Source organism: Notechis scutatus, chromosome 3 (genome assembly GCF_049901735.1).
Source record: "Notechis scutatus isolate UNSWTSFEM ecotype Mainland chromosome 3, rNotScu1.2, whole genome shotgun sequence".
Lineage (NCBI taxonomy): Eukaryota > Metazoa > Chordata > Lepidosauria > Squamata > Elapidae > Notechis > Notechis scutatus.
In genome coordinates, this window is record NC_142011.1 from 104,653,611 (window position 1) to 104,797,789 (window position 144,179).

At 38.0% G+C, this 144,179-nt stretch overlaps 3 protein-coding genes across 4 annotated transcripts; 1 reads left to right on the top strand and 2 right to left on the bottom strand.

The window, feature by feature from the left end:
* Nucleotides 1–9,264: 9,264 nt before the first annotated feature.
* CEP350 (centrosomal protein 350) lies at nucleotides 9,265–95,464 on the bottom strand. The gene is made up of 39 exons (XM_087960004.1): nucleotides 95,216–95,464; nucleotides 86,369–86,454; nucleotides 82,808–82,851; nucleotides 82,012–82,123; nucleotides 71,821–71,944; nucleotides 70,290–70,879; nucleotides 69,629–69,742; nucleotides 69,258–69,371; nucleotides 66,878–67,024; nucleotides 64,524–65,161; nucleotides 63,606–63,727; nucleotides 61,854–62,836; nucleotides 61,316–61,451; nucleotides 56,352–56,506; nucleotides 54,406–54,595; nucleotides 53,472–53,677; nucleotides 53,204–53,367; nucleotides 52,321–52,431; nucleotides 51,672–51,812; nucleotides 49,791–49,804; nucleotides 48,494–48,613; nucleotides 47,549–47,703; nucleotides 45,420–45,613; nucleotides 44,305–44,489; nucleotides 43,513–43,600; nucleotides 38,355–38,498; nucleotides 37,128–37,279; nucleotides 34,933–35,055; nucleotides 30,019–30,218; nucleotides 28,460–28,671; nucleotides 24,473–24,617; nucleotides 23,889–24,049; nucleotides 23,415–23,551; nucleotides 21,780–21,862; nucleotides 18,880–20,822; nucleotides 18,121–18,522; nucleotides 17,580–17,726; nucleotides 14,916–15,038; nucleotides 9,265–13,096 (listed from the first exon to the last, which is right to left on the bottom strand). Exons 2-39 carry the CDS (start codon nucleotides 86,439–86,441, stop codon nucleotides 12,938–12,940), a joined length of 9,051 nt encoding a protein of 3,016 aa, XP_087816130.1. The 5' UTR covers nucleotides 86,442–86,454; nucleotides 95,216–95,464; the 3' UTR covers nucleotides 9,265–12,937.
* A 19,168-nt stretch (nucleotides 95,465–114,632) lies between these two features.
* Nucleotides 114,633–120,924, bottom strand: LOC148131314 (uncharacterized). 2 transcript variants are annotated; one of them, XM_087960874.1, is made up of 9 exons: nucleotides 120,795–120,924; nucleotides 119,219–119,295; nucleotides 118,458–118,517; nucleotides 117,540–117,611; nucleotides 117,300–117,364; nucleotides 116,373–116,510; nucleotides 116,102–116,242; nucleotides 115,727–115,864; nucleotides 114,633–115,427 (listed from the first exon to the last, which is right to left on the bottom strand). In XM_087960874.1, the coding sequence occupies exons 1-9, from the start codon at nucleotides 120,796–120,798 to the stop codon at nucleotides 114,917–114,919; spliced, it is 1,206 nt and encodes a 401-aa protein (XP_087817000.1). In that variant the 5' UTR covers nucleotides 120,799–120,924; the 3' UTR covers nucleotides 114,633–114,916. The 2 variants fall into 2 exon arrangements, with proteins under 2 accessions (XP_087817000.1, XP_087816999.1); XM_087960873.1 differs by having other exon boundaries at nucleotides 118,458–118,535.
* A 14,094-nt stretch (nucleotides 120,925–135,018) lies between these two features.
* Nucleotides 135,019–142,762, top strand: LOC148131315 (uncharacterized). The gene is made up of 4 exons (XM_087960005.1): nucleotides 135,019–135,047; nucleotides 140,182–140,322; nucleotides 140,560–140,697; nucleotides 141,009–142,762. Exons 1-4 carry the CDS (start codon nucleotides 135,019–135,021, stop codon nucleotides 141,517–141,519), a joined length of 819 nt encoding a protein of 272 aa, XP_087816131.1. The 3' UTR covers nucleotides 141,520–142,762.
* Nucleotides 142,763–144,179: the final 1,417 nt, after the last annotated feature.

The following is a 144,179-nucleotide window of genomic DNA, read 5'->3' on the forward strand; positions in this document are numbered from 1 at the left end:
GATCTTTTCACCTGAAAATAGTACATACACAGGTACTATTTACTCGAATTACAACCATATGTTTAGTGATTGTTCGAAGTTACAATAGGACTAAAAATATTGACTTATAACCATTTTTCACACCACTATTGCAATATCCCCATGGTCACGTGATCAAAATTTGGATGCTTGGCAATGGGTTCATATTTATGGCAGTTGCAGTGTCCCACAGTCACGTTATTACCTTTGGAGACCATCTGACAAGCAAAGTCAACGGGGAACTTAACAACCTTGTTACTAATTTAATAAATGCTTTGTTTCACTTAACAACTGTAGCAATAAAATGGGGCAAAACTCACTTAACAATTGTCTCACTTAGCAACATCAATTTTGGTCTCAATTGTGGTCATAAGTCGAAGACTACTTGTATATGTCTGTTCTGACTCACGCCCTTTTCCAACAAATCAAACACAATTCAAAAAGAACAGAGATATTGTAATGCTTTTACAAAATAATTAGCTGTGATAAACACAAGCCTTGCCAGACTGTGTGAGACTTGCCAAAAGATAACAGACAAGAAATAATTTGCAAAATAAGAATCTTCAAATACAAACTCAGAATACTAGAATGTCCACGAGGCTGTAGTTTCAAAACGTCTTTGCCTTCTGCAAAGAAGGTTAGTTTCACAGCTGGCTTTTATCTTCTTGAAGGAGGGTCCTTTACCTTGCAGCCTTGCACCTGAGTCGCCTGTGCTGTTATAACTTCTCTTTCCTACGAGCAATCCTGCATGCATGCGCACTTGGAACAGGCTCCTCAGGAACCTCCTCATCACTGCTGCCAGCCCCCACAATCTCTGAAGGCACAGTCCACTCCTTAATAGTCCTGGCCCCTCCTCTGAGTCCTCTCTCTCCTCAGCCGTCTGCACCTGCTAACCACAACAATGTCCATATTTAAAAACTTTGTTTATCAACCAATCCAACAATTCTGGTAATATTTATCAAGGACTTCCCTGCACTGTCCATTTACCTCAGCTTCAGAATGGCGGGCACTGGAGGTTGGGGGGAGGACAGACTATTTCTGGAAATGAGAAATAGACGGTGTCATCTATGCTAACCTTTAAAGCAGGGGTGTCCAACCTTGGCAACTTTAAGACTTGTGGACTTCAACTCCCAGAATTCCTCAGCCAGCAAAGCTGGCTGAGGAATTCTGGGAGTTGAAGTCCACAAGTCTTAAAGTTGCCAAGGTTGGACACCCCTGCTTTAAAGTGACTTCAGGGCATATTTCTCTGTTCTACTTCTGAAGAACACTTTTATCTGTTATGTTCATATATTGAGTGATCCTGTCTTTTGGGGTTAAAGTCCTTCGGTTTGTAGGCTAATCTCCATAATTCATTGGTTGTTTTGACCAACAAAAAAAAGTCTGCCCTTTTAATTAAACCAATGCTGATCATATTTCTATACTTCCATTCAACAGTACTGATGAAACAGCCTAAGATCATTCTCTAACATAGAGAAGATTGATGTTTTCCCTTTTTTGAGTAGATAACCTTCCCCTGGGTTTTTCTTGGTTTTTGTTTTTAATAAGTCCACAGATTTCAGTTTTTGCCGACATGCAAGGTAGAAGGGTTTCATTTCCAGCTCTCAGACAGATCACAGGTTTCTTTGAGTTATTTGGGATCTAGAGGTAAAACTCTTCTACCTCCCAGGATACTAAAATGATAAATCCTTGGAGTATAAAATAAAAGTAGGCAGGGAAAGCACCTGGTCAGAGAAAATAATAATGAGGTGGGGGGAGTGGGACTTTTAGGATTTTGAACTGGTGTTTTTTTTTTAAAAAAAGATCCATCCACAGGAAGGAAAGCAATTGCTATTTTTCTCCTCGAAAAGATAGTTTGCTGTTCAAATTCTCAATACTTTGCAGCCTGTTGCTAAAAGGCATCAATTCACACAAGTTTTTCTTAAGCCAATTTAGAGTCAACGTTATGAGCCCAGGTTAGGAGCAGCTTAAATAACACGCTCTTTATAAATAATTCATATGAGTGCATAAGGCTGTGTGGGGAGTATTTTCAGTTAAAAATACATTTGCTTTAGGTGATGAATAATTACATTTTTTTTTAAATCATACCTTGTGATTTCTATCTGATTACATGACAATGTCATCACATTACATCTGATTATAGTCAATGAAATAAAATGTGTGCAAATGTTGATTATAATACAGAAAGTTTCAGAATAAAATGGCAAGATTAAAAAAAAAGGGTGGATATGCCCCAACCAGCACCAGGGGTATTGATAGCCCTTCGACTTATATACCACTCCATAGTGCTGAACAGCCATCTCTAAGTGGTTTACAGAGTCAGCATATTGCCCTCCAACAATCTGGGTTCTCATTTACCGACCTCAGAAGGATGGGAGGTGGTGTCAACCTTGAGCAGATCAGAATCAAACTGCTGGCAGTCAGCAGAATTAGCCCCCAATACTGCATTCTAAATACTGTACCACCAAGGCTCCACTCTGAATCTAATGGTTTTCTTTTTAAAATTGATGGCTGTCAAAAAATGGCAGCATGTGGGTGATTTTGGGGGGGGCTCAGAAGCTGTGCAATGTTGCTTCTGTTTAGGACTTAAATGGGGATGACCAGAGAACACCAATGTTATAAGCTTGTAAGGAGCCATGGTGGCACAGTGGTTAAAATGCAGTACTGCAGGCTACTCCTGCTGACTGCTGGCTACCAACAGTTTCAGCAGTTTGAATCTCACCAGCTCAAAGTTGACTCAGTCTTCCATGAGGATCCAGATTGCTGGGGGTAATTTGCTGACTTTGTAAACCGCTTACAAAGAGCTGTCAAGCACTGTGAAGCGGTATATAAGTCTCAGTGTTATTGCTATTGTCTGGGACATAGAAGAAAGCAGTAACAAACCACTTCAACACTGTGGCCAAGAAAAATTGATGGATGCACCTTCAGACTTGGTAAGAACTGAGCTATATTTGAATTTCCTTCAAATGGATGGTGTGCTTCACTGTTTATCCTGACCTCTTTTGAGTCATTATAAAATGAAATTGCCTTCAACACTGTCTGTACAATATAATAATAATAATAACTCATAAAACTTATATACTGCCCAACTCTGGGCTGCTCAAAATTATCAACTGAATAAATTACAATAAGATTATATATGTCTTATTAAAGGGAGGGATCCATGGATCTATAGACAGAGACATCCTCCTGATCTGATGTATCTTTGGGTTTGGACTGGCCGAGAAATAATACATTTTAAATCATTACATTTTAAGTGTTTCATCATTGGGCGGCTTCAATATGGCATTATGGCAACTGTGCAAAATGAGTTGTTCTCTCTTGACTGAATAAGTTATTTTTAGGAAAAAAAATAAACGTGCCCCATCCCCTCCTGACAAGCTGCAACTCCTGCATTAAACCATACTATTGAAACCACTATGCCAAACCAAGAGAAACAATAAGCTGTAATAGTTTGTCTTTAGGTGTAGCATGTGATATGTGTTCTGTACGAGCCATTAGCATACTTGGAAGCGCCGCATTGTGATTGGTCAGAACGCACGGCAACCTGATTGGATGAGCGAGCCGCACTGATTGGCCCGCCGTGAATCCCCGCGATTGGTGGATACTAATCGCGGGAGATTCAAAGCGGTGCCATTGGCCGCGGCCGCCGCAGCCAAAGAATAAAAGCCGCCACTTTTCTCCTGTTGCCCGAGCCGATCTCGGGACTTAATAAAGAGCTGAATCAAAGTCACTGGCTCCCGAGTCTCCTTCCCTGCAACGGACACGACAATATGAATAGAGCAGTTTTGTTTTGTCAGTCAGGATTAATGCTGTGGAAACCCAGACACCAACAGCCTTCTGAGTGTCAGGAATTCTGTCCCCCTTTGAAAGCAACTCCAGAGGGTTGTTTATCCAGCCAGCACAACTGATTTATTTGCAGCTCAGCTTCAGGGTAGTTCAAGCTGCTCTGAAAGGCCTTTTATTTATTAAGAACCAGCCATCGCTGCTGGAGGAAGTTCTGTCCTCAAGAGAAATGTGAGGTTATGGACTTTGCAGCCCCACCTACGAAGCCAAAGGGAACAAACAGAGGAGAAAGTGCTAACAGAGTCGCTTTGAAACGAGATCGGCAGCAAATAAATTTCATAATAAATAAATAATAAAGTGTTTGTTAGGCTTCCTTTCTCTTGAGAAACCAGACAAGGAGGGGTCCACTGTCTGACTTGTACAAGTAGTCCTTGACTTGCAACCACAATTGAGCCCAAATTTTCTGTCGCTAAGTGAGACATTTGTTAAGTTAATTTTGTCCCATTTTACAACCTTTCTTGCCACGGTTGTTCACTGAATCACTGCAGTTGTTAAGTTAGTGACCCGGTTGTTAAGTGAATCTGATTTCCCCATTGACTTTGCTTGTCAGAAGGTCACAAAAGGTGATGATCACATGACCTCAAGACCCTGCAACTGTCATAGATACAAGTCAGTTACCAAGCACCTGAATTTTCATCAGGTGACCATGGGGATGCCGCAACGGTTGTAAGTGTGAAAAATGGTCATAACTCACTTTTTTCAGTGCTGTCGGGACTTCGAGTGGTCACTAAACAAACCATTTTAAGTCAAGGACCACCTGTATTTTTCTTTCTTGCTTTCTTTCTGTTGAGGATGGGATAGAATGTGGCAGTCTGAATGTACAGAAAGGGGATTCTGTTTTAAGATTCTGTTGTGACTCTTACAGCAACCACAAGTCTCCTTTAGAGGCCTGAAGAAATAGGAACCATTTTAATGAATAAGATTCAAGGCACACATGAGGCCTTTTTTCCTTTCTTTTTAGACCAGGGGTCCCCAAACCTGGCAACTTTAAGACTTGTGGACTTTGATTCCCAGAATTCTCCAGCCAGCATGGCCAAGTTTGGAGACCTCTGTTTTAGACTGTTGCTATCTCACATTATATTATTGGTGCATTGAAGAGTTCTTATAAATTGTCTATGTGTATTCACCTTAGAGCTCAGGAACCCAACTTTTGGCGGGTATTTGCAGTTACCCTCCAACCTGCAACATTGAACAATATCAATCTTTATTTCTCCTAATTCTCAGCTGTCCTAGTCCAAGACTGGGGAAGGTTGGTTTGGAACTTTCCACTTCCCCTTATTGTTGAAATGTGAAGATGTTTTGAAGATGAACTTTGCTCCCTGCTGCATATTCAGATAGCTGAGACTACAAGATGGCAAGAATAAAGCTTCATGTGGGTTAATTTCTTCTCCAAATAGATTCAGTCTGTGCCAAAGTCAGAAGCTGATCTTCAGCCAAAGGACATTCCTAGCTAGGCTAAAAAAAAAGATCTTGGCTTCAGCTGTTGCTTTTTCTTGCAGATTTGAAACCAATGCTTGCTCCTCTCTCAGTGATTTAAACTTTGCCATCTTATCCCACAGAATAGCTGTTGGGGACATCTCTACAAAATTATTATTATTATTTTTTGCCCTGGCTCTTAAGAATTCAAAATATCTCTTTTGTTCCCTGTAGAGATAAGAGATAGAAACTGAAAACAAGTGTCAGTGACCCCATTATTCTTTCTCTTGCTAGAATGCTACACTGGGATGAAGGCAAAAGTATATCAAAGATCAGCATCTGCACCAAGGCGTGTGTGTGTGTGTGTGTGTGTGTGTGTGTGTGTGTGTGTGTGTGTGAGGGAGGAAAGGATGAAGCGTGCATTGCAACATTGTGGCACAAACTCTGTTCCTTTAATATGCGCATCTTGACATGGCGTGAGTGTACAATAGAGGGGGACTTTGCCCTTCTGATTAATCCTCTGGTTTGAAAGGACATTTCTGGTAATGAATGTTCTCCCACAAAAATAAATTCATCTTATTTACTGTTAATAACCATTATTCTCTGGAGAGTGTTCAGATGAAAATCCCTCACCAGCAGCCAGGTCGCTTCCTTAGAAACCTCAGAAATAAAGTATGAAGTAGCAAATCCAATGGTTGTCTTTTAATATCTGATTTTCAGGACACTTCTCATCTTAGTTTAACTTTCACCATAACTCATAACTAATCAGCTAATTCTACCTGCACTTGTACCTCTAAAACTGTCTAGTTTGGCACATTAGTTAGGACTGAAGAAAAAACAACAGAAAAAACAGTTGCAACCAGCCTGCCTTCCATTGAGGACCTGTATACTGCATGAGCCAGAAAGAGGACTGAGAAAATATCTACAGACCCCTCACATCCTGGACATAAACTGTTTCAACTTATCCCCTCAAGATTCCGCTATAGGCCAAAACAATTAGTTACAAAGACAGTTTCTTCCCCCATGCCATCACTGTGCTAAACACCTCACTCCCACAGCAGTTTTAGGCCTAAAAATACTTACCCATGTATTAATGGCTGTATTACTATTATCCTTGACATCTTTTCATCTTTCTCACCTCTCATCTTTCCTACTACCTTCTTCTATTGGTATATTATAATTTATCCATTGTTGCTTGTATCTTATGATTTATTTTTGTATCGTATGATTTATGATCTATGATTTATCATTTTGCTGTTTGTATGTACACTGAGACCTTATGCATCGGAGAATTCTTTGTGTGTCCAATAACACTTGGCCAATAAAGAATTCAATTCTATTTTACCTAAAAAAACCAATTTTAAAGCTACTTAAGAGGTCAATCTCTCATTTGAAAGAAGTATATAAAGCTTTCATTTCTTTGATTGGTAGAAAAGGAAAGATTCCTGAAGCCTATAAATCCATCTCTTTACTATCTATGAATTATACATTTTTAACAGTAATTCTTGCTAAGATACTAAATGGCTTTTTAACTGAATTGAAACATCCTGATCAGATGGCTTTATCTCAGAGATGTATAAGATATTAGATTATTATGTATCTCTTTGAAATATATTTGTTGTTAAGGTAAATCAGAAAAATAAAAAAAGTGGCTGAGTTTTCTTGACGCTGAAAAAAGCCTTTGACCCTTTTATTTTGTAGTTTTGAGAAACAAAGGAGTGTGGCCATCATTTTTGCCCATGGTACAGAGCATTTATAAAGCATTTATAAATATATTGTAAATAGTCTTATTATACAACAATATGAGAAATCCAAGGGGACAAGATGAGGGAGTTCCCTTTCTCATTTTGTTTTTACTGGCACTGGAACCACTGGAAATTCAGCTACACCAAAATAACAATTTGGTGCAGAAATAGCCACACAAGAACATAAGCAAACTTATTTGCTGATGATACTGTACTTATAATTGCTCAGCCTAGAGATTTTAACATGGCTGATGGAGCATGCACAACAATATGGTTCAATGTCAAGTTATCGGAATAATGAAGAAAAACCCTCAAATGTTGACATGGAATCTGACAGAAAAAGAAAAGCAATGCGTGTATCAAACCATAGGCTTTAACATGATGCTAAACAGTTTAATATTTAGAGGTTCCCTCCCCCTCAAGTAGAAAATAAATATTTATTTAAGAATAATTGTCATCTTGGAAAAACAATAAAATAGAAATATAAAATTATTCTGGATGAAGAGCTGCAGCAGTTAAATATTCTACCAAGGTTTAATTTCTTTTCACAATTTCAGTCTTTATTGAAAATAAGTTACTAAATAACTGGCATAGACAAGTAATAAATGCTAACAAAAGGCCAAGAATTTAACTCATGAAACTGAGTTAAGAGAACAAGGTTGCCTACAGCCTCTGAATTTCAGACTGTATTATCTTACAAATGGATGTGTCCCAGGATAATATTGCAGGATCCAATCTGTGTTGGTCACCAAGAGCAGAGGTTTTGTCTTCCGAGCTTTCAGACTTATGCTAGAGCCCATCTTCAGGGAACCATTTCTCATTTTATATACCACTAATGGCAAACCTTTTAGGCACTGCGTGCCCAAAGTGCAAGTGCCACATGTCCAAACTGCAAGGTGCACGGGCACATGCATGCGCAGGTGCATGCACAGCAGAGACCCAAAGACCGGCTGGCTGGCGGGAGATGGGCATCCCAACAATGGCAGCTCTGCCAGTGGTGAGATCTTTTTTTTATGTGAGTTTGTTTCGTTTGATGGAACAAATGACAGAGAGAAATGCCACGGAGAAATGCAGTGGAGCTGAGCTGGGATGATGGCAAGTGTGCCATACGTTCACCACCGTTCTATATTGTCTGCTGCTTCTTATAATAAACAAGTTTGTCTTAGCAAAAGATTTGTCTGTATCCATTAATTTAAGCCATGATTAGTAAAGAAAACTCAGAATATTGACAGAACTTGTTTGTGTGGCCCGGTTTCTAGCATGCCATGGCCCAGTTGCTGGTCCATGGACCAAGGGTGGAAACCTCTGGCTTAGAGCTATTCTGTTTCTTTTCTAGGCTTAAAGAACCTCAAGTGGCAACTGAGAAGAAATAATTATTGCTAATATTAGTAAACACATTTTCTGCATATAGAAGAATCCATTATTGAGGGCTGTGAAATCAAATATCTTCATGTTGGAATGCCCAGAAACACTGGCTTGATTAACAAAACTATCTGTGTAATTAAAGCATACCTTGTCCCCAGCAAATATTTTTGAAGAGAACTGAGACCTAGATTCATCCAGAACAAACAGCATATGAACAAATGTACTTTATTTTAACAACTGATAAACTATTTGGATAATTTATAAATCACTTTATTTACAGATTTTATTCTCTTAAAGTACATCTCAATATAACAAAGGTATTTACATTGGTGTAAAGAGACTATACTGTTTTATTTTACATTTCAAAAGTACATGAACCTTAACACCCTGTATTCTACCAAGCCGTACTACACAAAGAAGTGCGTACAGTGGCTGAAATTGGCCTGGAACCCTATGAATAACTTACTTACATAAACACATAGGCAGAAACAGTATCTGCACAGCACAGTATGCAAGGAAGAATAGTTTCTCCAAGACAACTCTGCAGATGTACAGCAAAGGCTCTCTCAAAACGTTTATTTACTGCAATGTGTTATAGAGTTTTTCATTCTTTATCCATGAGATTTTACATTAATTCAGATGAGTTTTGCTTGTTTATATTGACAATGTACAATTTACAAAGAATTACTTTACAACGGTCAAAACTGTTTTTGCTGCTGGAACACAAGTCAATCAATTCTGATTAAATAACAAACTTGCTTGAAAAAAAAAGGCTTTACTGTGCAGTGACTTCAAAGGTCTCTGAATGCTGTGCTATGGTATTTCTTTAGTGAATACACACTTTTATTCAAGTATTGCAAAAAATGCTAAGGCCACGTGTTTTTTTTAAAAGATCATCCATTTGTCCTCCTCCCCCTTGCCAAACAGGCCATAAAACCTTGCTGTTAAATTTTCGGAAATACTGGAGCACTGAAAGGCGGCAGCTTACAATCCATGGAACTACTGTCCTATTCAAGCCTCCCTTTGAAGTAAATGATTATACAATAACACATAAAATAATCTTTTTGGTGATGTTTTTGCATTTAAATTGAGCTTTAATAGGACATCTTCAGAATTTTATCTTAAATCTATAGGTCAGGAACAGAGCCACAAAGATTGTTGCTCTTTATATTTGCATACATTTTGTGGTAAGCAATTTTCCTCAAAAATTCACATTAATGTTTAATGAATTAAAATTCATTTTAATATAGAATAAAAGAGCACCAACAGTCCATATTTTCTAGCTGCTCTCTCTCCATATATACATATTATTGTCAGCATTTTTCTCTAAAGTGAATTCTGATGGCTGGGCATAATATAATTTCATATATTCAGGATATACTCTCCAAGACAATTAGTGATTCTTTGTCATAATTAAACTCCTCTATGCTGCTTAAGTCCATTCCAAACTCTGATGGGAAAAGGACAACTTTCCAAAGGATTCACTGGGCACTATGTTAAAATTCACTTTCACATTTAGTATACACAATGATCATGCCTGCATTTGCATGCAAATAAAAAAAAAGTGGGGGAATGACATTCAGGTATGTGATTTCATGAATCTGTAGGTAACAACAGCATGTATTTCATGTTTATGCGCACATAGGATTTTTCAAAGTGAGCTAGAGGTATTATAGTGAATCCCAAAAAATGTTTTTAGGTGTTTTTCAGAGTAGCTGCATGGCTCTCCAATCTCACTTGCAGGAATAATTAAGCACTGTAGAAAACTATAATAGTAAGTAGGTTGGTTCTGTGAGATGGTGCAAAAGTTGAATCTGGTAGCCAGAATCACTGAAATCAACAGGTATTTGAGCTCAATTCTCCAGCCCTTTTTATGAGAGAGCACCTCAGTATAACCCTTCCCTAGCAGGGGAAAAAAAACCATAGAGGCATCAATATTTGGGGTCATCTGGATAGAGGCAGCAGAAAGGGGATTTGGGAAACAACACATCCTTAATATGTCAGTGAAATGAACAAAAGGAGGTTGCCCAGAACAGCTATTTAAGGCAAGTCATTATGCACTCTTTCCTCCTCTTTCCTCAAGTTTCTCACCCACTCTATTCAATTGCAAGATGTGATTAGAATAATTACACTTCAGCCAAAAGGGAATTTCTTTCTCAAGAATCGCAGTGTTAACCGCCCTTAACAGCCTACACCATACCAGCCTGATACAAAACTAGAAATTGTGCAGCTTTGATAACATGCAGTTCAGTCGTTAGGTCAATTTAGCTGAAACTTAGTTGCATGTAGTGAGCAGTCAGAAGTATCTTTAAGGATAAAGTGAATTCCCAGAACTATGCCACATACAGTTGTGGGACAGACGAAAAATGCCATATAAGGCCTGAATGGGTTGCCCTTTCTGGTATATATGGGCCTGATAAGGCAATGTTGAACACCATTCCTTCACAGCCAAAATTGTTGCTAGAATGTACCTGGATTCATGCTCAAGTAATTGTTGCCTTGCAAAAAATGTTATAATAGCTACAGTTCTCTCAGTTTAAATCTATACCATATGTTGGCCCCGTTCCTCAGCAACAAATCTGAGTTAAGCAATTTATTGTATATATTATTCTATTGCTTTAATCAACATTCTGTCATGTCAACATTCTGCTTGATCAATAGTTATCAGTTTAAGTTCATGACTTCCCCCATCCTCTTTGCTTGGATATTCCCTTGATTCTCATAATTTAGCTATGTAGGTAGGGCAAGACATGGATGACCCCAAAATGGCAAAACCTAAAACTGTTAGAAAATGGCCTCATTTGTTTCAAAACAGAAAAAAACCAGTTAAGTATTAAATATGCATTAAAAACATTCTGAGGTTCAGTATGAAAAGTACTTAACTCATAGCAGCTTGCTCCACCAGATTTGTTTAAAATTGACATTTACATGCTACTAAAGTCTATGTGCTAGTTATTCTGTCTTTTGTTCCTTTAGCCCATTTCAGTATAATTAATCATCCCAAGTTTACAAATGTGATTCTGTCAATCTACCTATGAGCAGTTCTGATTGTATGCCAACAACGTTTTTTTTATATTTTCTGGTTAAAAGGAGCTATCTTGGTTGTGTGTTACTGTGCAAACAGCAAACAAATAAAAAAAAGTTTCAAAAGAGATCCACGAGAGAGTACTTGCAGACATATACTGACTGGAAGACCAAGAAACTAAAGATGAAAGGAAAAAGGGCATAAATAGGCGCATAGACTCTTTGGAATGCCTTCTCCTATGCTTTGGAACACGATCTCTGCTGGGATAGATTAACAGATTTTGAATCCACTCTGATTCAATATTTCCTCAAGTAATCCAGATTTCAAATTAAGGCATCAGTAGTCAAGCCTACATTATTTTGTATTCCCTGGAGAAAACTTTGGGGGTGGGAGAGGAGGCATGGAGGCAGTATAAGCCACACTGGGTTTGACAGTGGCCCACTCTAATAGTCATGGAAATCTTGGCAAAAGGGCCTTTGACATCCTATTTTCCTTTCCAAGTACATTAGTTTAATATAACATGGGCCTCTTCACAATCCGTTTCTACCCCACAGAGGAGAAAAAAACATGCATTTGGATCTTTGTCGACTCTCATCTCTGATGCATTTCTTGCACATAGTATGATACCTCATTTTTATAAGACAGATGCATTCCTAATGTACAGATATTCTGACGTTTTAAATCCTGTAACAGTGCATCCACAGAGCACTCAACCATTATTTTTTTAGGAGTTATAAAATAAGTTATAACAAATGTCACAAGCATAAAAAAATCAGGTCCAGAGTCAAGCACTGGGTATCACTCTCTTTGGTACATACACTCCTAACCCTAGCTAGTTCAAGTAAATGGTTTCACCAGTACATTACAGTAAGGTGGTAAGCAAGGGAGGAATCAAAGGGATCAGTGGCCCACATTATGTAAGCATTTTTTCCTATCTCTCACATATTAAAATCCTGAGAGAATCCTGAGTACCATTTACTGAGGAACAGCTGGTGGTTCACTGAGGAAAAAACAAATATAGTGGAAAAGTAGAAAAAAGCATCTCAGATTAACTGTTTAAGAAATGGAAATAAAAATTTAGTTGAAAAAAGGAGGCATGACTCCTCAGATCCTCATGCATTAATCCAATGACAGAAGATCCACAATGTGACAAAAAGATTAAAATTACATAAGAGTGAGGAGCAGATACTTGGTTGGACTGACATATACATTGTTAAGTCAGAAAACAATTATAAATTACACATAAAACAAAGTAGAGCAGTTATTAACATGAAGAATGTTTACTAGTAACTTGAGTTTTCCATCGTTTGGTTCTTGGTGCTCCACCCCAACCATTTGCAAACTGCCAATATTGAAAGAACAAATGCCAAGTATTATTGTACATACTGAATTGGCAAAAACATACTAGGGGAGTGGGAGCCTTTTTGGAACAAATCCAGTGTAGGAGATCCAAAGGCAGCACAGGAAGAGGAGACGTTGTATCACTTCTCAGCCAATCAATTTTGAACAAAAATATGGTTTGATGTTAGACAAACATTTTCTGTTTTTCAAAGATCTGATTGAGGAGATCAATAGTGTCTCTAATTAAGGCCTCAAAAATCCCATCTGCTAGCTGCATCTTCACATACAGCTCATCTTCATCATAGTTCACCCACTGAGCCTCTTCTTCATGCAATTCTTGAACCTTAGAATTAGAAAGGGGAGGGAGAAAAGTCACCGCTATTAATATACTACTCTGTAAACATATATCATCAAAAGTATTATTGTAAATCCATCTAAACATCATTATATAAAAGCTACAGATTTTCAACAACTCACAGGAAAGAAAATGAATAAGTTCTAGATATATTTCAGTTATACCAAAAATGTAAAAATAGGATGATATCACTATTTATGAGATCATGAAGAGTCAACACTAACTTGCTGGCAGTCAGTCAGTCAGTCAGTCAGTCAGTCAATCAATCAATCAATCAATCAGTCAATCAATCAATCATCACCATCACTTATCAATGATTCTGGCCACTCCAGTAAGCCAGGCTTTGGTGTGACTCATATTCCACTGAAATTACTCATGTTACTTCTTAGTAATTTTAAACCTATTCATACTTTACAACAGTGTCAGAGTTATTAAATAGTTATATATGCATTAAGGTTATGGAGTAAAAATTTCCCTATGCTCAAGCTATCTCTAAAAGTAGCCAATTTGCTGTAAAATATTTTTGAAAAAAAGTTTAAGCTAGCTTTAGATGGTTATATACAGATAAACATACTGTGTACATCCATCATTCTATTCACTTATGGGTAAGCAAGACTGTACAGAAAAAGAATAAGAAATTATAAGCATGAGATACATAAAAAAGAAAGATACTAAAGTTAATTTATATCAACACTATTCATTACCTTTCCATACCTTCTTTGTTTCCACAATGTCTGTATTGTGCCTTTTATACTTTTTGCCTGTTTTTCAAGAACTTGTCAACTCCAGGCAGCCATTTTCTCACCCTTCTCCTTCCTCTCAACACATTAATTTTTCCTTCATATATTTATTTTGCAATTTGATTTTTATCCTCAATGTACATTTATAATGATCATTCATTTTTGTTTTCAGTCTACATTTCCCAAACAGCTGTGTATTCTTAACCTTATATTTTGCTTTATCATGAATACTTAAATACCCAATTCCTAAGAAATTAAACATACGTTTGCTTTTTTACTTTAGTCAACTCTTACTTTCACTTTAGAAAGTGATTAGAAGCACACTTTTCCACTGACATTTATTCTTTACAATAGACCAAATACTACCCATTACCTTTCTATCAGCAATTGCACATCTTGAACTTTCTCCATCTATTTTCCCATCTGTAATAAACTTTTTCCAAAAAGCACACCTTCATCTTTTTGCTCTATTTCTTTTTGCCATTTATGAATGATTATTCATAATCTGCATCATCTGCAATCATTCACTCAATTTTTGTGTTAAAACAGCTATCATTTTCTTGTTGTATCTGCTGAAAATCATTTGGGCCCTCAACCAACAATAAGGCACCATTTTTTCCAGAGGTATGCACATATGTAGGTTATTAAACAACGTCTCTTATATCACAAGCGTATTTCGGTATCTATAAATACATTAAACAACCAAATAGCCTACTGTAGAGTGAGATGGTTCTGATTGGAGTGGCCTATATACCCTAGTAAATAATAACAATAAAAATCTTTATTCTGCTTAAAAATCTAAATTTGGAAATGCGTAATTTTACTTGACATTTATCCATAGTTTATATGGATGCATACACACAAGGAAAATGTGGTTCTTCAAAAGCATACATTAATTCGCCTGATAGTCTACAATTCTTCTGTTTAGGAGGACTGAAAGCAAATCTGGGAAAGAAGAACAAGCTAATATGTAAACAACATTAGATCTAACCCATTTTTTCAAACCATGCAGATTGCTAGGTATTTATGCCTGACTATAATGTAAAACTGAAAAAATAATTACTAACCAATATGTGATCCACTCTATCCTTTTTTTTCCGTCCAAATTTCATCATTTTCTGCCAGTCTGTTTTATTATTTGATTCCTTTCTCAAATTTAAGAGCTTTAAAACCTCAGCTGTTATAAAGACCTCGGATAAAGGAGAAATAAAAATAATAATGAATGCTAACTAAATACATTTTCTCTAGTTGCAACATCAATTCTACAAGCAGCTTTCAGGGAGACGATTTCTAGTGAGGTCACAGACATGGCATATATGCAACAGAAAACACATTGTATTGCTAGGTAATTACAACTGTAGTAAAGCAACTTGGTAGCTAACTCTAGAAATATCCATGAAGTTCATTATGAATTATGACACTGATTCAACCATTGTACATTCCAGAATACAGATAAAAGCAGCATCAGGCATTCTTTGGAACTATCTCCACTCCTTGACTCATTAATCCAGATATAGCTATTATTAGTTGCTGTATTGGAAGAGTTTTAATTCTTTATATATTGGTTATCATTCATTGTATTTTTTTTAAAAAAAATTATATGCTAGATGTAAGCCATCTTGGATTGATTTATAACTGGAACAGTGTAAAATATTGACAGTTAAAGCCTTTATTATTTTAGTTTTAAGAAATAGAAGCATTCATCCACATCCAGTTTCAAACTAATATTTAAATGAAATCAGCAATACAGTAAGAAGAAACTGTACTGGAAAAATGAGAGATACACTGCTTAAAAAAATAAAGGGAACACTTAAACAACACAATGTAACTCCAAGTCAATCACACTTCTGTGAAATCAAACTGTCCACTTAGGTAGCAACACTGATTGGCAATCAATTTCACATGCTCTTGTGCAAATGGAATAGACAAGAGGTTGAAAACATAGGCAGTTAGCAAGACATCCTCAATAAAGGAGTGGTTCTGCAGGTGGTAACCACAGACCACTTCTCAGTTCCTATGCTTTCTGGCTGATGGTTTGGTCACTTCTGAATGCTGGCGGTGCTTCCACTCTAGTGGTAGCATGAGACGGAGTCTACAAGCCACACAAGTGGCTCAGGTAGTGCAGCTCATCCAGGATGACACAACAATGCGAGCTGTGGCAAGAAGGTTTGCTGTGTCTGTCAGCGTAGTGTCCAGAGCATGGAGGCACTACCAGGAGACAGGCCAATACATCAGGAGACGTGGAGGAGGCCGTAGGAGGGCAACAACCCAGCATCAGGACCGCTACCTCCTCCTTTGTGCAAGGAGGGACAGGAGGAGCACTGCCAGAGCCCTGCAAAATGACCTCCAGCGGGCCACAAATGTGCATGTGGCTGCTCAAACAGTCAGAAACAGACTCCATGAGGGTGGTATGAGGGCCCAACATCCACGGGTGGGGATTGTGCTTACAGCCCAACACCGTGCAGGACGTTTAGCATTTGCCAGAGAACACCAGGATTGGCAAATTCGCCACTAGTGCCCTGTGCTCTTCACACTCTTCACAAAGCAGGTTCACACTGAGCACATGTGACAGATGTGACAGTGTCTGGAGACGCCGTGGAGAATGTTCTGCTGCCTGCAGCATCCTCCAGCATGACCGGTTTGGCAGTGGGTCAGTAATGGTATGGGGTGGCATTTCTTTAGGGGGCTGCACAGCCCTCCATGTGCTCACCAGAAGTAGCCTGACTGCCATTAGGTACCGAGATGAGATCCTCGGACCCTTTGTGAGACTATATGCTGGTGCGGTTGGCCTGGGTTCCTCCTAATGTAAGACAATGCTAGACCTCATGTGGCAGGAGTGTGTCAGCAGTTCCTGCAAGACGAAGGCATTGATGCTATGGACTGGCCTGCCCGTTCCCCAAACCTGAATCCAATTGAGCACATCTGGGACATCATGTCTCGATCCATCCACCAACGCCACGTTGCACCACAGACTGTCCAGGAGTTGGGGGAGATCCCTCAGGAGAGAGGGATCAGGAGCATGCCCAGGTGTTGTAGGGAGGTCATACAGACACGTGGAGGCCACACACACTACTGAGCCTCATTTTGACTTGTTTTAAGGACATTACATCAAAGTTGGATCAGCCTGTAGTGTTTTTTTCCACTTTAATTTTGAGTGTAACTCCAAATCCAGACCTCCATGGGTTGCTAAATTTGATTTCCATTGATAATTTTTGTGTAAGTTTGTTGTCAGCACATTCAACTATGTAATGAACAAAGTATTTAATAAGAATATTTCATTCATTCAGATCTAGGATGTCTTATTTTTGTGTTCCCTTTATTTTTTTGAGCAGTGCAGTATCATATGTACCACTCATCTTGGAACATGACTGATGGTGTAAGAAAATCATTTTTCAAATAAAAATGCATAATAAACTTCCACCAGACTTCACATTCTACCTCAAGTTCTAGATCAGTGGTTCTCAGCATGAACTGGGGACTCCTGGGAGAGCCCAAGTCCCTTTCAGAGATTCCATGAAGACAATGCTTTTAAATTTTCTCAGTTTTAAACCTTAATACAGTAAATATCCATAAATATAACTCATGTAAACCAAAGGTCTTTGGAGCCCTCAATCATTTTTAAGAATGTAACGACGTCCTGAGACAAAAACATCTGAGAACTGCTGTCTAGATGAACTGTACTTTGTTTCTATAAATATATTTAAAATTCAAGCTATTAATCTTATTCCTACTTTTATTTCTTCAAGATCACTTGGATCTTTTACTCGTCGAAAGTAACCAGAAATGATCCTGCTGGGTTTCATCCACAATGGCTGATTCAAATTTGGATCTTCTGCAAAGATTTCTTCAAAAATCTCTCTTGTTAAATCAAACACAGCCTTGATAAAAATAAAAATAAAATAACACTGTATTACCATTGTACATTATAATACTGTATCATTTTTCAAAGAACCAAACAAAAATATTTATGAAAGTATTTATGCTGAATATTTGCTATGCAGCAAGTGGGATATAATTTTGCTTAATTATTGCATTCTTGGGGCCAAGATTTTTACTGTTTATATCACTTTTGAAAAATGCCTCCATAACCTCTTTTCTCTTACACTTCATTTTATCTGTCTTCCACAAACACACCACACACTTATTTTATATTGCATTCTATCACTGAGTCCAAAACAGCATTCCTTCTTCTTTTTTAACAGATTCGGGACTCCTTTGGTACATTTTCTCTATTTTTATACATTTCACAATAATCTGAGATAACTGTCATACCTTTTCGTAGATTTGTTTACTAACAGTTTCAATGTCATCATTTTGGGGGTATTCATTCATGTCTCTGGGGTTACTGAGAGCCTGAAGATCAAACCCCAACTCTTTGCATTTCCATAGCTTCTCAGCTGCTGCATGCACCAATTCCTCCACCTCTTCTGCAAGATATGGTGCAGCCAAAGGTTCTTCACATGGCTTTGGGGACACTTTTGGCAGTTCTATCTTAGGTAATACTGCTGATTCTTCAACTTGGTTCTGAGGGAGCTTATGTGAACTCAAGCCAAAATCGTCATCAAACCAATCTTGGTCATCTCCTAACACATTCAGAAACTCCCGGCTAAGTTCCAGTTCTGCCAGCCTCTTGGCAAGTTCTTCCTGTCCACTGGCACCAAATACAGGGCTTTCCTAAATAATAAGAAAGTTGTTATTACTTAGTACCTTAAGTATTTCCTGCACTATATTCCTGATTTTGATATGCGTTATCCATGAACGCTTTAAAATTTAATGATATATAGTCATATTTTCAGTTAAGATTCTTTTTTGTTCTTAGGGTGCAAGAAAGTGTTGTGAACTATGGCAAGTCTGATTTGAATGTGCCGGTGTACAAACACTGATAAAAACAAAGGTGATTAAAAACAAACAAAAATGTGAAACAGAAACATCTTTGTTAAGACACAGCTTATTAATAAGCCACAGCCTGTCAAACTTCATAACTGAAACATTACTCTAGTCTTACTTATCTTAATTATTAACTATACTTACTGGTCTGGGACACATATCTGGGGAAGATACTTCTTCTCCATCATCCAATTCTGATACCACTAAAAACCTCTGCTGTTCATCAGTTGCCAAGTTATTTTCTTGGACAGCACTGAGTCCTTGATTGCTAAAATGGATCTTCTCGTTCCTTGCCTTTTTGATTTGCTGAAATTGACTGACTGTGTCTTTCACAAAACCTTGCAGGAGACTGTCAGCCAATAAACCAACTCTTTCCTCTCGATCTAGTAGATCTTCCTTTTCTTGGGATGGGACTTTAAGTTGGGCTTCTAGTTGGCTTCTTTCTTTTGTCAATAAGTCCAGAAGTGGCGTTGCAGATTTTTCCAGATTACTGGGAGAAAACCTGTTTTCTGTTTGCTCTTGCCACACTGACCGGTGCTTCCATTTCCCAGGAAAGTTGCTGTCCAAATCCCCTCCAACTTCAATAGCAGAATCTTCTTTGTGGATCTTAGAAATGGCAGGAGGTAACATACCATTATCATTTTTAGAGGATTTGGGAGAGTCAAAGCCACTGGTTTCTTGATCAAACCCATCAATAGTACTAATAACTACCAGACAGTCACTTGATTTATTGAATTTTACATAATCTCCAGCTCCAATTGAGCCTTTTAAGGCAGATGATTCTCTTGGAGATTTCTCATTTGTATTTCTTTTATTCTTTTCTTTTTCAAGAGTGCCTGAGCCTTCCCGATTTGTTTTGTGTTGATTATCTTGTTCATGCTTAAAGAAAGAATTTTCATTTGAATCTAAGTCATTACCAAAACTTTTTGAAAAAAGAGATATTTTTTGTGGAGGGGCAAAAATACCATGATTTTCTTTACAATCAAAATATTGAATACCATTGTAAGAACCATTATTGTTTCCTTCTGGTTCATCCAATTCTACACCAGCCCAAAAACCTTTATCAAAATTTGTCCAACCTTTAAATTTCAGCGTTCCAGAGTATACATTACTCACAACAACTCGGTCACCAATGCTGAAACCTCGCAAAATATCTTCTTGCTTTTCTGATGATGCCTTGAAACTGGAAGCCCAACATAAATCATCATCATCATCAAATGGTTCTTTTTCCACATCACCACAATCTTTATTTTTCACAAATTCTGTTGGTGACTTGAGTTCTAACAATCTTTCTGATTGAATGCTATCAGCTACAGACAAAGATTTTTCACTGAGACATTCACTTATTTCATCCTCGCTTCCAAAACCAGGGGATTCACTCCTAGGAGGCCTTGTGTACAAGGAGTTCTCTCCCTGTGATCCTGTATCTTGTCTGAAAGATAATGTAGGTGCTTGAAAAATATCTCTTTGATATTCAGTAAGAACTATATCACTTTTTGATATATCTGTTCCTAAGGAAGACTCTTCAAAATCACTAGAATATGATTGCTCTTCACAAATGGAAATCTGTTCTGAAACAGATTTGACTGATGTAATACTTTCATCATCATTGAACCTTTCACTTGGCATCTCCTTGATTTCCTGCACACTTATGCATTCCAAGACAAACTGATTCTTTTCCAACAGCTCAGTCTCTGGAGGGACCTCTCTCTTTAAAGGAACTGAATTGTTTTGATTTAAATCAAAAACGGAGGCACTGGATATTTCATAAGCCTGGGAGGCTATTTCAACCTCTAATTCTTTTGATTCTGCTATCGCTTGCACTATAGATCTGGTAGTGGGACAGTCATAACTCACTGCATCTTCAGACTTAGTCAGTGATATGGGAGATATTTTGCTCGCGTTTCCTAAGTCTTTGAGAATAGCTGATGGGAGTAAACTATCCAAATTGTCAGATTCTGCTGAAGATTTTCTTAGGATTTTGAGGACTGTGGATGCTGTATGAGACTGCTTCTCTGTCTGAATCTCTGCTTCTGTTAATTTCATGCTGTTTACAGACACAGATTGTTCAGAAGGTGGCACAGCATCTTAAGAGAATAAAACAAAATCAAACACACATACTTAAAACAATTGTGCACTTTTATTTAGCAGTATTAAAGAAGTAAAAAGTATGGGTGTAATAGGAAAAAACTGAAATTCTTACTAGAGAATGCTAACTGGTCCCATCAAATAGTATGAATATTCCAGTTTACATATAAATGGCTAAAGTATAATTAAACACAATATTCCAATCAAATTTATAATCAATAAAACTTCATACATGCTTTGATTCTACTATGAATTAGAATTAACAGACCCCCAAATATATACAAAGGTTTTTAAACTGTATAAATGTTCCCTTTAAATTTCTTGTACAATAAACCAGGTGATCGTTGAGATTTGATCTTTCCTTCCTTGTCTGATACTTTACTAAACTTAAATGTTTATTAAACAAATTCTAGAATGAAGAAGTATGAACAGAGAGACACATAGTGAACACAATAAATTAACTAATATTACTCTGAATCTGAATCCCTATCTTATTTCTTTCTAAAAAGTTATCAACTCCAGTTCAGGCATAGTGCAAACGAAACTCAATAGAAGTGTCAGAAGAGATACTTATGCTTATTTAGCCACTCTGAACTAAGTGCTTGGTAGCAAGTACTAGTATTCTTCTCTGAACTTTTTTTGAAGAAGTATTATAAATAAAATTGCTAGAAAATATGAATAGCTTATAGAAAATAAAATATATTTTTAGAATTTATACTGAATATGAAATAATTCAACAGATTCTTACTTATCGCAATACTATGGGAAAAAGTTCTCATTTTTTTAAAAAAATATTAATTTAAAATAATAATAAAATCTATTAAATTCACTTGCTTGTTTTTCAATTATATATTTTTTAAAAAAACATACTTTTAGTTGAAATTATTTTAACCACATTAGGTTTATGAAGATAACGTGTATAATTTTATTTTTAAACAAATTTCCAAGATACATACCAATATGTTCCGCAATAGATTCCAAAGATCCTCTAGAACGTTCAGAATCAGTGAGTGATTTCCAACTTTTGGATGTTTCAGACCTAAAAAGAAGTTTCGAATAGATCACTCACACATGTACTTAAAGATATTTTAAACATTCTAAAAATATTGTACACTGCACAGAATTAACAAAATAAAACAAGGAGAAAACATAGCATTCTTTTTTTAAAAAAAATAATCCAATATTTAATTCAGAGATTTGAATGTTGCAATCCCCCCAAAATAGTTATATCTGCCACCCCAAAGGAAGGTTTGCTAAAATTGGATTTTGAAAGGAAAAACATATCCAACTTATTCAAGTTATTTGCAGCAACATAGGATTGATGGGCAAAGAAGTAATCTCTGAATATTTTTTAAAAATTTAATTATAAAATTTATTGGCCTCCCATATTACCATAAGGTAACTCTGAGTGGTTACAGACAAAAAAAAAACATTTACATTAAAACCTGAATACATTAAAACCACAGAATAAAACCAAGGACACACGGAGAGGGTGGCAACAGAATGGGTTACTCAATCAACCACATCCATCGTGCTTTTCCCTACATTGGGACCCCAGGCCAGCTGGCAGAGCCAGGTCTTTAGGCCCTTACAAAAGGATAGGAGGGCTAGGGACAACCTCACATCAGAGAAGTAAGATGTTCCAGAGGGCAGGAGCAACAGCAGAGAAGGCCCTTCTCCTGGACCTGCTAGAATAATTGGACTGACGGGACCCGCAGCATGCCAGCAGAAGTGGGACAGGCCAATCCCAGCGGGGTTAGATAGTCCCTCAAGTAACCTGGATCCATGCCATTAAGAGTTTTAAAGGTGATCACCAGCACCTTGTATTGTACCTGGAAGCAGACCAGCAGCCAATGAAGCTTGCGGAGCAGTGGTGTTACAGGGGCCACCAAACTGCCTGCACTACTGCATTCTGCACCAACTGTACCTCTGAATGCTCTTCAAGGGTAGCCTCATGTAGAGCACATTACAATAGTCCAACCATGAGATGACTAGGGACTACATGATAATAATCTATATGTTCCAAATTTTCATACAATAATACTTGGCATTACTCTCATTAATAAATTGGTGGCAGCCTCTGCAGTAAACTGCAATGGTATTGAAATGGCGACAGGAAATGGTAACATCAACATATAGATATTGCTTTTATGTAGTTGCAGCTCAGTGTCTAACACGTCAAGATTTTTCTTTTTTTAGCATGAGCTTTGGGCATGACTTTATGATTTTGAATACTACAGTCTAGTGCATGATTTTGTCCATTTTACTACAGTGTCAAAATATTCATTTTGATAATTTTTTATTTATAAATATATTAATGAATAAGTGTTAAGGATTATTAATTAAACCACTATTAATTTATAATACTCTCTTTCCTCTGGAACATGTTTTTCTGTATACAAAATTATATACCAAAAATTTACTTGGTCGGTCTCTTTTTAATATGAATTCATCCAAATATTTCTTTTGATCAGCATCTCAGATTCTTAAATATGCATGCATATAAGATAGTTTTCTCCCTTTGAAAGAGATACAAACCTTTTCTAGACTGCTAAAGGCCATCATGCATTAACTTTAAGCAATTACTTTACCTATGAAGTGGTGGGGGTTTGAGCTTTGGTTTCTCAATAACTAAAGATGGAGTTTTGATTTGAGGTTTAGCTGTTGGTGTTGTCTCAAAATCCTCATTCAATTCTTCTTCCGTTTTCTTGATGAATTCATCATAAGTCTAATGATGTAAAAAATAAGGTATTAAGAAGACCTGAACATTACCTTATTCTTTATTAAATTTGTTTTCAAGTGTTAATCTTACTGAAAATTGAAATTTGGAACTGTGTGTGTTTGCGTGTGTAAGATATACAAATGTTTTATGGTTATTATATAATTTAACCTATGAATATATTTTTATTTTGTTTTTGGTCAATATTGTTATATTACTATCAATATCAAAGCAAACTCAAAAGGAAAAAATATTCATAGAAAATGAGGCAAAAGAAAACACGGGAATATCAATATGTAACAGATACACACTTTCTATTTAACATTTCTTTCAAATTAATTCTTACCTCTAACTGTTTGATCAAACTTGCCTCTTGAGCTTTAAGTTTCTCTTTGAGCCTCTTCTTCTGTTCTTTTTTCAGTCTATAAACAACAGACTTTTTTTTCCGCACTTCATTTTTCAGAGCCCAGATTCGACTTTCAATGTCACTTTGATCAGATGTAGTTTCTAAAAAAGAAAAATATATAGTTTCCAAATATATATATTTGCATGCTAGAACAGCCACATAAACCCATTTTATCTAATCACTGTTAAGAATCCAATCTCAACCATAATTACAATAAAATTATATCTTATTTATTAAAAACAGAACTAAAACAAAACTTCTAAATTTAAGTGACATGTAAACTAAAGTGATAAAAATGATTTGTTCCTTTTACCCATTCCTATCCTTTCTCTGTAATCTTTCTGATGAGCGGTCTCGCCTTTTTCATTTCCCAAATCGAAAATTGGTGGAAAATTGCAAATATGTTATATTGAATGCTGTAATCTACATAGAATTCAAGCTCCATCAATTCCAATGGAAAACTGAAACTCATTAAAAATAATTTAAAAATGATAAAAAAAGGAAGTTGAAGCTGTAATACTTACCTGATTGGGTCATGGATAAAGACTCATCAGACCAACTATATGAGATATCCTGCGATTTTGTAGATGACAGCTGCTTTCCTCCAGACTTCTGTGTTTGTTTATTTGACTCTTGCTTTGATAGAGATACACTGCTTTTGCAAGAAGACTATGTCAAGATGAAAAAAAGAGTAAATAAGGAACATATATTACACACACACACACACACACACACACACCTCACACTAATTACAAGCATGGACTTATTTTGATTTCTGTCTTCTCAAGCAGGGGAGGCCAACTAATTAGGGAAATCTTGGATACTGGGCACAAAATGGCAAGCCTCTGATGCCCTCTCAGATACCAAAGCAAGGATTTCAAAATGATGCTTGTCTATGTCATATGCTGCTAGAAGGAGAGACTTTCTGGATTTCTGGTTTTTCAAGATATCTGTTTAATCCTGTTACGTCTGGGACTGAACATATGTCTATGTTCTTTCTTTTTTTAAAAGGTTGTACAGAACGATAAGAATCATTCCTAGAGAATCTATTCTACGGCTGGAAATAGTTAATATATATCTGATAATATTTCCCATATTCTAATCATATGCTTGCAGTTCTGAAGCGGAAAGAATTTCTCCCCTGGAATTGTTCCAAAATCAAAGCTATGGGCCTTTTCTCCAGTACTCTTTGATCGGGGACGCAATGGCTCAGCAATTAAAGTTGCTGAGCTTATGGGCTGGAGTTGACAACCAGGGTTAGAGACCTGAGCGCTGTGCAGTGAAGTGAACTCCTGCCCACCTAGCAGCTTGAAAGCCTGCAAATATGAGTGGATTAATAGGTATCACTTTGGTAGGAAGGTAACAGTGTTCTGTGCACCTTTGGCATATAGCCATGCTGGCCACATGAACACAGAAAATGTCTTTGGACAAAATATGGCTCCCTCGGCTAAGAAATAGAGAGGAACACTGCGCCCTAGAGCCAGTCATGACTAGACAGGAAAATCTTTCCCTTTTAATCTGAAAAACACCTTGACTACATGCCCAGAAAAACTGATACATTCATTTAGTTCAAGGATACAATAACACTGAAAGAAGTGACATATGACCTATTTTCACATGACTGCTGCAGCGTCTCTATGGTCACATGATCAAAATTTATGTGCTTGGCAACTGGCAAGCATTTGTAACAGATTCATTGTCCCAGGGTCATGTGATTACCATTTGTAATCATTCCATTGGTTTACGACAATCAAAGTGTATAGGGGAAGTCAAATTCACTCAACAACTGCATGATTCACTTAATAATTGCAGTGATTATCTTAGTAATGGGGGGGAAATAGTAAAATACAGCATAATTCACTTAACAATTGCCTTGCTTAGCAACGGAAATATTGGGTTCAATTGTAGTCATAAGTTGTGGATTACTTATAGTTTCATTTCATCTATACTTAAAACACTGTTGTTTTGAACTAGATCTAAGAAGACCTGAAGAAAACTGAAATACAAAGAAATAAATAAAATGAAGGCAATAAATATAAAATAATATGAAAATCATAGAGAAAAGGTATTGAATAGATGAAAATCTTGAAAAGCGAAGAAAATGGGGGGAAATAAAAGTTTAAGCTAAAGAGAAGGTAAGCAAAAGGTTTGGAGTTCTATTTCTGCATGGGGGATTAAGGAGCAAAACGGGTACTGTAAGTCTTGGGTCTCTTTTAGGCATTCAGTTTTACCTGTTAAAAAACCTGAACCTCTGTCCAAAGTTGGGCCCCGTCCCTACCCATTTTTCAAATACAGCCCTGAAATGCCAACTTGACACTTGAAGATAATGAATTTTCTGTGCTCCTTGAATAAAGTTTTGAATATTAAAATGCCTGAAAGTTATCCTTGGGACCCTCAATTTCACACTTAAGATTACTTCCATCTGCTTAAGAAGATTTTCATCATGGGTAGTAAATCAACCAAATCTCAAGTTCTCTCACGTTCTCATTTAAAAATTGACCTCCAGTAGCTCTTTCCTAATAGTACTCAAAACACTTCAAGACTGTGGCCCTAAAATCTGAAGTCAAACTATGGGAACAATTTTTTGCTTTTTAGTAAAAAGGGCAGAAAACAATAAAATAGTATTTATGTGTCTGATAGCACTAACGCTTAGATTTATATACCTCTATGGTGTTTTACAGAACTTTCTGAGTGGTTTACAAAAATCAGCATGTTGCCCCCAACAATCTAGGTCCTCGTTTTACTAATCTCGGAAGGATGGAAGGCTGAATCAACCTTGAGCTGCTCAGAATTGAACTCCTGGCAGTGAGCACAGTCAGCCTTCAATACTGCATTCTAACTATTGTGCCAGATGTATTAACCCTATTTACTAAAAAGAAAAAAAGGGGGGGGAACCTTTCCCCAAATATAAAAAAGTGCTAAAACCTAGCTCTTCAGAGACATTATTATGGGTATTTCTCAACTTATGACTATTTGTTTGACCCTTACAACTGTTGCAGCATCTCCACAGATGTTCATGATTTGGGCGTTTGGCAACTGACATGTATATACAATGGTTTTAGAGTGATCATCATTTACAACCTTCACAGGAGGCTTCTGACAAGCAAAGTCAATGGGGGAAACCAAATTCATTTGGTGACTGTATGAATTGCTTAATGAGCTTGGCAAAAATGTATAACTCATTTAATAACATCATTGTTTAACGATGGAAGTTCTGGTGCCAAGTTTGGTCATAAATCAAAGACCATCTGTAAGCCTCTTCAACAGGGTTTCAGAGGCTGAAAAAATACCGTATTTGCCGGCGTATAAGACGACTTTTTTGCCCTGAAAAAGATGCCTCCAATTGGGGGGGTCGTCTTATATGCCGGGTCGTCTTATACGCCGGCAAATATTAATTGGGAAGCACTGCGGCTGCCATGGCTGAGGCACTTTGCGCACCATGGAAGCGAATCCTGTGAAGCCGAAGGAGCAGCCAGCCTTCTCCCAGCTCCCAAGGAAGCGAGGCTCGCACCGCCCGAGCTCCGCTGAGGTATCCGGCTGGGGCTGTCAGGAGTTGTTACCGCTGGCGCGGCTCCGCGCGCTCCAGTCCGCGTTGCCTCGGGAAGGGAAAGGCAAAACCAGGAGCCGCTGCTGCCATTGCAAAGCGCCGCGGCTCTTCCTTTTGCCTTTCCCTTCCCGAGGCAACGCGGACTGGGACGGAGCCGCGCCAGCGGTAACAACTCCTGACAGCCCCAGCCGGATACCTCAGCGGAGCCCGGGCGGTGCGAGCCTCGTTTCCTTGGGAGCTGGGAGAAGGCTGGCTGCTCCTTTCAGCTTCACGGGATTCGTTTCCACGGTAGACAAAAGTGCCTCAAAAAAAAAAAAAAGTGCAAAAGTGGAAGGTGTGCGGAAGAGGGGGCGAGTATATAACAAACTATATTTTGAGTGGAAATGTTGGGGGGTCGTCTTATACGCCGGGTCGTCTTATACGCCGGCATATACGGTAGTTTAGGATGATCCCCATTCACAATATGTTGTCTAGTCCTGCTAGTGACAAAAGTCGCCACCTTTTCATCCTTTTAGTCAGGTTCAGTGTTGTGTAAGAAATAATTTCATCTCCTTTATCCATCCAGTCTTAAATAATATAGATTATGTAACATGGTAATCGGAGATTAGGTCACCTTTCCTATTTACCTAACAACAGAGAAAACTCGTTTAGCCCTCATTCAGTGAAGCTGAGAAGTAAATTAGAAAAAGTGTGACTTGTGAGTGCATCTCTTCCACCTTTTAACAGTATATTTAATACATTTTTAACAAAATTAGCATGTTGTGTTACAATAAATATACATTGAACATTACTTTTATGTGTTCTAGAAGTGGCTGGAATTAAGAATAAATACTTTCCCCCCCTTTTTAAAGAAAGGGTATCTTCAGACATTTTATCTGACTTATTTACTAATGTAATATAATATTCAAGTTAAGCCTTTAACTTAATTTCAAAGAATGTCAAATGGGTAATCAAATTCACTTACAGGTTTTCCAGGAGAAACAGCAGATTCTGGTTCTTGTGTATAAACTATTTCTTCAGTTACTGTGTGATCTAGGCTTCCAGGCTCGCCTTTAATCTCAGAAACCTCTGATGGAATGGACTCAACAACTAGATTGCTCAATTCTTCTGGGACTGAGCTTTCACTATTTAGACGAGAACAAGGTGGCATTGGAAAGTCTCCTTCACTGGCTGTCTCTGAGAGAGAAAAAATGGAAAATGATCAATTGTTCAAAAACTCCCAGTATTTCACTGACAAGCTTTTAAAAATGTTTTTATACAGGCTTAGAGTCATACTAAAAATTAAGAACACACCACTGAACTTTTTGACTTTTTAAATTTATTTTAACATACAGTATTTTATCTTAATTTCCACAATTGATAAAGGGGATAACAAATATCATCCACTACTTACATTTTGTAGTCCATTGTATAAATCAAGGGTCTTCAAACTTGGCAGTTTTAAGACTTGTGGATTTCAACCCCCAGAATTCCTGAGCTAACATGACTGGAGGAAGAATTCTGGGAGTTGAAGTCCACAAATCTTAAAGCTGTCAATTTGAAGACCCCGGTATAAATAAACACAAAAGCAAATTTCACCTCTGGAAAAAATAGACACACTCCTACATGCAAATAATTAGAACATTGTTAGAGAATAATTGGGCAGAGCCTGTTTTATTTAAACCTCAGATATTTAGTTTGATTTGCAGGTTTTTTTTTTTGATGAAGTTTGTGTTTAGATTGAAAAAGTTTTCTGAGGCCTTCAAAATATATTCAGAAAGGTTATAGAAGTCCCTGAGATTAGATAAAGTTCTCCAAACAACTGGACTTCAATCATTCCACTGCAAAGATGATCATCTAACAGTTGAGATGTTAAGAAAAAAACTTTACTTTTTCATATGATCATGTATCAGAATATATTGAAAATTTTAGAGAAACACATTTCTATATTATTTTACCTATTATTCATTTGCTTTTTATATTGAAAATTTATCTCTCTTTTAAGTAGAACTGTTTGACAAAAATACTAAGCCAAAAACAATCAGTTAAAAATTTGCAATATGTATGATGTTTGAATGCAGCTTTTGGAACACAATCAGGTCCTGAATACATGAAAACTTTTTTTCTGAAATGTAATCTTACTTTGCACAGGTACTTTTGTTGAACAAAATAGCTTGGATAAGCCAAACCTTTCCCACATAATCAGTACATTTCTAACAGCAAGATTTAGAGCAGGGGTCAACAAACCACGGGCCACGGGCCAAATCTGGCCTGCCACTTCTTTTTATAGCCCACAGGCTAAGAATAGATGGGCAGATGGGCAGCAGATTGCTGGAACCAAGCCTCAGCTGAACTCCCACGATGAGGGATGGGAATGAGGATGGAGTGTCCTAGGCAGTAGCAGAAGCCTATCATTGGACCACGCTTTCCAATGGCTGCTCTGCCCATGAAAGCAGAGGTAGGGGAAGGGAATCTGGCCCTTTAAAGAAAAAGTTTGCCAACTTTTAATTAGAGTTCCAACAAGTTAAAGGTTATAGTTTCTACCTTTTTGATCAGATTTCTGATCTCCTGCTCCTTTTTTATTTGCTTTTGTTTTATGCAGCTCTTTTTCCCAAGCAGCTAGCGCTTGTTTTTCTATCTGACGTATCTCTGCTTCTTCTGCATCTAAACGTTGCTTCCATTGCAGCAGCTCCTCTGCATACTGACGCCGCTGCATCAGTTTTTGCTCTCGCTTGGTCAAGAACCTGATGAAGAAACAGGGGAAACTGTTCACTGTTGTCCTGAGATATAAATATTTGAACTTCTGTTATGCTGTTTGGTAAAAGTGTTTTACTCGTATTGCTGCTGTGAATAAGAATGTGAGCCTGTTTTTTTTTGTTTTTTTTTGTTAAACCCCCCCACAACTCTGAAAACACACACACCCTAACTATAAATGACGTTCTTAAACTGCCTCTTCTCTTCAAGGAAGAAAAAAGATTTTTGGTCTAAATATTTAAGCAGTACCACTAGAAAGCAGCATTAAGAATACCAGAATTCTGAAAATTAATTCTAGATCAATTTAGAAAGCAAGCTTCAGGGGTTATCATTTAGCAATGGAGATTTTATTCATCCTCAAAACTGGGTGTTTTCTAAACTAATATAAAAATCAGGACATACTTCTCAGTAACAACTATAAATTAGAAACCGCACATCAGGCTCTCTTTCTAGGTACCTTCCCCATTATACCCATTATAGTGGTTTCCCTTCTCCTAAGTTGTACTGAACTGATTTTCATCCACCTACAGCAATACAATGCTTTCCACTGTTTCATGTGACTTAAGCAACAAAGTAATTACTCTAAAATGGTAAATTATGAACAAGGTATTAAAATGCAAGTTAATGACAATATAAATACCCTGTTTCTCCAACAATACGGCCTCCCCCAATAGGAAGTGCCAGCATGTTTTATAGGCATGAAATGAAATTAAGCCCCTCCCCACAAATTAAGGCCTATATTAAAACATGCAAAATGGGGAGGAATGGGGGGGGGGGCTTGCCGTTAGGAAGTACTTTTGTTGCACACCCGGATATGGTGCTGCCTGCATTGACCCCAATACGAAGTGCCCCACCAACGCTGAGGTCAACATCTAAGCCGTTGCCGCCCGCCCACCCAAAGATGCAAGGGGGGTGGAATTAAGTCACCCCCGAAAAGACACCCTAGCCATTTTTTCAGGGCTCAAAAAAAATAAGACCCAGCCTTATTATATGAGAAACACGGTATAATCTAACTGGCAAAGGATAGTAAGTTAATATATTACAAATAAATATAGCACATTTATAATAAATACAGTCTGAATCTTTTAAGAAAAATGAAAAATGAAAAAAAAATCAAAAGTACCTCCCTTTGGTATTTTAAATCATTTTAAATAGTATCTTAAAACTTGCCATCAAAGAATTATCTAATGCTATGGTCTCTGATAACTGGGACAGAGATTGCAAAAGGAGAATTAAGTGAATTTAAATACATATGTGTAAATTAATGAATATAGGATTTTCTACCAATCTTTCTAATCATCATCTAATCATCTAATCCTAGGATTGACTAACCCTACATCATTATCCTTAATTTTCAAAGAACTGACCAAGGAAGTCAGTTGGGGGCTAAGACCCTTATGAAGTAAAAGTGATGAATAGTCACCATCGATCCATATCCAATTTAAATGAAACTACCAGTATAATAAGGTTATATGAGGTTAAGACATAGTCAAGTGTACTAGACCCTTGTATTCCCTAACAGATGAGCTCTCTGTTAAAGTCACCACCTGCTACCTTATTTAGTATTCCTAACAAACTACCCATTATGGTCATAAGTTGTGATGGTTGTAAAACAGATCATCATATCACTGGACTCATTTTATAACCCTTTTCAGTTGTAAAGTAAATGCTGTGCTCATTAAGCAAACCCATTGTTTGCTATGGACTGATTTTGCCGAAAACTTGAAGTAAATGCTAAGTTTAGCAAAAATATCCCAAATCAGGGTCATATGATTATGCGATGCTACAAACAGCCAAAAATGTGGGTTGGTTGCTGAGTGCACTCATGTGACTGTGTGGGATAGGGGCTGTTGGGAAATTGGAACCAGGTCTTAAGTACCTTCTGCGTGGTCCATTTTAACTTCAGTCAGTTGCGACTGTTTGTAAGTTGAGGGCTATATGTAAAACACTATTCACACGCTGATTCTAAACAGCATGGTTTCTGTCTAAAACAGAAAGGCTTGCTTATGTAATGATGATGATGATGATTTGAAAATGATTTCTGAGATTGAATATCAGAGCATTATATGTAGCTAAAATTTCTGCCAAATCTAAGCTTTCCATCAGGAGCTCTCATAATTCAAGGAACTAGTTTGAGGCTAATAAATACTGAAATATTCTAATGAACCATAGCACAATCTGAAATCAACTTCATCTTCAATGCTTTTTAAAAACTCAAATAATTTAAACCAGTAAAATACAGCAATTAGACAATTGAGGATACAACTTGGTATCAAATTATACTACAAAATATAAGTATACACTTCTGCTACTTTGTTGGCTAGATTTGGATGCTTCAGTGAGGTCAGATAACTAAACAGTTCAACTGGAACCCAATATTTCCAACTCTTAAAGATTCAAGTACAGAGATAACATGAAAACAAGTATGTTTTATATATGATAATTTTCACATGCAAACATCTTACTAGCTTTTCATGTCTGTTAGGCAAGAAATTTCATGTTCTATATATCTTCAACTTAGACACAGGAGAGGGATCTGATAGAAAGGAACTTTCACATAATTATCACTATTTTTCATTCTTTTTCAAAGAGATACAATACCTTGCCAATTTTGTCTTATGATAATGATTTAAGACTTCATCTAGTTATGTGTAGCAAAGGTGAATACAAGCATTCTTTTCTTGGCTACTTAGAACTCCTTTTCCTATATAAGAATTTGTCTACAATAAACTGTTAGGCTGAAGTCACTGACAAAATTTATGGGGCCTGCTACTGGACCAGAAATATTCTTGCAAAAAAACCAAAACCAAACAACCTCTCCAACGATGTACAAAATGTCAGATACTTTTCTTTGTAATATTATTTTATTGCAATAAATGTGATTAGAGTTGGGGCAGGCAGCAAAAAGAGATCTATTAGCACATAGACCAGGGGTGTCAAACTCAACTTCATTGAGGGCAGCATCAGGGTTGTGTTTGACCTTGTGGGGCTGGGGTAGGCGTGGCCAGCTCGACACCACTTGTGTTAGGGGCGACTGTGGTGCCACAAGCACTCTGCCAGTGAAAATGGGCTCCCAAACTCCTTTTTCAGCTGCGACGGCCTCCTGCAATCTTCTGCCAGCGAAAATGAGCATGGGAGGGCCATCTGCACCCCTTCCAAGCTGTTTTTGCTGGCAGAGGCCCCATGGGCCGGTCCTTTGCTGTTTCCAGGGCAGTCCTGCGGGCCAGATCTGAGCACCCTGCAGGCTGGATTCGGCCCCTGGGCCTTGAGTTTGACACCCCTGACATAGACACTTCACTTGGGCTCATTTAGGATCCAAGACATAAAGCAGCTTATTAAATATAGATTTATATTTTACTATTCTATAGTAATCACTCCCAAATCAGAAGTGATCCCAATCCTTACTCTCTTCGTTTATTTACTATGAAGTGCTCCAAACTTCCTTCCTCTCCTTTCTAAATACAAATAAAAATCTTAAGTTTTATTATTGATTAATCACTACAATATCTATTTCCACTACAAATACAAGACATAATTCTGTAAATTCTTGCAGAAAAATGCTTAAAACATTCCAGTAGTTTGTACAGCTTACCACTGGTTTTTAAAGAAAAATGAAAGCAGTACCTCAGATTTTCCACATTCACTAAAAATAGAAAGTCTGAATGCTAGAGAAGTATGTTATAAAGTCTCAAAAACTGCTAAAGTAATTAACTGTCAAGAACAAAGGAAATAGGTTCAAAATCTATGTAGTTCTAGCCTTTTCTTCCACATTAAGCTAACAATTTTCTCTCTATTCTCTTCTCTATTTCTCATATCATACAAACTCATGAAAACACTCCAAGTTATTACTGAATTAATTATTACTCAATTACTGAAAACAACAAAAAAAATATTCTGAATTCTGACTTGAATTCATTTCTATGGATTTGAATTCTTGGGAAAGAGGAATTTCTACTGTTATGGCCTCGTACAAAGCCAATTTGTAAAAAACCAATTTAAAAGAGATGAAAGATGCAATTGTATAATTTTGTGCTGCACGTAGTTAAAGCAATCAAAACAGATTTTCCTAACAAATAGGACACTAAAAGGCAAATTAATTTTCAAGTCCTTTGTCTAAAGTTCACTTTTCCAAAACTGTTTTGTGCATGATCATAGAATCACACTACCATAAGACTGGAAGAAACTTTGGAGGTCTCCACATTCAACCCCCTGCCTAGGACAGGAGGAATCTATATACTATTCTGGACAAATGGTTGTCTAAAACTTTTCTTGAAAATTTCAATGATGTAGCACCTACAACTCCAGGGAGCAAATTGTTACTGTCAAGAATTTCCTCCTTATTTCCAGGTTGAGCCTCCCTCTGACAAGCACCCACCCATTGTTTCTTGTCCTGCTCTCAGGTACTATGGATAATGAATTGATGCCCTATTCTCTGTGACAGCCCTTCAAGTATTGGAAGACTGCTATCATGTCTCCCCTGATTCTTCTCTTAATTAAGCTAGCTGTTCATTGGATGATTTAGCCTCCAAATCCATTATCATCTTTGTTGCTCTATTTAACTGTTTAGAGATTGTCAGCTATTTATGCAGAAATCCCTAACTTTATACAGGGGGAGAAAGAGTTCTAAAAGAACTCCTAATCATTTAAAATTGAACAGGGCATGCTCAATCAAAGAATCTACCATTGAAAAAGGTAGAAAGTTACCTGACCAATTGGTTGTAGATATACAGCTGGAATTTGGGATGGAGGTTGGGAAAACAGACACTGAGAGAAGCCCAGTGGTGAGACGTAAAGACAGAGAAGAAGTAGTGAACAGGAGAGCAGTGTCTACAAAATAAGGAGGAAGAGTTTTAAGCCGATAGCAACAGAAACAGACAGAAAGCAAGAGCAGGAAAAGGTCTAGCAGAGTTTTAAATGAATCTCAAGTGTCAAACATCATCATCCATCAACAAGTAGAATCTTTCAAACTGCAACAGAAAATAAGCATCACTTAAAATTCTTTATTCCAATTGCTTCCCATTTCTTATACTATCAACTCTACTTTATTATGGTATAATGCTATAGATAATTTCTCCAGTTGCTTAAAGAACTACATTTAAGGGCGATTCCAATTATTTATTTAATAGTGCATTTTAAAAAGCTTATTACACTATTTTAATTAATTACGCCAAGATTTCATGTTGTGTTGTATTTATTGTATTTATACCAATAGCAGCAACACTTAGACTTATATACTGCTTCACAGTGTTTTTACAGCCCTCTCCTAAGCGGTTTACAGAGTCAGTATATTGCCTCCAACAATCTGGGTCCTCATTTTACCAATTTTGGAATGAGCCTGTGTTCAACTATTGTAAGCTCAACGAACAAAATCCAAAAATCAAACAAAAACAGTTTTAGCTCGTAAGATTGCTTAGTTTTAAAAAGGCTCAAATCTTTATGTAAACTTGAGTTTATAGGCTGTCATTTTGCTTCCATTTTCATATATTGCTTTGTAGCAAACAGCATTTTATTAAATGCCTAACCAGAAAATAGCAAAAATTTAGGAAAAAAAATAACCAAAAAAGCTTTTAGAGCACAGAAGCCTCTGCTAGCAAAAGTCAGTTAAGAATTTACAAAGATAAGATCAAAACTAATATCAAAAGAGATTAATTCTTTGACACAGCATGCTCCTATTCACATGCAAACTGTTCAATAGCCTTTTTGTCTTCATTATCCAAAGATCAATTATGGTACTCCCCAGAATCTCTATTAGTCAAAATCTTATTGGAGGAATCATTATTTAATTCATCCTCACCATTTAATATTTTTTAAAAGCTATGCTATTTTTTATATATTCTTCCCAAACTAATATAATATCCTACCTAATTCTGCATTACTTAGTATTTATAACTGTATCTTGCTCTCTATCCTCACTAAATGCATGTTCAAAAGCTTTACTAAATTGAAATACTGGCAATACATTTCTTTTAACAAGCAGAGGGTAAATGCTGTCCTTCCATAATCTTAAAAACTAGACAGATTACTTTTACCACCATATTATTTTTCTTCTATTATAAACTGAGATACTTAAATTGTGACTGTCCCAAGCTCTTAAGATATTACGAAAGTCATAGAATTTTCGTATTTTCAGAATAGTTTCTTGAAGGATTGTGAAAAATTGATAACAATTCAATTCTACTATTGAAACACAGAAATATATACGGAAGTCCTATATGTATTATAAAATACCATGCAATAAATGATTTTTTTGTGTGTTTTATGATTGAATCTTTCACTATTACATTTAGTAGCTATCTCACACAGTGCTACATTTTTCTTTTGTTGTGAAGGAAATATTAGTTGCGCATTTTTTACTATGGAGAGATGCATATTACTACAAAAACCATTTCCCCCCCAAAATTGGGAAAATTTAGCTCAATATACAGTTTCAAAGTCCAATATTCTATAATAGGAATCCATTTTTCTCCTGATGAAGTCAAATTTTCAGGCATAAGAATATATTTTGATTGAAGATAATTCAAAAAGAAAAGCAACTTTTTAAAAAGCTATATACAAACATTACATTAAGGCAAGCATTCTGCATTAAAGTAATAAAAATGTGTATATAAAATTCCTGTCTAGCTGCTGCACCAATTACAAGAAGGGGCACATACATAGATTCAATGATAGTACATATGCTTTGCCTGCAGAAAGCCCCACGTTCATTTTCTACCATTACCAGTTAAACATTATTTCAGGTATCAGGAACATTACTTTTTCACACCTATTCATGATGGAAAGGCAGTCTGGATATTCAATTTGTTAATATATTCAAGCTACCAAACCACCATTAAGACTAAGCTGAAATTCCACAATAGCTGTTGGAAGCCATTTCTATTAGGAATAAAAATACAAATTACTTCTCATCCATTCGACTCCGCATTTTCTTTAATTTCTGCATGATACTACTTGTCTCAGAACTGGAAATGGAGGAAGGGCTATAGGCCTCTGCGTCAGTTGGCTGAGGACCTGAGCAATGTGTTTGTTTTTTATCATCTTCACTGCGGTGTTCCTAAAACAAAGAAACAAATAGAAATCACTTGTCAGATGAACACTGTACTAGGTTTTATATTTGCCATATGTTCAAATGAGGCAATGTAAATTTTCTTCAGATTTCTGCAAAAGAGTTATTTCTAATGCTAATAAAAAGGTTGAGAGTTATCAAGATAGGAAACCGAGAACTGTAACTTTTTGTAAATACTATTAAACCAGAGGTTTTTGATTCTTGTTTCCAAGATTAACTTTCAATGCAGACTCCATGGAACAAAGTCTGATATACTTTGTTTTCAAATTTTCTTTATAATTAGTCCTCATTTAACCACAGTAATTGGGACTGAAATTTTTATTGCCAGGCAATGTGATCATAAAGTACAATGTCACATGATCATGCTCCTTAGCAACAATAGTTCTGGAAGTATCTTTTATCATTGTTAAATAATGACTATGTGGGTCATTAAATGGGAACCTCATATAACTGAAAGCTCCGTCTTCCTACCAGCTTCCCCACTAATTTTGGCAGGGGGAAGCTGGCAGTAAATGTCACAATAATATGAGCATGCAGTGGTCGGCAATCTGGGCCAGTTGCTCATTGCAGTCATGTGATGGCAGAGACACTGTGACAGGTGGAACGTCAAACATCAGTGCTAAGTACCACACTTTCAGCAGTACTGCAAGTTTGAACAGTCATTGAATAAATGGCCCTTAATAAATGACCACCTATATTTTATATTTTATTTTTTGAAAAATAGAAATTTTAACTTCTAAAATCTTAGAAGGGAATAGCTTTTAAAAAAATAAAATTTGCTGGTAACCAAAATACATAAGTAGATTGAAAATGATGATGTCATATCACTTTCATAATTAGGTTTCTTGTATCAATTATACGCACAATTACAACCAACATTAAGATTATCCCCAAATCTAAGATTATTACAGCTACAATTGCTACATTAAGAAAAATGAAGTTCATTTATTCTTTGTATCTTAAGAATGTCACAAATTTTATTCTTCAAATGAAATGTTGTTTCATTTGACAATGTCAACTGGATGAATAAAATAAGCATATTAATTGCATTCTAACTTATCACCTTGTTTTCTCCTGCAGACTTGAGTTTTTCCTGTAATTTCATAGTGGTTTGGCGTATCCGTTCAATTTCTTCCTGCTGTTTAAGAATAAGTTGCCTTTCTTTCCGTGCTGCCTTATTAGCTTCCTGAAGGCGCTTAATTTCTGCCTTTATGGGTAACAGGATAAAACAATAACAAAAAAATGAGCTGTTATTTCCTCACCAGTTTACCTGTTAAATATCCTTAGTTTTTCATTTTTATTCTATGCTGTGCCACACTTTACAATTTTCTGCTTGTTGCTTTTATCCAAAGTTTATTAGAAGTTTATCCAAATCCCCAAAGAACTCTCCACTCTCTCCTTCTACTTTATATACTGTCATTTTATTAATTTTGTTTTTACTTCTATCTGTAATCTTCTTTCTAAAAATGAAAATATTCTCTCGTCTTTCCCATACCAATTTCTCTTACACACTATTTAGAACTTACTATGAATTTGTTTTCTCCCTCTTTATTCTTTTTTCTGAATTCTGTGTATCACTATCTTTGCTGATGTTATTTTTAAAACTGTTTTCCTATGACACGTTATAGCAATAGAAATTAATTAATAAATTTCTTAAAATTAAAATTCAGAATCCTCAGCTTTCAATTTTCTTTAATCTCTGATCTTCAATTTCCTTGTTTGGTTACTTCAGATCCAAAGCTTGTGAGCAGGCACAACATCTACTGAAGCCTGTTTGCCACCAAATAGTAGTAGCAGTTTGCTTCAGGAAATTCCCTTGCAAAGGGCAATTTTCCTGTATGGCTTTTTGTTTTAAGGTTAATTAAGAACTTTCCTTCACATCCCTGTGGTAGTTATGATTAGAGTTGGGGTGGGGAATAGTATTCCCTATATTTTTTCTGTATCTGAGTATTATCTGTTTGCTTTCTATAAAATAATTTGTCCTGTTTTGTGGGTGTAAATGTATGATTTGGCACAAAGACTGAAATGTTCCCTACCTTTGCGCTAATATTCTTGGACAGGTGACTAGCCACAAATGACTCTAACTGGGAATTTCCATTGTTAAGCAAAGCCGTCATTAGGTGGAAGATCATCTTTCTGCATCACTTAGGAATGGCAGTATCAATAGTTCTGGTTGTGATCAGGACCACACAGTCATGAGGTTAGTACCTCATACTTCTCTTGCACACCTCGACTTCAATTCCCACCTATCTCTCTCCCATCTCTGCCTTTCTGGTCTTTCTTGCACTCTGCAACCACTTACATGAAGGACGTGCATGAAAAATGAGCAGGGGCCTCAGTCTGGGTGCATTTCATCAGCAGCAGGAGGAAGATGGCAAAAATCAGCTGGGGATAGCAGGTGTATGTACTGAAGTGCAAGGCAGCCAAAAGGAAAGGAGAGAGAGATGGAGAGATAGGAGCATGGGTAGAAATGAAGTGCATGTTGCAGCCTCCCCACCCTGAGGCGCCCTGTGCTCTGCTTCCTGCTTCTCAGCACTAGTTAACTACTGCAAGAAGATCATAGAGACTGACTACCAACAATAGCATGACGAAGCAGCAAGAATGGAAGATGCACTGAAATAGCTGCAAGAAATACAGTTTGCCTACAAGCAAGGACTAGTGGGGCCACAAAATAGACCAAGTAAAAGAAAATGAAGAAGTTAAAGTACTCTGGGATTTCAGACTTCAAACAGACAAGCACCTGCCACATAACACCCAGACGTAACAATTTCAATAAGACAAGACCAAAAAAAAAAGTCTGGATAGTGGACAATGAGTACTTGGAGACAGCAGAATAGAAGAGAAAGACCTGGAGAAAATCACAAAGTATAAACACCTGAAAATAGAAGTAGAAGAACTGTGGCAATGGAAAGCAAAGATAGTAGCAATAGGTGCCTTGGGTGCAATCCCGGGACATCTGGAGCACAATTTGAACACCATCAGCATTGATAACATCACCATCAGTCAATTGCAAAAAGCTTATATCTTGCGACCATACTTTTAACACCATCAAAGAACAAAATCTCTCTAACCCAGGGTCCTTGGAAAGGACTCAGCAAGTGAATCAAAATGCCAAAGCCAATCTAAACATCAGGCTGATTATGAAACTAAACATAATAGAAATATAAGCAGCCTACAAGTATCTGGGCATTTTATAGTTGGATAACTTGAAGTATGGGTAAGTTAAAAATGCAATTAGTAAAGAATACGTCCAAAGAGTGAGAAAATTGCCAGACACAATTAAACAGTTGAAACACCATCAAAGCCATCAATATCTGCACATTAATAACTGTTGGAGTTATTAACTGGATATAAGCTCATCTGGAGAGTTTGGATTGAGAAAAAAAAAACCATGTGACTATTCACTATGCATGACATTCCTCTAGTGATATTGATAGATTATATCTGCCTTGTAGAAGTGGAGGCAGAGGTTCATTTCAAGTCAAATATACTGTCAAAGAAAAAAAAGCTTGCATTGGCTGATTAAGTAAAACACAGCCCAGAACAAGGATTGATGCAAGTAAAAAACTTACAGAAACAAAATGTGACTGTTGAAATAATGCAATTATATACATTCTGAATGCTGGCAAGGAAAAGCTTAATGCTTAATTACATGCTTAATTTCTACAAAGACTTGAGGGCAAAGTAGATAAAGATAAAACCTGGCAAAGGCTTATAACTGGAACATTAAAAAAACAGAACTGAACTCTCGATTTTGGCTGCTCAAGAGCAAGCTAATGCAATCAAAGGTAGAACTGAAAAATGATCAAATGATTCAAAGTGCAAATTGTGCAAAGAGGCAGAAAATAATTGTCTGTAATGGTATAGGACTTCCTTCCCAAGCAGGGCTAGAAGAACTCTAAAGTCCCTTCCAACCTTGTTATTCTGTTAAAAATGTAGATCATATACTCAATTTATGTGTAAGAAGATCACATAAACTAATTATAAACAATGACATAACACAGTCACCAAAATGATTCACTGGAACATCTGTAAAAATGAAAAACTGATTGGAATATATAGCTGAAAATAGTAGTAAAAAATGAGTAGGTTAAAATATTGTGGGATTTCCAAATATAAATGAATAAAGTCCAAAGGCACATAACACATAAATTTAACTGTGGTTGAAAAGAATAAAATATGGACAACTGATGTGGCAATACTAGGGGGAACAGAAGACAAAGAACTGGAGAAGATCATAAAACATCCAAATCCAAAAACCGAAGTTGAAAGATTATGGAAAAAAACAGCCCTGATGGTGGGTGCCAAAGCAAAAAATCTTGGAGGTATATTGACAACATTTCCAACTACAGTTACAAAAGGCCACACTAGCTGAATCTGCACATACTGTACTTTGATATATTATGATATCCTAGGTTCTTGGGAAGAATTCAGTGAACATGAAGATCAATACTTAGCTAAAGAATGGGCAGCTGTGATTTCATATGGTTGTTCATATAATAATTTACAGTTCATATAATAATTTAATTTTGGGTTGCCACAGTACATAGCCTTCACTTTTAGAATAATACGTGCTGAATTAATCTATCAAAATTGGCACTTTATGGATCAAAATTGACATTTTCTCACTATTTATTTTATAATAAATGCCCTACAGCCAGTACTGTATATCATCCTACATAGTAAATTTAATTAAGAGAAAATATGTTATGTATTCACATAAATGTCAATTCAAATTATTAATTAAGGTCTACTGACATTAATATTTATTTAAATAAATACATATGACATTAGTACAAACTATTACAAGTTACTCCAAGTATCCCAGAACCAGCCTCTTGGCAATCATTGTTATATATGTCGATACACTAAATAAAACACAAGATAAGGTAGTATTTTGGATCAACATTAGGTCAACACCCCCCCAATAAATCTATTGTAAATCTTAATAAACCCGTTATTTGTACTGATAGTTGCACTAATTATGACTTTAAATATTATGACTTTCAGAATATTTGCATACCCAATTAACAACCTGTTTAAGAATTAACTGAGTCAGAACTACCTCAAAGTAAAAATACAATCATGTGAACTCCAGCTCTTGGTGAGAGCATCTATTCTAATTTCTTGACAAGGTGGAAAAAAGTGCTTTGAGGGGATTTGTTTCCTATCCAATCTAGTCTACATCTCTGGAATTCTTGGGAGATCCTCTGTCCAAGTTCTAACAATGGCCAGTCCCATTTACCTTCTGAGAATAGCAAGACTGTCCAGGTACTCCCACCTATGAGGCAGTTCAAAGCAGGGGTTGCCAACCTTTTGGACCTCAGGGACCACCAAACTCATAATTTTAGATCCCAGGGACCACTAACTGGTTCTGTGGGCATGGCCTAATTTGTGGGTGTGGTTTGGTGGTCATCTGACTGGCTGGGCATGGCTTGTATGTAAATATTATAAATATTTATATAAATATTGAATTTTTTATAAAAAAGAGCAACTTTTACCCAAAATCAGGCAAAGCAGGCAGGCAGATTGAGTTGCTTACAGAATCACAGATTCATTCAGAGATCTATCTGCCATTGGCTAGATCAGTCTGTCACATAAAATTTACTTGCAAGCAAACTCATAAAATTTGCTAGCAAGCAAACTCAAAAAATTAACTCACAACACACAATGCATGTAAATATTGATTTTTTTATTTAAAAAAAGAGCAACTTTTACCCAAAATCAGGCAACGCAGGCAGACTGAGTTGCTCACAGAATCATTCAGTGATCTATCTATCTGCCATCGGCTAGCTCAGTCTCTCAAATTTGCTTGCCGTGAGTCTGCACTGAATTTGCTTGCAAGCAAACCTTCAGTCCTAAGGGAAGTTCGGCTGTACTTAAAAGCAGAGCCAAAGATCTAAAGACTAGCTAGAAAGCAAGAAATCCAACCACTTCCTGCTTCCTAGCTAATCTATATTTCCCGGCACAGCAGAACAGATGATGGTCGGAAAAAGGAAAATTTTAGCAGGCAAGTTTGCTGGGTAAGGAGTGAGTGGGCGGGGAGGATTCCTGCGGGCTATGTGGGCGGCACAGCCTTGTGTTTCTGCACAGCCTAGATTAATTGTTTTCGGGGGATGCTCTGGGGGTAAGATTTCTCTGTGGCCCACCAGAATTTTCTCGCGGCCCCCACTGGTTGGCGACTGCTGGTTCAAAGCATTAAACGTAAAAGTAGTGTTTACCTTCTCTTGCTGAAGTTTAAGAAGCAGGCCACGTTGTTTTTTCCGGATAGGTGGCATTTTATCATCTTCTCCTTTATCTCGTAAATGTCTAAAAATAAGTAGCAAAAAAATTTCTTCCATTTCTGTATTGAATTATTTGCCCTAATTTTTTTTGGCCTTTTGCTTTTCGTTATAGTTTTACGCTATTGATAAAACACAGGAGTTTTATCTCCATGTCAGCAAATGCATAAGGAAATTTGGAAGCTATTCAACATTTGTTTAAAAAACAGATGTGAAGTGGGTGAGATAATTAAATATATGATACTATTTTTAGGGCATGCCAAATACTTTCAATTTCTAAACATTAGGGGTGCTCAAAAGTTGTGACATGACTTGGGGATTGTAAAAATATTTTGGTTAGATGTGCTTGGTAAGTAATTACATAAATATCGTAACTTTTTAACATTATGTTTGCTTCATATATTATAGGAAAAGTATAAGTAATTGAAGAAGCAAAAGTGCATTTGAATGATCTTTTTAAAAAAGATTTCATTTGAGAAAATAACCTCATTATGATGTAATGTATAAAGTCATAAATACAAAGATGGGGATGGGTAGGAGTACAAACCAAACAAAATTAAAGACATCATGATCATATTAAAATTACAAAGAACTCTCCTTTGCTTGCTACCTCTTTCATGGCATTCATGAAACATTTGTAATAAGAATTTAATATAAATCAAAAAAGCCTAAAATCCTTAGAATGGGCAAAACTCTTGGCTATGTTATACATTGTGGGGTTTCCAGCTTTACCGTTTCTGGTGTTCTAGCCAAGCTAGTTCAGCCTTAGTCTTCTCTTTAAGTGCCTTTTCACGTAATCGGAGCAGCGAAGATTGGTGGGCAGCTCTCATTTCTTCTTCTCTCATGTACTGCCGTACCATTTCCATTGTAAATTTAGAAAAACTGTCTTGCCCTGCTGAAAATGGCAGGTTCAGCTCCTGATAAAAAAATTAAATAAAAAATGTTTTTCCTATAATTCACAATCTCTTTACTGGGGCAAACTGTTGAGGTTCCAAACTGTTGATGTACTTTTATACTAATCGTTACCAGATTTCCACTGTTGTTATAAAGAAATACTGTTTTCTACAGTGCAGATAAATGAATATTTTATGTATAAGGTATGTTCATTTATTCATTTAATAAATTTATATGTGAGACTATGAAAATCAGTAACTTGAGACAAGCAGCAACAGAATAACAGACAAGAACATTAACAAAGTTGCAGTTGAGGTGGAAGAGGACAGGGAAACATGATTTTCTAGGTGCACAGGTATTCATTCCAGTATCTATTATCTTTCCCAGTGCACCTGGGAAGAATCCCACTATTAATTCATATGTGTTGCATATTTACAATAAAATCTGATACAGGCTTTCTGGGAAGGCAATGAGCAGAAACTGGTCTCCTGTAATTCTGTCTTTATAAAATGTCTTACTAAAATTATTAATTCAGCAAATTATATTTGGCAAAATGATGCATCTAAATTAGGTTTTAATACAGCTATTACTATTGGCAGCCATTCATAGATCAAACTTCCAGAAATCTCTATATAAATCCACCTCACTGATAGATACTCATTTTTTAAAACAATCTTCATTAATTATGCCTATTATTTATTGAACTATTCCCTCTGCATTCAAGATCATTATATTTATTCTCCATGAAAAGACTTATGGGAAGAATAGAATAACACAGTTGGAAGGGAACTTGGAGGTTTATACTATATAATTTGTAACAAATTTAAAACAGCTAAAACAACTAAAACACGCATTAATAAATTCCCACACAAACAATTGGCAAATGGAAAACAGGCCTATTAAAAATTTTAAGATTCCAAAAAATGAATAGCTCCAGCCTATTGAAATCTTGCCTTAATAGGTGACAGGGCAGGCTTTCCAGGAGAAGCCTCCTCATCAGAATAAATTTGGTGATTTCGTTTCTTCAGATTGATCCGACGGTGGCTCTCAGAAGGCAACAAAGACCGGAATGATTGTTCTTCAATCTCATCTTCTGTCATAGACTCATCAAATTTTAGGGAATATTCTGTGGCAACAGAAGTGGAATCTGAACAGATACAATATAAGGGGAAAAAATAAGGAATTCATTACAGAACAAAAAATGCTACAAAATAAGATTATGTTGCAAAAATAGAATGAGTAAATACTGACTGAATGGACAGAAATATAGATGTGCCTAACTATCAAAATTCCTGACCTTATTAAGAAAACAATAAACATATACACAGACTATGAACTATTACGTAATAGAGCTGTGTAAACTCTTTGAGAGACATGTTTTGGGAAGATTCAAGGAAGCCCTTGAAGTACAAACTTAACTGGAATGAGATGCTCCATTCGCAAGCGATGTGGGTTGTAAAGCGTGATATCACCTAACCTCATTGCTTAGCAACAACAAACCCAGCAGACCTGCTTCTTGTAACCCAGAGATCACCTAGGTTGTTAAGAGAGGACCGCAGATGTCCTAGGCAAGCAAGCTGAGGAGATGAGAGCTGTTAGAAGGTGCGGGGTGCTGTGGGTGGGTGCTATTGGTGTTATTGGACTATAAATGGGCACTACTGAGTATGGGCAGGTAGGACAGCAGGGGCTCTCGTACTCTGTAGTGGGGCACTTTAGAAAAAAGTGGGGGCAACAACTTTTAGGAGCAACTTGAAAACTTTCTGCTATGAATAAAACTAGTTTTTTAAAAAAGAAAACTTTCTGCTGGCTTTCCCACTGACTTTGCATATTGATCACACTTTGCAGCAACATTGTAATCGCAAGCCACCCACCCAAGAACCCGGATTGCAACAACATGGTTGTGAGCACATTGCAAAGGCTGGAACTCCAAGGATCAATTCTAAGTCCCTCTTCTTCAGCATCCTCATAACTATGAATGATCACTGAACAAGTGGTTGTAACCCAACCATAACCCCAACCCATAGTAACTCTTTTCAAACCATTAAAGCTGCTGCAATGTTTCTTGGCTCTCTAGCGGCTACTACCATTTATCTTGCTTGTATCTACAGAAGCCTTTGAAGATATTGAACAACTTTCAAAGCAGCTGAACCAATCAGAAAAAAACTATAGTTTCTTAAAAAGACATTGTGCTGAATCATTTTCTCCTAAAGGGTGCATTCAATTCTAGTACATAAATATATAAATAAATGTCCTGCCAAAAGGTGTCAGAACATTCAAAGTTAGGAAACCTCTTTCCAAAATACTTTTTCTTCTTAGAAAGGAAGGCAGGAAAAAAAAATCAGGCTATGAATTAACTTTGCCCTTTTTCAGCTTGTATGCCTTGGGGTAAGAAAATAACTTTACTATTCCTCAATAATAGCTCTTACTGGAATCTACTGAAAACTAAGTACACTGGTTGTAATATACATCTTTCCCACCCCCACCTCATTTCCAAGAATCCCATTTCTTGGAAATACCAGAGAAAGCAACCAAACGAATTCTGAACATTTGTTTCACAGCATTCACACATGCATGTATGCTTGTAGAGATTAAATTTACCTTTCTTTTTTCTTAAAAATGATAACTAGCACAAGAAGGGGGACAGTTATTCAGCCAGTAGTGCTAAGAATAAGGAGGATGAAAGCAACAGCAAGCCAGGGACAGTTTGGAAATGATACTGTCAGACTGCAAGTTCTGCAGAGTCCAACAGATGGTTACTCAAAAACAAACATACAAAGAAATCAGGATGGTGATGGGTAGGAAATGGGTAGGGAATTATTTTTATATTATTACCATGTAACTCATCAGCAAAACCAGGGGTCTTCAAACTTGACAGCTTTAAGACGTATGGACTTCAACTCCCATAATTCTTCCCCCAGTCATGTTAGCTCTGGAATTCTGGGAGTTGAAGTCCACAAGTCTTAAGCTTGCAAAGTTTGAAGACCCTTGAGCAAAATCATTGACATAGCAGTGGAAAGAACACAACTATGAAGCAAAAATTGAATGAGCATTGCTTTGGTTAAATATTGATCTGAAAACTAACCTCTCTCGTCATGAATAGATGGGATACTGATATTCTGCAGTGAATCATTGATTGCTGTGGGAGCTTCCTCCTCAATGGAACTGCTTGGCTTTTCACGATGAGAAAGTTTCTTGGTTTCCTTAGAAGATGGACTTTCCTGCCGACTGCTGCTACTACTGCATTATAAAAAGGCATATAGGAGTCCTGAATTAATACTGATGTAATGCACGGAATGAATTTACACAGCTTCATGCAATTGCTCTGTTCATAGTCCCTCATGTGCTAGTCACCTCTCCTTTGGGTTTCTGCAATGTATTCTATATGGGGATGTTGTCCTTGAAAACTATCTGGAAAATTCAACTAATGAAGAATGCAACAGCATGGGCAGTTGTGTGCATGCCCCTAGAGTGGAACACATTACATCTGTGCTCCACAAGCTGCATTGGTTACCAGTTTGTTTCTGGCTCCAATTCAAGGTACTGCTTTTTACCTTTAAAGCCCTTCATGGCATGGGACCAAGTTATCTGAGAGGAAACCTCTTCACAATTACATCTGCCTATCCCATAAGATCTGGCGCAGAAGCCCAACTGCTACGGAATTTTATTTGGCGGGTCCCAGGAAAAAGGTCCTCAAAAATTTCTGCATACTATTTTTCAGAAACATATTCCCCCAATTAGCTAGTATTTCTATTTACATATTATTTTTAAACTCTGTATACTGCCTCAAACTCTTTTGATTTGACAGCCCCATAAATTTAATGAATTGTTAGGGTTATTATTTATAAATATAACAATTGGCTTAAGAATACTTTGAGCTAGTTTGGATTCACAAAAAGAGATATAGGTGACTGATAATACTATTTGAGAGAAAGAAAACCTCAACCTAGCCATCATTTCCTGAATTAAACCAAACCTTCTTGGTTGAATTTATACTTGATATATAGTGATTATAAATCTTGTGTCTCACCTCTGATCATGTGCCTTTGATCTTGATGATTCTGAATAGCTATCAAATGCATGCAAACTATGATGCTTTGAGTCATTTGTCTCCTCCCTACTTGATGGTGTGCTGATTGAATCTGCTTTTCTATTAAAGGAAACAGGAGAGTTTGAATTGTTTTAAAAATCACAGCAACATTTACAGTTGCCTGAGAAATAACTGAATACAAATGCAATATATTAAAGTTAAATAAATGGTAATTTCCAGGGGTGGGATTCTATAGGTTTTCACCTATTCGCTAGAACCGGTTGTTAACTTTCTAAGCAGTTAGGAGAACCGGTTGTTGGAATAAATCTCCTTTTGGTTTTTTTCACCCTTGTTACATTCTTGGCAGTATGCCTAGACTTAATGTCTCAGAAGGAGGTTTTTTTCCTTTGCTGGTACTTTCTTAAAGGGGAAAGGTTGTTTTAACCTTTTTACACTGCTGTTGGGAGGAAATACTCCCATTGGAGTTAGCACTTTGAAGAAATAATTGAATAATGAAGCAGAGCTGCCAGAAAAAAGCTTTTAATGACAAGGAACCAAGATGAGTGACATTCAGCAAGGCTTCTTGGCTAGCTAGAAAGATTGACATTCAAACGTGAGTTTACATACTATTTTTGAGTTTTGGTCTGAAACTGGTGACCATTCAAAGTTACAATTTCACTGAAAAAAGTGACTTATGACCATTTTTCACACTTACAACCATTGCAGCATCCCCACTTCATGAGAGGCCAGGCGAGGAGAAGCACCCCTTCATGTGAGTGACGTCGAGATGGCCACACCCACCCAGTCACATGACCAGCAAGCCACGCCCACCAACTAAGCCGCACCCACAGAACCGGTTGTTAAAAAAATTGAATCCTACCCCTGGTAATTTCCAACACAGTATATCTGTACAAGAATAAGCTTTTATTGTTCCTCTTTCTAGCAAGTATAGAAAAACAAGGGAGGAGGATTCCTAAATTAGCAAAGCTCTAAGCGCATCGTTCTGTGCTACTATTTTCTCACAACAGGTGAGGTACTTGATAGGAGAAGGAAGTTTTATGCCAGAGCGCTGTGAAACAGATCTAACTTGGTTGGAAAAACTAAAAGGCTTTTTCTTTCAAAACCAGCATTTGGAGGGAGGAGGGGGGAGGCAAGTATGCTCCTATAAATCAAACTGTACTTTAGCACCATCTACATATTGACAATGCTTCATCTGTAGTTATCCCTTCCCTACACACCTGAGGCAAATTTATGAAAACAAAATTACATAGTGAAGTGGCAACTTTCTATGACTGACATTTTCCTACAGACCTATAATAAACAAATCAATGGAATTATCAGGGAAATCTACTATTTACAGATGCTTTGACACGTTTTCCTTATTGAAGTACCTTCATTAAAAATATTTCCCCCCCCCCCCCTCCCCCCCCCCCCCCCCTCCCCCCTCCCCCCCTTCTTTTCCTCCCCCCCCCTCCCCCCCCCCCCCCCCCCCCCCCCCCCCCCCCCCCCCCCCAAATTAATCAAATAAACCTTTAAAATAGCACCCAATACCCAATCCGATTTTGCTTGGTACATTCTATCTAAATAGTACATCCAGAATAATTAAATACATAGTTAAACAATAGATCTGAATATTAAAAACAAATACTATAATAGAAATTTTATAATAACATCAATGCCATAATCTTATTAAACTCTTTAATTAAAACTCAATATTCTGAACCTCCCCTCATATTATTAAATTCTAACACCAATCATTATTAAACATTTCACCATTTTAATCTCTTATCAACTCTTAAACCATTTAAGTTTTCTATTTCTAATACAATACTACAATATCATCTTATGTACCTTGCAAAATCTTTTAAAGAAATTATACTTTATCCTTTATCCCTAAAAAGATTCCTTTTTCCATTTAATTTTAAAACTTTGTAGCTTTTCTCCACCTTTTCCCTTCCTTTCTTCTCCCAACAAACCTTTCTACCCCCTTCTTCTAGCCTCTGCCTTACTGGCTTCCCTTCTCTGTCGAGTTCCTTTTCCCTTTTGGTTACTATCATTATATTGATTTTGCACCTTATTTTTCCCTTTCTTAAGTGTTTTTTTAAATCTTAAGTCCTTAATTTCTCTTCCTTTCCCTCTTACTTCTTTCTTGGTCGATTTGTGAGATTTATTAAAAATGGCTTCCTTTCCTTCTTCTTCTTCTGCTGTTTTCATCTGTTGTAATATCTGTTGATAGTTAATAGCGCCATTTCTAAAAAAGGAAGGCTTCTTTCAAACCAGCTTTACCATTTTTTTTTGCTTGTTCATAATCTTTTCTCAGTTCCTCAATAGAAGGAGCCATTATAAATATTTTCTTTTCTTTTCCCCTTCTTTCTTCTTACAACAACCAGAATATTCCAAAGAAAAAATAAAACAGTCCCAAAGTTATCAATCAGTCCAAACCAAGGCAGAGTTCTCACTTTCTCCTTCTGGGGTAGTATCAATCAGAGACAAAAAGTCCAAATCTGTTTCTTAAAGTCTTATTGCAATATATTTTAGTCTTCAAATCCTTAAGGCATCTCCTCCAACAATCTTAGCATACAAATATTTTTTTTTTAGTCCTCTCTCTTCCCACTCATCGCTTAAAGCCAGTTTTCACCTAAAAAAATAGGTTTCTTAATATTCACTTATTTATTCCGTAGGAAAAGAGGGTAAGCTTTCCTTTCAGCACCATCAAACTGCCGCTTTTTCCTCTTCTAGAAGGTATCATTCAGAAAGTCATACTTTTCAGGAATTTTGTTAAATATGTCTTAGAGTCCTAGGAACCAAGAAAAACTTTCTCCTTTCAAAAACTTTCTCCACTTCCTCCTGCGCATTCATACCCGGCTGCCAGCTTCTTTGTGGCTGCCATTACGGACCGCCGCTGCACCGTCCTGGGAAAAGGGGGTTCTGCCGGCCGGGAGGGTCTGCAACACCCCCAAACCCTTCTCCGGATCCCCTACCTTCAGCTGCCCCTGCAGGTGGCCTAGCTCCGCACCCGTCCGGATCGGAGCCCCAAAAGCGGCTAGCGCAGCAGGATCGCGCAGCTTCGCGAATCCCTGCCGCTCGCGAAGCCGACAAACCGGAAGTCTCCAAAATACATTTTTCAAATGTATCAATGAACTTCTTATGCGCTAAGAAGCAACAGAAAATAACTCACTTCACGTATCTGACGAGCAGTATCTGCAGTCAACAGGGCTGTCTCCAGCTGATGAGTTGCAATCTTAGATGTGGTGTCATGTAGAGTCTCAGCTGCCTCCTGATGTGATTGTGCCAACTGATGTAATGATTCTGCATGGGCCTATACATGGTGATACAAGTTTGGTTTTGAAATCTATTTACTTTTATTAAAAGTGTAGCTGTGCTTTGACCTTAACATGAACATGAAATTCATCCTAATTGACTTAGGGGAGGGATTCTTTCCTTAATAACAAAACTTATTTCATGTTACTGATAGGAAATGTAATTTTAAATCACAGTTCTATAAATGAAGTATATGAATGTTCTTTAAGTATGTTGGTTCTAAGCTGTAAGTGGTTCAAAAACAAATAAAACCATCATGCTGCAACCCTGATTCTTGAACAAGGGAAGTTCTAATAATTTAGAGAAATACTGGCAAAATACACCACTTTGTGAAGAAATGCTTTTGCTAATCACTAATGTCTCACATCACTAACACAATGTTTCAATATATCAATATACTGCCTATCATTTTGAACTACCATCCATTGCTATCACCAGCCATTTCTCTGTGGAAAAGGTTTCTATTTTTGTTTTGTTTTTTCAAGCTGTTTAAAATGCTTCATTACCTGAGCTGCTTTTTGTTTTGCCTCTTCCAGATTCCTTTGATTTTCCAACATTTCTTGCTCTGCCTTGAGCGTTAGAAGAGCCAAGTCCCTCTCATGTCTCTGCTGCTGGGACTACAGGTGAAAATTTACTTATTATTTATTCACTTACATTCTTCCTTTTTATAGAATTATGCAAAAGGGTTGTACAATTTTCCATTATTTAAAAACAGTAATGGCTCATTAACTTAATTCTAAATGGTTTTAATTTAGTAGCTGAAATATATCAGATATTTAATTATAATTATAAAATACAATGAAATAATTATAAAATAATTTGCTTTAATATTTCAGCATCTGCTCCTACTTTAATACATTTTAGTACCAATTTCATAATGAATAATCTATGTAATTAATTGGATTTATATAGCTGCCCATCTCACAATAGTAACTCTGGATGGTTGTACAAGTATTAAAATACAAAAATCACAGTATACAACAATCCCTGGTCCTCAAGGATAAAACAGAAAATATAATTAACATATCTTTTAAATTAGAATGCCAGGCATGACTGAAAATTGTAACTATAACCTTTTTTAAAAGGAAAATTAGATTTCAAAAATACACAATTACTGGAATAAAGATCACAGAATTTTTGTTGCTTTACAGAATGTCTACCTTGGATACTCTCCCAGCCCTACTGTAACTCTTCTAATCCTCTACAGAGATACTTTAGAGTGAGGGCCAAAACCAATAGAAGGAAAAAATAATAATGGTTACTTTTACAGTTATTAATAGAAACTTTTCTTACATAGAGTGAAAAGTCTGAGAACTGAAGTTCCCAAGAGATAAAAAACTGAAAATACATACTAAATATTTTAAGGGATTTCAGATTCACTAATCTTACCTTTAATATTAGAGCCAGAGAAACACTTTCCTGTTGTGCAAGTGATATCCCTCGCACACGTTCTATATCAGAGAGTTGGTGTACTGACTCTTCAATAGTGCTTAGGTAGTTAAGTTCTGCAGACATACGATGCTGGAGACCAGCAGGTGAGAAGCGCATGGAACCTGTAAAATCAGTACACAACTTAGGAAACAACGACATGTATATGCTCAAATCACCACAAAATATATCAAATATAGCATAATTTTTCCATTCTTTGCCAGCTCACCATTCAGAATATTGGCTCCAGTCCTGTTGTTTCCAATACTTAAGTCAGAGAAGTCAGGATTTAGCTTAGATCCAGAAGCTACGTTTCTAGAAGAATTTAAAGATCTAAGTTTTTCTGCTGTATTTCCTACAGGATCCATTTTTTTCTGTATGTTTGGAGACTGAGGAGAGCTTATTGTTCTTGGTGATCTAACTTTATCTGGGAGACTAAACAAACAAAAATTATTTAGAAAAACTATTTACCCTCAAAAACATAAAGCAGCAGTTTAAAATTATAGCTTAAAAGTATTTTCTATTTAAAGAAGAACTAGTGATATTAAAAACAAACTTAATTTGTGCCTTTTCATCAGTAGGATATATTTTCATACACTGGGACATAATGAGAAAACATATTTCAAATACATTTGACTGTTGTTTCCAGCTCTACAATCAACATGTTTTTATACTAAAAAGAATAAAAACTTTGAAAATCCTCTTGTATTTTTGTAAGTTATTAAAAATGAATCATTTTCATAAAGTCTTTGATGTGTGAGCTGACATTATCTTTGAAGGATTGGTTATGTTAGGTTTCTTATATTATTTTATGATATCTACAGTGGATGTTTTATCATTTGTATTGATGGATGTTGTACACTGCAAAAGTGTTTTTAATTAGAAGGGAGTAAATACTGATCAATCAACCAAGTAAATGCAGAATTATACACTCAGAGCACGGCCCCTTAATCCACATTAAACTTATGTGACCATTTTGAAAACTGACAAAAGGAAAGGAAATGTAAATTATGTGTTATGTTCCAAGAACACTGGTTCCTACTTTATATATAAATAAAACATACCAATATAACAGTAATATGCTGTTGTACTACTACAATATTTTACCTGAATTATAAACTATGCTATAGAGTTTAAAATCAGAGTTGGCAATAGGATTTTACCTCCTTAATGAGTGACCAGATAGTTCCTCTGCAGTACTGTCAGAATCTGGGTTCACTTCTTGTTCTCTGTTAGACACTGCGTTACTAGATAGTAAGTGTTTTGCTTGTTCCAAACCATAGTCTGATCCTAAGGATGCTTTGCTTTTTTCCCAGAGAGAGTCATTTGGAAATCCATTTAATGATTCTGTCTCTGTAACATATTTTAGAAAACCATGTTTAAAAATAAATACAAAAAATAAGAATTCCCCCACCAACTGATAAACTCAGTGAATGTTTTTAGATTAAACATCATAAGATTTTAAACCAGAACTAAGGTGGTGCAGTACATATCAGTATCTGAGAGTTATGCCATTCTCCCATTAAATCCCATTCATAAAATTTCCTTGACTATTTTGAACTAATCATTCTACATTTAACCTATTTTATGCCATGCAAGAATAAAAACTAAGCAGAGAGACGAAGAGATTAGATTTGAATAATTGCTAGGGAGAAACAACAATATTTGGCAAGAAAGAGGAAGTCTGAAAGAAATAATGCCACTATCTGTATTTACAGGTAGTCTTTGACTTACGACCGCAATTGAGACTGAAATTTTAGTTGCTAAGCAATGTAATTGTAAAGCAAGCCAATTTGAAATCACATTGCTTAGTGGCCACAATCCCAGTAATCCCTGTGGCCATCATTAAGCAAATTCTACCAGTCATTAGCCAAAAATCCACCCAAATTCAAGCTATTCTGAGCTTGATCCCCCCCAACCCTGAGCCTCAGTAAGGTAAGGGACTCCTCCCATCTACTTTCCCCAATCTTTGCAGTTTTGGCACTCCTGCACCCGTTTGAGGAGTGCCCAACAGCCCCAGGACTATGTGGCTCTGGGGCTTCTTGCCATGCCCTAGGAAGCTGCAACCTTAACAGACCCAGTTGCTCTTGCTACCCTGCACGCCAAGACCCTTGCTGCCTTGTGCTCTGCTGCCATCTTCTTGCTCTTGCTGAGGGTGAGGTGTGCCCAGCCTAGCTGTTGCACCATATGAGGCTGATTTGTGCAATAGGGAAAAAAGCACAAAGCAGCCTGAAGGAGCCAGAGCATACCAAAATATCCTTTTGCACCATGCTCCTGGGCCGTATGGGCTGGCTTGCTTTTTTTTTTTTTTTGCATCACAAAGCCACATCAGGTGCAGGAAGGTGGCACAAAGGAATGCTTTGATGCACTCTGCCTCAAAGAGGGGCTGTTCTATGCTTCCCCCCCTTTTTTTTTGCAGCTACAAAGCCAGACTCATATGGCCTGGAAACTAGACCAGACATATTTCATTAGAAGCATAAGCAAGAAGATGGCAGAAAAGGTCAGTTGGGGCTGTAAAGTGCAGGGTAGCAGGGAGGCAAAAAAGGCCAAGTGGGTGGAGAGAGGTGAGTGGGAGGAATTGCCACACCCTTGCAGTTGTTAAGTACAAGTGAGCTGTCACGTGCCTGCGTTTTGATCATGTGGCTGCTACAACAGCCATAGCTTTGGGCATGGATCATATGACTCTTTGTTCAGCATCATGATAACTTTGAAAGATTGCGGAACAAATTGTCCTATGCTGAGGGCCTACCTGTATTTGTACCAGATTATGGTTCAAGTCATAGTAAAACTCTTCATGCAACAACAAACAAAAAAGTAAAATTTAACAATATATTTTACCCAACCTCTGATTGCTTATGACGATTTTAGTAATCACCATCACCTCTCAATTTTATTTTGAGATAAAATTTTATTCTGAGATAAAATGTGGTAGGATTCTTAACCAAATAATAAAATTACCTAATTAAGGGTTTCTTACTATTTTACTTAAATTAATCTTTGTAATTGGTACTGGCCTGAAAGTATTTTTGATGCATGTATATTGTGATGAACTGGTGAACTGGGCAGCAAACTTATCTTTGTAATAAACAAGCAGTTGAAAAGCTCTTACTTTCTTTTCTTCCTCTTCTTTTAGAAGATGCGGATGTACGAGAAGAACCTGAAGATAGTGGTCCTGAGGAATGATGGGTTAATTCCATAGTTTGGTGATCATAAGGCAATTTTTTACTGGTAAGCTCTCCTTTCAGGCTGGTACTACTTGTGGCACTGCCAATACAAGCATGAAATTACACATTGTCAATATTTTTTATCTCTATCAATCATATCACAATGAAATCCATCTAGTTTTGTGAATAAACATAATTATGGCTAATTGGTCCCGTTATACAGGAATTTTCAAACTCTTTGATACTGTAACCTCCTAAAATGGTATGTTAATTTATGTAATCTTCACCATGAATAAAACTAATGTTTTAATTGGGGTTAGAGTTTAATAAGAAATAAATGTACCAGTTACTTCCATCTGTTAAATTCAACATATATCTATTGAACTTTGCAATAAAAATGTATTAAAAGTATTAATTGTATACATTAGAATTTTACAATAAAATTTAAAACCCATGTTTCAAAAATAACTATTTTGTGCTTCTTTTTCCTGACATCTTACAAAACGCCAGCAGGATGCAAGTTGCTTTTGAATCCCCGTCTCCTAGTTTAGCTATGCTGGAATAGCAATCATAGTCCATCATTTCTTCATTCTAGCCTGTTGCTTTGTGTTTATAAAAGCCTCTCCTTACAATATCTTCTTAACCATAGCCTCATAGTCCTGCTTCTGTCTCTCCATATTTATTACAGTAAGTGTCAGGTCAGATGATCAGTTTTTCACAGCAGCTTTATGTTCTCTGAACATGATCATTCCTTTGTTGAAAGGCAAACCCAATATGATAAAAAACAAAGAATATTGAGAGGTCTGAAACCTAGAGGTTGCTTTTCAAATCAGTAAACTGGATTTATTTATGTAGCGTATGGCATATTGTACATGGACTAGCAATATATATTAATATTTCACCTAGATTAGTAAAACACAATAAAATACAAATGTTAAAAAGATCCATGTTTAAATAAAATGTCTAGGCCATATAATCATTGAGGCACAACATTGTTTATATTTAAAAAATCAGATAATGGACTGGTATATGCCCACAGGTTGCAGCCAGTCAAGATGTGATCTTGAATTTGATGCAGTATCCTCCCCTCAGTCGTGCTGAGGGGAGGATACTGTGCCCTGAGTTCCAGCAGATGCTGTTTGCACACTTCAGAAAAAAATGCTTTCTGCTGATCTGCCATTCATTATCTTGTGGTTTCCAGGCCTTTATAAATTAATATTTAAAATCCCTTGCAATATCATGCCAAATATTTTAACTGCTTTTAAAATATAAAAATTAGGAATATTATACTGTTTCAGAAACTGTTCAAGATAAAAAGTACTGCATGCTTTAATTGGTAGAAAGCATGCACTAGTTTTTTATTGTTGTAAGTGTGAGTTCTTATGCTTCGGTATATTTAAAAAGGTTTTTATACTGGAATTTCATAATGCCATATTTATATAAATTGTACACAAATAGGCCTCCACTTACCACCACAATTGGGCCTGGAATCTTGGTCATTGAGTGAAATGGTTATTAAATATAACCACTTTGCTCAATGATTGCAATTTCAGATTTCTCAGTTGTGGTCATTAAGTGATGACATGGGTTGTTAAGCAGAGCATCAGGGAGAGGACTGTGACTTCCAGGACATGATACGGCAGGGAGATGGCACAGGCTGCTCACCATTTTCAGAAAGTCTGGGCCCTCTCCTCACCCCATTGGCAAGAACAATCATGAGACTGCTGTGTTCACTACCTATCCTTTCAGAGGTGCTATTCAGCCGGTTCGCATCTACTCGGGCGAACCGGTAGCAAGAATTTGGCGTGGGTCACCGAACCGGTAGCAATATCTAGCTGGCCACGCCCCCAACCCGGTTGCCCAGTTTCCGCTCACTCGCTTGCCCCGCCCACCCGATGCTCACTGCCCCAGTTTAAAGGAGGACTGCTTCCCCGCCCTAGCCATGCATTTTCAAGCAGCCACTTGAAAACACATGACTGTGGGCGGAGCAGCGGTCCACTAACCTACAAAACTGTTCCAAGGCTGGATTCTTCATGGACAGTAGAAGTATCACTTCCCCTTGTGGGTAAAGTGCCTGGAGCGAGAGGGAAAGAACGATGGGGGAGGGGGGGAACCCAGCCATGGGGAAGTTTGCAGGAGCTTCAAATGCAAGTCCGTTTACCTGCAGAACTTCTCTAATGCTGGATTCACTTCCCCTTGTGAGTAAAGTGCCTGGAGTGAGAGGGAATGAAGGCCGACAGGTGTGTGTGTGTGTGTGTGTGTGTGTGTGTGTGTGTGAGTGGAGAGAGAGAGAGAGAGAGAGAGAGAGAGAGAGGGAGGAGAGAGAGAAGAAAGAAAGAAAGAAAGAAAGAAAGAAAGAAAGAAAGAAAGAAAGAAAGAAAGAAAGAAAGAAAGAAAGAAAGAAAGAAAGAAAGAAAGAAAGAAAGAAAGAAAGAAAGAAAGAAAAAAGAAAGAAAGAAAGAAAGAAAATGGGGAGAGAGAGAGTGTGGTGTGTGTGTGAGAGAGAGAGAAAGAAAGGAAGGGAGAGAAAGACAGAAAGAGACAAAGAAAGAGAAAGAAAGAAAAAAATAGGAAGGGAGAGAGAGACAGAGAAAACTCTTGTGCTATTATTTTTAATTGTTCCATTATTTATCATGTGTTAATATTTTACGCTGTCCCTACACCTAGAATGATTCTACTGCCTTTCTTTTGCCCAGGGCTACCACATATTTTTCAGGGTTTACATGCATTCAATGTCAATAGTCCAGAGCATAAAATACACATGTGTTTAACAAGAGTTGAAAGGGACCTTGGAGGTCTTCTAGTCCAACCCCCTGCTCAGGCAGGAAAACTGAGGATGCCAAACTCTGAGTAGAGGTCCTGGGAAAGGTGTCAGAATAATACTTAGAAGGGACTTTTGGGGGAACCCTATACCATTTCAGAGAAATGGCTGTCCAGTCTTTTAAAAATCTCCAGTGATTGATCACCCAGAACTTCTGGGGACAAGCAGGTCCACTGGTTAATTGTTCTTACTGTCAGAAAGCTTCTCCTTAGTTTTAGGTTGCTTCTCTCTTTGTTCAGTTTCCATCCATTGCTTCTTGTTTGCCTCCTGATGCTTTGGAAAATACATTCCCCTCCCTTTCTTTGTGGCAGCCCCTTAAAAGCCTGTTGCCTATCACACTCTTGAGTAAAGCATGTGAGCCATTTCCTCCTTTCAGTGGTCCATGAAAGTACATCAATAGTATGCAGATAATAAAGTCAAAAAAGGTGAACAACATTTTTACAGAACTATAGATAAGTTGGGGCTGGGTGACAAGGAATGGCTGGGAGGGGAGGGGCCAGGTGAGGCACCCCTTGATGTGAGTGACATTGAGTTGGCCACGCCCACCCAGCCACATGACCACCAAGCCACGCCCACAGAACCAGTAGTAAAAAAAATTGAATTCCACCACTGTATCCTTCCATCTGCCCACCATCACAACTGATGAAGCTTCTTGGATTAGAAGTGAAATATTTTCTTCTTCTTCCTCAAGGGGGGGAAAACACAATCCAGTTGCCTCTGAGCCAAAAAAAACCCAACTTTGAGACAGCTATGACTTGGATTACTGAGAATCTCCATAGACATTCGCTGTGTTCACTACCATTCCCATTGGATTTGAGGTCCATTCCTTCAGTGTGCAGAAAGATTTCTTCTCCCTGCACAGAGAGGAGGAGAAATCCCTTGGTGCACTAGGAGAACTGATCTCAAAACCTACGTCCCCTCCACTTGAAAACTCCCCTACCTGCTTCTCCCCTAGTTTTCTGGGGAAGCTGGCAGACAAGACTGGAAGTGGTGGTCACATGACTGCCAGACATTGGAAACTTACTGCCAAGTGTCCCAAATATGATCTTGTGACCCAAGAGTGCGGGTAGCACAAGGTTTTACGATAGCCAGAAGTGCTTTATGAGCTGTAAAGCATCCATTCCAGGGCAGTCATTATTGTGAAATGGTTGTTAACAAACCGGTTGTAAGTAGAGGTCTACCTGTAATAGAAGTTAGCAGTCCTAATTTATAACATTCTGTCATGGCCCTGTCGGAATCTGATTTGGAGGGGGAAGCCGAGCAGCTGACAGGGAGTGGGAGTGTGGCTCTGTTGGTTGTGGAAGAAACTGGGGAAGGGCACAGCCCGGCTAGGCAGAGCAGGGGAGAGGTAGAGCAAGGCAGAGGGAATTTGGAGGAAGACTCAGGCCCACCCTCTCTTCATCCTAGGGCACGCAGGGAGGAATGGAGAAGGGAGCAATGTGAGTTGCGTGGCTTATGGGGGAGGAAAGGGCTCTGATTCCCTTCAGTAGCTGCAGTTGGGAACACAGTGTTTAAAAAGAGGAGTTGCGCACAGCCAGCAAATGGTGAATTATCTGGTATTGTCAGAGGCTTATCTGGGTTCCTGGCATCTTCTCAACTGTGTGTGTTTTGCTGACCTTTCAAGTCTGCAATTCCTTCTCCTGCCCTGTCAAATTAATTACTGCAGCCCGTTTGTGTGGATTTTTATTTACAGTTTGTATGTACTTTGTTTTCGGACTGAATTTCCTCCACTATTCTTGGGAGAGTTTATTCTCCAGCCAAAGGTAACCTGGACATTGGGAGCAAAATTGGAGGTACTAAAGGGACTTTTCTTGCTTATGTAACTGTGTTGTGTTTGTGCCATGCCCCTGGTCATCACAAATTCTAACAAAAATGTTGGAATACTAAAATTTTAAAGCTGAGAATTCAGAATTTTCAGATAGCAATTTGTATCATTAAAGAAAACTAGACTAAGACTATTAAGACATTATTATAATTATACAATTATTATACAATTATACAATTATATATATAACCACATATTATTCAATTAAAATAATTTTTCACCTCTTATTTTATAGCTTCATCACCCATTTGAAAAATATCTACCTGTGCTCAGGTGTAGACTTTATGTCCACTGATGAGATGAAATCATCCTCATAGGAAGCAATACTATCTGGAGAGCTCATGGCAGGAAGTAAAGGTCGATGTGTTGATGATCCCTGTCCTGCATGTTCTTCAGATCCTGGCAGAAGGAGGAAAGTGAAAATGAAATACAATCAATATTTCAGAAGAATTTATATTTCAACAAAGGTTTAACACAGAGTATGCAAATGGGTAAAATGATCCTGACTCAAAGACCAATTATACAAAACAACTCGGAAAATTCTAAATAGCTATACATAGAACTAAGAAAATATATTCTTTCCCTAGCAATGCAAAGAGGTGGAACTTTTTAACAAAAGATTGACTTCATTGCAAAAAAGTATAGCAGCCAACATTTCCAAAACAAATTTAAAATCTTATACCTATAAGCAGATACCAGCAAAAGTAGACATACATATAGAACACAGGATTTCAAGAAATATTCATTCAATTGTTTACCTAACAAAATATCAGAGATATCAAAAGGTTTGTATTTGCTTACCTTTCCCATACAACTGATAAGATTTTGTAAAGATGTTGATCACACTATGTGGACTTCCCTTGACAAGTTCTTCCCACGGTTTTGGACCATTCCTAATCTGTGTGAAAATAGGTAAATAATTTTCTGCCTCCTTCTGAAATTCTTTTATGGCTTCAAAACCAGTTTTATCTGCAACACAGAACTCTTTTTCGTTTAATGCCTCAGCAATCTTCAAAGATGGATTATAAGGCTTTTCACCTTCTTCCTCAGAGAGAAGACCATCGCTGAGTAGACCTTCACTTATGGAATCCGCACTATCATTCGGAACTGCAGGTTTGTTTTCAGGCCCAGCAGAGCATGTTTGCTTTTGAGACAGATTTCCTAATATTTCTTCAGGTATATTATTGCCTGGAAGACCAACAGCACCTGTATGAGGACTAATAGACTCTGGGAGCTTTTTAAACTCATTAAGATTTTCCATTCCAGGAGGGTTATCATCAAAAGTTGTATGCGAATTGCAGGTTGCCAACATTTTCTGAAGCCTGGCTGAAAAGACATCATCTTCTCTCACAGGAGGGCTGCTGGCTTTTGCCCAGCAGGTATCGCCTTGATCCAACAAGTCATGTTCAGTATGCCATGCTGCTTCATAGTTAATGCCAGCCCCAGCTAATTTTTTGGCTTCGCTTTCAATTCTGTTTGAAAGAGAGGCTGCAGTTGCCTTTAGGGCTTCAATACGGTCCAATTTATGTTTATAATGATTAATGGTGGGTTGTACAGTAGATGACATAAATGGCTGAGGAGTTGAAGACATGGATCCCATAGCTGTGTTATGGTTCCTTCTGCTTGATGTTACAGATTCAAAATCCTTTTGCAAGATACCCATGTTATCCAAAGATAAAAGCTGAGAGAAAAAAGCTCCATTCAAAACAGATTTTGAGCTAGGAAACTGTGCTATTGAACTTAGCTTCTCTGGATGAATTCTTAAAGGCTCCAGTGTATTATCTCTGTAAATAATCCATTGAATTGTCATCAGTTTACAGCAATAAAGTTTAAACATTTAATTATAAAATAATCCCCTGTACTAAGAATTGATAAACTTATGGTGACCAAGGATATAAGTATTTTGGATGATTGACTTCAGGGAAGAGGGCAATGAAATTTATGTGGTTTGTTGATTAATTGTTCTTTTGGCAAGGAAGTTCCTTGATTTTTTAAAACTGGATTTGGTTTTTATTGACACTCTATTTTTCACTTATCTAAACTGTAAAGATTCTCAAATAGACTTGTGGATTACCGGGTTCTTTGTTTTTCTCTTCACCCTACCCACTCAACTAAACACTCCATCTACCATCAAGACTGCTAACAGTCCATACATGAATTTAACAGTCGACAGTTTAACAACAGTCGAGCAGATAATCATTAAACATATTACTGGCTCCAAATTTGAATATTTTAAAGTGAATCTGAATTCTTCATACAATATAATCTTGCACTTTTCATTTGCATTCCTGAAGAATCTTGGTACAGACATAGCTTTGAATATACAAAAAGAATTCTATTTCACTTCTAATTACCTATGAAGTGGCATCTTGCTTTTCATGACATATTTAAGAATTTTATGAGCATTGAATTTAGTAAATATATTTTCAAGATTTGGAAAAATATTTCAATATTCTCAGCTGCTATAAAAGCTGTATAGCTAAATCATATATAAAACCATTATCTCTGGTATTCAGTGTGTTCTACTTTCTAAGCCCTGAATGCATACTTTACCTTACAAGAGGATGAGGCGGCTCAGAGAGAGACATATCACTACTGGATGATGCACTAACAGGACGCTCCTGAGCCTTGTTCTCTTTATCAGATTCTCCAGATGGTTGATATCCTGGTTTGGACTGGGAAGAAAAATTGACATTTTTTTAAATAAAATTAAGTACAAATTGAATCAATACTTATACTTTCCCATGACTTTCATGACTAATTAAGGATTTGAATATGGATCTTTTCAACACTAATTAAATAAAGTAACAGCTATACAACGACTCAGATAAATAGCCAAGGCTTATACCCCATGAGTGTTATAGCTGTATAATCAAGTTTCCACAGACATGATGGTTTCCTAAATATGTTCAGCTAAACATATCCAGAATGAATCTTCAGGTCTTTCCTTAGTGTAGAAGGAGCAGGAGCAACTAGGGTTAACAAAGGGCCAGATGCTGATGTCTACTTTGTCTCTGTCTGGGTTTTAGAAAATGTCTTAATAATGTGGCTATTATTCACATCTTACACTATGCTAAAAATTGTACATTGTACTACCTTTGCGGACTGCAAGAGTGTTGGCAATTCTTACACATCTTATTAATGCTATTCTTACTGTGTTTCTGATTGTCTTTAGGCAACCATGGGATTTAATAGACCACTCTGACTAGTCTCTTTTAGTTGAATTACCTCAACAACTTTAATCGTATTAAGGGGATAAAGTCTAAACCCTAGCTAACGTGAAATATCTCACCTTTACATCTCAGAAAAAATATCCAAGTGTTAATATTCTTGAGGTGGTAAGCTCAAGGAAATGGCATGTTGTAAATGCAACAAATGAACAAATAGAAACTATTGCTGCTTATTGTATGCAATGTTTTAAAAAGTAACATGGAAAAAACACAGAAACTATCCCAACTCTTATCAACCTACCTGAACTTCTTGAACAGAGAGTGCTGGATTCTCCAGCAATGTTTGTTCCATGAACAATTTAGAATAAGTTTCTTGTAATTGTTTAGTGACCGTTTCAGATGTTGATGTTGTCTTTGTTTTATTGGCAACGGCTTCTTTTTGTTTCTTGTAAAGTTCCTGGAGTCTTTTATTTTTTTGCTGTGTTGCCTCCTTTTGTGCTTTCTTTTCTTCACTTTGTCTCTTCTTCCTTTCCTCCTGCTGTCTCACAATATACTGGCGCACTTCATCTGCATCATAGTGGCGCTTCTTTAAGATAAACTGAGTGTCTTCACTGGTGGGAACTTTGTCTGATTTTCTTTTGCCTGGACTGTGACTTCTAGAAAATGGGGGTGGTTCTGATTCCTGATTGTGACATATTTCATTCCTCATCTCTGAATCCTGAGCTACAGAATCCAGTTGCAGATCATCAAGAATCCCACGGATTTCTACTGGCAAGAAATCCTTATTTACATGATCATCTCCCAGTCCCTCATTGTGAGGAGCAGCATCTTTTTTCTTCAGGTTATTCTTTCCTCTTATTTTGCTCAATGAACGCTCAGGACATGTTGTGAGGGGTTTTACAGCCACAGGCATATTGCCGTCAGCTTCTGTTATTTGAGCTGAAGATATTGGAGGGAAGCAGAGGGGGGAAGATCAGAATTTAGCATTACCAAGGAACTAAGATTCAAAGTAGCATATTCATTTTAATATCCAGTATTTGGGGACATTATTTGATGGGCATCATTTTTTAATCTATCTTATTTTATGGAATTTGAACACTATACCCAGAAATTACATTATTTGATATAGAAAGAAAAATTACTTTTAAAAGGTTGGAAATAATGTTGGGCAATAAAATAATATGCAAACGCAATGTAATATTTTTTAACCATTACCAGAAAAAGAATACATACAACTTTGAAACTAGTCATGAAAGAATTAGTTAGGGCTATAATTTTCACGTTCTCCGATTTTCAACTGGATCACCCATGAGAATTTGCTGTATAAAGCCACCTTGAGTCATCATGGTGAATAGGCAGCAATACAAATCTAATTAATTAATTAGTTAATGAAATTATTTACAGCATGGGTGTCAAACTTGTGGCGTCATGTTGTCATCACATGATGTATCACAACTTTTCCCCCTTTGCTAAAATGGGGGTGGACGTGGCCAGCGTGTGACGCATCTGGCCTGTGGGCCATGAGTTTGACACCCCTGATTTACAGCATAATCAGACTGTATATAGGCTCTAGAATAGGAATGTCAGACTCGATTTCATTGAGGGGCGCATCAGGGTTGTGTTTGACCTTGGGGGCCAGGTTGAATATGGCCAGGGTGGGCGTGGTCAGCTCAACATCACTCATGTCGGGAGTGCCTGTGGTGGCCGAAGCACTCTGCCAGTGAAAATGGGCTCCCGAGCTCGTGTTTTCGGCTGTGATGGCCTCCTGCAACCCTCTGCCAGCAAAAACGGAGCTCGGGAGAGCTGTACATGGCTCTTGCAGGCTCCATTTCAGCTGCAACAGCCCCCTGCAACACTCCTGCAAAAAAAAAAGAGCTTGGGAAGGCTGCAGAGGCACCGCATGCCACTCCTTCACTGTTTCCAGGGCATCCCCATGGGCCAGATCTAAGCACTTTGTGGGCCGGATGTAGCCCCGAGGCCTTGAGTTTGACACTCCTGCTCTAGAATATAGCCTATTACATAACTGCAATTTTGCAAAACTGGGTATGGTCAGCAATGGAGTAATTTAAATTAATACTTCAAAATCACACTGCCTTCCTCCCAAAGTGATAACAATTCTTATTATTTTTTTCCTTGAAGATTCCTTTACCAGTAGCAAAATATTTCATGAAATATTGTTGGATAGTCAAGCATGGTGAATCTTAGATTTTATTTCCACCTATTATTATTTTGTCTCTTTTTAAAAAAGGAATACATTAATAATTCCGTGTTATACAGCAGCAGACCCCAACCTTTGCAGCTCCAGGGATTGGGGATAATTTCACACTGTGTCTGTTGCTTGTGCAAATGCAGCTTCATGCACTCATGCAACCCTTGCACAGCCCAGTTTTCAACAGCTGCAGTCCAGTATTGGGCCATGGCCTGGGGTAGGGCCCTTGCTGTACGGTATTCATTCAGCCTTTAAAGTGAAGGTACCAATTTTTATTTTAAAAATTTATTTAAAGAACTGTGTGCAAAAAAGAATAATTGTTCAGAATTAAGTTCTATTTTGTTCAGTATATGAGACATAAAGTGAACAGCTGCTTTTCATTGGCATGAAAACGCTCACACATGCACACACAACCCCCCTCTCCCAAATATATATATTTAACTTACCAGTTTTAATAGATTTATCTTTTTCATTCCTGTCACTAGACAACATCTGAGTGTTTGGCTGCTCTATTTTAGGCACTGGACCCAGTATTTTCTTTGCTAGTCTTTGTCCATCTCTCCAGGACGCTGTACTTATTGTGTTGGCACCACCTAAACCAAGAAAAAAGACATAAAACATTTTCTATTTCTTATTGAATAACACACCAGGACTCTATATTTTAAAGAAAGTACATGGATAGAAGTGGCAAGAAAAGGAAACGCATTGCTATCTCACCAATTCATACAATGACACCATCATCTGAAATAATGATGAGTTCCTTTCTTCATTGCTTTTTACTGAATTAATGTTATTGACATCCGGGGAAGCAGTGGTGGACTGAATATGGCTCTATAGAGGGCAGAACTGATGACCATAGCAGAAAGAGGAGCCAGTGAACGGATCAGCTCCCCAAACTCCTCTCCGAAATGAGAGGACCAGGATTGCTCACAAGTGCTCCTTAGAGAGGGCCTCCATGAGACCATATAACAGCAATGTCAGAGTTCTAAGAGCCAAGAGAAACTCATCTCACCAAACTTTGATTGGGAATGTTTTGTAATGGACATTCAGTTTGCCCATTTCCTCTTAATCATTTTTGGAAATGGCTTAATTGTTTTTTGCGTAGTGTGAAACTTCATGAGGGCACATTTGATTACAATGGATAATTTTCCTTCAATCATCAGTGAAAGAAGTTCCACATATGTTTAAGAACTTAAAAGTAAAATTTATTATTCAGAAATAAACAGAAAAGGCGTGATTGGAAAGTTGATTCTGGAAAATTACAAATGGACTAATGGGCCAGATTGACAGGAAATAGGATTTTGAAAATAAAAATCCTTCCTGTGATTTTTTTTTTAAAGAATCTGTGATGACCCGGGGCGTGGCACAAAGGCAACACAGTCAAATAAGCAAGAAGAGTTCCTTTATTATCTCCAACTTTGCCCCCAATATCCAGGTTACCTTCGGCTGGAGAAAAACTCTCCCAGGAACAGCCTTTAAGTGGAAAAAATTCAGTCCGAAAAACAAAGTACATACAAACTGTAACTACAAATCCAAACAAACCACGCTGTAGTAATTAACTTGACAGGGCAGGAGAAGGAATTGCAGATTTGAAAGCATAGCAAAACACACAGTTGGGAAGATGCCAGGAACACAGATAAGCCTCCACGATTCCAGATAATTCACGATTTGCTCCCAACAAGTTGCTGTGCACAGCTTCCCTTTTTAAATAGTGTTTCCAGCTGCAGCTAATGAAGGGAATCAGGGTCCTTTCCTCCCCCATAAGCCACGCAACTCATGTTGCTCCCTTATTGGTTCCTCCCTGCATGCCCTAGGATGAAGAGGGGGTGGGCCTGGGTCTTCCTCCAAATTCCCTCTGCCTTGCTCTACCTCTCCCCTGCTCTGCCCAGCCAGGCTGTGCCTTTCCCCAGTTTCTTCCACAGCCAACGGAGCCACACTCCCACTCCGTCAGCTGCTTGGCCTTCCCCTCTGAATCAGATTCCAACAGGGGCATGACAGAATCCTATTAAAATACATGAAGCTTATGACCTTAAAAGCAGCCTACTAGAGGCAACCGGAAAGAACTAAAAATTATTTCAAGGAGAAGAGGTCCCTAATACAGAATGTTAAAAAGTATTTTAAATCTGGAAAAATTCATAGCAACAATGTAGGTTGAGGACTACATGAAAGACAGACTGAATGACAGGCCTTATTAGCAAATAACAGATAAAACATATGGGATTTTTGGTTGAAATTGTTTACAAACCTTTGGCTGAAAGGTAATAATTTGCTGAAATTGTTTGTACTTGCCTTGATGAAGGGAGAAGTCATTTCTTTGTGTAAATTTATTTTTTCCCTTCCCACTTTTTTCTCTGCGTTTTATTTTTTCTTAGCATTCATTTTTTACCTTTGTATTTTAAATTTCTTGCATTCTTAAATTAAAGCTAGCTACCCTTGTCTTTGATCTTTGCTTACCATTAACTTTGTCTCTCTTTATATCCCTCAATGTGTTGTACAGAGAATACTGAGAAAATCTACAACATTCCTGCAGTGAAACTTAGCATAGAGTCATGGATCTGCAATGTTTGGTTAACATGATACATGCCGTTAATATATCATATTTGAGGAAACAGTACGCAAGCAAGAGGATGATAAGAGAATGTGACTACAGCCCTCAGACATATGGAAGTAGCTCTCTTGAAAAGCATAAGCCAACACTGATGATTATTATGAATGAACAAATGAATCAATGAGTGAATGAATGAATGAAAAATGATAAAACTTGTATGCCACCTGACTGTCAATGGCTCACAATAGTTAAACAAAAAAAATTAAAATAAAATGCACCTGATTTAGAATAAGGACTTGAGACCTGTGAAATCTTCTGAGTTTTACGCACTGGTTTGTGTCCTTTTCTCTCTCTTTTTTCAATAGGTGTCTTTATTTCAGTCAAATCCTCTTCTGAAAAATATGTTAAAGAACGATTAGCGCATCAAGCAAACTCCTATCAGAACTACAGGAGCATGTTATAGCAATTATTATTAACTTTCAAATCAGAACTCATTGAAACAAGGTATGAATTAAGTTACCAATTTTATTATTTCTTTAAATTTACAGGGCTTCAAAGTATTAATTACAGGCTTATGAGATAAGTAGGTTAAATATACAGTATCACTGCTTTTAATGTAAATATTCACAAAATTACTCTCGCTCTTTACCTGCCAACTGGAATTCTAAATCTTGACATAACTCTCTACTGAGGTTCAAAAATTCCTCTTCACACCATACCTTTCCATCAGGAGTACGAATCTTGGCTTCTGATGGATTGAAACCTAAAAGAACAGCACAATTAATTTTAGCAGCTTAAAATACTCATAACATTCTATTTAGAAAGCTATTTAGATTTCAAGCCTCTACTACATGGAAGTAGCTGAGGTTTCTATCTAAATACATTCAATATTAAATACAAAGTTAATCACAAAAGACAAGATCTTTACAAAACCACTAGAATACAATCATTAAATTATACATCTGTGGTCCATTTGTAGCCAATTATTTGTTACCAGTTCCATGTTCAGTTACCAGTTTTTTAAAAAAAGTTTTCTAGATGAAATAGTATACATAAAAAACCCTACATATAATTCAAAAACAATATTCACAAAGAGTTTGTCACAATATGCTATTGACAAAAAAGAGGAGAAAACATAGGGTGATAGACAATAGAGTAAAATTTGAAAGGCGAGAAAAAAAAATAAACAAGTTTTTGAAATAATGTTAGTGGGTTTGTAATTGATCCCAAGAAAAGAAAAATGGAAATCTTAGCCTTCATTACACAGAATTTTTTTTCTCACATATACATTTTATTTAGAAATTATGTACCTTTATAGGAGGGAACCATGGGTGCTATTGCCACTTTTCTGATTTTAGGAGTCACTATATTTTCAGGAGCTGTAATAGTTACAGGATGATCAGAATATTCAGGATTATGTCCTCTGACAGTCAGTTCGTCTGAACACTCCCATTGCTTTCTAATTCGTTCTTTCAGTTTTTCCAGTTTATCACCATGCTGATGCTGCTTTAAAATATCTAATCTATGGGCACTTGAGGTACTGGCAGAAGAAGCTGAAGATTCTACCAATTGCAATTCTTTTAGTTCATTTTGGATTATTGAACTTTGAGATGTTTTTGTATACTCCTCTCCTCTGGATTCTTCACTTTCTTCTTCTAATTTTGTAGGATTCACCACATCTGAACTTTGCAAAGCATTAATTGCTGGATGATCATTCAAATAGCGAACAACAGTTTCTTCTGTAAAAGACGAGCTTTTCAAATCTCTGCCATGCAAATCTGGTTCTCCTTTATCATGGATCATACCACTTCCTTCAGCTTTATTCCCTGCTTCTTTATACTTCAGAGGTCTGGCCTCCAATTGGCAAGAGATTTCATAAGATGGTGACCACGGAGAATCTCTAACAGAAACACATTAAACATTCATGCATAAATGTATAAATAAAAACAGGAACTCTAATAAATCTATGTTTGTCATAAAACAAAAACAACTTTGAACTTGAGAGAAAGACATAAGTAATTAGAAAATCTTTTCCCTTCTGTCGTTGAGAATGTCTTATTATCAAAGCCTTTTCATTTTGAAGCCATAATTCTAAGTAAGATAATAATTCCTGTCCCCTCTCCAATTCCAAGAATTCACGAACACAGAACATGGATTGGCATTTTCACTGTCAGGCATCCAACACATCTTAGCTATAAAAAGCCAAACCAAAAAGTCCCCTACAGAATCCTTTCTAGATCCACAGCATGAAACAGCATAGGAATTTTCTTAATAGTCATGATATTGCAGTTCATGTAGACCTACTAAGTACATCTCTTTTCCCAATGAATAAGCTAAAACAAGAAAGTCCCCTCTCTTTCCTGACAAGAATATAGAGGGGACCAGAGGAGAAGGGAAAGCACTCTAATCTTTGCTACAGAAAGTCAGGGAATATAATACAGGGAGGGGGAGGAGGAAGGGGAATCTAATTTCATGAATTGTACTCTTCTCCAGGATAAAATAATATCAAAGGTTCAAGTAGGATAATTTCTTCACTTAGCATATTTTTCTTCTCCCAAGATCCATTAACATAACACCCTTCCCTCTCTTAGAATAGTGGTGATTATTGTTTTAGAATGCAGCTAGAATTTTGATAACTTGGTAAAAACATTGTCTTCCCTCCTAAATTGCAAGCAATAGCATAAGCAAGAGTTCTATTTCATGAAATCTCTTTAAGGTTTGGTTACTCTGTAAGTAATCGTATCAATAAATGTAAATTCTTCAAAAACAGTAAATAATTATGCTTACAATTTACTTCTATAATCCCTGCAATGGTAAGATGACAAAAGTAATCAAACTCACCTGAAAGAAGACAGGGGCTGACGAAATTCAACATGTCCCTTCTTACTCACATTGCTATCCAAAGTGGTAGCACGAAGAGGCCTGCGGTAAGAACTTTCCTTGTTTTGACTGGAAGACCTGCATCCTAAAACAAAAATCAAGATGTCTTTCATGCATCTCTAAGGGTTCAATAAGAAGTCAAGAACAGTGGTAAAAATTAACATTAGATATCCTTTCAGTATAATTTCAAGTTTGAAAGTATACACTGAAAAATAATTGATAAAAGAGCTGCATTAATTATGCACACATACACGTACAAATTTGAGCTTTTCGTGGTATTACAAACAAGACATTTACATAGTAAAGGATAATTTATTAAGCTAGATAAATTGTGACTACTAGAAGTTTGTGGTAGGGAAACACTGTCCCCAATGTGCAAAACACTGCTTTCAAATTTAGCAGTGTCTGGAACTTAAAAGAGAGAATTAAATTTGAAATGCTGTTCTATTCTTTCTATGCTCTACATTTGTCCAGAGATTTGGACACTATTCAGTTTCAATTGTTTTGCACTTCCATACTATACTTCATAGTAATAAGACACTATAATCCAAAGTACAGACAGTCCTTTCTTACTTACCACTTAGCGAGCAACTGTTCAAAGATTTGTGGTTTCTGAAAAAATAACTTTACAACTAATTTACAACCATTTACAACTTTTCAGTCATGTGATCACCATTACAGTCAGTACATGTTGTCCTGTGACTGTTTCCCTCCCCTCCCTTTTCCCCCTTCTACAGCGATTGGACAGGAAGGGATTGCAAGAGATATGTTTGCTGTTATACATTATCGAAAGCAATGCAATCATGACAGGAGCTCAGGACTGCAGCAGTGGTTTCCAACCTTTCTGGCTCTGACCTCCAGCAGAGGTAGGGGAGGATTCTGTGCAAGCAGTGGTGGAGCGCTCATATACATAGCTCCATTTGCACAAATACTCTCTAATCTCTCTGCTGTTCGTGGGTGTGGATGTAGGGGGAAACAAGTTATTTCTATAGGCAATTTCTCCTTTGTCTGGCAACAGAGTAAGCTGTTCGTTCTCCTATACATCAAAAAATTTGTCTCTTTCTAGCTGGAAAACGCAGTTGTGATCATATGATCTCCCACTTAATGACCACTTTGCTTAGCACTGAAGTTGCTAATCCCAAATAGGTTCATTAAGTGAGGACTATCTGTAATGACTAAGTACGGGGCTATTCCTTCCTCCTGTTTATTTTATTTTATTTTTTTTAAGTTTTTATTGGTTTTTAAAAACAAACATAAACAAACAAAACATAAAAACATCAAGCCATCTTCCATATGTATACATACAGTGTGCCGGTTGGTTTACAAATTGTTTTGTGCTTCCATTTCGTAGTCTTCAATTACAATTACATTGCATATAATCTCATATTTTCAATCAAAAATTAAATACCTTAGTATCATTATTAATCAATCATTTGACTATACTTTTATTCATTCATGTTTTACCAGATAATCATAATTTACCTAGTTTGTTTTATAACAGTTCATATTATCATCCCAAATCTATCCTAAGATCATTTTGTAGATATAATAATAAAGAAGTACATCTTTATATTTTATTATTTTCTAAAAGTCTACATATTTCATTACTGTATTTTATTGTCTAACCATTGATAGAATAGATCCCAAATTTTATAAAATTGTTTATCTTCTTGTTCTCTAATTTCAAATGTCAATCTACTCATTTCAGCACATTCCAATATTTTCTTAATGATTTCCTCCTGTGATGGTGTTTTCTCATTTTTCCAGTTTTTGGCAAATACAATCCTAGCCACTGTTAATACATTTACAATCAGATATTTCAAGTCTTTACTATATATTTCAGGTAAAATTCCCAATAAAAATATCTCTGGTTTCAAGTCTATATGTTTTTTTGTCATTTTTTCCAACCACGTGTGGATTTTAGTCCAGTATCTTTAATTTGTCTCTTTGGCAGAAATCCATTTTGATCAGGATGAATAAAATTATTTAGATATTTTTTAAGTCTTTCTGCCAATATTGAGGCAAAGATTTTATAATCTGCATTTAGTAGAGAAATAGGTCTATAGTTCTTAATTTGTAATGGATCGGCCTCCTCTTATGGAATAAGTGTAATATAGGCTTCTGACCATGATTTAGGTATCTTCTTCTTTAACATAACTTCATTCATAACTTCGAGCAATGGAAGATTCAACGATTTTTGTAATGTTTTGTAAAATTCTGCCGGAAGTCCATCTGGGCCTGGTGCCTTTCCATTATTTTGCTTCTTGAGTGCTTCAGTTAACTCCATCATCGTTATATTGCTTTCTAACATTGTTTCAATCTCTTTAGGTATCTGAGGTAAATTAGCATTCTGTGAGTACTGTTTAACTCTTTCCTCATCAATATTCTCTTGCATATATAATTTCCCATAGAAGTCTCGAATGATTTCCTTCTTCTCTTTACTACCATAGCAAACTTGGCCTTGGTCATCTATTAATTGCAATATTTTCCTTGATTCTTTCTCCTTTCTCAATTTGTATGCTAACCATCTATCTGGTTTGTTTGCGTCTTCAAAGTAGTTCTGTTTAGCACCTCTAATTTTCTGTGCTAATTCTTCTTTTTCTATTTGACCCATTTTATGTTTAACTATTTCCATTTTTAGCTTGATGTCCTTTTTCTGTGGCATTTTCTGTAGCTCTTTTTCAAGTCTTTTATACTCATCCTCTAAGGCCTTAGAGGCTAATCTTTTCATAGTATTTCTTCTCCTTGTATAGTCTATTATCAAGCCTCTAACATATGCCTTCATTGTATCCCATACATTCTGAATTGATGTATCTTCTTTTTTGTTTTCTCTAAAGAAAAAAAGCCAATTCTTTCTCCATCCACTGTGTGAAGTCTTTTTCCTTTAAAATAGTATTATTTAACGTCCATCTAGATCTTCTTTTTTGTCCTTTCCATTTAATTGTCATTGGATTGTGATCTGCCCAAGTACTTGTTTCAATATTTATTTCTTGAATATTAGTTATTAATTCTGTTGACATCCATATCATATCTGTTCTGGACCATGATAAGTGTCGATTTGAATAGAAGGTGTATTGTTTAGTTTAGTTTGTTCAATGTTCTCTGTTCTTTGTTCGATGTTCTCTGTTCTTTGTTCAATGTTCTCTATTCTCTTTTCAATATTCTCTGATCTTGCTTGAATATTTTGAATTCCTTGCATAATCATCTGCAGAATCACTTTTTCTTGTTCTTTTTCTTGCTTTAACATTGTCTGTATTGAACGTTGTCCTCCAGATGGTGGAGAGGAAGAAGTAGAAGTTGAAGAACCAGGAGCTGTAAATTTCCTACTCATTTTAAGCAATTCAAAATCTTCAGGTTCTTCTAAAACTTAATCCAATTGTGAAATAACCAATTGTAGTTCGAAATAAAAATAGTAGAAAAAAGAAGCCAAATAGTAATGATAAAAAAAAGGGAGGACAACATTTCTTCAGGTTCTTGTATACCTTAATCCAATCAGTAGTTAGATGAAGAAAAAGGCTTGGGAAAAAAAAAGAAAAGGAAAAATTCTTCAGCACCTTAATCCAATTGAGAGGTCTCAAATAGAAAAGAGTGCATAAAAATAAACCAGAAAGGTAGATGAAAAAACAAAAATACCAGAAAAGGAGAAAAAAGGCTATTCCCTTAACAAAAGGAAACATTAATACTAAAGCTTTCCCTTTAAAATAAAAAGCAAGCGTAGAGACTGGACTTCCAAAGAAAAAAAAGAAACCAAAGACAAGCTCCAACAAAGCCAAAGATCCAAATAGCTATTGCAAAAAAAAAAAAAAAAAAATAAAATGAAATAAAATAAAGCTGGTGAGGAGGGATAGCACAACTTAGAAAAATTAAAGAGAGCACACTGAACTTTGTTTAATTATCCAAGGCTCTTATTATAACTCTCTTCTCCAAAAACTTATCACCTTTTTTTCTCCTAGGTTTCAACACCAGACTCCAGCTGTTGATAGAAACCCAGAAGAGCACCTGCAATAATACTCTCCCATGCTCTTCCCTCTATCTTATCAAATAGCAATGTCCTTGAAAAAAAGTCTCAATTCTTTCTTTCTCAGCTTTGTCTGGTCACAGGAGAAATAGAATATTTCCAAGCCTCTAGTTGGCAGTGTTACAAAGTTTCTTTGCTTTCACTTTCCCCCTCCTTTTCCAAGCAAAATATAATAAGAATTAATTTTAAAAAAAGAAAAAAAGAAAAAGATATTTTAAAAAAAGAAATAACTAAAAGGGAGTCTCTAGCCTAAAATATTACAAAATCAAAAAGGAGAAAAAAATATAGATGTAAAAGAAAAAAACAGTCCAGTTTCAAAATATAAGATCATGTTTAGAAAATCCAGCAATGAGAAAAAAAACATTACTTTGACATTCCTGTTTAAAATCGCCACTTAATCACTTCTGTCAAAACTTTTACAGATTCTTTCTTTTCCTTAGGGTGTCCTTTCAGATCTTAGAATAAAGAAAAAGTTCTCACCAAACCGGCACACTCTCTCTTTCTGTTTTCTTCCGTTTCAGAGCCGTCCCAACTTCAGCAGCTTTAATGGCTGCCTCTTTGCCGCTGGCAAGAAGAGCTTCTCCTGGATCTACCAGGGACTTTGCGGTATCCCTGGGATCGACAGGATGCGCTCTTCACTTTCACCGTCTCTTCGGGACGGTTTAGATCCGATAGGACCGTCCAGGAGCAAAGATATCGGCAGCAATCTCAGACCTCCAAGATCGCATGCCGTATCGTCGCTCCGCCAGCTCCGCCCTCCCTCCTGTTTATTTTTAATACTGCATCAATGAAACACATACACAAATTAGTGCTAGCAATATTATAATAGCGAAAAGTAAAATTTCAAAGATGAAAGAACTTGGGGGAGGGTCTAGTGGAATTTTATTTATTTCCAACTACAATTAAAGTTATTGCAACAATGGTAGGAAACATCTGAACCAAACACCTGGTCAGTTCAACTGAAGTTTGAATGTGGTTTTCTATTTTTAATTTTTATTTGCAATGAATTTTGTTGGGATAGATTAACTTTGTTAATCATGGTAGATAATTATAAATTCTGCTGAAGAGCACTCTGGTAGAAAACTTCAAGTCTTATGATTTTCTCTCAAATTTATAACATTTCTGCGTTTACAAGAATAACCAGATGACAACACAACAAGTTTGGGATAATTTCAGTTACATGTAATTGGCAGCAGGAGAAAAATTTCCTAGCCACATTACTGTCTTGGTGAAAGATTTTTACACTGACCCAGTTTAATTAGCCTGGTAATTGAAAGAGCCTCAGAATTGAATGTTATTTATACTCTTTATATTTAAAGACTAAATTAGTTTTATTTATTTATTTATTTTGTTTTGAAAACCCTAAAGAGTGAAACTATGGTAAAAGATATTCACACATTTGTGAACTGCTAATGGAAGCTTTACATTATGTCAAATTTATAAGCTTACTTTTTTCTCTCCCATTTTTATTACCTATTTATTTTATTAGGAATTTTAGAAATAATAAAGAAACAGAAGAAAATAAAGCTCAGTAAAAAAAGGTCCCTAAAGCCAAAATAATAGCAATTTTCCAGTCCATAATTAATTATAAATCATGAAATATAATACATTGCTTTAAGAAACTAAATATTAAATTTCTAATTAAGGATAAATATTAAGAACTATGGTTAAACATCTACAATAACATTAATTAGTATTACTCTGCAGCTTTAATGTCAACGTAGTTTGGGGCAAAAGTGGCTGCCGTATATAACACAACATTTCGGACAGAAAGCAAGAACAGAAAACAACTAATGCTGCTCATTTTCTGCTTCTCACTGAAGAGTTTAAATAGAACGTTGAAAATAGCAGTTGAAAATAGAAGTTATGACACAATGACTTATTCCAATTGCATCAATCCATTCCATGGAAGTTCTTGGTGCTCTCTGAGATTGGTTGGTTTCTTGCAGACATTTCATGACCCAAACTAGGTAACATCACCACTGTTGAATCAAACGTCTGCAAGAAAACCAAGCTCTAAGGGCCCTTCATTTCAATCCTGAGTTACAAATATTCTCTTTTATTAATCTATTCTGTTTATAGAAGTGTTTATTCGCCTTAGTAATAGTTATTAGCACATATAACCACAGCCTATCTCCTGACTTCAAATGTCAGAAGTGGCACATTGCGGCATGATTACACAAGGGACCACCTTTGTATTCATACCTATATTCATTTTGGAAGCAGGGTTAGAAAAAGCTTCCAACAATGATTCTGAGTGGAGAAAACTGTTTCTTTCATTTTGGAATGAAAAGCAGGAAAGAGAGTGTTTAAAGAATAAAGAATTTAAGAAACATAGGGGGGAAGTAAAAAAATAAATTTGCCTTTCAGTTGCAAATATTGATAATGCTCATTTCCCTCTCTCTCACTTTCTCTCTTTTTAATGCCTGATAGGGTTACTTGTTCTGTCTCTGATTTACAAAAGGATTTTCATATTAAGTTCAATGTACTATTCTCCTATAGCAGACCTAAGATCTTCTATACTGGGACTTATCACAGCTTCTACAAAGCTGCATTTAAAATTAATAATGAGAAAAATAAACTATTAACAAAAATATGAACATATAAGATCAAATAGAATTGAATGGGAATACTAGTTTTCAGGTTGAAAAAATAGTTAAATTTTTGGACACTATTATATTTAATAAAATCTATGTTATTTCAGAATAATTATGAATGATGTAAAGGTATGGAATAATTAAGATTTATTAAGATTGGGAAAAATGCAACTATCATCGCTTGGTAGAATTTCTGTCATAAAAATGAATGTACTACCCTGTTTCTCCAACAATACAGCCTCCCCCAATAGGAAGTCCCAGCATGTTTTATAGGCATGAAATGAAATTAAGCCCCTCCCCCCAAATTAAGGCCTATATTAAAACATGCAAAATGGGGGGGAATGGTGGGGGGGGCTTGCCGTTAGGAAGTACTTTTGTTGCACACCCTGATATGGTGCTGCCTGCGTTGACCCCAATATGACGTGCCCCACCAACGCCGAAGTCAACATCCAAGCCATCGCTGCCTGCCCACCCACCCGAAGATGCAAGGGTGGGGAATTAAGTCACCCCTGAAAAGATGGCCTAGCCATTTTTTGGGGGCTCAAAAAAAAATAAGACCCGGCCTTATTATATGAGAAACACGGTATATTGCCCAGAATGTTTTTTATTTCAAACAATACAGTGGTGGGATTTAAAAGTTCCCACCACCGGCTCTGTGAGCATGGCTTGGTGGACGTGGCTGCAGGGGTGGGATCATGTGCATGTGCACACCAAAATGTGCTTTGTGCATGCATTAAAACAGTAAAAACTAAGCTACTGCACCTTTCAGCTGTTTAGCACAGCAATCTGCTCTGCCGCACCAAACAACTGAGAGGTTAAAAAGGACCTAGGAGCAGGACAGACGGGAGGGCCCAACTGCAGAGCATTGGAGAGGTTCGGAGTGAACCGGTTCTCTGACAGCTGATCTTCGGTGCTACCAGTACATCAGAATCGGTCCGAACCAGTAGAATACCACCACTGAAACAATACCAGTTTTTAAAAGTGAAGCAGCATTTAAACAATGGCAAAAATTTGATTTGTGTGATAAAGGAAGAAACCAATCTTTAAATATAAAAAACTGAAAGATGCAAAAGATAGAGGAGGACTGGGCTTACCTAACTTTAAACTGTATTTTGCAGGCAACTGTTTAGTTTGGATGAAAGATAGAGTATTGCTGAGAAATAGAAGCATGCTAGAATTGAAAGGATGTAACTTGGCATGGATGTTTATGGAACAATAAAGTAAAATTTAAGGTGGATTTTAAAAATCATTATGTGAGAAATGCCATACTAAGAATATGAAACATTTACAAATCCAGGCTGTGTCTGAAAATGCCTTTTATTGGTCTTACCACTGGAAGCATTTTAGAAAAGAGGAACAGAAGAGAGAGAGAAAAATGAGAGACATATCAGGATTTACTAATTCAGAAACATGGAGAATTTAAGTCAAGAGAACTGATTGCAGAGGTATATTGTTTTCAATGGTTCACATATAATTAAAAGAATGATTTAATATATACATGTAATTGAATTGAAAACCTACAATGAAATTTGAAAGTGAATCTTGTACAAATGATAAACATGTATTTGCAAAAATGTATAAACTTTTATTTAGTTTTGAAACCAAAGATGAACAAGTTAAACAGTTATAATAAAGTGGGCTACCAATTTTGGCTATAGTATACAGAAGGATACACAATAAAGAATGTGGATAAATAGAATTTACATTGTGTTACATTTAAAGAGAATATTTTACATAAGAAGGATACACAACAAAGAATGTGGATAAATAGAATTTACATTGTGTTATATTTTAAGAGAATATTTTACATAAAATATGTTATTGGTACATGATGCCAAAGAAATTATCAAAAATGTATAAAGGTAGGTTGTCAGTGCAGGAAATGTGAAAAACATGGATGTTTTACAATCTGTGGTGAACTTGTGAAAAAGCTCTGAAATATTGGATACAAATATATACAACTATACAAAGAATTTTAAAGATTAATATTGCAAAATACCCATAAATTGTTATTGGAATTTATGAATCCCAAATCAGAAAAGACTAAATTTGTATGTATTACTAATGTCAAGATTATTATATGCACAAAAATGGAAGAGTACTGAAATTCCTACAATGGAGGGATGGATTGTAAAAATGTCAGAAATGGCAAACCTGTTTGATCAGGGAGGAAAAAAATGCTTTTTTAAAAGAGTGGAAATCTTCTTTGAACTTTTAGTTAAAAGAAGAAAACAACAAATGATGTATGTATTTAGTGATTCAAACAGATGAGAATTAAATAAGGGCTAAAGAGATTTTTTCAAAAAGAGAAAGAAATGATAGGTTTGTTAATATCTACTGAAGAGGTCAAAAGTCATTGAATTTCATAACTTTTGCTTTTCTTTAATTTTTGTCTTACACATTTTCTCTTTAGATTTTTTTATTTTATGTAAAATCTTAAATATAAATTGTCATCTCTCTCTTTGATCAGCTTTTTTTAAGCAACTATGTTACTTAAAATCTTTTCTTCTATATTAGTCTCAGTTTTAGTGACTTGGTGATTTTGTAAATGCCTAGCAAAATAAACTGAATTTTGCAATATGTCACCACCAGAAAAAATACACAAAATTTGATTTATAGACAAAAACTTGTAATAAAAAGAAAGATATGGGGAAAATCACAAAAGACATCCTTGTTCCTGAAATATCTAAAACTACAAAATGAAGAAATAAAAAATGAGAGGAAAAGGAAAAATTTTAAAAGCAATTTCATTAAGGAGAATAAAAACAGTTCTGACAGCTCCTGAGAAAAACAATCATGGTGTAACAATAACAACAACCCTAAGAATATCTGGCCTAAAGAAATTGCTGCCCAAAAGCTTAGGCTATAAAACAGAAACAGCTTTGTCATGGCCAAGGCTTATATTTAATGGGAGGTCGAGAACACACCCAGAGCTGCAGTAGAAGGGTTAATGATGCAGAGTGGAAAGGGTGATGATGGTGATAGAATGGAAAGGATGATGATGGGATGCTTATGTAGCACTTGCTGGGAACTCTTTAAAATCTGTTTTATCCCAGGGTTTCATGGTTGCCCTGTACTGCTGGAATAGATTTATGAGGGGGAAAAAATACTGATTTGATTTAAAAAATTGCTGACTGATGCTATGTACTATTATACCCAAAACACTTTGTTGTAAATAAAGTGAAACGCTGCATAACCCTAATAAACAAAACGCTAATGTTATGCAAACTGGAAACATTATGAAGACAATCTTCTGGTTACAAAAACAAGAAACAATCTCAGGTAGTTTTTCTTCCTGTTCTTCACATACACCAGCAATAACAGCATCCATAATTATTTTCAATGTAGAACTTTTTCACTACAAGAACTTAAGATACCCCACCGGCCAACACATAGCAATTCAATTCCCAAACAAAATTTTCAAGTTTTGCCATTTGTAATTTGTTGATTTTGCAGGTTGCAGACTAAAAATGCTCCATTTAAAAATGCTACCATAAGCAACTGAAAGCTCATTTTTGAAAAGGGTTTAATACATACCTTTCCTGCTTATTTTCCTGGTAGTACTAATTGATGGCTTTTTTTCCATGACAGTATCCAATCTGGCCGTGCTAATAGGAGCTACTTCCAATTTGTTCTCAATATGCTGCAACTTGGTAGATTAAATGAGATAGGAAAGGTATCAACATTTTAAATCTGTTATATCGCCACTTTAAAAAAAAGTTTTAAAAAGCTTACTAAAATTGCATGAAACATTCCCTAACCTAAGTAAAATGAACTCAGATTTTAATTTCAGCTTTGTACAATCAAAAATAATTTCACATTAATGCAAACATTTTCATTGCAGGAAATAATTTATATTACACTTTTCAATCCTGAAAAAAGAATGAATGAAAAATTGATGTATCAGGCCAAATACATCAAATTCATTACATTGGAAAACTTCCAAGCAAATTTCTTAAGTTTTTTTGAGAAGAGTTACCTTAGCAGATCAATTGCATTTTCAGAGAACTAAAATTAAAATCTGGGTGACTGACAGAAATAAGGAAGCAAGAAAAAGGTAAGACCTCACTAACAGTATGGACAAGAAGACAGTATCTGTGGAATTAAGACAGCAGCTTCCTGATTTTGGGAATCCTAGGATCGTAAGAAACAACTCAAGTGTCCAGATAGAACAAAGTAAGAGGTGGCTGATTCCTGATTGTATTTTACTAAAAAAGTATCTTAATCTTTTACTGTCCTATAACATTTACAAGTTAAGCATAAGTTGTTACTTTTCATTTTTAAATAATAATTATTTTCAATTTCTTTTAACTCAGTGCTAAATACTACTTACTGTTGCCTTTGTTTGTGAAAAAGAATTCCATGCTGTTGTTAAATCTGTACAAAAAATTGAATTCAAGGATCACTTTTGTGACAAACATATTGCAATGTTCAGTAACAGTTTTAAATACTGTTTAAAACAATCTATTCACAATATTTTTCCTCTGGTTATACTTACTTGACGGTGGCCAGATTTACACATCACAATAAGCCATAATATAAGTTTATCTGGTTTGGGGTTACTTTGCTGTATGAACCCAATCTAGGGCAAAACAAAATGGTTCATGCACAAAATGATTTTGTATATAGAATAGCTTGTTTCAGGTGGCTCATATCAAAACGAAGATATGTATGCTTCAGAAGCATTGATTCAGATAAAAAACAAAATATGGTTGTTCCAAGCAGAAATGTTTTTGTGGTGAGGGGCAAGAAAATGCCAAGGCTGAGTAGGAAAAGTAGATGGATAATCCTTCCCGTGACAATTGTGATATTAGGGAGGGCCTGCTTACTGCCTGTGTAGACCGCAAAAGGCTCTTTCCTGTTTTGTTTTGCTAACATTGATAGCAGCAGCAGTGGCTGAGCGGAGGTAGAGAAGTTAAAAAATGGAAAACATTGGGAAGATTGGGAATCAATAGGCAAGATGACAAAATGCAGGTATATCTCATTTTATTACCCCTTAGTTTATTGCACTGCATAAATATTTTAGGTTTCTTTACAAGACCATCCACCAGCAAAAAATTACTACTCACTGAAGAATCAGATGCTGCTTAACATTTTTTAGCATTGATTAATCTTTTAATTAAGGTATAATATTTTAGACAAGTTACTGCAGACTTAATAGTTCACAGCATAGTGTAAATGTAACTTAAATATTCACTGGGAAACCAAAACATTCACCTAGCTCACTTTATTGAGGTATCTGCTTTATTGTAGTGGTCTGGAATTAAACCCTCAGCATTTCCAAAGTATGCTTATATACCAGGCTGGCAACTTCTAGTAAGGAATAGGTACACCAACCAAGCAGGGGAAATTAGAACAGCACTAGAATTAATAATTTGTTTTTGAAGGAGATGGAAAAAGCAACGAAATCAAGTTTTGCCCTATTTGCCTTTTAAAATCATATATCATTTTATTTATATTCCACTTTTATTATTTTTACTAATAACATCAACTAACACACACATACACATATACATAACACACACAACCTCTGTGAGGTTGATTGGGCTGAGAGAAGGTAACTGGCCCAAAGTCACCCAACTGGCTTTCATGGTTAAGATGGGACTTGAACTCAGGGCCTCTTGGTACCTTATTTATTTATTTAGCGTATGGCATATCATACATAGATTAGCAATATATATTAATATTTCATCTAGATATGTAAAACACAATAAAATATAAATGTTAAAAAGATCTGTGTTCAAAAAACAATGTCTAGGCCATCTAACCATTGAAGCACAGCACTGTTTACACTTAAAAAAAAACACCAGATACTGGACAGGTATATGTCTTTAGTGATCTACAATTTGACATGGGACCTCTGTAATCACACTGAGGGGAGGATACTATGCTTCACTTATACAGAGAATCCCAGCAGATGTCGTGTGAGGTGTGAATCCTATTCAGGATTGTCCTTTGCTGCCACTTTAGTGGGGTCATCTATATGTCTTCCTATATCTGGATGTTCAGCAAACCATTTGGTTTTCCATTGGGAATCAAAGTTATTGGGAAGATGTGCAAATGTCAGTGGTTTTCCTGGATTTGAATCTTCTGGCTGATAAATGAGGAAGGTCAGTGTACACCGGTAGGAGTTCATAATTTTTCTGTTCTGTATTCTCTCACAAAGCTGGTGATGTTATATGGCTTAGAACAGGAAACCAGCAAGTTAGAATGGTTTTAATACATCTGCTGCTTATAATCTCATGGCATCTAACTTACCAGTATGGCAGCTTTTAAGCCATACAGGGGCACAGTATTTTACTGCGGAGTAGGCCAACCTTAGTCCTGATGACCTGAGAGTGACATTTATTTTATTTTTATTTATTTTCACATAGTTTTTGGAGTAAGTTGATCCTAGTATTGATTTTTGCCGACATATTCTCTAGGTGTTCTTTATAGAAAAGAGTCCAGTCCAATGTTACTCCAAGGTACTTTGGATGGGGATTATAGGGGAGTAGGTTGTTGTTCAAGTAGATCTTTGGGGCTCATTATACTAGTTTGTTGATAAGATAGAAGACGTAGTTACTGTTTTACTGGTGCTATGAATGAGCCTCCAGTCAGTGAATAATTTTCCCAAGATTTTAAGATCTTTGGACTGGAGGCTGTCTGCCACCTCCATATGTTTTTCTTGTACTGCTATGGCCAAATCATCAGCATAACCTAATTTGTGTCCTCTTGTTGCTGGCATGTTCAGTGCTGGCAGCCAGATTACTCTGGTGCCCTAACACTACACCAAATTGAACAACTAAAATGTTTCAGGTTTTGTTTCTATCAAATCATGACATATCAAAAATGGTTCAACAGAACTTCTGAAATGTAATACTTTGTTTCAGGTTCAAAACAAGACCCATTTTCTGTTTCATTCAGAGTCCTAACCCATAAAATGCCAGCCATGCTTTCTGAGTTATTACAATTTGTAAACCTAATCTATAGAGTCAACCAGCTTCAATCAACATATTTTACATGGAAGCTATCAGGTGATGCTGAGCTTTGAAATCACACGGGGCAAACTATAATGTATGATACTTAGTGTGCATTAAGAGCATTAAAATAATATTTGATTAGATAACATGTTAGCAATATGTCAACCTTAAAAATGTGAAACCATTGGTTTAGTAAAAGTAAAAATACTTGTGTATTTTAAAAAAGTTTCTGTAGACAATTATTTTACAATTCCAGTGTTTTTTTCAAATATGCATCTTCCATTAAGGTATGTTGACTACTGGTAGCAATTTTAATTTTAAGTGCAAATTTAATACTGCTTAATTTAGCCTTTAATGAGGATGGTGTGGTTAAGAGGCTGATTAGGAGCTAGGAGCAGAGGACCCAGGTTCTAGTCTTCCTTTCAGCATGGAAACCACTTGGGTGAATTTGAAACTTAAACTAGGAAATCTAGAAATATCTACCAGCCTGCATTGGACCACTGTTATCAGATTTAGGTCTATAACTATCAATGAAGAGGCCTTCATCCTCCAGTGATTCAGTTTATTATTATTAATTATTAATTATTATTATTATTATTATTATTATTATTATTATTATTATTATTATTATTATTATTATTATTATTATTATTATTATTATTGTTATTGTTGTTGTTGTTGTTGTTTTTGTTGTTGTTGTTGTTGTTGTTGTTGTTGTTGTTGTTTAGCTTTCACTAACAAATTTGCAAATAGAGGCCAAAATTTTGCTAGCAGAAGTTAAGGAATAAGAAAAGCAGATCTTGCTAGCTGATCATTTTTCCCAACGGATATCATTTCAGTTTAACACAAATTTCTGTTCTGTTCCATTAAAATTTAGAGAGTCAGATAAAATTATTTGCACCAAGTGAGATTAAAATTAAATTAATTCATACCTCTAATGGAATTCCTGTTTTGGGAGAACTTTGGATTGTGTAAGGTAAATTCATTTGCTTTTTTGCTCCACATTCTGTTGTTTCACCTACAATATAAAGATAAATGCTCACAGAAATGTCAAACAAAAATACATACACATACCTTGTAAGTTATCAGTACTATTTTGAACTTTATTAGCACAGAAAGCTAAATCTGAACCTGAAAAATATTTTACATTGTCAAATTCAGCAGATTAATTATTCAGTGTGAAAATTTTACACACTAACCAAATTATATTTACTGTTTAATGTTTACCCTGCATCCAAAAATATGTTGCTTATGTGAAGGCTCACTTGTAATAATTCTGGCATTAACCAACCTTTTAAAAATAATTTTATTATATATTTAAAATGTTACAGTAAGCATTTTAAAACTATTTTATACATTAATATATATTATAAACTAGTAAATACAGTAGTATAATAACATACAAAATTATATACTTCAGAAGAAAAAAACTATCCTCTTATATAATAAATTGCTTTTATAAGGGGTGGGATAAGTCACTTTTAACAGCACTTTTTTCAGTGCCATTGTAACTTCGAACAGTCACTAAACAGTCACCCCACTAACCTGCTTTCTAGCTCCATTCTTGTGCAGGGCAACAAAAGAAGACCCAGCTGATCAGCTGGGACTCAGGAGGTAGAGAATAGATGGGGGCAGGGCCAGTCAGAGATGGTGTTTGCCAGTTGTTCGAACTACTCAAAATTTTTGCTACCGGTTCTCCAGAACTGGTCAGAACCTGCTGAATACCACCTCTGACCATCAGCCACAAACTAGGGCAGAGTTGCAGAGTGGCTATTCAGCAGACTTTTGTGCTTTTTACAAGTGCTGCTTCAATTACTGATTGTATGAAAAGCTGGGCTCTAAGAAACAGATGGGACTGTTTAAGGTAATCTGGTCTCTCTTCTCAATGAAATAAGAAGACAGATTAATTTTACAATTGATGTTTTGAAAGAGAGCGTGGAACATAAACTTCAAGAGCTGAAATCACGTCTTCCAACAGACGTATTGGAGGAGGCTACAGAATTTACAAAGAAGGCACAATTAGCACAACATAACAAGGGCAAAGAAAGGCAAATTTTCTACCCTGCAGAAGCACACAAAGCAGAGGAATCAATCCAGATGAGAGAGGACAGTGACATATCTCAGAGAAATGACTGATGGGTGAGAAATCTGACAGAGAGCTTACTCAAACAGGGAAGGAAAATCTATACTGGGATTCGCAGTGTAGAACTGCCAACAGACCAAGCCTACATCGAATTTGACTCTTTCATAAGTTACTGTGAAGCCAGAACCCACAGCCTCCAGTTAATGTGGCAATCATCCTTTTAAGCTGTACTGTTTTACTAACCCCCAGCCCAGTATGTCTTCCAAATCAGACTTCAAAACAATGGGCATATTCAACAAAAGTGTAAACTCAAGTAACATGCTTTTAGACTGGACTGTATTTCAGCATATAGCAGCTTCTGACTAAACTGGTCTGATTTGTGAAGCCTAGAAGGACTGTTTCTAGTTAGTATTTGGATAGCAGAACCCCAGGCTTGCAATATATATGGCAAAGTAAAAAAAAAAAAAGCATCCTGGATGTCAGAAGAGTTCATTCTGTTACCAAAACATTTCATGGATATATTTATAAAGTCATCTGGAGTATCACTCACTGAAGATTTTTTTAAGTTTTGCCTGAAAACAATAAAATTCTTTACATAACCTCTGTCGCAGGAGGCAAGAGATTTTTCTATTTCTGCATTCACATTTATGACAATTGCAGTGTCCCAGGGTCAAGTTATCACTGTTTGCAACCTTCTGACAAAGTCAATGGGGAAGCAAGATTCACTTAACAACCATGTTACTAATTTAATCACTGCAGTGATTCACTTAAACAAATGGGGCAAGAAAAGTCGTAAAATGGGGCAAAGCTCACTTAACAAATGTTTAACTTAGCAACATAAATTTTGGGCTCAGTTGTGGTTGTAAGTTGAGAACTACGTGTATTCTTCTATTTGCATTTTCTCACTTACAGCTTTTTTACATCCTTTTTCCACTAAACATAACTTTTTCATATTTTCCATTACCATAATTTCGCCCCTTACTGTGATATTCCATAACACAATTCATTTTACTTGGTTCTATATGGATTCCAAGCCTTCTTATGTCTTTTCGTTCATTCCAATAATTTTTCAGACTGGACTTGTATTATTCTTACAGTTCATCTACTTTCATTCTACTCGTCTTCGTTTCATTTCTCTTCTTCACTTTCATTTCCCCCCAAAGCTCTGCTACTAAATAATAATCTGTCCCACATTTAGAAACTGTCACCCTTATATATTTCAGAAATTACAATCTTGCTTAAAAATCCAAAGAGGAATCAGCAACTCAATTACTAACCAATAGGGTTGTTAAGTGAAACATCACATGACCGTAACTTGCAATTTTACAGCTGGATTCTCCATTGACTGCTTGTTGGAAGCTGGCTATAAAGTATGCAAATGCTGATCTTCTGACCATGGGACACTGCAATGGTTGCAAGCGTGAGGATCAGTTCAAAATTTACGTTTTCAGAACTATTATAATTAGAAATGGTTGCTAAACAGGGCAGTTGTTAAGGGACAATTGCATATATTCTAATCTTTCATCATAAACAATCAAATTAATTTTGGAATTATTCCTTTACCATGTGTAATATGAATAAGGCTAAGTTTAAAACAGACATTTTTCCTAAACAGATCCTCACTATCACCATGTCATTCATCCTTAGGTCTCTAAATAATCTAGATATTTTATGTATTCTCTAATCTTGTTCAAACCCATCTATTCAACTTATCTAACTTTTTTTTTCAATATTCCATACCAATTTATGCTTTCGGACATATTAGTCCTTTCATCCTTAATCAAACCTGAATCTTCACTTCCTTATCTATATTAATGATATAAGACAGAAATGTTAGATTAGATTTTAGGAAACCAACCTGCCTTCACAGTATACAGACAGTCCTCAAATTACGACCACAACTGAGCCCAGAATTTCTGTTGCTAAGGGAAACATTTGTTAAGCGAGTTTTGCCCCATTTTATGACTTTTCTTACCACAGTTGTTAAGTGAATCAATGCAGTTGTTAAGTTAGTAATAGGGGTGTTAAGTGAATCTGCCCTCCCCACTGATTTTGCTTGTCAGATGGTTGCAAAAGGGGATCATATGATCCTGGAACACTGCAACCGTCATAAATATGAGTCAGTTGCCAAGCATTTGAATTTTAATCATGTGACCATGGAGATGCTGCAGTGGTCGTTAGGGTGAAAAATGGTCATAAGTCACTTTTTTCAGTGACATTGTAACTTTAAATGGTCACTAAATGAGCTGTTGTAAGTCATAAACAGATACAGATTTAAGAAATACAATGTTTATTTAATTTTCATTTTCATTGGTCAATAAGTGTATAGGCTGTCGAATGCCTAGCTATCTCACATACACAATTATTAGGAAAGTTGTATTTTTGAGGTTTAACTTTATTATTATTATTAACAACTACAGTGTTCTCAGTCAATCCAAAATGTTAATAAACTTCAAACCTGGATATTTAAGAAAGTAAAAGTGAGGTTTTGGTTTTCTTAGGGGAATATCTATGCACAATTATTGGACAACTATTAGTGTGCAGAATTATTATGCAACAAAATGAAAATGAAAAATTTCCCAACTCACTCATTTAATTTCATCTGTTAAAGTGAGAATAAACTCAAAATTTACAAATAAACATTTCTGTCATTTCAAAATAAAATAATCAATGAGCATTATAGTCACTCTTCTTTTCAATAACAGTCATAAGCCTTCCATTCATGGAGTCTTGTCAAGTTTCTTGATCTGTTGATGATCAACTTTTTGTACAGCAGCAACCACAGCCTTCCAGACATTGTCCAGAGAGGTGTACTGTTTTCCTTCACTATAAATCTCCCATTTAAGAAGAGCCCACAATTTCTCAATAGGGTTTAGGTCAGATGAGGAAGGGGACGGTGTCATTATTTTTTTCGTCTTTAAGGCCTTTACTGGCTAGTTATGCAGTGGAGTACTTCGATGCATGCGATCGAGTCCTGCATAAAAATCATGGTCTTGAAAGATGCAGTCTTCCTGTACCATTGCTTGAAGAAAGTGTCTTCTAAAAACTGGTAGTAGGTTTGGGAATTGATTTTGAGTCCATCTTCAACCCAAAAAGTTCAACTAGTTCATCTTTAAATACCAGTTCATACCAGTACCCCACCTCCACCTTGCTGGCATCTGACTCGAAGTGAGGCTTTGTGCACTTTATTGATCAAGCCACAGACCATCCATCTGGTCTGTCAAGAGTCACTCTCATCTCATCACTCCATAAAATTTTTGAAAAATCTGTCTTCGGATATTTTGTGGCCCACTCTTGCTGTTTCAACTTATGTGTCTTGTTCAGTGATGGTTGGGTTTCAGCTTTCCTTACCTTGGCCATGTCTCTGAGCACTGAACACCTTATACTTCTGTATTGTACTTCTGAGCACTCCAGGTAGACTGCAGTTCTGGAACACAACAACACTAGAGAATAGTGGGTTCCTGGTAGCTTCACGCTTTATCCTTCTCAAATCTTGTAGTTAATTCGTGTCTTTTTTTCTCAACGCGGTTCTTGTGACCCTGTTGACTATTTGCAACAATATGTAATGGTTCTGTGATAACACTCCAATATCTTAGCAATTTCAAGAGTGCTGCATCCCTCTGAAACACTTTTTACAATTTTTGACTTTTTGGAGTCAGTTAAATCTCTTTTTTGGCTCATTTTGCCCGAGGAAAAGAAGCTGCCTAATAATTATGCACACTTTGATATAGGTTGATCTCCTTAGGCCACGCCCTCCCTCATTACACAAATACACATCCCCTGATCTGCTTATTTATATCCACTAAGCATTCAAGTTTATATAGCTTGGAGATGGAAAATATGCATAAAAATGAAGATATGGTCAAAATACTCACTTGCCTAGTAATTGCACACACAATGTATTTACCATATGCAACATCACTTTCTACCTTACCAGTCAATTTTGGCACATTATTGACTTACTTGCAAAGAAAGTCCAACTTTATCTCATTTTTACTAACATCATACTATCAAGCTATGTTTTTGAGTTTGCAAGCACTGTACTATTGCTCACATCTTATCAATTTAAAAATATATAAAGTGTGTGAACACAGGTTGCAAAGTACAGAAGCCATATAACAGATAGAAATACTTCAGGAAAGAATATATAGATTGTCCAGAAAATCTAGCTTTGGCTTATGAAAGAAGGAATGCTTATTAAAAAAAAAATGAGACAATGAAAAAAGAAAGCTACCAGGGATAATCAATACAAGTAAATACAGTCTTTCCAGCAAGTTCAGTTAGATTGCTCAGTACAGATCTGGAAAGAGACTAATAAGTATGGTTTATGTATTTCTTGCTTAATAATGCTTTTAAAGTTTTATTTTTCTGAAACAAGTCAGTTTGAGATCTGCCATAGAATATACTGGAGTACTGAAATGCATTGATTTTACTTTGTCCCTCTTCTGAGTTCTGATATAAAACTTGAGTGATGATGTCAAACTAATTCTTTTCCTCCAAAGTTTGTCCTATTTTTCTTTCACAGAATCCAGAGAAGCACTACTACCAGTAGCTGATAGCATGTATCACATCAAAGGAATAGTCAATAAAGGCTGTGTTCATATCATGCATAACCAAAAAAATGGCTAAGTGGGGAATACTGTATACTCTCCTGGGCACCTTGCATGTAACCACTGGTTTGCCACACATATGACCAGTGACACCAATTACACACACAATTTGCAGGTGTCCAAAATGTTTTGTATGAATACCCAGATAATGATATTTCAGACATAAGGCAAACTACTGTACTGTATAGATCCACGATTTTATATTTTTAAAAATGCTATATAAAAACATTACAGATTTTTCCCAGCTCTGGAATCCAGATCACTGTCCAGAGATCATCCCTACTATGTTCTCCAACTGCTAAACAGGGAGAAAAATTACATAATGAAGATTAGTGACCCTGAGAGTTGTATACAATGAAATTTTATTTTAATGTATGCAGATTAGTGTACATTCAAAGTGGCAATAAAGTTATTCTAAATCTAAGTCTAGTGAATAATGCAATATTTCCTTGGCACTGACCAAAAATTTTTTGGAAGTGATTTTTCACTTTCAAAGAAATCCCAGATTAATTTAATAGCAGAAATTTAACTCAAAATGTTATGGTGATCCAAAAATTTTTGGAAGTGATTTTTCACTTTCAAAGAAATCCCAGATTAATTTAATAGCAGAAATTTAACTCAAAATGTTATGGTGATATTTGAACAATACAACTAACTCCCATCATCAAAAACAATGGAGTATTCCAGTCAAAACTAATATGAAATAAAAGGAGTGATTGACTGAAAAATATTTTCAGTCATTAAAGAGAAGCCAGTCATAAACCAGTTCATAATTTTTTAAAAAATGAAAACCTTAATTGTTCCTTTTAAAACTTTTAAAATTATTTAATAGTAATGTCGAACATTATATTGATACTACAGCAGAATGAAGACATGATGACTGACAGTGCCTTATGAAGCCCTACAATGCCATCAACTTGTTGATATTGCAAATTAGAGATGAAACTGATTCTTGCTTGGATTTGTACCACGAAATCCTCTGAATAAAACCCCTTTTAATTTTCAGCAAACTCAGAGCCATAGCCACATGTTTGGAAATACATTTTATTAATTATTCTTATGTTTGGCTTATTTACAGTTTTCTGCAAATTAACATTGGGTAATATTCTTCATTATATTCTGTAACATCAATTCTATATGGGGTAGTTTCTCCCCAACAATTTAGAATTTTCTGAGAGAAATAAAGATATGCTGGCAGCCTGATACAACAGATAATATTGATTTCCAAATGCTTTTGATACAATCATTCAATGAAAGACATTAGCCAATTGATACAAATAGATTTTTTTGTACATGAAAATTGTACCAAATTCACTGCTCCAAAATGTGGTATGAATTAGACAAACACGGAAACTAGGTTTACAAACAGCTATTAAGCAAAACAATTACAAATAATCCTCATGTTCAAACATAGCATGCAAAAACAGATGTCACCTGCTATCTCCCAACAGGGCTGCCTGTCCTAAGAGGCATGGGGAAACATCCTACCTTATTTCTGTGAGTACACTTCCCATAATGTATTTCTATTTTTTCCTATGAGCTGAGTACAGATAGTCCTCGACTTATGACCACAACTGAACCCAAAATTTCTGTTGCTAAACAAAACATTTGTTAAGTGAGCTTTGCCCCATTTTACAACCTTTCTTGCCATGGTTGTTAACAGAATCACTGCAGTTGTTAAGTTAGTAACATGGCTGTTAAGTGAATCTGGCTTCCCCATTGACTTTGCATGTCAGAAGGTTGCAAAATTGATATGACTCGGAACACAGCAACCATCATACATACATGTCAGTTGCCAAGTATCTGAACTTTGATCACATGATGACAGGGATGCTGTAAAAGTCATAAGTCTGAAAAATGGTCATATGTCATTTTTCCAGTGCTGTTGTAACTTCAGTTACCCATATTGAATTACCTATATCGGTGGGCAAAATGACTCTTACTGCGTTAATGTGTTCACAGAAAGATACAGAAGAAAAGCCCATGCCATTTTTCAAGAATTTAAGAATTCACTTCAGTTGTACTTTCTTTGTAGCATTTTGGAGACTGAAAGAGATAGGACTATAGGTAGTCCTCGATTTACAACAGCACTGAACACAGTGACTTATACCATTTTCACACTTACCACTTTTGCAGCATTCCCAGTCACCTGACCAAAATTCTGAGACTTGGCAACCGACTCATATTTATGACAGTTGCAGTATCCCGGGGTTATGTGACTACCTTTGGCAACCTTCTAACATGCAAAGCCAATTGGGAAGCCAGATTCACTTAAAAACTATGTTACTAACTTAACTGAAGTGGTTCACTTAAGAACTTGTGGCAAGGCAGGTCATAAAATGAGGCAAAACTCAACTGTCTCACTTAGCAACAGAACTTTTGGCGCAATTGTGCTCATAAGTCAAGGACTACAGGTAGTCCTCGACTTATTACAGGAGCCTGTAATATATGTCTCTTTTGCTGAAACAGACTAAAATGCAATAGGGCTGAAAAGTAAATTCCTTGGAGAGAAAACCTTACCTGGCCACTTTTGCATATGAGTTTGTGCCACTAGTACTTAAGGGAACTCACGAAAATAAGTATATTCAGTATCTGCATTTCAAGCTAGCTCCTGTTAATAATAACATTCTCAGAACCACTCCCTTCAAAATAACTCATTTTTTTTTTCATCTCTTTATATCTCATACAAATATAAAACTCGGAATTCTAGCAGTCAAATAAATTGAGCTCCTTCTGGATTCCTGCAGTATAAACGACCTGAAACAAGAGGCGGAGGCGGCATTTCTCTTATTCGGGGATCTAAATCATAACCGACCTTCCTCCCTTTAAATCAGGAAGAAGCTGTGACAATCCAGGCCGAACTGCAGCGGAATGGAGCGCGGAAAAGGGGTCGGCGAAAGAACGAACAGCAGGCAACAAACTCCCGAAACATGCCCGTCAGTAGAAAACAGCCTCCCAGCGCTTCACCCCCTTCTGAATCCCAGGAACCGAAAGCCGGAAACCCTGTCAAGTTTCTCTCGCTTTCCCCATAAGTCCCCAATTGGGTTTTCGCTGGAGGGCTCCCCACAATTGGAGAGCCGCCTCACCTATTCTATCGCCGCTTCCGTTCCTTCCTCCTCCTTCCTGGCGGCGACTGAGGTTGTCGGCTCATCCCCTCAAACCTTCGGGATTGAGAGCTGCGATGAAGTGGAGCCCCCCTCCTCCCCCCCTCCTCCCAAGCCGTTTTAAGAGCCCGGCGCCATTACCGCCCAGGAACCGACTCAGAAGCGCCGGGGCGCGAGCTTCAGAATACCAGCGGCGCGCGGTAGGGCGGGAGCTGCGGTTGGAAATCTCGCGATATGTCCTCAGAAAAGTCATAGACCTCCCAAATACGGCGATCGTCGAGTCGGTTTCTGTGCGCTCCGGTCATCTTGAATGTGGTAGAGCCAGATACTCCGCCCATCTTTCTCTCTCTCCCCCCTCCGCTAAATAGACAGACATGAAATGCGGGGAAAACCTATAAATTGATTTGTGGATAAAAGTAGGGGCATATTAAAGATTTACTGAAAAAAACGCCTGGTTCCGTCAAAATGTATCTTGAGCTTCATTTGAAAGATTCCCCAAACCCCAAAAACTTTAATCTTAGGCTGTCTACTATTGACCTCACCCCTTTCCTTAGAGGTCTGTAGGGGGGCGTGCATAAGCACACCAACGCGCCTACCGTCCCTGTCCTATTGTTTTATATTTTTTATTTTTCTTATATGTATCCATGTATTCATAACTATGTTTTTACTTATACCTATTATCTTGTAAGCAATTGACATACAGAAATAAATAAATATATAGATATATATATATAGATATATATATATAAAGGAATGTGTCGAAAGAATTAGGGGCGTCATGATGGCAGTATTCCAGTATTTGAAGGGCTGCTGCAAAGAAGAAGGGGGTTAAATTATTCTCCAAAGCACCCAGAGGGCAGGACAAGAAACCATGGTTGGAAACTAATCAAAGAGAGAATTAAGGAGAAACTTCCCAACAGTGAGGTCAATTAACCAGCGGAATAGCTTGCCTTCAGAAATAGTAGGTGCTCCAAACTGGAGGTTTTAAGAAGAAACTAGACAACCACTTCCCTGAAATAGTATAGGTTCTCCTGCTTGTGTAGTGGGCTGGACTAGAAGACCTCCAAGGTCCCTTCCACCTCTATTCTATTCTAAAGTTAAATCAGTGAGGTGCATCTCGGAATATGGATTGCTATAAAAATGGTACAACATGATTATCAACTCTTCGATTAAAAAAAGTTCTACTGAATCTTCTGAAACTTTTTTTCTGTAAAACATAATTAGGATTGTTGTTTTTTTAAATGAGAATTGTAATTAAGCCAATATATGCCTCTAAAATATCACCAAACTTAGAGATTTATGCTAGCAATGGGCATGGGTAAATTGTCTCCAAGTTAAATTGTGGTGCAGTTATAGCCAAGGCAATCCTATTAATATTTTACTCAGTAGTAAGCAACATGTCATTCCATTAAGGCAAACGTCTAGCTTCACAATTCAGACTGAATTTACATGCCAAGCTAACCATAATAAAGTTGCTTTGGCTAAATATTCTGTGGGAAGCCACAAACAATCCCCCATATGATGGCTTAATATTGGGTATTAATCCAGCAATTATAAATAACGGCTAATCCAAACATGACTAATTGTATTTTATTTAAAGAGCTATGGTGAAAAAGAACCTTGGCTTAGAACAGGGCTGTCAAACTCCTGGCCCACGGGCTGGATGTGTCGCACGCTGGCCACACCCATACTCGGTTTAGCGAAGGGGAAAAAAGTCCCAATATGTCACGTGACACTGCCGTGATGACATAAGTCTGACACCCCTGGCTTAAAAGATACGTAAACTAGATAATTGACCAGACTAAACTAACATAGAGTTTGATGGGAAAACATTGAGATGAACATCAATGTCCTGGTCTTGAGACCCCTTTTCTCCTTCTACTACAATCTCCTGGATGTTATTCTTCATTTATAAACTAGACATGCATGAGCACTCTATTGCTCTTTGAAAGAAAATGGTTTAGTAGCAAGCCAGGTGGAAATCAATGATTTTCCAGTTTCTATCTCTTGCAATTAAAGTTATTCTATTAGCATTTTGTAGTTCTCCATGTTGCCTATGTCCTCTACGTAACTGTGTCCCTCAGTAAAAAAAATAAAATTTGAGAAGTAAAAATTATAGATAGTGGCATGCAGAAGTTAAACTGCTGTATGCTCATGTATTGGAATACATATGTTACACTAAGCCAGGGGTCAGCAAGCCTCATGTGGCTCTTTCATCCCTCTGCTGCGGCACCCTGTTGCTCAAAATATGTGTCACAACCACCAATGTGTGTGACACCTGCCAGCACGCAATTTATTGAGCTTTTTGACTCCCGATAGGCCAACCATGGGTAAATCCAAGAAAAGAAAAGTTTCAGAAGAAAATAGACCGTTTTTATTCAACTACATAAGCTAGTTTTTGTGGCCGCTCAGGAAATAGTCAGGCACAGGAAGGGTTTTGTGGCTCCTGGTGTTTTCTGTGCGAAATGAGTTCCAATGGCTCTTTGAGTGTTTAAGGTTGTCGACCCCTGCACTAAGCTTTAAGCCATGATTTATAAACAAAAAACAAAAACTGAGTTCATGCCATACAAAAAGCAAAAACAAAACATATTGCACATGATTTTCTCTGATTATTTATTCAGTTTCTATAGCCAAGTAAAAACCAAGTAACTCTGCAGTTTACAATTCTAATTTTTTTTTAAAAAGCAACAATAAAACATCCACAAAATATATATCTAGAATGAAACATAAAATTCAGATAATTCCCATTAATATTGCCTCCTTTCTAACATTCTGCCATATAAGTCTAATATAGTTCAAGTATGAGCTTGAACTGATGTTTGAAAACTTTTTAAACAAGGCATGTGTAAAAATGATGCACAATGATATTCATGTACAACAGCAGTATACCGCACGAGATTCTAATATAAAATGGTGCTTTGAGATATACAGTAGTATAGCTGGTCTGAGAGAGCCAGACTTTAGCTCCTTAAACAAATATGTCCCTTACCAGAAATATGGTGGTGGGCAACTATATGAATTCAGGGAAAGAAGATCTAGGCAGGTGCTAAACATGAATGCTTTTGCATGCTCTAACATCCCTTCATACCATCAAATCTGGAGGACTCTGCCCAGTGGTGGGATTCAATTTTTTTATTACCAGTTTGGTTGGGGTGGCTTGGTGGGCGTAGCAGGGGAAGGATACTGTAAAATCTCCAGTCAGAGGTGGCATTTTCCAGTTCTCCAAACTATTCAAAATGTCCTCTATCGGTTCTCCAGAACTGGTCAGAACCTGCTGAATACCACCTCTGAGTCTGTCACAACGCACAATTACCAATATTCACTTACAAATAGAACAAAGCATCCTCAGTATTTTTGGAAGAGTGTCAGCATATACCGGATTTTGGTCACTCGCTGTACTAAGTATTAAAGTGATACCAAAGATACTTTTTCAAGAGGCAACTGGAGAACAAAAGAGCACTTTTGGGACAACCATGATCTGGATAACTGAGAATCACTATAGACATTTACTAAAGTTATAATTTAAATTCTTCAGGAAAAAAGGCTGGTTTCTGAAGAACTGTACACATTTGCTTTGCACAATTTGTTCTGCTTCTTAACTTAAATACTGACCAAATCCATTGTGTGAGGTCTTAAAATTGCTATCTCTGATTACTTAGAATGACGCTTTCATTCATTTTAATGTATGAGACTTCAATTTCAAAACATACTTAAAGGCATAAACATTTGTATTTTATTTAAAATGAAGGTTGGGAATTCCAGAAAACTCAATTTCTGTATTGCAGTAATGAAACGCATATCAGTGATAAAATAATTAATACTCCTGTATTTTATATTTTTCACTGTAGTATTTTCTGCTGATATGAGGATGTGCAAATATTTATATTACACATGAAGCCATGCAACAAACAGAAGCAGAAATTCTTAGTCACAAAAAGCTTTAACATCCACACAGCAATTTAAAAGAAATTGATTGATTAGGTGCCATCAAATGAATGTCAGCTTTTCTCACCGGATGATCTGTCTTGAAAATGGGCTTTCAGTTCACTGCTGTTGCAATTGAATTTTCTCATCTTGCTGTTACTTGTTTTCTTCTCTTTCTTTCTTCATGCACCTTTTCCAGCATTATAGACTATTCTAGAGAGCTAGATCTTTGCATAATGCATCTGAAGTAAGATAATTTGAGCCTGGTTATTTGTGCCGTGGGTGAGAACTTTGGATTGTTTTGTTTGGGATTTTCCCTTTGGCTTTCCATGGTATTCTCTGGAGTCTTCTCCAACACCAAAGTTCCAAAGCCTAAGTACTGTTCCTATCCTGTTTCTTCAAATTTTCACTTCCATAGAGTGCCAGAAGGAATATAGTTGCTGTCACTATTCGTTTTTGTAGGCATGGACCCATTAGGGCATCTGAATAGTGTTTACAGTGCCTTCATGGATGGTCTACCAAACATGTCATGTTTCTTGATTGCAAGTTACTCTACTATTGATGGCTCATCTTAAAAGGCAAAAACCATCTACAACTTTGATATCTTCCTTATATTCCTCATGAATTATAATTCTCCAGAGAAATGTAATTGATATTACTTAATCAAACTATACCCAAATACTTTGGTATTTGGCATTATACCCAAATACTGTTTCTTCAATATTCTTTACAACTATGAAATCAAGATTCTTTCTTGGTTTTCATGCTCTGAGCAATAAATATTTTCTACTTAAACTGAAAGTGTACATTTCTGCTCCATTTTCATTTGCTGACATACAAAAGCTCTATTTGTGATTGGTTCACTTAATCTTTCACTGTGTTGAACTTCCTCATGTTCCTGTTTCTTAGATTCAATATTTCTTCTATAATCCTGTCTTTGTAGCTTCTAACCTGGAAGGCTTTAATAAGGCTGTGTCACAAGCACATTATAGCCATACTCCAAAAATCATCAGCTTTTCTCAATGCTACGTTGTGCGTCGTTTGATCTGAGGAGCCCATCATCTAATACTATATTGACAATCAGTCAAACATGCCTATCCATGTTTTTGTGGAGAATATAGAAGTGGGTTTACACTGCCTTCTCCTATACATTATTTTATACTCCCATTGTCATTATCACTAAATGATCATCCACTTTCACCACTTTCATTGATCTCTGCTGCATGATTCAGGTAGTCCTTCACTTATGATCCCAACTGAGCCCCAAATTTATTGTTAAGGGTGACAATTGTGAATTGTGCCCCGTTTTACCACCTTTCTGGCCATAGTCGTTAAATGAATCACTATAGTTGTTAAGTTAGTAACATGGTCGCTAAGTGAATCTGGTTTCCCCATTGACTCAGAAGGTGGCAAAAGGTGATCACATGACCCCGGGACACTGCAACCGTCATAAATATGACTGAGTTGTCAAGTGTCTGAATTTGCTCATGTGACCATGAGGATGTTGCAATGGTTGTAACTTATAAGTGTGAAAAACAGTCATCATAAGTCACTTTTTTCAGTGCCGTTATAACTTGGAACTGTCACTAAGTGAACTATTGTAAGTTGAAGACTACCTGCTTGCTTCAATTGGGCAGGTAGGATGGTGTTCGTGGCTTGAGTTATCCTACTAGGAATGTACACTCTTGGCATCCAGAGTGCTTTTCCCATTCTCTCCCAGGAGCCTCCACCATAACAATTAGATAGCAAAATGAGGCTTCAGTGGGGCAGTGTTAAAAGATATATTGGTATATAATAATAAAGTTATTGGGTTTTAAGGCCAAATCAATGATAGATAGTAATTCAATATTAATTATTGAGTCTTGTTTGAGACACAACAATTTGCATAGAACTTATGGCCTTTTTCAATGTTATACAACACTTAGCTCTATTAAACAGCTATCAGAGCAAATTGAAAAAAGACCGTTATAATTTTTAGCATTTTTAAGCCATATGCCTCCACATCCTAAAAGCCCATGGATATTACTTTAAATAAATTGTGTAAATGTCCCCTTTTAATCTGAACGGTCATTGAGAAAATATAATCTTCATGGGTGCATGAACATTACTGATACTTACAGTAAAAGATAGTAATTTTATTTAAATACAGAATATTAGGAACTACACATACAGCAACCTATCCAATTATATAAGATTCTATTTAGACTATATAGCCAGAGGACATTGCAGAAGGATAAAACACCAATATGGGGCTTTCTTAGTTAGTCTTATTACTGTGCTCATACTGTACAGTTAGTGGCTTTTATCTGATGCCCAAATAGTACAGTATATCATGGAGTAATTTTTGGTTGAAAAAAAAAATCTTTTGTTTCATTTGTTACTAATATGGCATCAAACTATTACCAAAGAAGTAATTTTAGTACTTTTGCAGTCAAGTATAAATTAGCTCTTACAAGTTATAAGGATAAGATTTTAACTTACACTATTTCTACCAAAAAACAACAGCAAACTTCTTAACAACAACAACAACAACAGCAACAACAACAACAAACAATATTGCTAGTTTGGTAAGGAATAAGGAAAAAAATAAAGGATGATGTACTGAACTTTCCAGACACATTTCTTAAAATACCTGAAAAATCTAGCTACTCTTAAATTCAAGATTTTTCTTAATAGTCAATAAAATGAAGGAATTTCCAATACAGATGATTGCTTCCCTGTGTTCAATATAGTATAATATACTAACAGTGAATAGATTTATACAGACTTCGAATGAACTAGTACTAAGCGCTCCTTTCATTACATGCTCCAATTCCCTCCATTTTTCACTGAGCAAGCAATAACCAAAATTCATTCATCATCTTCCCAGATCAAAGCTATTAACAAATTATAATTTTTGCAAATCAGTAAGGCCAGGAGGGAAACTGAGTGCATGAAACCCAAGATTCTTTAACAATAATTAAAATTTGGTTTGCTCACAACATTCTGCATATCCTGTTAAACCTAACTTAACTGTAGTTCATTGACCAAATCACAATCAGCTGGACTCACAAATCACACTAATTACAAATGGTTAGTTTCATGTCATACACTAAACCAAAGCTGACAAAATAAATCATGTTTTTGCACTATTTGGCAGAACGTTGTCACTCACAGTTAACTAATAGCAATATAATCATAGAGTTATATTTTTAAATTTCCACAGGACCCAGAAACATCTTATTCTGTATAAATTTGCTCTGCCACAAAATACACATTGGATTTTAATAAAATTACAGCAAAATTATCTTTATTAAAAAAGTGGTACTCTACACAAAAGTCATATGCATATATACCACTACTGAAAGCATATACGCTCTAGATTCCAACTTACTGTTTTTTAGTTTAAAGCAGATTAGGAAAATAGCATTTACATTATTAAATACTCCATGTCCAGCTATAATTTGTATTCCTGGTTTTTAACATCTTCACTAGAAGCAGTTTTAAATTTAATTCAACAACATACCTAAAATCACCATAATTTTTCTCCAATTTCCCTCTTAGAAGCTTCTTCATGAGGTAGCCATAGAACTTCTTTCATTAATACTTTAGATTTTTTAAAATTATAGCATGAAAATGACGCATTAAGAACAAAAGATCATGGAATACATAGCAAGAAAAAAACAAAGCAATTTCTTTTCACAAACATATTTTTAAAATATAAACAATAAAATACTGTAGTAAAACACATTAAAGCTTTTTACCTGCTGGAAACAAACTGAGATGGTAAGGAAGAGAACCAAATGACCTCTCATTTTAAATCTGTTTTAATGAACTGTTACAGGCTTACATAGAAGTGACTCACAGCCAGGAAAACTGAAATACATGTACAAGAGGGTACTAATAGTATGTGAGAGAAGGGTAATACGTAAAGAAACATGCTATCATTTTACAGCAGTCAGATTTATTACAAGTTAGAGAGGGACGGTGGAAAATTTTCCACTCCATAGTATTCTTGCACACTTCTCCTAAAAATAGACAAGGCAGATGGTACTATAGCTGAAACCAAAGAAGATACAAGAGCAGCATAAAAGGAAGTCTAATGGTATTTTGGGAAAGCATGCCTCCACCTGTTGAGGCCAAGCTAAGGATCATCCACAAATACATAGAGCCACAGATCCGCCTAGTGTTATGATTTGAAATTGGATACAACTAATGGAAATTGCAAAAGGAAACATGGTCTGAAATGTAAAATCAAAATTCCTACAGCTATACATATTCTTTATTCAGTATAATACTTGTTCAAGAATTAGCAAATTGGTTTGCAATCAATGGCAATTTTGAGATCATTTTCACAAAATATTATCATCCTCTATCCTTTTCCCCCTGCATCTTATTTTCCCTCTTCTAAGTGAATAACTTTGTACTTGTTTATCTGTAAATTCTATACTGGTTTTTTTCAGCCTATTTTGGTAAATCATTAAGATGTGTTTAAAGTTTATATCTAGGTCTAAATTATACACTAAGAAATAATATAAGAAAAAACACAAATGGAATCTTAATGAAAGTTCTATCTACACTGTACCTGCCTTCCATTTTTTGTTATAAAAGCTGCCATAGTTTGTTATGTCCTAGTTGCTTAAAATTGCATATTTTTCTACCCCATTTTACTTATGCACCTCTATTAGGAAATAATATTGTTATGAAATCTGGTTATTTTTAAAATGACATCAAAATAGCTTTGTCGAAGAGTTGGTATAAATGTTGCATCACAAAATCATATTTTATCAATTATTGAATTAGGTTAATTGTTAGGAAGTACTTTGTTAATACTTTGCTGAAATCAAGTTATACCACCAGCCTTCCCACAATCTAGTAAGGAAGTGTAGTGATATGTGCAAATATGGTGTGGCACCATGCTGGAAAGCAGGAGATTGTGAGTCCTGCCTTAGCAATCAAATCCATCTGAGTAACTTTGGGCCAATCACTCTGTCCTCGCCCAATCCACCTCATAGGGTTGTTGTGGAGAAAATAGGAGGAAGTGTATTGGGTATCTTCCCTTCCTTGAGTTATTTGTAAAAATAATAAAGGTGGGATACAAATAAATAATAAATGACCTTGGGGGACAGGGGAGGAGATGCTCCCTAAGGCAGTGATGGTTAACCTTTTCCACATTGTGTGCCAAAAGTGTGTGCGTGCACATGTGTGCCTGCGCCCATGATGCAATGCGCGTGCAACTGCCCCGCCCCCTGCACAAGCACCTCCTGCGCGTGCACGCCTCTGCACATGCATGTGCGATCCCCCCACACCGCATGCATCTGCACATGCGCTCACGTCTCCCACGCGTGCGTCTCCCCCTGTGCATATGCAGCAGATACCCAACAATCAGCTGGCTGGTGAGGGCACATGTGCATGCACAGTGGGGCTCTTCCAGGCAACCTCTCACATGCCTGCAGAAGTGGTTCTGCGTGTCACTTCCAGCAGGCGTGCCATAGGTTCGCCATCACGGCCCTAGGGAATCAACATATAAGGTGGGGGAGCCCACAACTGCATAATTGCAAGAGAAAAGTTCTTCCATGACTTATCAGGCATTGTAGAGTTTGTGAGAGATTTGGACTTTTGGACTTGTAAGAGTCTCTTGATACATTTTTCCAATAAAGTAGTTAGCTCATATGGTAACTATCTTGTTTCCTATCTTGTGTACCTTGGAGATTAGTCTGGCAACTGCTTTCTTGACAAATTCATGCTTTCTGATAATCACTCTGTTTTTTCTAAGGAGTTCATACATAATCTCTTTGTTTCTCTGTTCAATTTATTTGTAATCTGTTCTAAAACTCTGTAAGGAACCTGCACCTGCAGGAATAATGCTAGGAAGATGATGATGGTGATGATTGTATTAATATTAATGCCTCCATTCTTCATATATCCATGATTTTTAAGGACGATAAATTAGTCATGCTAAATTTTATAATAAAATTTATTCTAAAATGTTCATTACATTTTTATTCTATTATGTTTATTAAATTACTATAAACTGTGATGAAGAAAGAAACCTCTGAGCAGTAGGATCTCCAAACATTTCTTTTGGACTACATAAAACATTCCAAAGTCCTCTCCTTTGAAGTGGTCCAAAATAATCTTGCAGTTACTATAACAAGGAAAAAATTCCATACAAATTAGGACTGTTAGCTTTAAAGGAGAGCTTCTTTGTTTATTTGTATATTTTTTTCTTCAAGTCATATGGATGCCATATTGGTGAAAAGAGACTAAAATTGACTGCTTAGTTTCTAGAAAAAGAGTGAAATGAAATGGAAGTGATGTCATAAGAATGTGTCCCTCAAACAAGAATCTTTTTGTTGCAGTTGATGGGATATAATAGTGAATTCTGTGTCAGAAATTGATATTTTGCAACAAGCTTGTTTTTCAAGATAGGCCAATCTTGTGTTCCTGCTCACAAAATGTGGTTACACTAGAATAGCCTTTGCATAGCCCAGGGACCTGTGGCCTGCCCTCCTTAAGGTCAGAGAGCTTCCAAAGGTAAGCGTGGGGTGTAATGAGCATGTAAAGATAATCATAAAATATGTTAATAATAACAATCATTCCTAATGTTTTTTTAAAAAGGATTTTTGAAAGCCATTTAAAAAAAATGTGTGGACATCTGTAAATAAAAGCAGTCCTCGGCTTATGGAGCACAACTGAGCCCAAAACTTCTGTTGCCAAGTGAAACATTTCTTAAGTGAGCTTTCTTGCCACAGTTGTTAAGTGAATCACTGGAGTTGTGAAGTTAATAACAGAGTTATTAAGTGAATCTGGCTTCCTCACTGATTTTGCTTGTCAGAAGGTTGCAAAGGGTGATCATGTGACCGTGAGACACTGCAACCACCATAAATATGAGACGGTTGTCAAGCATCCTAATGTATCACCTGACTATGGTAATGCTGCAACGGTCATAAGCGTGGAAAATGGTCATAAGTCACTTTTTCCCGTGCTGTTGTGATTTTGAATGGGGTCACTAAACAAACTGTTATAAGCTGAGGACTACCTGTAATAACTTTCACCTTCTTCCCACTGGGGTACTGTCTAGGAACAGAAACTAAGGGCTCCTGCAGATGTGGAAGAGGGACATCACTAGGCACCCCAGCTAATTTGTTAGTTGTTAAAATGCTACTGTACAATTTGTGGTGTGTGTGTATGGGTGGGGGGAGGGAACATTGGAGTTACCTTAGAGTTCCAACCTCCAACAGATATATTGGACCAGGAGTCTCCAACCTTGGCAGCTTTTAAGACTTGTGGACTTCACTTCCCATAATTCCTCCTCCAGTCATGTTAGCTCAGGAATTCTGGGAGTTGAAGTCCACAAGTCTTTACGTTGCCAAGGTTGGAGACTTCTGTACTGGGCTACAGAATCCAGAAATCCCTAATAATAACACAAATCCCTCATGGACCAGTCTACCAGCTGTGCCAAGCATGGGAAAAATCCACTGCTCCTTTCCCAAGGGGAGGGGCACCTTTTCGCACCTCGGTGGGGACTTGCGCACCAAGAGACTCTCCTCTCCCACCCCCGCATTGCCAAAGAGGAAACCCAGGAAGACCCTTCGATTGCGGCCCCGCCTCAGCCTCCAGGACCGGCCGGAAGTCACGGCAGCGCGCCAAGTCCAGGCGGCGCTCCACACGTCCGAGGAGTTCAAAGCAGGGAAAGGAATGGGTCAACTTCTCCTGCCACACTTCCCTTCAGGGATTGAGGGCCGGGCCAATTTGCATCGCACAACCCCCACGCACAGAGCCGCCCCGCCCCAGCCAAGGGGAAGCCTCCATGTATCGCACGTAGAACGCCCAGCCCCTGGAGAAGCCGACCAGCTCGGCAGCTTCAGAGGTCCCACAGAGCATGCGCAACAGAATTCCTGGGAAGCGGAAGCGGCAAAGCTTTCCGCATCTTTCCTCCGGCTTGCAGGATAGGCTGCCGTGGCAGGCAGGGACCACCAGGGGCTCCCTCTGCGGAATCCCGGCAGCCTTCGAGTTTCAGAAGGGAACTGAGCATGCGCCCCTGTTTTTTTTTTTTTGTTTGTTTTTTTTGCCCGCCACCGCTTTTCTAGCTCTAATTTCTAGCCTAATGAAAGGGCACGGGTTGGGGTGGAAGGCTTCCAGTCTTTGGTCTCCCTTGCCCTTTTCTCCCCCCCAAATGCTCTTCACCTCCAGCACTAAGAGGCCGCAGGAAATCCTGCAAGGAAGGGAAGGGCTGGGAGGAACAACGGCTTCCCTGAAAAGCCGGATGAGCCGCTATGCAGCATTCAGAGGAAGGGGATTCGAGTGGGGATCTTTGCATGGAGGCGGCACTCCAGACGGGGTTTTCTGATGACCCCCTCCCCTCCCCTTCATCCCCTCCCCAACGCAGGAATTTCCTCCTTTGAGGCTTCTTTTCCACTTGATCCTGTGATGCTGGTGTAGGAAGTTAACACCCACCCCTCTTCTAGAAAATTAAAATATCCTAGGAAATATTAAAGAGGCAGAATATTTCCCCTAAAAAGAGTAGAAACACCTCAGAAGCAGAAGCTTCCCCCCCTCCGCCTTTGTTAATGGGTGGGCCATTAAGGCCTGGGCCAGAATACTTTACATAACAAAGATCTCCAGGTAAAGGTATAGTAATTGCCCAAGAGCTCTTTCAGTGCATCATCATCCAGCAAGGCTCAACCAAGCCTGGAACTCAGGAAAGCCTACAAAGTTAGCTAAGACTCCCGCCCCTGGGAGTCTGACAGCCAATGGGAAACATTTCTTGCACAGGGACAGGAAACACTAAGGTAGGGCCCAACAGAGGGTAGATAAGAGTCTCTCAGCATCTTGGCTGGCCCTTCTTTCTCTTTTCCTTCACCTTGGAGCATGTGCTCATCCTTTGGAGCTTCAAGCCATGTCGTCCTGTCCACCATTAAAACCATCTTTCCAAATACCCTCCATGTTTCCAGTGTCTTTTTCCCCACTTGGAACTGAACCCAGAAGGATAATACTTCCAACACTGGGAAAGATGGGGTGTTCCTCATGAGCCCCAGGAAGGAATCCTGTCTTTAGGATGTCTTCCCAGCATGCCAAGCAAAGGTGGGAGTGCCACGATTCTCCCTTATGGACAATCAGTGGCCAGGATGATTTCTCTGCAGGAAAGAAGCTGCTGGCCAGGAGCTTCCTGGTGGAAGCCAGGAGTGACAGTGAGAGTGAGTGAGATTCAAAAATGGCCCCATCAAGTGTGTGTTTGGGTCTGTCTGGACACCTGATGGCCTATCAGCTGGAAGGTAAGGTGGCTGAATCAGTCCAATCAAAGGCACACCCTGGATGGATCATTTTGCACTCAGTAGTTTGAAGACCGATTCTAACCGAAAGTCCCCCAAAAGGTCCATTTTTACCTGGTTCCAAGGAAGGAAGCATTGGGCAGATTCTCTCCACCCCCTGAACCAAAACAGGATCCATCCCCTTGGGGACCCCAATTGAGACTACCAAGAGGGACATTTTGCTTGGTCCTAAAGAGCCAGCCAGATGGGACCAGATCTCAGGCAGTTGGGAGTCGGGATACCCCTTGTCAACCAGAGAACCTGCAAGAAAAGCTAGTGTTACCACAAAACAATGGTGATTAATCCTGTGCACAGAGCAGACGTGCGGGGGTCCAAGAATGCGGATGATTATGCTGGGTATTTTCAGATCAGGATAAATCTGGAAAATTCACCTTTTTTTCCAAAGGAAAATTAAATTACTTTCAGTATAGCAAGTAATATGTTTGGCAGGATGCCAGTTACCTTAATGTAGGAAGAGGGGCAGCTGCATCCAATCTGATTCCACTGCTCAAAACATTTATTCTGGAGGGTTTTTCTAAAAAGATCCAAGATAAGTAGGATTCATTTAAGCACTAAAAGGATTTCATTCCACAACTGAAATTTCTATCTGCCTGCATGAAGATAGGAGCTTAAACAGGTCAAGGGAATTCCTGATCATAAGAAAGAATTTCCCTCTTTCCAGATCCAAAGAGATGTCTTGGGGCAGCCTTTCAGCATCATGAAGAAGTGGATCTGCAGTACATCAGAGGTGGAAAAGAAAACCCAATCATTCTGGTTGGACCTTGTGGGAAATTCTAGATAAGCATGAAGACCAACAGCCTGGGGAAAAGGAACCACAAGTTTTGGTCTAAAACATTACCACTTCAGAGAGTTATGCTAGCAGAAGGAGCCCTGGGAACATAGCAGCCACCTCTACCACATTGACATCAGTGGCTGAACCCAGAAAAAAAATCCAGAAACTCAGATGCTGGAGTTGACAGTCCTGTAGCAGTTACTGACCACCCTATCCCTAGAGGTGCAACGGTGAATTCGAGAATGTGGAGTGGAGATCTGTTTCCAGAGGGTGTCTCTAGCAGAACACTTCTTCATGAGCCAGGAAGCTGTTTTAATAATATCAATTATTATCAATAGTATCAATTGTTTTTTAAAATGCCTCCATACTAGTCTTTTCTAAGAATACAACAAAAAGGTGTCTCCCTCTAGGTAATCATTCCTTTGCTTTGCCCTGATAATTTCAGTTCTTCCAGTTTGTTCATAGCTGGCAAAATGGCAGCAGAAAGTGAGAATTCTGCCCTTATTATGTACTATCTTCTAGCTCCCTTTTTCTTTGCTTCCAGGTGAAGAGCCTGCAATAAAGGTGATACTGTTGTTGCTCTCTAGCCCCACCTAGTGGCCAGAGGAACAAATATGCCCCAACTATATTATTTGAAGCTGACCCCACCCATTTACCCATCAGCCAGCACTCTCAAACCAAGTGCGCACTGGGAAGCCAGACTCCACAAAGCAGCAGCCATCTTCATCTGTGGCATATGGTCATCCAAGGACAAACCCACATCCCACACACAAGGCATCACTGGTCAGATTTAAATTGCTTGTATTAATTGTTATGTTCAGCAGTAACTTAATACTGTCTATCTTGTATTAGATTCTCATTGTATGTATCCGTATTTTCCCCATTTCACCATATCCTGTTCTTCAAACAAAGCATTCAGATCTATAGTCTGTTTTGTTGGCTTTAGGTGGCTTTAGCTGCATGTCCAGCTGCACACAGACTAATGTGTAAAACAGAACAGAACAGGAAATCTGCATAGTCCCTCCTGACAGCCACACACATCACAGGTAAGGAAGGCCCGCCTGAATTCAGCGAGGTCCCAGGAGGTCCCAACTGCAATAAATCCCTCATTTATTGGGATCAGTTTGATTTTGTTGTTGGACAGATGATCACACAGTAGTGACTCCTTTTTATTTAAGAGACTGATGTGGATACCCATTTTATGTGCAACATCCCTGGGCGGGTCAGTGCATATCAATAAAATATAAAAACCAACAAAATGCTAGTAACCACAGACTGTACCTAGTATGGTACTAGCAAAACCATTCTCCCTCCACACCTTCTGAACTCTACGTTGTCTCAAACTATCCCATGCCATGGAGGAAGAACCGGATGTTTGCAAGCTCCTTATCGCCCAACAATGGGATGGAGGGAGGATGCTGAACACCACAGAAAATCCTCTTATCACTTGGCAGGGGCAGCTATGGGAAAGGTGCGCTAACTAGGTCTCACTGGGTGACAGCATCTAAGTGAGGGGGCCTGGAGGCACTCTCTATCTGGCTCAGTCATATGGGCATGTACCTTTTTAGAGAGAAGCCTTCTTGCAAATATCCTGGCTCTGTGCTATTTGTGGCTTGAAAAGTGATAACCAGCACTTTGTATTAAACTTGAGAAAAAAACTGAAAGTCCATGCAGCGTGATAGCCAAAAGAAGATTAGCTGGACGGCCCGTTACACAAGTCCAGGTATGAAGGGACCAAATTGTGAATAACTGGGCAAACCCTCTCAATCTAGGAAGGGGTAAATTTGATGCAGGAGATGGCTCTTTGCAAAGCCAGCTAGCCATAGCTCCAGTTACTCCTCGAGCAACAATTGTGAATCCAGAGGAAACCCCAATTGCCCACCAGCTGTCTCTTGGGGAGCACTTACCCCATTGAGAATCAGGTTTGAGGTAGACCACATGCCTCCCTACCCCGAAATTCACAGCCTCCAAGCACTGTGTAAGCACATGAATAGCATGGTCTGAGTGATCAGAGTTTGTGGCTGCTCCTTTTTAACACCAGCAGTAGATGAAACCATTAGGTGAGGTCATTTGGCAAGAAATGGCGAGTACAATATTATGTGGCTCTTTGCACGCTACTTTCTTTCAGCTTAACCTAGAATGGAAAGAACAGAAGGCTTTCTTTGCGGGTGCCCGAATACTAGCTGTCTTTGCTGCAGAATCAGTGAGCCTGCCCAGAACTCCGGTTTCTAGAAAAATGTCTTGGGAGGAAGGCTGCTCCTGGCATGGAGATTATGTGCTCCATTTCACGTGAGGGAGCAGAGCCTGGCTTCTTCCCTTACAGAGAAAGTGGCAAGGGGATCGGGCTGGGGAAATCCCTGGGTAGAAAAGCAAGCAAAGCTTTCTATGCTGGGCATGTGCTGCAATGTGGCTTGAAGGCTCTGTAGTGCTGCAGCCTGCTTTGGGCTTCCTATGCAAGGCCAAGCCCATTCTGGGGGTCCAGATATCTGATGGATACAGTTGATTTCTAGTGAGAGCCGGGTTCGTTAGTGATCTGGTCTCTTTGCACAATTGCTTCTGAATAGTAAATTTCTTTGAGTGCCTCCTTTGTTTGATTGTAAATTGACTTTGTTATTGAAAGTAAATCAGTCTGATGGGATAAATCTGATATGTCTTTGTGTGTATGTGTATGTGTTTTTGGCCTAGTGTCAGGCAACAACCAGGTGCAAGATAAGTGGCTTTTTGAGAATCCAAAGACAATGAACATACCAGTTAATAAGGAGATTTCAGGCTTTATTAAGAACATGTAGCAGGCAAATTAAATACAATAAAGCATCAAGTCCAATGTCCAAAGACACTTTTTCAAGAGGTAACTGGACTTTCTTGCTTTTTCTTTGAAGACATTTCGATTCTTATCCAAGAAGCTTCCCCAGCTCTTGACTGGATGGTAGGGAATGGAAGGATTGATATTCCTTACAGACAGCTGGTCATTTGTATTCTTTTAGGGAGTATTTGAGCCCCCTTGGAGGTTCTCCTATGTCCTCAGGGTCACCTGGTAGTGCAAATGGGCGTGGAGCCTTTTTGGAATTGCTGAAAGGGGCAGTCTGCATTTTTTCTGGAAATCCGCTCATCCTCCATCACACCATCAAGGCCAATGATCTCTCTTCGGTTGCTGGGAACCCCATTTCAGGCCACGGAGATACTCTGAGGCCCAGACCGTGGACCATATCTGTCAGATGGGCCTAGAAGTCTTGAGAGGTGTTTCCTGAGAAGGCACCCCTTCCCTTTCACCCAGGCTGCACTGTTATGTTAGCAATGCTGCAGTCAGGGCAGCACTCCTGATTTTGGTTGATTCTTTTTCACTTTCAAAGCTTCCAGCTTTCACTTCTGGCTTTTCCATGAGAGCTGCATGTGGGGCCCTAAATCATTTTATACAGGCAGGTCAGTTGATTCCAAACAAAGAAAATGATCAACAGTGAAGATCCATTTGAAATAGTCCATAAGAGGGCAGCACATGCCGAAACTGAGCTGACAACTTCTCCTGTAAGAATCAGATGAAAACACAGGATTTCTCTGAAGAGCGGTGCTGCACATCTTCCTGGACTGCAGCCCCCAAGGGAAGAAGGCCCATGAGTTGGGAATTTCTACCCCCAAAATACGGGAGGCCCACAGATTCTCCAGCAGAGAAGGTGCAGTATTCAGAGTGCTCCTCCTCATCAAGATGCTTCGGAAATTCTTACCACAGCCGTGACAAATAAACCTCCCTTGTTCCTTTCCTAAATGTGCTAAGTGATCAGGGCTTGTTTAAGACAGCCCTTGAGTTCATGGGGAAGCTATTTCCAGACCTTCTGATCCGTAAACTAACCGCTTAGTTACAGAATCATCTCTCATTTTGTTTACATCTATGTAGGGTAAATTCACATGAGACTGTGTAACACTAATATGTATTGTTTAGGAAAAATGCTTCCTCTTCATAACACATAGAAACAGGTGTGCATCTAAACTTATTGTCACTGCTGACCGATCTAATTTCTAAACTATTGCTTAAATGCATTTCTTCAACTAGATCCTTGGTGACAGCTTTTGTGACATCTTACTTGGCTTGAGGTTTCTTGATAGGCTATCATTGAGAATTATTTAACTTTGATGGTTATCTTCGGGCATCATCCAGCTCTCACTGGCATAATTCCTAATTCCCAAGGATCTCTTTGTTTTTGTGAGCTGTGCTCTGTAGTTAGTGTGACAGCCTGTATGTCATATGCAATCTTGGTTTATCCTTTGTCTGTACTCTACCGTTGTCTATCCATTCTTGGCATTTTGGCATAAATCATGCTGTTGTTTGGCTCTGCTTCTTTCCTTTTCTTCCTCCATATCAATCTCCTTTCCTTTTTTCTTCCACTCTTTCTTTTCTCCTCCCACCCAACTTAAGGCAGCATCTAGATAATCACCATGGTTGATGACAAGCATTCACTGGGAATGAAGCTCATGCTGTAATACCATAGTCCATAGTTAGGAAAACGGCATGCCACTCACTTTAAAAAAAGCCCAAGCAGTTTTAAAAAAGCATAACAATACATATTTGCCGATAGGTTTCCATTGTGTTCATTTGGTCATCTTGATCCCAGTCACACTAGAAGCAGCAGAAATGAGAGACAAGTCTATACCAAAATGGGATGGGATGGGAGGTTTCAGGCCCTTCCTCATGGAGGTGATTGAAGACTATCTCAAGCTACTCATTCACATATTGCTCAATTTCTTCAGGACATTTTCTGTGGATTCCTAGAGCCATTCTTCTGGGTTGTTTCTGGCTTCTTCCGGGGATTCTCATCTGAGTTTTTTTCAGAGATGTTTGTAGCCATGCTTGCATATCTGTTTTGGATGGGATAGAACCATGCTTTCTGGAACTTGCTCAAGATGTTTGAAACCATCCATCCATCCATCTTTTAGTTTCTTTCAGAGCAAACAGGTTCTACACAAATCACTCTCTCCTTCCTCTTTACCATGTTTGATTTTGATTCCTTAAGAGTATTTGAGATCCTGGATGCCCCTAATAGATGCTTCAAGTCATTCCTGAGTACCTAGACGGGATGCTTCAGGTCCTTCCTCTCTGAAACTATTTACAGATATTTCAAGCCATTTTTGGCATCTTGTTTGTATGTTTCAGGACCTTTTCCAAGTTTTCAGGGATTGTTGAAGCCATTTTTCAAGAAGTGGTGGTACAGGTTCTTCAGAAAATGAAAAGCTTTCTAAGGATCCTTGAAGCCATGGTAATATATTTTCCATGGGTCCTTCAGAACCTTTCGTCTTGAGGTTCTCTATTGATTCCCTACTGACAAACCATCTCTTCCTTAGAGTTCCTGTAATCTCTATCGGGGACTTCTGTAGATCCCGAATGCCTTAAATAGAGGCTTCAAGCCATTCCTGAGTATCCAGGTTTGGTGTTTTAGGTCTTTCCTTCTCAAGATTCTTTACAGATATTATGAGCCATTTTGGGCATCTTCTTTAGATACTTCAGAACCTTTTTCTTGCAGGTTTTCCACGGATTGTCAAAGCCGCTTTTCAAGAACTGGTCTAGGTTCTCCAGAATCCTTGAAACCATTCAAATATATTCACCACAGATCCTTCAGGACGTTACTTCTTGAGGTTCTCTATTGATTTTTCAAACCATCCCTTCCTTAGGCTTCCTCAAGACTTTTACTTGGACTTTTGTCGATGTTGAATGCCTATAATAGATGCTTCAAGCCATTCCTGCACATCCAAATCACACGTTTCTGGCCCTTCTTCTTGGAGATGACTTAGCGATACATGCAGCCAACCATTCACATCCTCCCTGGATGCCTCATCGCATTCCTTTGGGAGGTTGGTTGTGGATGCTTTAAGCCATTCTGGCAGGGTGTATCTTGACAGTTTAGAGTAATCCTTTTTCAGGATTTTCAGAGATTGCTGAAGCCATCTCAGTACATTTGCCCTGGGTTCCTTAGATTTTTTGATTTTGAGGCTGTCTACCGAAGCTTTAAGCCACTTCTTATTTAATTGATGGTCCACCATTTTTTCATGAGCTTCTTCTGTCTTGTCCTCTGTAATGTCTGCCCTTGTTTGGCAAACACTCTCAGAGCCGCTTTTGCACTCCCAACTACTAAGTCTTTGGTCCATCTGGTCTCTCTCCATCAAGAATGCACGGCAGCCCTTCCTCAGTTGTTTCTCTCTAGAAAAAAAATCAGACGGTTAGAAGTGTATAAATATTGTTGTCCAGTGGGGATTGGAGGTATAGGGGATCTCCTATACATATACATATCTCCTATACATATCTTCCCATTCACTTCCATGGGATTAACTCCTAGATTTGTATTTGTAAAAGTATAATGAGCCATAATTCATTAATTTCTTGGTAAAGTAAGGAGATTGTCAAATTTTTCCAAGCTTTCTTAGATAAGGAGAAATTAATATAAAAATTCTGGAGCAGAACACCATGAAGTTCATGGTGGCTATCTAAAAATTTCTCACCTCCACAGTCTTTCTTCGTAGTCTCTGCAGAGCGCCTCTTTCTCGTCACTTAATTGAATATTTTTGAACGCCAGCATCTCGGTCTGGATTAGAAGCTCTTCTTTCTCTGATATCAGTCTTGACATCACTGCTGTCTTTCTGTAAATATTGAGGACCAGAGAGATATTAGCCCTCTTAATTTTTTACTTGAATTGCTAAGCATACCTACACTCCTAATTATTTTTGTATTTCATTATACCTATTGCTCTTATTCACTTATACATACTTATGAAAGAATGGAATTTTTCTTTTATCCAGTGTATCTGGCCTAAGGGCTCTAATAAGTAAATTTATCTTTGAAAAAAAAAGTTAAGGTTGCATCTAAATATTTCTCACCTATAAAGTTCTTCTTTAATATGATTATTTTCTCGCAGGAGCTCTGCTTTTTCTCCAGCAAATCTTTGAACCTGGCACCTGAGACTCTGATTCTCCCGTCTGAGTTTGTCCAGCTGCCCAGACTCATCGGAGCTACTTTTCCTGTAAAATAGTGAAATTAGCCCCCTTAGATTTTTTTTATTGGAATCATAAAACTTGTTCAAAATTAAAACTAATTGAAATAACTGAGAAAGGAAGAGAAAGTCAGGGTTGCCATCTAAAATTTTCTCACCTGCTCAGCTTTTCTTCATATTCTTCACAGAGTTCCTCTTTTTCTTTGGCCAGTTGAAGATTTTTATTCCTAAGCTCCTGAATTTTTAATTCCAGCTCCTCTTTTTCTGTCAGCAGTTTTGACATTTCCATTGTCTTTCTGCAAATTACGAATACCGGAGAGAAATTAGCTCCCTTAATTTGTTTTTTTACTTGAATTATCAATCTTTTTCTTCAATTAAAACACATCAAAATACCTTCATATGTGTGCGTGTGTGTGTGTTTGTGTGTGTTTATATAAACACACAGGAAATAACACTTTAACCATTTATTTTTCTTTTTTTTTATACATTCCACGAAAGGCTCAAACAAATTCAAAATTCAAAATGATTTTCAGAAGCAAAGTAAAGCTATGGATGTAGGATATGGGGAAAGTTCTCACTTCTCACAAACGGCTAACTGTCATCCTATCCCAACAAGTTGCTTCCTCAGTGATTAAGGCAGTACCTTGTTTATGAGGGAGCATGAAATAACAAGGGTATTAATACGATTGTCAGTCATTATGAGAGGTTTTGTTTAAAAAACAAATTCAAGGGTTGCTATTCCCACCTTATTTTCCAAGCTTTAGTAGAACATAATTTTCATCACTTGTTTGATAAAATGGCCAGTCCCGTTGCCAATGTAGAAAAGAGAAATGTTGTGTTCAATGTGTGAACTTAATAGAATCATGCAAAGATTTGAAGGAGTGTTTCTCTGTTATGAATGTATGATTATCTCATGATATGTAATCACTAAATAAACTAGGTGAGTATTAAATGACTTGAGGGCAGATAATCCATCAAGGTAATAAACAGCAAATTGTTACTAAACACTTTTCAGAAGTCATTCTAGAGAGGATATCTAAAACATTTGTGCACCACATAAAGGCATGATTTATGCCATGACTTACGTATAACTCTGCTCCCTTGCTCTCTTTAGATCTACTTCCAGTCGTTCGGTTTTTGTGTGAACAATCTAGAGAAACCAAAATACATCACAAGTCAGGAATATATTTCCATATCAGTCCACTCATTACTCCCACCCCCATTACCCCATAACTTGCCATTGGGCTTCTTCACCTCTTATTATGACGTGAACTATTCCTCGGTCAGGCACACTCAAAAGGTTCCTCATATGCTAGATTGCTTACCTGATGGGAACACATCTTTAAACTTAAATCTTGGCCCAGGTGCATCCTAATACTTTCTCGGCTCCTGGAAACCTGGCAGTTCCGTGAAGAATGAAAAACATAAAATGAATTTTAGAGGTTTGCTTGTTACTTTTCTTCCTTAAGAAAAGTTTTTCTGGGAGGTACATTTCATGATCATGAGAAGAATTACATTACTTTGTTTTCCATAAATTCTCTGATGTCAGTGTAAAGAGGATATTAGTTTAAACTTCCTCCTTAGGAAAAGAGTCTGGGGTGTAGACAAGCATATTTGTGCATATTAAAATCATGCATGTCAAGATGAGCACAAACATGTGCAACTCCCAATTTATTGCTGTAGATGAAGGGTCTTCAAACTTGGCAAGTTTAAGACTTGTAGACTTCAACTCCAAGAATTCCTGAGCTAACATGACTAGAGGAGGAATTCTGGGAGTTGAAGTCTACAAGTCTTAAAGGTATCAAGTTTGAAGACCCCTGCTGTAGATGTTCAATGCAGGCAATAAATATTCACGCTGGGATAGAAAAAGAATGATCTAATTTTAGTTAATCTGTTTAGGAAATGCAAAACACAGTGGTTCAAACAAAATATGAGTCATCTAAATTTTATTTCACTATTGTCTGTGGCCAAAGCAAGTAGTTAATGTAGCAAGGAAGGAACGAACCAAGAATGAGCATGAACTCTGATAAGTGCCATTTTTTAATATTATTTTGCATTGAATAGATGTGTGTGTGGATCTCATATATGTAACAGAAATATAAAACAAGCATATACACTATATAAAATATGTTGCACATGCATTATTAACAATTATCAATTGTGAAAAAAATATTTATTTACAGTTTCTCTACATTTTTTTCGTAAACATATCCTAAGGTGACCTATAAGTATACATTATATACCTCAGTGCGTCTCCTTTCTTCTGTGGTAGATGACAGAAGGGGAAGTCTGGATCTTTCTTCCTGCAATGACAAAATACCCTATTTTTTTAAAAAAAACAAATTGACAGTAATTAAAGACACTAATTTTTCTAAGAACAGCTCTATGTGACTTGGGTTGATGTTAAACATAGTTTCATCTTCAAATCTGATGTGCCAACTGTATCTTCTAGCATCTACTTTGCACCGTTCCCTGGAAATTCGCACTAGTGAACAAAATAAGATTTTGATATTCATCCAGAACTGAAGGAGCTTCTTGGATGAGTATCTATACATCTTCAAGGAAAACAAAAAAAGAAAGTCCAGTTGCCTCTTGAAAAAGCATCTTGGGGGTAGGAATGGGACAAATAGGGAGTTCTTCTACTATATCCCCAAATAGCCCTTTCATTTTAAGTGCAGAGAAAACGAAAAGCACTCCTGCTAAAGTCAGGTAAAATCTCCATTGGGAACTTGACCTATTAAATATGTTAAATGAATATTTACAATGACCTAAACTAGGTCTGCAAGTTCATTGATTCATCATCCAACTTACATGGCTGCCCAAGATGCAATAGAGACTACAGGTCTCTCTCGTTGCTTTCCTTCCATTTATTTGTGTTTTATTCTCAGACAATGGCTGGACTGACCTACCTACGGTACCTACCTACCTACCTTTCTATACATTTCTATACATTCCATAACACTGGGCAATAGCATTTAGCCTATGAAAAAATGTTTTCTCTTACCTCTTTTTGGAGACGTTTCATGTTTTCTCTTAATTTTCTCAACAAATCGTTTTCCATCGCAAAATCAGTGATGGAAACTAGAAGATAAGGTAATAGGTGAGAATGCAGAATAGCTCTAACATTTTTATTTCAAAAATTGGAATGTAGATCTTGAGAGACAATGTCTAGAATAGCACATCATTTGCCCTCCAGTTCTTCTGATTTGATCCTTTAGGACAAGTGTTGAACACAAGTAACATAAAAAAGATAAGCAAATAAATAATGTTTCTGTCCTAAAGAATCTAGAGGAATAGTCACAGTAATGAAAAATGTGATTGGTAAATTAAAACCCAAACCATAAAAACATTGGCCCTTAAAGACTATACTAAAAATAAGTGTTTTATGTATTTTATAAAGACAGAGTTGTAGCCAAATGCAGCTGCCACAAGAGTGCAGCTCCCAATGGTGTGGAAGAAGACATTCTGACCAATAAGGATGGACTTGGATCTCTTATATTGTTAAACTTAATTTGAAATATCTGGTCATCCTTCCAGAGATGTTTCCTTACCAGGATCCTCAGTCCCTCTGCACTTGAGCTCCTCCGCACCTAACTCCTCAACAACTCCGCAATTCAACCCCTCAGCACTTCAGCTCCTCAGCACTTCAGCCCCTCCGCACTTCAGCTCCTCAGCACTTCAGCACCTCCGCACCTCAGCTCCTCAGCACTTCAGCACCTTAGTACTTCAGTACCTCAGAACCTCAGCACTTCAGCACCTCCGCACTTCAGAACCTCCGCACTTCGGAACCTCTGCACTTCAGAACCTCCGCACTTCAGAACCTCTGCACTTCAGAACCTTAGCTCCTCAACACCTCGCACTTCAGCACCTCAGCTCCTCTGCAATTCAGCACCTCAACTCCACAACACCACAGCACAAGGATTGGGATCCTGGATATATATATGTGTGGCAGTCAAAGTCATCACAATCAGTGTTTCATGACATGGTCTATTATGTCTTAATCTTTTATCTGGCTGTAGATAGATGCTAGGGGTGCACCTTGCAGGCACCACAGTGTCATGGCAGATACCAGATACCCCCGCCTGTGCCACCTAGTGCTCAAATTGACCTATGGCTGTCCACTATCATGTGGTATTGGAGCTTGGGCTACAACACCATTGAAACATTCTTTCCTTTTCACTAATTTCAGAACAACTAGAACACCTCAAAAATTCTTGGCTGTTCATCAGGCTGGACTTTACGGGTGCTTCTACTGTGTCCATTATACCAAATGTCCTTTACCTCTGGAGTGCAATGGAGTAGAACTATTACAGGGCAGGAGACCATCTTAGTAGGTGGGGTCCTTTCTGTAACAATGACTATCTTGAGGTCACACCATTTCAACAAGTGTCCATCTACTAAATGACCACTCACAAATGATTCCAAAAACTCTGACATTCTCAATTTCTAGCATGTCTGCTTGTTTCCCTCTGGTGAATTACCATCCAACTTTACCATCCTATTTTGCCTGTGGAAAAATTATTGGGACACATCTGTGCCAAGAACATAACACGGCTTAATGTTCTCAAGTGGCAACTGACCCATGTCAAGGATGGAACAGATCTATGTGACTCTCTTGATTATTGGAGCAGTTCAGCTATGAACAAGGTGGCTGAGGGAGGGTCGTCCTATCTTCCTCTCATCTCTGTGGGGAGGCCTTTTAAATATTTCATGCGGTTTCGGTATAATTAAAGAATAGATATTGCCCTTCTTCATTGTCATCAGTCACATTGTCCAATTAGATGTTCTGGCATCTCTTTGGCAACCCCGTCAGTCTCTGGCCAACACCTGTTGAGATGACCTTGGTTCATGTTGTTGTCTGGTCTGACATTGCAGACCTCCTCCCTCCCACACTGTGTGACAAGCTGGGAAACAGAAAGATAGCTGTGGCAGGCCTGATCCATTTCAAAGTTGACAGTTGGATCCCACTAGAAAGTGAGAAGGACCTGGAAAACATCAAATACACACATACACAAGCACACATATTAATGAAAGCCAGGGTTCTCTCTATGCCAAGGAAGGTCCTTTGTCTTTCTCACAAAACTTACTGATCAATCGGTCTGACTTCATATTCTGCAGATTCACCCATCTAGCATCTGACATTGGGTATCCCTTCCATTGGACTAGTTATTGAAGTTGCCTTTGTGTAACCTGGCATCCAGGATCATTTTAACCTCGTAATGTGTCTCCTCTTCCACTATGATCAGACCTGGAGCTATCCTGGCAACTGGTCCAGTTCTGACCCCACCAGCAGCTTAAGCAAACTGCAGTGGAACCCTGGGTGCACTTTTTCCAGTAGGCGTGGCAGTTTTAATTCCACTATCACTGGGTTTGTGATTTTCACAATGGGGAAAGGCTTTATAAATTTTGGATCCACTAGAATGTACCAAGCAGAACCGAATTGGGTATTTGTTATGTTGAATGTTAATTTTACTAACTTAGGGGAGGATAGAAAGGCATCATACTCTGATTAGTGATTTCAGGAGAAATTCTTTTTATTATAAGAAGAGATAGAGGGATAATGAATGGGCAAAAGATATAAATATAATGATTTAATTAAGATGGATTAAATAAGATAGAATTGTGAAGAGTGAAATGCGCTGCCCATACAAAGAGAGGTAACTGGGGCCAAGGTACTTTACTAAAAGATTTTTATATGTTTGTTTGTGTTTGTTTGTGTTTTATGAGAATATTGGGGAAATTTCTGTGGAAATACAGGAAAAGATTTAAATATGTAATGATTTGTTTGTTGTTGAAATTAATAAAACTTGTTTTAAAAAAATAAATTTTGGATCCAGCTTTTGGTAGGACAGCTTCGACTTCAGGTACTTTGTGAGGAGTTACACTTTTGTCTCCAATGTGAAACTGTCCCTGGGGTGACTGCCTCTTCTCTGCCTGCACTTTCTGAGTCTCCGTTGCTTTGGCTAGCGCTTGTTTTACATTTCCCCACACGTTCTGCAAAAAAACCACCTATTATTTTAAACTTACTGAGGAGGAGGGTTCCCGAGGATATTCTGGCATGGGGACAACGTGGCTACTTTCTATGGGATAAGCCCCATGCTACTATTTATAGCATTATTGTATGCAACCTCATCAAATGGCAGGAGATCTGCAGTTAGACTGCTGGTAGTTGACATAGCATCTCAACTACTGTTCTATCTTTGCATTCTTTAAGGAGTGGAAAAGCTATTCAGAAAATGTTTATTTCAGCAATATTCAGCAATAACCACTAGAGAGGGTATACTTAACTCAAAGGAGAAGAGGCTCTAATTTGCAGGCCATTTGAAAAGGAGTTGAAATCATACCAGGATTAATAATTAGAAGAATAGGAAAAATTACATTCCAAAAGGAGAATGCATAGCATACAAATGAAATGAAAAATATACAATCCATTTCTTAGTGACGGATTTCATTAGTCAGTTAGTATGTTGCTGTGGGTGATATTGGACTGTGGATATTTCTTGTAATGGTTTTCCATGTTCTTAGATTAAGCAACAGCAATAGCATTTATACTTATATACCACTTTACAGTGCTTTACAGCCCTCTCTAAGCGATTTGCAGAGTCAGCCTATTTCCCTCAACAATTTGGGTCCTCATTTTACTCACCTCAGAAGGATGGAAGGCTGAGTCAACCTTGAGCCTGGTGAGATCTGAACTGCCAAATTGCAGGCAGCCGGGAGTCAGCAGAAGTAGCCTACAGTACTGCATTCTAACTACTGGGCCACTGTGGCTCTTAAGAGTTTTTATTTTACATTATTCAAATTAAGCCTTAGTTTTTTTTCAGATCAACTTCAATTTCTTTACTGCTGTGTCCTGTGAACAATCCATATAGGAGAAGTTTGTGACATCTGTGCCACTATCTGCAAATATTGCACTGTGGTCAGCAGGCTTGAAACTGGTTATAATGGTGGATTTCCTCATTCTGTACTCCTTGCTTTCTTTCAAAAACTTTCTTCATTCTTTCTGCTTTCTGTAAAAAACTTCTTTCTTCACAGTAGCATTGACGACTGTGTGACATTGAAAGTAGGGATAAGATCATATAGCCTTGCAGAACATAATTTCAAACTGGGAATTGAGGCATACTTGCTGGAAGTAAGCACATGCATGGCAGCACATGATTTGATGAGCATGTGTTCGGTTTTCAGACTTTTCCAGAAATTTAGCAAATATACACTATTGGAATATCATCTGAAAAAAATGAGAACATCTCAAACAATGACTTTAAATTTATCATGACTGAAAAATCAATACACCTTCAAAGAAGTAGAAAGGAGTCGTTAACCAAACCAGAAAACCTTTCCTTACGATTAACATCTTTGCCTAAGAACTTTTAACTTTAAGAAAGGGCTTGAAAAAAGAAGTTAAAAATAAATAACTGGTTGCTTTAATCTCTCTTCTAGGCAAGTGTGTAGAAAAGATTACAAAATGTAAAGTAATTAAACACACTGAACACATAAAATAATAAGTCTTTTTAAGGAATAAACTTTTTTCTGCAAAACAAGTTATATTTGTTTTAAAGTTCTTTGCTAAGATCAGCAAGCATGTGAAAGTGGAGTTCTTATTTCTGGACTCTGAAGGATTCACAAAGACCCCTGAGCAAAATTCATCATCTCAGAAGTGCAGAGATTTCCTTATGTTTAGATACTGTCTGAATATCACTTGAGGATGACAGCCATGTTAGCCTGAAACTACAGTTTCCAAAGCTTATGTGTTATGTCTTTAAAAAATGTGTTAGTTGGAAAAGGTGCTGTCAGATTCTTTCTGACAGTGTCTGATCTGGTGATGGCTAATCAGAAAAAAAGATATTAGGTTTGTGATCGATGACTTGATACAGATGACAGTACAGCTATTATGTAAATGCTTTTATTTTATTTAGCTCCTATAACAGTAGAATCCAGACCATCAAATGAAACCATATATTCTTCATTTAGGTCATGGCTAACTGTGAAATTGGATATCAAAATACAAAAGGATAGCCAGCAATCTAAACAATGTTAGAGGAGTTTACATGCATTTATGAAGAATAGCACAAAAACCAAGTAGGCAGCTGGTAAAGTGCTTTTATCCTATCTCGCATAGAAATAGTGTTCAGCCTTGTCTATCCCTCCTCCACTAGTCCCGAGATGGCTGTAAGCATGTTTGCTGATCATGCAGATGGGGACCTAAATTAAAATGTCTATTCTATGAATTAAGAGACTTCTTTAAAAATAATAATGTATCAAATTTATATTGCCCAACTTTCAGATACTGATTTAAAAGAAAAGACAGAAATTGAGACACATCCCTTGCACAAGCATCTTCTGTAAAAAATGTGGATTAAAGTATTTTTTTAGTATTTAATATTTATTTGATTTGTCAATCGCTTGTAAGATACAGGTATAAAAATAAATATAGTTTTGAATACATGAGATAGATACTTATGAGAAAAATAAAAAGCAATAGGGCAGGGACTTTAGGCACGATTGGTGCGCTTATGCACGCCCCCTACAGGCCTCTTAGGAAGGGGGTGAGATCAATAGTAGACAGTCTAAGGTTAAAGTTTTTGGGGTTTGGGGAAGAAACCACAGAGTCAGGTAGAGTATTCCAGACATTGACCACTCTCTTGCTGAAGTCGTATTTTCTGCAGTCAAGTTTGATGCGGTTAACCTTGAGTTTGTAACTATTGTGTGCTCTTGTATTGTTATGATTGAAGCTGAAGTATTCATTTGCAGGTAGGACATTGCAATGTATGATTTTATATACTATATTTAGATCAGACCGGAGGCGGCGTAGTTCTAGGTTTTCTTTTTTTTTTTTAGGTTGTTTTTTTTAAGTCTCTTTTGTCTGGGGTAGTTAAAGAAGTCCTATTGACTGGTTCTGTTGGAATAGTGCTTCCAAGGTAAACACACTGAATTAATTGGTGAAGCACCCACAACATGCTTCTATGCCGATTTCAGAAAAGAGAGTGGAAAATTGAAATGGCCAAGCACACTCAGTCATCAACACAGAACTCCTGCTGCCAAAACGGATATTTCAATCCTGGCTGGTTTGTAATAATCTGATTTTAGGCAAATGCAGGACAGCTGAAACTTCACCATCTCCTCTTCTGATGAGGAGCCTGCAGAATGACTGCAGTAGAGTAAGTCCCCCCCCCCCCCCTTAGCTCCACAGAACTTATTTTGAAATCATAGGTGTGTGAGAAAAAATCACAAATCCACAGCTTAAACCTTACATCAGCCATGAGTTATCACGCCAGGGTCTGTTTCCCCGCTATGCTTGTGGACCTGTTCCCGCCTTCCCGACCTGTCTTCTTCCCTGGTCTCAGGTACGTGTTTGCGTTTCCCGACCGGGGCTAGTGTTAGTAGTGGTTGTTGCGTAGTTGTCAGGGTTTGTTCTGTTATTTCTCTTGCTCGTGGAGGGTCTCCCCCTCCCTTCCTACTTGTGTTTTGTCTGTTTGAGGAGTCTCTCCCCTCTTCTCTGGTTATGTTTTGCTTGTTTGAGGGTTCTCCCTCCTCCCCTATGGTTATTTTTGAGGGAGTCTCCCCCTCCTTCCCTGGGTTTGTTTTGTTTGTTTGAGGGGTCTCCCCCTTCTTCCGTGGGTCTGTTTGGGTCACCTTCATGACTCTAGATCTGAGCTGGTGAATGTGCCTCCTCCAGCTTCTCCTGTCCGCGGTGTCTACCCTGTATGTACGGGGTCCAGTTATCTGGGTTACTTTTGCTGGTATACACAGTGGTTCTCCTGTGAGCTTTTTTGCGTATACTGGGTCCCCTGTTTCAAATATGCGGCAATTGCTGGAGGAGTCTGCTGGTTTTTCTGGGCTATATGTGGGGTTTAGTCTGTCTAGGTGTGATCTTAGTTTCCTCCCCATTAGTAACTCTGCTGGGTCCCCTTGGTGTTTCCCATTCATGTTTTGGTGCTGTGGGGGGTGTTGGCCTAGATTCCTGGCAGCGTTTACACATTGCCACCCAGTCCCCTATTTCCTTATCCATCCCTGGCCACCACACATAACTCTTTGCCAGGGCTTTCTTTTTTAGAATACCCGGGTGTCCCTCATGTAACAATTCTAGTATGCATTTCCTTAATTTGTCCAATATGACCACCCGATCCCTGTGGCTGCCCACTGGGTGGTCGAATGCATCAAGAAAGACACCAACGCAGGTTCTATCTTGGATGAGCTGCCCCGATCACAAGTTCGGTAAGCTCTTTTATTAAAAAACACACAGTGATACGTCACAAGCAGTGAAATCTATCCAATCATTAAGTTACATGAGAAGGAATATTAGTGCACACATAGTAACATCCAATCAGTTACATGGTTAGTTTAAAAGGTACAAAGTAACAAATCAGCGCCTGCATTTCAGTTATTCGCCCATGATGACGTGTTTGTTGATTGATGATCTCTGTTCCTGGTACGCGCTTCCAACCTATGTGAGGCCTAGCCTGTACCGAAACTGTAGAAACTAATTTATTACTGCATCTCCTCTGTTTTAGTTTTATAGAAAGAAATTTCTTCTGGATCTTCGTCACTGCCCATGCAAAAACTCGTGCGAGCGCACGCATCAGGGTCTTCTGAGGGTATGACTTTGTACAGAGGTTCCTTTTCCCAGAGGGCATTAACCTGTGCAATGGCACGCTTTTCAGCTAACAAGGATAGACTATTGGAGATAGTGCGAATAAAAATTGGTAATACACATGGAAGAATAACGCATCCTAAAGCAATCATACCTATGAGAGCTACTATAGCTTCTAATCCTGGTAGTTTTGGAAACCAGGAACTAAAAATATTTTTAAGATCAATACCTTGCCATACTTGATTAGGATTATAGGTTAATTGTCGCATCTCAGTTGTTAATTGTGCTACTACTTTGCCAACTTTATCAATTTGAAGACAACAATTCGTAAGATTGAACCTACCACACACCCCTCCTTCTTTGGCTAGTATGTAATCTAAAGCCAAGCGATTTTGGTAGACAGCTGTGCGCAATTTGTCTGTGGCAGTTGCTAGAGTGTTTAGAGCTTTGTCTATTCGTTGGCCAGCTAAATCTAAAACAGCTTGTAAGAGAATAATTCTATTAATCATATATATGGGGGTTCTGTACCCCCAGGACCCGTCTTGGGCCCAAGTAGCCACGCCGTAGGTGCAGACGATTCTGAGCTCCAGGTATCCCCTGTATATTCTGATTGACAGGGGAAGCCTGCAAAGGCATTATCGGTGTTTCTTTTCCTGCGGGATAATGTATCATACACAGGGATGCCTAGTTCTTGCTTAATGGAGATCGGGAGGAGGAAAAAGGAAGGTCTTATCCACCCCAATACACATGACCCTTGCCAATCTGCAGGAAGGGACGGATAGGCTAGGTTACCACAAATCCAATACATGTTATTTGGGGCTGTCCAAATTTGGGAAGATGTTGTGTCATTGAGATAGGGGAGGAGGGAGGTGTTGAATTTGGCAGGTGTGGTGGTAGCATTGTCAGGTGCTGTCCAAGTCTGGTAGGAGTTATCCCATGTACCTAAGCAAAGGAGTTGTCCTACTGGAGTGGACCCATTTCGGGAAAAGCAGTTTCTACCAATTAAGTTGGTGGTAATTGTCCAGATAAGTGGATCACAAACTGTTCTAGCTGTTATGTTTCCTACAGAAGACATGTTGTTGAACAGTGATGGTGAGGCTTCCAAGGCTTGCCATGGCCATTGTTCTCCTGTGGTGGTTCCCCCACAGACAAAACAATTGGTTATTGCAAGTTGTTTTGCAATTTTTTCTGCCATATCCATGAACAAGTTTTTTGCAATTACACTGGTATCAGGGGCTTTATCTAATTTCCTCAAATTATTATATACCGACCAACCTAATGATGTTTCCTTACCTTCATATATGATTTTGGTTTTTATGGCAATGTAAGTGTTTGGATCCGATCCTGTGCCATCAATCCCTATACCATAAGTATCCAAGGCAGGGTGTTGTCTGGAGATGGTGATTTCTACCTTATTGTCTGTGGTAGACCCTGATATTCGTTTGAAATGTGACAGATGATTGCAGCCTTTGTACCCTCCCCCAGTATAATCACAGACACAAGACCAACCCGAGCACTCAATGGAACCTCCACAAGGGACCCATTGATTGGGGTTCCCTATGGCCCAGTTGATGGGTGTAGGACACAAATATTTATGATTGTGAGCGTATGTTCTTTTCCAGTCAACCGACCCGCATGAATATCCCCCTGGTTTAGAACAAGCAATACAAACATCAAAGGTTAAAACAATTGGGTTAGTACCGTCCTTGAGCACGGTGGTGTGGTTTAGGTAATAAAGTTTTCCCTCCCGCTCAGGATCAGATCTGCCAGAGGTTCTTGGAAGTCCCGCCCATAAGGTAACGTTGAGACGAACAGCCGTCTTGGGATCGTAGCAAATGGTTTTTGAGTTCATCTTGCATAGATGGTACATGGTCCCGTTGTTTTGGCAAGTTTTTCCGGTAGGAAGGCACTTCTGCGGTTGTTGGGTATGGTAGATAAGAGTTAGTTGAATGAAGCCTGCTTGTGTGGTCTTGGTCAGGCAGGGGGTGCAGCCATCTGACACGCTGGTGGGATTCTGCGATCTCTTAACCCGATGTGGAAAGGGGGGGGGGCTGAGCATGAATGTCAGGCTGATTCGTGAATTGTCTGTGATGACGATGGGGTGAACGGGGTCTGAGGACTGTCCATGAGTCATAGATGTTACGTATGGAATCACAGAGGCGTCGACCAGAGCAATAATAGGCAGTGGCAGTAGGACGAAGTATGAGTAGTGTAGTCCGAGGAGGGCGTTCAAAGGTGTTGATCTGGAAAGAGGCATTGCTGGAGATGTGGAGCCATGGCTGAGGGAGTGTCGACCATCTGAGATAGGGGGGGGAAATGTCCCCAGATGCGGTGCAGGTCAACAGGAGGGGAGTACCTGGCGTAAAGTACGTCACTCGAGATGGAATGGAGACCTTGGAGGCATGTGCAGCAAGAAGGAGGAAGAGGGTCAGCAAGGCAACGAGACGAATCATGATGATATGTCTGCAGGTGGTGATTTTTCTACTTTGGGGTGGTATGGTCTGACGTGTCGTCCAGGAACCCACAGGACACGATCTGGAAGCTGGATAGCTGCGTAGCCACGACCCCAGGTGAGGAGACCAGCAGGGTCCTTCCAAGTAGGGTCTGGCAGTTGGCGGTAGTATACCTGTGGTTTGGAAGAATCAGGGGAAGGGGGGGAGGAAAAATGTCGCTCCGCTGCTGTCATAGCAGGGGTGCCGGAAAGATTGAGGAAGTTGAGAGTATAAAGACAGAGATTAAGAGTGTCTTGCATCGCTGGGAGGCTAGGGGTTCTTTTCCCTTTGATCAAATGTCGTTCTAACGCTGTTTTTAGCGTTGTTAGCTCTCTCTACCAGGGCTTGTCCCTGACTGTTATAAGGAATCCCAAATTTGTGGGTAATTTGCCATTTAGTGCAAAATTCTGACATGGCTGTGCTAGTGTATGCGGGACCATTATCTGTTTTTATTTCATTTGGGCGTCCCAACGATGCAAAAGTGCGAATGCAATGATTGATGACATGTTTGGAGGCTTCTCCTCTTTGCGGGGTTGCCATTATGAACCCTGAATAAGTATCAATTGTGACATGCAGATACTTCCAGGGGGCAAATGGAGGAAACTGAGTAACGTCCATTTGCCATATTTCGCAGGCTTTCAACCCGCGGGGATTTACCCCTAAGGGAATGGAATGGGCTTGTTGACTACAGGTGGGGCATTGCTGTCTAATGGCTGAAGCTTCGGCCGTAGTGAGGTTGAAATGTTTCATGAGAGCTTTGGTGTTTTGATGGAAGTAAGAATGGCTCTCCCAAAGAGTCAATGTGTGTGATGTCATGATGCCTGCAGCCGCTTGATCAGCCACATCATTGCCTTCCTGGAGGATTCCTGGGAAGGGTTGGTGGCTACGAATGTGTGCTACAAAGAGGGGGTGTTGACGCTGTGCAATAAGGTGTTGCAATGTAACAAAAAGAGAGAGAAGGTTTTTATCAATAGCGGGAGAGAGGTAAGAGTCGTGAATAGTAGAGACTATTTGAGTAACATATAGGCTGTCTAAGATTAAATTGAGGGGTTCATTAAAATTCTGGAGGACTAATATGGTTGCAGCAAGTTCAGCCCTTTGTGGTGATGTCTGCACAGGGGTGGTTTTAGTGTGCCACACCCCATTCCTTTGCCAAGCGCATGCCCCTCTTTCCCTACTGCCATCAGCAAATATAGTCAAGGCGTTGACCAAAGGTCCTTTGCTGATGGGAGAGGAGAAAGAAATGGGTATAGTCCGAATGATTTGAAAACGTGGATCAGCGGGCGGGTGGCAGGAAACTAGTCCAGGCCAGTCGGCTAAGGCAAACTGAATTTCCTGGGAGTTTTGGAATAGAGATTCCCATATTTGTAGCGAAAAAGGGATATAAAGTGTAGAGACATCTATTCCCATAAGTAATTTTGCACGGCTCCTACCTTTTATGATCAATTGAGCCAATTGAGCTGATTTGGAAGTGATAGAGCATCGTGGCGTATGGGAAAGATGGATCCACTCTATGATGTGGAGTTTTTAGTCTTTTTGAGTTACTGCTGCGGTCATAAGCCTCGGGGTGGCTAAAATGACCACATCTAGAGGAGTATTGGCAGCAGCTCTATCTACCCATACCTTTCGGATATTTTCTTCTATTTGAGTTATTGCTTGAAGCTGAGGTTGCTGCAAGGATATTATGTCAGCAGGCCTTTTCCCCCAAGTAAGGGCTTCAAACAATGGAGAAAGAATATCAGTGGTTAAAGACAGGAAAGGTCGGGCCCAGTTTATGGTACCCAGATATTGCTGAAGTTGAACCAAGGTGGGTTGAGAAGGTAGAGACAGAGAGGGAAGTGAGGGATAGGCAGTAGTCGAAAGCATTTTATAGCCCAGATATGCGTACGGAGTTAATACTTGCACCTTTTCAGGTGCTATGTGCAAACCTCCTTTTGCAAGGACGGCTTTCAGGAAGGAAAATGAAGTGAACACCGTACCCGGTGGCCCAGGAGCAGCAACAAGGATATCATCCATGTAGTGATACACCAGAAATTGTGGAAAAGCAGAACGATAGGGTAGCAAGACATTATTTACATAGTGTTGACACATGGTGGGGCTGTTGAGCATGCCTTGAGGTAAGACTTTCCATTGAAAGCGGGAGGAGGGAGAGGAGTTGTTTAGGCGAGGTAAAGTGAAAGCGAATAAGGCACGATCTTGTACATGCAAAGGGATAGAAAAAAAGCAGTCTTTTAAATCAATGACCATTAGATCAAATTTCTCAGGGATGATGTTGGGATTTGGAAGACCACATTGTAGCGCCCCCATTGGTTTTATAATGGTATTCACGGCCCTTAAATCATGCAATAGCCTCTATTTTCCTGACTTTTTCTTTATGACAAAATGGGGGTGTTATATGGGCTGACAGATGGTTCAACATGCCCTTTGACAATTTGGTCCTGGACAAGTGATTGCAGGGCCTCTAGTTTGTCTATCGTAAGGAGCCATTGGTCTACCCAAACAGGTTCTGTGGTTTTTAATTGTAGCCGCAGTGGAGTTTTAGCAAAAGATTCCATTAATCAATAATGAGTTTTGTGTTAAGTTGAGACATAAGATCACGACCCCACAGGTTAGTATGTAATGGAAGGACCAAAGGTTGAAGGTAGGCAGTGTGAGAAATATCAGAGGAACTCACCGTAGCCAGTGTTTGCTACGGTGGGCGTGCTGAACTCCTCCCACTCCCCGAACGGCTGGGGCAGTTTCCAAAGGCCAATCGTCCGGCCACTCAGCCGTTCGGATCAGTTCCAGTATCTAAGAGACCCGAAAAGACTTTGTTACGGATTGTGAATTGTAACACAGGCCTGGCTTGTTCCACTGTTTGATGGACAGTAAATGCCCAAGCATCAGCCATTTTAACAGGCACCGGAACAGCGGTTGCTACTAATTCTCCCTTGCTAAATTTTGTGGGAGTATTTCCAATTACTGCCATGGCCACTGATGAAAAGTCATCAGAATCTCTCAGAAATGGAGAAGCAATGATTCCCATGAGGTCTCGGATGGGATAAATTATGAGGGGCGTCATGGCAGGAGGGATCATTTTCAGGCATGTGGGGAGAAAGTAAACAGTGCCTGGAATGTCAATCTCCATATCTTCTGAGGCAATTAGTTGGAAAGATATGGAGTCAGCCTTTGGAGCGGGGCTGGCTGATCGCCCCCCCCTCTAGTTTCCCTGTGGCTGAGAAATGTTGCTGTGACACTGGTTTGCCCAGTGGTACCCTTTCTTGCACCTTGGGCACACTGTTTTAGGTTTGGTGTTGTTTTGTGTATTATCTCTGGCTCTACATTGTGCTTTAAAATGGCCAGGTTTCCCACAATTGAAGCAGTTTCCGGCTGGCCTGTTTTGAGAATTTGCTTGCTGCAAGGCCATGGCCAGATGCTCCATATTGTAAGAGACAGTTCCCACGATTCTGCAAGCCTTTAGATAGTCCGAGAGGGAAGCCCCCCCTCGGGCAGATAGAGGCTGCAGAATCCTCTTGCAATCCTCATTTGCATTTTCAACAGCCAGTTTTAACAGAAGCTCTTTACGGGCTTCTTCATTTGAGATTTGTCTCTGAATGGCTTTCTGAAGCTCTTCTACAAACTCAGCATAGGGCTGATGTGAGCCTTGAGTAATTTTTGAAAAAGATCCTATGATGCCAGAGGTAGGATCATCGACTTTGTCAAGGGCTTTGACCGCTATGATACTGATAGAGGCAAGAATACGTTGTGGGAGAGTCGCCTGAGCTGCTAAGTCCATATATCGCCCCGCACCGAAGATTTGATCCGCTCTCGCGGCCGCGCCACGATTGCGGGCAAATCTCTCAGCTTCAGCGCGAAAATCTGACTCCCAAACAACATACTGTGGTCCAGTCAGTATCATACGGAAAAGATCTTTCCAATCTTGGGGTAACATGAAAAAGGAGGTGCTGATGGTGTTAATGAAGCCTCTGACATATGGTGCCTGGATGCCGTACATGGCCACGGCTTGTTTTAAATCTCTGATTAATTTCATGGGTAAAGGTTCAAGTCTAGGCACCATATTTCCGGCTCCATCCCCTATATATTCAACAGGACAGAGAGAGAGCTCCTCCAGGGTAAGAGAGCCCTCCCTGCGTCCCTGCGCCATGGCTTGTGCTATCGCTCCCATGGGTGTTTGATCCTCCGCAGAATTTAAGTTAGGAGGATTTATGGGTTTAGGAGCTGTGGGGGAGGAAGCTTCCAACGGGAGAGCGTCCTTTGTTTTGGTTTCAGCTGTATAAGGAGGAGGACCCGGGGGGGCTTTGGTCAGTGCTAAACCATGGATTTTTAAACATTCCATGACTATTCTCCATGTGGTCAGAATCTTTGGCGGAGCCCTGGGGTTATCATGAAGATAATCACCCAAACGTTGCCATGTGGAGACTTTCAAGGACCCTTTCTCCGGATAAGCCGGGCATTGTGTGTAAATATAAGTCAAAAGGGTGATAAGGTCCTTTTTAGTTGGAACCGGGAGCGTTTTGCCCTGATTCCTAAGAATAAGAATTGAACTCTTCGTTAATTCTCCTAATTCCTGCAAATGTGCTATCTGCGCTTTGGAGAACTTTCCGCCCATACTCACCTGAAGGGAGGATGTCTTCTTTGCAGAAGATTCCTGGGGAGGGATCCGTGACACGAAACGGCGTCCCTGGGTTGCAACTGGCTCGTCCGGCCGGGTGAGATAAGCAGTCGAAGATAAACGCACCCGTTTCTTTTAACGGATCACGTCGGGGTCACCAGATGCAGCTTTGCTCCACATTTGGAAGGCTGCCCACTGGGTGGTCGAATGCATCAAGAAAGACACCAACGCAGGTTCTATCTTGGATGAGCTGCCCCGATCACAAGTTCGGTAAGCTCTTTTATTAAAAAACACACAGTGATACGTCACAAGCAGTGAAATCTATCCAATCATTAAGTTACATGAGAAGGAATATTAGTGCACACATAGTAACATCCAATCAGTTACATGGTTAGTTTAAAAGGTACAAAGTAACAAATCAGCGCCTGCATTTCAGTTATTCACCCATGATGACGTGTTTGTTGATTGATGATCTCTGTTCCTGGTACGCGCTTCCAACCTATGTGAGGCCTAGCCTGTACCGAAACTGTAGAAACTAATTTATTACTGCAGATCCCCCCATAGTATGTACCCCTTAAGTATTAAGAGTTCTGTTTGTCTATTCCGGAACAGTCTGATGGTCTCGTCGCTCTCAGTTTCTGGCCATCCTTTTCCTACCCAATTTAAAATCTGCGCCAGGTTTTTGTCTCTAGCTGTTTCCCTAGCAATGTCTGCTGCCGTTACGGGTAGGTTTTCTAATGTCTCTATTTGAAGGGTCGATGTGGTTGGTGCTGGGTCGTCTTCTATGTCAGGTAGAGGGCAACAGCTAAGCGCGTCAGCATGATTTATGTCCTTTCCAGGTTGATAGGTCAATTTGTAGTTATAGGCAGCCAGGAATTCATTCATGGTGACAGTGTATTAGGTGTAGCTTTGTTTCCTGCAATGATGCCCAGGAGTGGCTTGTGGTCTGTGACTAGTGTGAAAGTTCTCCCATAGATATATTCGTGGAAACATTTTATTCTAGTGACAGCGGCCAATGCCTCTTTGTCTACTTGACTGTAGTTCTGCTCCGGCTTTGACAGAGTCTTTGAATAGAATTCTATGGGTGCTTCTTTCCCATCTGGTAATACATGGCTGAGTATAGTGCCGACGCCAAAAGGTGATGCATTGCAGGTTAGTGTTATTGGAAGTGTCTCGCTGTATTGTATTAGTACGCAGTCTGATGTGATCAAGTTTTTTATCTCCTGGAATGCCGTTTCTTCTCGTCACCCCCAGGACCAGGTTGCTTTCTTGTCAAGCAACCTGTGTAGTGGTTCGGCAATGGTTGCTTTCTGTGGTAGGAATATATTATAAAAGTTAATGAGTCCTAAGAAAGCTTGCAGATCAGTTTTATTTGTGGGTCTGGGGGCTTCCTTGATTGCTCTGACTTTATTTTCAGTGGGGTGGATTCCTTCGCTGTCTACAAGATATCCTAGGAATTCAACTATGCTGGCAGCTAATTGGCACTTCTTTTTTACTTTTAGTCCCGCCTCCTTGAATTTGCCTAGGACTTCTTAGGCAATCACGCGGTTGTTCTTTGTCCCTGGCTGATACCAGGACATCATCAAAGTATGGTACTACCCCTTTTATTCCTTGCAATAGGCGTTTCATTAAGCTATGGAACTTCCCTGGGGCGACGCTGACGCCAAATTGTAGTCTGTTGCATTTGAATGTCCCCCTGTGCGTCACGATTGTCTGGGCTTCCATTGTTTCGAGGTCAATGGGCAACTGTTGGTACGCCTGTGCGAGGTCTCATTTCGTGAAGATTTCCCCCCCCCCCAGGGAATGTAATAGATGCTGTACCACTGGAACTGGGTATGCGCTTTGTTGGAGTGCGTGGTTAAGGGTTGCTTTGTAATCCCTGCAGATGCGCACTGATCCATCAGGTTTAATTGGTGTAACAATTGGGGTTTCCCACTTAGCGTGGTCAATTGGTTCTAAAACCCCTTGTGCAATGAGTTTATCCAATTGCTCATTGATTTTTGGTTTTAGTGCGAAAGGAACCCGCCTCGCCTTTAGTCTTATAGGGGCTATGTTTGGGTTTAGACTAAAGGAAATTGGGGACCCCCAGTACTTGCCCAGTTTTCTGTTGAACACGTCCCAGAACTCTTCCATCAGGTCATCTTCCCACTCTGTTTCAGTGATGGTGTTTATCCCTATGACTTCAATTCCGTGGGGAACTTCCGGTCTGTCGGCTTCGCTAGCGGCAGGGATTTGCGATCCTGCGCGATCCCTGCCACGCTAGCCGCTTTGGTGCCTCCGATCCACGGATCTGGAGGCTAAGGCTGCCACGAAGAGGCAGCCGAAGATAAGGGGGAGCTGGTGAGGGGGTTGGGGGTGTTGCAGACCCCCTTCCCAGCCAGCAAAACCCCCTTCTCCCAAGACGGTCGAGCGGCGGTCTGTAATGGCCGCCTCAAAGAAGCCGGCAGCTGGGTAAGACTGAGCAGGAGGAAGAGAGGAGAAAGTTGTCAAGAGAAAGTTTCTTTGGCTGACCCAGGATTTTAAGAGGCGTTTAATCCTGAGAACTATGGTTTTCTGAACAACACTTTGTTTCCAGAGGAGGATTACAAGCGGCAAAATTGAGTGCTGAAAGGGAAAGTTCACTCTCCTTCCTTATGGAATCAACAAATGGCCATTGAGAAACCTGTTGTTTTTTTTATAAAAGGTAAAAACTTGGCTTCTTGTTATAAGTGGGAAGGAAGAGGACTATATATATATATATATATATATATATATATATATATATATATATATATATATATATATATATATATATACATACATACATATATATATATATATATATATATATATATATATATATATATATATATATATATATATAGTATATGCCGGCGTATAAGACGACCAGCGTATAAGACGACCCCCAACATTTCCACTCAAAATATAGTTTGTTATATACTTGCCCCTCTTCCGCACGCCTTCCACTTTTGCACTTTTTTTTTTTTTGAGGCACTTTTGTGCACCGTGGAAACGAATCCCGTGAAGCCGAAAGGAGCAGCCAGCCTTCTCCCAGCTCCCAAGGAAAGCGAGGCTCGCACCGCCCGGGCTCTGCTGAGGTATCCGGCTGGGGCTGTCAGGAGTTGTTACCGCTGGCGCAGCTCGCGTGGCTCCAGTCCCGCGTTGCCTCGGGAAGGAAAGGCAAAAAGGAAGAGCCGCGGCGGCGCTTTGCAATGGCAGCAGCGGCTCCTGGTTTTGCCTTTCCCTTCCCAAGGCAATGCGGGACTGAGCTGCGAGCCGCGCCAGCGGTAAGAACTCCTGACAGCCCCAGCCGGATACCTCAGCGGAGCTCGGGCAGTGCGAGCCTCGCTTCCTTGGGAGCTGGGAGAAGGCTGGCTGCTCCTTTCGGCTTCACGGGATTCGCTTCCACGGTGCGCAAAAGTGCCTCAGCCGCGGGCAGCCGCAGTGCTTCCCAATTACTATTTGCCGGCGTATAAGACGACCCGGCATATAAGACGACCCCCAATTGGAGGCATGTTTTTCAGGGCAAAAAGTCATCTTATACGCCGGCAAATACGGTAATATATATATATAATATATAATATATAATATATAATATATAATATATAATATATAATATATAATATATAATATATAATATATATATATATGGATCTTTGGTTATTCAGGGTTCTCTCCCGCGTAAGATTCAAAGTATCTAGGCAGCGTTTGGCGAGGTCCCACTCGCCATCTTCAGGCTGGTGCTTTGGCTTAGTGCTTGCACTGGCACTAAGTGCTTGCACTGGCACTAAGCCGAAAGCACCAGCCTGAAGATGGCGAGTGGGACCTCGCCAAACGCTTGCCTAGATACTTTGAATCTTACGCGGAGAGAACCCGAATAACCAAAGATCCACATACAAATACCCGAGAACCTCAGAAAACAAATATATATATATATATATATATATATATATATATATATATATATATATATATATATATATATATATATATATATATATATATATATATATATATATATATAAAGATTTTGTTGGAGGAGATCTTGCCTTGAAGATCTTGAGACCAGAAATTAATTGCAATAAGGCTTTAAAGTATAGATTGGAGGTTTTTTCCTTTCCCTTTGATACCTCCCCAGGAAGAGAAAGTGAGAACTTTGTGTATTGTTTGGACTGATTGACTCTCTCTGGAACTTTGGGGAATTGCTCTAACTTTTGAAACATTTTGGCTGCTTTAAGAAGAAGAATAAAGAATGGCTTTATCTGTTGATGAACTTAGAGAATATGAAGAAAGAAAGGACGCTGTGAAAGAAGCCTTCCTCTTTTTAGAAATGGCGCTTGTTAATTATCAAATACAACAACAGATGGAAGAAATGGAAGGAGAAGAATTTAGTTAAGAGAGAAAGGAGAAAGAAAGGAAGGAAAATGAAGGACTTAAGACTTAAAAAAATACTTAAGAAAGGAAAAAATAAGATGCAAAACCAACTCAATGTTAATGCTACTGAGCAAAAGGAGAAAGGAATACAACAGAGAGGGGAAGCTAAAGGGGGAGGAAAAAAGGTTAGGTGGGATAAGAAAGGAAGGGAAAAGGGAGGGAAAAGCCACAAAGGTATAAAACAAGATGGGAAAAATGGAATTTTGTTTAGGGATAATTTCTTTAAAAAAGAAGATTCTGCAAGGTACATAAGATGGTATTGTAGTATATGTATTAGAAATAGAAAACTAGAATGTTATAAGAATTAATAAAAGATTAAAATATTGAAATGTTTAGTAATGATAGATTTTAAAATTTAATAAAAGATTAAAAGGAATGTTTAAAATATTGAGTTTAATTTAAAAGTTTAATTTACTGTTGTTTTGATCTTATTATAAACTCATTATTGTAGCACTTGTTTCTTGAAATAGACAATTGGAATGTTATAAGATTTAAAATTTAGATTTATTATTTAATTATATTAATTATTATGGACTTATTATTTTCTCTCTTTAGAGGTTAGTAGGTTGAATGTACTAAGCAGAATCAGATTGGGTATTAGGTGTTATTCTAAATATTTTTAGGGGGAGGATAGAAAGGCATCATACCTTGATCAGTGATTTCAGGAGAAATTCTTTTTTTTTTACTTGCTGTAGGGAATGAGATAAATGGATAATTTGGAAAGAATGGACAAAAAATATAAATATAATGATTTAAATTAAAATGAATTAAATAAAATAGAAATAAGAAGAGTGAAAAGCGGGGAGAAGTTATATAGAAGATATAGAATGGTAAATAAGATAGGTAATGGTATATAAGATGAGCACGAATTTAATTGAAGTCCATACAAAGAGAGGTAATCTGGGGCCAAACTACTTTCTTAAAAGAAGTTTTATATTTTTGTGTTTTGTGTGTCTATGTTTTCTTTGAGAATTAATAAAACCTCGGAGGAATGTTGGATGAGAATAATGTTAAACAAGACAGAGAGGAATGAAGAGGATGATTATAAACTGGATAAATATAGAAAATTAATAATAATGAAATTGAATACGAAAAGAGAAATAATGAGAAATTTGTTAAGAGATATCTATATGGTTATATTGAAATGGTGAAAAGCAGAATTATGTTGTATAAAATAATATTTTATTTGACTTGTAAAGTTAATAATGGAGAGGTTTTATGTATTTAAAGGTTAACGATGGTTTGTTTGTCTTTAAAATCAATAAAATTTGTTTCAAAAAAAAAAAAAAAAGAAGTGAGAACTTTCCCCATATCCTACATCCATAGCTTTACTTTGCTTCTGAAAATCATTTTGAATTTGTTTGAGCCTTTCGTGGAATGTATAAAAAAAAAGAAAAATAAATGGTTAAAGTGTTATTTCCTGTGTGTTTATATAAATACACACAAACACACACACATGCACACATATGAAGGTATTTTGATGTGTTTTAATTGAAGAAAAAGATTGATAATTCAAGTAAAAAAACAAATTAAGGGAGCTAATTTCTCTCCGGTATTCGTAATTTGCAGAAAGACAATAGAAATGTCAAAACTGCTGACAGAAAAAGAGGAGCTGGAATTTAAAAATTCAGGAGCTTACGAATAAAAATCTTCAACTGGCCAAAGAAAAAGAGGAACTCTGTGAAGAATATGAAGAAAAGCTGAGCAGGTGAGAAAAGTTTAGATGGCAACCCTGACTTTCTCTTCCTTTCTCAGTTATTTCAATTAGTTTTAATTTTGAACAAGTTTTATGATTCCAATAAAAAAAATCTAAGGGGGCTAATTTCACTATTTTACAGGAAAAGTAGCTCCGATGAGTCTGGGCAGCTGGACAAACTCAGACGGGAGAATGAGAGTCTCAGGTGCCAGGTTCAAAGATTTGCTGGAGAAAAAGCAGAGCTCCTGCGAGAAAATAATCATCTTAAAGAAGAACATTATAGGTGAGAAATATTTAGATGCAACCTTAACTTTTTTTCCCAAAGATAAATTTACTTATTAGAGCCCTTAGGCCAGATACACTGGATAAAAGAAATATTCCATTCTTTGATAAGTATGTATAAGTGAATAAGAGCAATAGGTATAATGAAATACAAAAATAATTAGGAGTGTAGGTATGCTTAGTAATTCAAGTAAAAAATTAAGAGGGCTAATATCACTCTGGTCCTCAATATTTACAGAAAGACAGCAGTGATGTCAAAACTGATATCAGAGAAAGAAGAGCTTCTAATCCAGACCAAGATCCTGGCGTTCAAAAATATTCAATTAAGTGATGAGAAAGAGGCGCTCTGCAGAGAGTACGAAGAAAGACTGTGGAGGTGAGAAATTTTTAGATAGCCACCATGAACTTCATGGTGTTCTGTTCCAGAATTTTTATATTAAGTTCTCCTTATCTTAGAAAGCTTGGAAAAACTTGACAATCTCCTTACTTTACCAAGAAATTAATGAATTATGGCTCATTATACTTTTACAAATACAAATCTAGGAGTTAATCCCATGGAAGTGAATGGGAAGATATGTATAGGAGATATGTATATGTATAGGAGATCCCCTATACCTCCAATCCCCACTGGACAACAATATTTATACACTTCAAGAATGAAAGCTAACCATCTGATTTTTTTTCTAGAGAGAAACAACTGAGGAAGGGCTGCCGTGCATTCTTGATGGAGAGAGACCAGATGGACCAGAGACTTAGTAGTTGGGAGTGCAAAAGAGGCTCTGAGAGTGTTTGCCAAACAAGGGCAGACATTACAGAGGACAAGACAGAAGAAGCTCATGAAAAAATGGTGGACCATCAATTAAATAAGAAGTGGCTTAAAGCTTCGGTAGACAGCCTCAAAATCAAAAAATCTAAGGAACCCAGGGCAAATGTACTGAGATGGCTTCAGCAATCTCTGAAAATCCTGAAAAAGGATTACTCTAAACTGTCAAGATACACCCTGCCAGAATGGCTTAAAGCATCCACGACCAACCTCCCAAAGGAATGCGATGAGGCATCCAGGGAGGATGTGAATGGTTGGCTGCATGTATCACTAAGTCATCTCCAAGAAGAAGGGCCAGAAACGTGTGATTTGGATGTGCAGGAATGGCTTGAAGCATCTATTGTAGGCATTCAACATCGACAAAAGTCCAAGTAAAAGTCTTGAGGAAGCCTAAGGAAGGGATGGTTTGAAAAATCAATAGAGAACCTCAAGAAGTAACGTCCTGAAGGATCTGTGGTGAATATATTCGAATGGTTTCAAGGATTCTGGAGAACCTAGACCAGTTCTTGAAAAGCGGCTTTGACAATCCGTGGAAAACCTGCAAGAAAAAGGTTCTGAAGTATCTAAAGAAGATGCCCAAAATGGCTCAAAATATCTGTAAAGAATCTTGAGAAGGAAAGACCTAAAACACCAAACCTGGATACTCAGGAATGGCTTGAAGCCTCTATTTAAGGCATTCGGGATCTACAGAAGTCCCTGATAGAGATTACAGGAACTCTAAGGAAGAGATGGTTTGTCAGTAGAGAATCAATAGAGAACCTCAAGACGAAATGTTCTGAAGGACCCGTGGAAAATATATTACAATGGCTTCAAGGATCCTTAGAAAGCTTTTCATTTTCTGAAGAACCTGTACCACCACTTCTTGAAAAATGGCTTCAACAATCCCTGAAAACTTGGAAAAGGTCCTGAAACATACAAACAAGATGCCAAAAATGGCTTGAAATATCTGTAAATAGTTTCAGAGAGGAAGGACCTGAAGCATCCCGTCTAGGTACTCAGGAATGACTTGAAGCATCTATTAGGGGCATCCAGGATCTCAAATACTCTTAAGGAATCAAAATCAAACATGGTAAAGAGGAAGGAGAGAGTGATTTGTATAGAACCTGTTTGCTCTGAAAGAAACTAAAAGATGGATGGATGGATGGTTTCAAACATCTTTAGCAAGTTCCAGAAAGCATGGTTCTATCCCATCCAAAACAGATATGCAAGCATGGCTACAAACATCTCTGAAAAAACTCAGATGAGAATCCCCGGAAGAAGCCAGAAACAACCCAGAAGAATGGCTCTAGGAATCCACAGAAAATGTCCTGAAGAAATTGAGCAATATGTGAATGAGTAGCTTGAGATAGTCTTCAATCACCTCCATGAGGAAGGGCCTGAAACCTCCCATCCCATCCCATTTTGGTATAGACTTGTCTCTCATTTCTGCTGCTTCTAGTGTGACTGGGATCAAGATGACCAAATGAACACAATGGAAACCTATCGGCAAATATGTATTGTTATGCTTTTTTAAAACTGCTTGGGCTTTTTTTAAAGTGAGTGGCATGCTGTTTTCCTAACTATGGACTATGGTATTACAGCATGAGCTTCATTCCCAGTGAATGCTTGTCATCAACCATGGTGATTATCTAGATGCTGCCTTAAGTTGGGTGGGAGGAGAAAAGAAAGAGTGGAAGAAAAAAGGAAAGGAGATTGATATGGAGGAAGAAAAGGAAAGAAGCAGGGCCAAACAACAAGCATGATTTATGCCAAAATGCCAAGAATGGATAGACAACGGTAGAGTACAGACAAAGGATAAACCAAGATTGCATATGACATACAGGCTGTCACACTAACTACAGAGCACAACTCACAAAAACAAAGAAATCCTTGGGAATTAGGAATTATGCCAGTGAGAGCTGGATGATGCCCGAAGATAACCATCAAAGTTAAATAATTCTCAATGATAGCCTATCAAGAAACCTCAAGCCAAGTAAGATGTCACAAAAGCTGTCACCAAGGATCTAGTTGAAGAAATGCTATGACTTCAATTCCTAATGGTGCAAACCATTCGAGTCCCAATAGGCTAGGTTGATTCCAGTCGACTATGGTTAGTGGAAGGACTCTGGTGTATTTTTTGAATGTTACCTTGAATTGTCCAGTACCTACAATGGGTATTTTGTGCCCCTGGTAGTCTTTCAGCGTTAGTGTTTGTCTTTCGAGTCCTTCCCGGCTTATGTCTGCTATCAGTCTTTTTATGGTGTCCCACGATACCATTGATAAGTATGAGCCTGAGTCCACTTCCATCCGGCACGGCTGCCCTTCTATGGTGACCTGGACATATACTTTCCTGGCGTTTGTTGTGTTGGAGTGTCCGATGGTCACCGTCTGGTGTGTTTTCTCTCTTCCGTTGCTTGTTTCTTTCCCTCGCCTGTTTCTGTTGTCTTGGGTCCAGTGGCTCCCTGTTTGTCTCTCCCTCTCTCTGGGGGGGGTGTTCCATCTTTGTCTAGGGCTGTAGTTTTTTCTTGCTTGGCATGTCCTAGCAATATGCTCGCTGGTTCCCTTTGTCTCAGAATCCCACCTTTGTCGCCAGTGTTATGTCGCGGGAATGAGATTCAGGACACCAGCATGATTGTCAATTGTTTTACTTCCTTCTAGGACTGAGCGCTGAAGAAACCGTGGCAGCCCTTTTTATACTTGGGCTGCTTGCGGCTGTGGTCAGTGACGGCTCTTCAAATTTCCCGCCGCCATGGACCGACCAATTACAGGTAAGCATGCTAATACATAACAGCAAGGGGCTTGTGTTCATCTCCAGCCTTTTTAAACAGCAGCAGAGATCACTGGATAGAAACGCAAAGAAAGCTTCCTATGTTTGGTATGTAACACAGTATGGCTTGATGGTTTGGTAATGCTGCAGCCTGCTTTAGGCTACCTATGCAAGGCCAGACCCATTCTGGTGGTCAGCCCCAGATATCTGATGGATACAGTTGATTTCTAGTGAGAGCTGGGTTTGTTAGTGATCTGGTCTCTTTGCATAATTGCTTCTGAATAGTAAA

Coding starts and splice junctions, on each gene's coding strand:
- CEP350 (XM_087960004.1), bottom strand. CDS start 86,441: ATGTGGAGCAAAAAAGCAAATGAATTTACCTTACACAATCCAAAGTTC. Junction 70,880..71,820: donor CAGCCCCTGTCTTCTTTCAG/GTGAGTTTGATT, acceptor TGTTTCTGTTAG/AGATTCTCCGTGGTCACCAT. Junction 47,704..48,493: donor TCAAAGGCACATGATCAGAG/GTGAGACACAAG, acceptor TTTATAATGCAG/TAGTAGCAGCAGTCGGCAGG.
- LOC148131314 (XM_087960873.1), bottom strand. Junction 118,536..119,218: donor TGAAACGTCTCCAAAAAGAG/GTAAGAGAAAAC, acceptor TTAAAAAAATAG/GGTATTTTGTCATTGCAGGA. Junction 115,428..115,726: donor TACGAAGAAAGACTGTGGAG/GTGAGAAATTTT, acceptor TTTTTTTTCTAG/AGAGAAACAACTGAGGAAGG.
- LOC148131315 (XM_087960005.1), top strand. CDS start 135,019: ATGGCTGAGTATAGTGCCGACGCCAAAAG. Junction 135,048..140,181: donor TATAGTGCCGACGCCAAAAG/GTGATGCATTGC, acceptor ACTATTTTACAG/GAAAAGTAGCTCCGATGAGT. Junction 140,323..140,559: donor CTTAAAGAAGAACATTATAG/GTGAGAAATATT, acceptor CAATATTTACAG/AAAGACAGCAGTGATGTCAA.